The sequence below is a fragment of the Hemiscyllium ocellatum genome, chromosome 9 (genome assembly GCF_020745735.1).
Source record: "Hemiscyllium ocellatum isolate sHemOce1 chromosome 9, sHemOce1.pat.X.cur, whole genome shotgun sequence".
Taxonomy (NCBI): domain Eukaryota; kingdom Metazoa; phylum Chordata; class Chondrichthyes; order Orectolobiformes; family Hemiscylliidae; genus Hemiscyllium; species Hemiscyllium ocellatum.
The window spans coordinates 94569634-94713812 of record NC_083409.1 but is presented as its reverse complement, the minus strand read 5'-3'; the positions used below and the strand labels follow the sequence as shown (position 1 = coordinate 94713812).

At 42.8% G+C, this 144179-nt stretch overlaps 1 protein-coding gene across 2 annotated transcripts; it reads left to right on the top strand.

Annotated features, from left to right (window-relative positions):
• The first annotated feature begins 50472 nt into the window (after positions 1-50472).
• LOC132818830 (choline transporter-like protein 3) lies at positions 50473-142415 on the top strand. Of its 2 annotated transcripts, XM_060829952.1 has the most exons (16): positions 50473-50573; positions 64706-64810; positions 75977-76119; positions 79840-79976; positions 84290-84383; positions 86466-86635; positions 90601-90690; positions 95208-95332; positions 98567-98753; positions 108379-108544; positions 111903-112059; positions 116599-116682; positions 135734-135871; positions 136790-137026; positions 139253-139351; positions 140644-142415. In XM_060829952.1, exons 1-16 carry the CDS (start codon positions 50550-50552, stop codon positions 140659-140661), a joined length of 1974 nt encoding a protein of 657 aa, XP_060685935.1. In that variant the 5' UTR covers positions 50473-50549; the 3' UTR covers positions 140662-142415. The 2 variants fall into 2 exon arrangements, with proteins under 2 accessions (XP_060685935.1, XP_060685936.1); XM_060829953.1 differs by lacking the exon at positions 75977-76119 and having other exon boundaries at positions 50498-50573.
• The last annotated feature ends 1764 nt before the right edge of the window (positions 142416-144179 follow it).

The window sequence follows — 144179 nt, the reverse complement described above, 5'->3', positions numbered from 1 at the left end:
ACAATCACTCTGGAAGATTGCTGTCTGATTGCACTACCATGAGCTGGAAAGCCATTGGGAGAAAGGACAGCAGTTCAAACCAATGTAAATCTGAATGAAAGACAAACAATTATTTTCCGATATAAAAAAGCTTTTAACAACATAACCAGATTTTATCCATCCCACTCTGTAAACTGAAACACACTCAACCCACATTTGTTGAATGGAAACAAATTTAAAATGGTTATTGTGACATAAAGTCAAGCCGTTTTGGTTTGGAATCATCTATACCTCACACCCTTGATTGTGGCGCCTGATATTTATTAATATCTTTGACCATCTGCACTTGTTCCACTCTCACCCTCTCTTATTTAACACTTTCAGGACAAAGCAGTCAATAAATTGTAGTTCAGGGAGATCAGGAAGAAATCTATGCTGTATTTGCTAACTTCTCTGTGATTGTCAGATCTGTGAAAGATTCCAATGAATTAAATTCCACTACAGTGGATGTGAATGACTCTGGTAAGATTACATTTATTAGAGATTCCTCATTCATAGTGGGCAACGTCTTATGTAATTCATATTGTAATTATTTTTAATCAACCTGTTCAGACATATTTTAATCTACCTCTGGCATAAGTGGGATTTGAACTAGAGCCTCCGAGCTCAGTGGTAAGGACACTACAAAAGTTCCTCAAATGGACAGCTCTGCTTTCATTGAATTTGAACAGCTGTCATGGTGAGATAAGAATCTGTAATATCTAGGGCATTATTCTTGGATTCCTACAATCAACAACATTAGCACTTCACCTCCACCTCCCCTTAAGGAGAGCTGTTGGACATAGTAGATATTTTTAATTGGCATATTTGGACATAGGAGAAAGTGAGGACTGCAGATGCTGGAGACCAGAGTTGAAAAATGTGGTGCTGGAGAAACACAGCAGGCCAGGCAGCATCCGAGGAGCAGGAGAATCCGCCTCCGCCGCATCTGCTCCCAGGAGGACCAATTCGACTACCGAACAACCCAAATTTCCTCCTTTTTCAAAGACCACAATTTCGCCTCCGACGTGGTCGACAATGCTCTCCACCGCATCTCCTCCACTTTCCACACCTCCGCCCTTGAACCCCGCCCCTCCAATTGTCACCAGGACAGAACCCCACTGGTCCTCACCTACCACCCCACCAAGCTCCGGATACATCGTATCATCTTCCATCTTTTCCACCACCTCCAAACAGACCCCACCACCAGGGATCTATTTCCTTCCCCACCCCTATCAGCGTTCCGGAGAGACCACTCCCTCCACCGTTATTTCTGCCACCTCCAAACGGACCCCACCACCAGGGATATATTTCCCTCCCCTCCCCTATCAGCATTCCGAAAAGACCACTCCCTCCATGACTCCCTCGTCAGGTCCACAACCCCCACCAACCCAACCTCCACTCCCGGCACCTTCCCTGCAACTGCAAAAAGTGCAAAACTTGTGCCCACACCTCCCCCCTCACCTCCCTCCAAGGCCCCAATGGGTCCTTACATATCCATCGCAAATTCACCTGCACCTCCACACCCATCATTTACTGTATCCGCTGCAGCCGATGTAGTCGCCTCTACACTGGGGAGACAGGCCGCCTACTTGCAGAACGTTTCAAGGAACAACTCTGGGACACCCACACCAACCAATCAAACTGTCCCGTGGCTGAACACTTTAACTCCCCCTCCCACTCCGCCAAGGACATGCAGGTCCTTGGCCTCCTCCATCGCCAGACCTTGACCACACGACGCCTGGAGGAAGAGCGCCTCATCTTCCGCCTAGGAACCCTCCAATCACACGGGATGAATGTAGATTTCTCCAGCTTCGTCATTTCCTCTCCCCCCACCTTATCTCAGTCCCAACCCCCAGATTCAGCACCACCCTCTTGACCTGCAATCTTCTTCCTGACCTCTCCTACCCAATCACCCTCACCCTCACCCTCACCTCCTTCCACCTATTGTATTCCCAGCACTCCTCCCCCAACTTCCCTCCCCCCTACCTTTTATCTCAGCCCGCTTACACCAGCCTCATTCCTGAAGAAGGGCTTATGCCCGAAACGTCGATTCTCCTGCTCCTCGGATGCTGCCTGGCCTGCTGTGTTTCTCCAGCACCACATTTTTCAACTCTTGATCTCCAGCACCTGCAGTCCTCACTTTCTCCTAGGGCAACTTAGCATGGCCAATTCACCTGCACATCTTTGGACTGTGGGAGGAAACTCATGCAAACACAGGGAGAATGTGCAAACTCCGCACAGACAGTCACCCGAGGCAGAAATTGAACCCAGGTCCCTGGTGCTGTGAGGCAGCAGTGCTAACCACTGAGCCACCGTGCCACCCCTTTCATTTGATCTATCTCTAACCTATCAACCTGTAACACGCTGGATCAAGACAAACATGCCACCTTTGAAAGCTCACCTGACATTTATTAATCTGCTAACTAAATTTATCTTAACAACAACAGGCTTAGAAAGAAATAACATGGCACATGTCCCCTGGTTTTGGTTATGGCAGGATATCAAAGCTGTCCTTTATCTATTGACTTTCTAGACCACTTTTCAATCAATGGCTCAAAAATGTAATAAACACAAGTGTAAATCATGATAGTGATCATTACTCTGGGGGTTCTACTCTCAACATTTAAACAACCAATAAGTCCTTACATTCTGAGCAATGTCACATTTTATTCAGTGTATTGAACTATTCATAATACACCTTTAACCTTTGGAATGTCTATTTGTATATAACGAAATATCATTGCATGTCTAAAGTAAACCAAAGTACATACTGTATTTTAAATGTGTGCACTCTCTTTCACTTCCGTAGTATTAAATCTTCTCATTAGGAGGGAGGCTTACTACAGGAGAAGGTTGGAAGTCAGAGATTTATCCATAGGGCACTTTCTTGTTACACTTTCATTTCCAGCTGTCGAAGTGCAGCAAGTTGCTAAGACCATCCTCCTAAATTTGGTATAATGGCTATACAGTCACGTATCAGCAGGAAAAGGCACACAGATCTGGACACATCTCATATATACCCAACTGTGAGGGCAATTCACTGATTCCACCACCTCCATAACCACCAACACCAAGTTGTTGCTGTGGTTGTGGGTATATTCGCCGAGCTGGGAAGTTGACTGGCAGATGTTTCGTCTCCTGTCTCGGTGACATCTTCAGTGTTTTGGAGCCTCCTGTGAAGCGCTGCTATTCTGTGTCTTCCGGAATTTATTTGGTTCCATTCCTGCTGCTTCCCATTGCAGTTCCGGTTGTTCGTTGTAATGGCCAGGATATTGGGAAGCAGCAAGAATAGAATCAAATAAATTTTGCAGGCCTGAGCTGCTGTCCTTTTCCAGCACTGCTCTGATCTTGACTCTAATCTCCAGCATCTGCAATACTCACTTGCTCCCAGCTAACATTGATATAGATTCCCACAAGTACGCCATCTGTTGTGCAAGGTCAGTAAATGTCTTGTACTAAACGTGGCCACACAAAGCAATACCTTGGAGGCTTTACACCAAGTGTTTCAACACTACAACCTTTTTTGCTTTGTCCATGATATCAGGAAAATGGATTTTCGAATGGAAATATCCATTTTATTTTGGAAAAAGAAGAGGAATAAAAAATGTAAGGAAGCCTAACAAGTCAGTTTGCTTCAGATGCAGATCTCACTCTTCTGTCGGTATTATCTACCGCACATTTCCAATACGCAGTGATGTAAAGAATATATGGCACGTATACAGCATCTTTCATGACCACTGGATGTCACCAAGGACTTTACAGCCAATTAAACCCTGTTAAAGTGTTGCACTGTAGAAAACTGGGCCGCTGATTTGCATACAGCAAACTCCCCAAAGGAGTAACATGATAATTAGGCATTGAGCACAGAAAGAGGCTCTTTGACCAACATGTCTGTTCTGGTGACATAGATTGATGGATTAACAAAGGCCAGGATATTGGGAGTGACTCCCCTGCTCTCCTATGAAACAGTGTCATATGATTTTCACATTCACTCAGAGGGCTGTCAGAATCAGAACCTTGGTTTGGTGCCTCTTTAGTGCCTCATACTCCACTGCCTTAGAGTATCAGCCTTGACTCTGTGCTCAAGTCTTAGCGTGGGATCTGAACTTGGAAGCTTCCGAATTAGAGGCAACAATTGTGTCATGATTGTCAAACAGCCAAGCCAGGGGGCAGTAGAGGTTGATGAAATAATCAAAGAGTCACAACAGGGACTTGAATAAAGCCTATAAATGGTCAAAAGTAAGGAACCGAAATCTAAACATGTGTAATGCCTTACACATTGAAAGAAGAAAACTAAAGAACATATTTCTTCAATGAGTTTAAGATCTAGGCGTGATTATAGGCTGAAGACCATGATCAACAGCAAACAGAATGCTGATCAACATTGGTAAATCATAAGAGTCTAACTCTGAGGTTATCTTGTTGATCTTGTTAGGTTTTAGGGTCAAGACTTACCTCAAACACCATATCCTATTACAGGCATAAGATGCAGGAAATGACCAGAGCACATTGCGAACACTGATTCCTGATATCAGAGAACTAAATAGCAAAGGAAATGTTAAAAATAGGAAGGGACATGGGCTTAACAGAGATTCATCTGAGTTAACAAGGTGCTGCTAGTGTATCAGCAGCTAGCTAACACCCCTCTCTAGGATTCCCCGTACATTTCAGAACAAAATAGGATGTCACTTTTTAATCACATATTTCACAATTCAGCCCAGGCCAAGTGTCATCCCCGTTCATTCATTCATCCAGTTGATCCAAATGGATTTAACAATTATATTTAATCTCATTCCCCACAGACAGCTACTTTGGGTTATCCAATTAGCATGGCATTTTAAATTTTCCATCATAAAGTCATAATGTCAGAGAAATGTACAGCACAGAAACAGACCCTTCGGTCCAACCTGTCCATGCCGACCAGATATCCCAACCCAATCTAGTCCCACCTGCCAGCACCCAGCACATATCCCTCCAAACCCTTCCTATTCATATACCCATCCAGATGCCTTTTAAATGTCGCGATTGTACTAGCCTCCACCACTTCCTCTGGCAGTTAATTCCAAACAGCCTTTGCGTGAAAATGTTGCTGCTTGGATCTCTTTTATATCTTTTCCTTCTCACCCTAAACCTATGCTCTCTAGTTCTGGACTTCCCCACCCCAGGGAAGAGACTTTGTCCAATTAGCCTATCTTTGCCCCTCATGATTTTATAAATCTCTATAAGATCACCCCTCAGCCTCCGATGCTCCAGGGAAAACAGCCTCAGCCTGTTCAACCTCTCCCTATAGCTCAAATCCTCCAACCCTGGCAACATCCTAGTAGAATTTTTTCTGAACCTTTGAAGTTTCACAGCATTTATCCGATAGGAAGGAGACCAGAATCGCAGTTTCTGAGATATTTTCTTTTCTGCTCCTCAATGTTGCTCCTCTCATTTGCTGATCTTATCTTTAAAGGTGTCCCCTTAATCCTCCATGTCAGTGCTCAGTCACTGCCATTGGCTTCTGCACAAAGTAAGGCAACCAAGCACTACCTGAGGAAGGGTTACCAGACCCGAACTCTGATTTCTCTCCACAGATGTCGCCAGACCTGCTGAGCTTTTCCAGCACTTTCTGTTTTTGCTTTTGAGGCAGGTGCAGCTGTTGGTTTGCAAGTGTCCTTCAGGAGAGCTATAAATTAGATTAGATTCCCAACAGTTTGGAAACAGGCCATTTGGCTCAACAGGTCCTCACCGACCCTCCGAAAAGTAACCCACCCATATTTACCCTGTTGACAAATGTACCTAACATTTGGGCAATTTAGCATGGCCAATTCACCTGACCTGCACATCTTTGAATTGTGAGAGGAAACCGGAGCACCCAGGGAAGACCCACACAGACACAGGGCAAATGTGCAAACTCCACACAGTCACACAAGACAGGAATTGAACCCAGGTCCCTGGCACTGTGAGGCAGCAGTGCTAACCACTGAGTCACCATGCTGCCCATAATGAACTAAGCAAAACAGTCCCATGGGAGAAAATAACATATAAAATCACTAAATATTTTGAACGACCTGTCAATTTTTAAGAATGAATGCCTGCAAACCCTTTGAATCCAGTTTCAAACCACCTTGGCCCACTGCTTCCCTCTAGTGGCTACAATAAGGTGTACAAGGTTTGAACACAATCAGAAAAACATTCAAAAGCACTATCACAGCCAATTGTCCCTTCATACATGGACAGCAAGCCAAAGACAAGGTAGATGGTTTCAAAAAAATCTTAAAGATGGAGAGGTTTACAAGAGAGGATATGTCATTAATGTTTTCAGGAGTATTAAAAGGAACTGATAGAGTAAATGAAGAGAAAATATTTTTCCTGGTTGGGTCAGTTCCTAGTTCCTCACAACCTCTCACCATTGACAGCGCCCGACTCAGAAATGTGATGGTATGTTCAGCTGCAGTAATGTTTAAGAAGCCTGACCATATTCTGGACAATTCAGCTTGCTTTTTTATAGGTATTTTTATTGAAAGAGAAAAGAGATTTTTAAAACATTTTTTGCAAAATTACAATGTAATACAAACAAATATAAATACTAATATAGAATTAAATATATATAAAATAAATAATAACCAAAACACAACAAAGGAAAAAAAGATAGAAAAAACTCAGCTAACTACTAATCTATCCTACAAACAGCCAAAGCATAAAATAAGATATCTTACATTACGAGTAAGAAATAACATAATAATTAAATAACTAAGTACGTACTCAAAATGGATTAACGTCAAGTCATAATTTATACTGGGTTCCTGCCCCAGGGGGCCCCCAGACCAGCCAGAACCACTACTACAGCCAGACAAAAACCCTTGACAATATGGCCGAAATATCAGTGTCTATATAGTTCAGAAAGGGCTGCCATACTTTATAGAATAATTCCGTTTTTTAGTGCACCATATTTGTGAGGAAGTCAAGAGGGATATATTCCATGATTAACCTGTGCCAGTTCAAAAGTCCTGGAGGACACTCAGCTACCCAATTGACTGGGATATTTTTCCTTGCACAGAAAAAGAGAATGGAGAACAGATTTGAAAAGCCCAGGAGAAGAGACACTGGATCCAATCCGATCTCTGTTCCGAGGATTTCTGTCAGAGCATTCGTTACTCTGTCCCAGTATTTGCAGATCTTGTGTTATGTCCAAAAACAGTGTGTGAGAGTGCACACTTCAATTTACATTTAGGACACATTGGGGATGTTCCTACCCTAAATGTTGCCAGTCGTTCCGGTGCTAAATGAGCGCTGTGGAGTATCTTTAATTGAATAGCTTGAGTTCTATTACAAATAGAGATCTGTCTGGCATTTTCCCAGATTGTCCTCCCACATTTCTGAAGGAATTTCTAACCCCAATTCCTGATTCCATGTTTTAAACAGTTGTTCCATGTCTTTCGATACCTTGCTTTATAATAAGTGATAAAGCGTACTGACTGAGGATGGACCCGTTGGCCATAACACACTTCTCTCCCCATCCGATTTGTAGGGACTGTCTGATAATGTGGTCTTCTGTATATAATCTTGTATTTGGAAATACTGAAAAAGTCCCCATTAGGCAGTCCAAACTTCTGGTGCATCTGCTCAAAAGACATCATAACCTCCCCATCGAACAGATCACCTAAGCAAGAGACACCTCTGGACCTCCAGGTTTTAAATGTTGCGTCTGTCAGCCCTGGCTGAAATCCTGATGCTCCCACTATAGGAGTATAAGGAGAGGCTTTTTGTAAATTACCGTCATCTTGCCGTATTATCCTCCAGGCTTTAATTGTATTTAGTACATTAGGGTTTTTACAATTGTCCATAATAGCTCTCATCTTATCTAAAAATAAAAGATTGATGAGGGGACACTTTGCTTGGGAGGTCTTAATGTCTAACCAAATTGATTGTGGGTCACAAGAGACCCAATCAGCTACATAGCCTAATAGAGAGCTCAACTGTTACCTCCTAAAGTCTGGAAAATCCAGTCCTCCCCTTGGTTGTAGAAGCTGCAGCTTCTCTAATTTGGTAAAGGGCCGTCTATGATTCCAAATAAAGGAACCAAGCCAACCGTGTAGTCTACGTAACGTCAGTCTCAGCAACATCAAAGGGAGCATTCTCATAGAGTATAAGAGACAAGGCAGAATATTCATTTTAACTAGAGCTACTCTGCCTAACCAGGACATTGGGAGATCTCCCCAGCATTGAAGGTCCTGCCTTATTTTCTCTAGTAGGTGTACAAAATTGGCTTTATACAGCTGACCAAATACCTCAGTATAGCAAACCCTCCAGTCACCACCGAAAGGGAAAGCAAGATCCGTCCGATAAGCGAGACCACCCAACGGCATCGCCTCTGATCTCGTGAAATTGATTTTGTAGCCTGAGAACATACTAAATAGATTATTTACTTGAATTAAGCGGGGTATGGATATCAGAGGATTACTTAAGAACAGGAGGGCATCATCTGCACAAAGAGTGATTTTATGTTTACCCGAACCAACCCTCAGAGCCACTATGCTAGAGTCGGTTCGTATAGCTTCCGCTAGTGGTTCAATTATTAGTGTGAATAATAACGGTGAGAGAGGACATCCGTGACAACAGCCCCTACCCACACTGAAGCTAACCGAACCTAAACCATTGGTGATCACAGCTGCTTTGGGGTTATTGTATAATATTGAGACCCATTTAGAAAAACCTCTCCAACACCAAACCTTTCCAGTGTGTAAAAAAGATATGACCATTCAACCCGATCAAATGCCTTCTCTGCATCCAAGGAGACATCTGTCCCTGGTATTCTTTCCAGTTGACTGGCTTGTATCATATTTAAGACCCTTCTAATGTTGTTAGATGATCCACAGCCCTTGATAAACCCCATCTGGTCCCCTTTTATGATATATGGTAAGACCCTATCCAATTTTAATGCTAACATTTTAGAAAGGATTTTAAAATCTACGTTTAGCAAGGATATTGGTCTATGTAATGAGCAATCTTCTGGGGCCTTTCGTTTTTTAAGAATGAGAGAAATATTTGCTTCTCTGAACGAAGGCGGGAGGCAGCCCTGACTATGTGAGTAATTATATATGTCTATAAATGGGCCAGCTAGACCCCCTATAAATTCTTTATAAAGTTCAACCTGGAATCCGTCTGGTCCAGGCACTTTGCCACTCTGAAGCTGTCTAATTGCGTCAAGTACTTCCTGGGTTACCAGGGGAGCATTCAGGATCGACACCTGCTCCGAGGTTAAATCCGGAAAGGCCATGGTTTTAAAGAAGGACTCCATTTTCTTAGTTCTATCCTCACAGTCCTGCGATTTATACTGTTCAAAATAGAACTTTCTAAAGTCTGCGTTGATCGTTTTACGATCACAAGTCAGAGTACCAGCACGTCCTAATGGACGTGATAGCTTGAGGAGCCTTTATTCTCCTAGCAAGATCCGATAGGTATCTACCAGGCTTGTCACCGTATTCATACAGTCTTTGCTTTGCAAATAATATTTCCCTCTTTGCTGTTTGGGTAAGTGCGGTATTCAAGGCTGTCCTAAGGGCAGTGATCCTGTGTAGCTTAGTAATAGAGGGCCCATCAACATACACTGTCTCAGCTGCCTTCAAGCAAGCCTTGAGCAGGCGCTGCTGTACTCCTTCTGTCTTTTCTGGGCCGCAGAATATGAGATGATCAAACCTTGCGCATAAGCCTTAATGGTCTCCCACATCGTCGACGGGTTACAGGCCATACCTGAATTAATTTCCAAAATGGTTTTGAATTCTTAAGAAAAATATTTTATAACTTTGCTATCCTTCATTAAAAAGGAATCCATACGCCAATGTTGGGGGCCTGTCCCATCGTCCCTAGTCTTAACTTCCATATATACTGCAGCAGGATCAGAAATTGCTATGTTACCTATTTTGCAGAATAATATGGAATTCAAAAGGGTCAAGGGAGCAAAAAACATATAAATCCTAGTATGACACTTGTGTGGGTTAGAGTAGAAAGTAAAGTCTCTGCCCTGGGGGTGAAGACACCTCCAGTAGGTAAAAACAATGATTGCAGATACTGGAAACCAGATTCTGGATTAGATTAGATTACTTACAGTGTGAAAACAGGCCCTTCGGCCCAACAAGTCCACACTGACCCGTCGAAGCGCAACCCACCCATACCCCTACAATTACCCCTTACCTAACACTACGGGCAATTTAGCATGGCCAATTCACCTGACCCGCAAATCTTTGGACTGTGGGAGGAAACCGGAGCACCCGGAGGAAACCCACGCAGACACGGGGAGAACGTGCAAGCTCCACACAGTCAGTCGCCTGAGTCGGGAATTGAACCCGGGTCTCAGGCGCTGTGAGGCAGCAGTGCTAACCACTGGGCCACCGTGCCGCCCACTAGTGGTGCTGGAAGAGCACAGCAGTTCAGGCGGCATCCCAGAAGCAGTAAAATCGACGTTTCTGGCAAAAGCCTTTCATCAGGAATACAGGCAGAGAGCCTGAAGGGTAGAGAGATAAGTGAGAGGAGGGTGGGGGTGGGGAGAAAGTAGCATAGAGTACAAAAGGTGACTGGGGGAGGGGATGAAGCTGATAGGTCGGGGGCAGGGGGAGGGTGGAGTGGATAGGTGGAAAAGAAGATAGGCAGGTAGGACAGGTCATGGGGACAGTGCTGAGCTGGAAGTTTGGAACTAGGGTGAGGTGGGGGAAGGGGAAATGAGGAGCAAGTTTGTTTCAGGACATGGTTGAAGAGCTTCAGGGCAGAGGAAATGACCTGGGAGTTGCAGTGGGAGAGGGACTCCCTGAGATTCTTGTAGAGAGAGGAGGAAAATTTCTTCAAGGCAGGCATCCTTGCAAGAGGATTCGCCGTAGGGTTAAAATCAACTAGGTAAAAACAATGACAGCAGATTCTGGAAACCAGATTCTGGATTAGTGTGAAGACATCTCCACACATCTACTAGCCCTAGTTCCTTATTCAGATCCGCCAATTGTCTGGATCTAAGAGATATACCCGCAGTACTCTTGGGTATCCTGTCTATCTCTGAATCCATAGTACAATTAAAATCTCCTCCTATAATTGTGTGACGTGCCCCAAAAGCCATCAACTTGGAGAAGGCTTCTGTTACAAATTTGAAGGGGTGTGCCGGTGGGGGGCAATAAAGATTCAAAATCCCATACTCCTCTCTATTTATTAAGGCTTTGATCAGTAAATACCGTCCAGATTCATCTTTTATCTCGCTGAAGATTTTAAAAGTAAGATTCTTCCGAATTTCTTTTGAGCTAAAAGATGAGAAAAAGGCCTGGTTCTATCCATACTGTTGTAATTTTAAGTGCTCTTTGTCAAGTAGATGTGTCTCCTGTAAAAGAGCTATATCAACCCTTTCTTTTTTGAGGTTTGATAGTATCTTCGTCCTTTTGATTGGTGAATTACTCCCCTTGACATTCCAGGTGCACCACCTAAGTGAATAGCTAGCCATGATTGTCCAAGCAAGCCTAAGACCCCCCAGAAGGTAGCACCCCACTAAAACACTCTGAGTAAAGACCATGGAAAATTCACAAAATCAAATGCTTTAAGACATTTACACCAATACAATTAAAAACTATTCCTGAGTAAAAAAAAATGCAAAATACATTTGAAAGGAGATTTTCCCCCTTGCTCCCATAATCTCACCATAACCTCTCCTAACTAGTGCCCAGTCCTTGACCCAGGCATTATAAAATGGAGTAGACAAATTCAAGTGTTCTATAAAACCAAAGTTAAAAGTGAGTGACCCAACCCCCCGCCTCCCCCCCCAAAACCAACACCTAGGTGCGTTTATAAGCATAATACAAAACATAAATACATAAAGCTACAAAGTTACAATCCGAGCAATTATTAGAAAACTAAGTAAGATGTCAGAAGAAGAGAACCCCACTCTAAAAGAAGATAGGACAAAACAAACCCCCCTTCTACATAAATCAAATAAGCCGTACGGCCTGTAAAAAAAGAAATCATGCAGTGAATAACAAATAAGGCACCCTCCCTGCCCCCCAGAGAAGGTAATGAACAAAAAAAGGGATGGAGAAGGAAAGAAAAGGTAAATCGGGGTGGGGGCACAATGCAAAATCATTATCCATACTGTCTGAATCTTACAATCTCTTTAAGAGAGTCCAAAATTTCTTTAGCCTTCTCCAGTGATCCAAAATTGTGTACAAATCCTTTATGGCTGAAGCGCAGCGTTGCTGGGTAATGCAAGGAATATTGGATATTTAGGTCTCTTAGGCGCTTCTTTGCCTCATCGAATGCCCTCCTCTTGCAGACCCACGGCTGGAGAATAATCCTGGAATAACATAATCCTGGAACCCTTGTACATCATTGCCTGGGGATCGTTCCCCAGGACTCTGGAGGCTTCCAGGAGCATCTGCTTCTCTCTATAACATTGGAGCCAGAACAGAACCAGGCGGGGGCGCTGGTCCGGTTTGGGTCTGCGTATAGCAATCAGGTAGACCCACTCTACCTGCACCTGGCCTGATCCGGATTCCAACCTTCATATTTGAGGGAGCCATTACTCCAAAAAACTGCAAGCTGGCCTTCCTCCTCCCGTTCGGGAAGGCCCAGCAACCGAATATTTTTTCGACGACCCCGATTATCGAGGTCATCGATGTGCTCTTCCAAGGTCCAGACTCTCTGCTCGAGAGCCCAGACCTAGCCCACGGCCAACTCGGCGGCAGCTTCTGAGGTCGCGGCCTTTTGCTCCGTCCCTCCGACGCGTTGTTCGAGTTTTTCAATCTTTTGGTCGTGCTTCTGCAGCACTACCGAGAGTGGTTCCCACCTGCTCCTGGATTCTTCGATGAAGGCATTGTCCTGCAGCTTGTTACTAAGGAGATCAGGCTCACCTCTGCAGGTAAGTCCCCCCGAGGCGGCCGCAGATGTCTCTGCTGCTGCTGGAGGGGATGGGGGAGGGGTCCCTGCCTGTTGCGAATTGTGGGAAGTTTTGCCCTTAGTCATTTTAAGAACACCACCAAACTGTTCAAGTTTGATGCAAAATTACTAAGTATGCTTGACAAAAGCTCTTTTAAATGGTGCCCCACTTTGCCTGAGTCTTAGGCAGAGCACTACAGTCTCAGACTTGCTGGGTCGCCGCCATCTTGAATCTCCCCGACAATGCAGCTTATTAAAGTAGCATCCTCTGCTTCTGGATTCAAGGTGCACCCCATCTAACATCAGTGACCCATGAGAACAATGTTTACAATGAGTGCAACAACCACTCCCCAATATTACTTTAACACTTTTCTATCCTGGGACCTCAACCACTGATGGTGAGAGCAGCAATGTTCTTGGATCTACCATCACTTCCAGGTCACAGTTTACCCTGAACATATACTGCTGTATTCTGGTTGCTGAGTAAAACTACTGAATTTCTCAACTGAGCACCTTCATTTGATTTGATTCATTGTTGTCACATGTACCAAGTACAGTGAAAAGGTTTGTTTTGTGTGCAGTACAAGCAGATCATACCATACAAAGATCAGAAGGTATTGAACAAAGCATGGAATACAAAGTTACGGCTGCAAAAAAGGTCCACTAAAAGCAAAATCATTTGAGGGGTCCACTCAGAAGTCTAATGACAGCAGGGAAGAAGCTGTTCTTGACCTGTTGATATGTGTGTTTGCATCTTCTGCCTGACAGAAGAGGTTGGAAGAGATTATAACGGGGGTGGGAGGGAACTTTGATGGTGTTGGCTGCCTTCCCAAGTCAGTGGGAAGTGTAGATGGAGTCAATAGATGGAAGGTTGGCTTGCGTGATGTTCTGGGCTGTTATCACAACTTCCTGTAGTTTCTTACAGTGCTGGACAGAGAAGATGCTGTGCTAAGCTGTGATGCATCCAGATAGAATGCCTTGTATGGTACATCTATGAAAGTTGATGGGAGTCCTTATAGACATGTTGAATTTCCTTAGCATCCTGAGGAAGAAGAGGTGTTGTTGTGCCTTCTTGACCATCACATCAATGTGTGTGGTCCAGGAGAGATAGTTGGTGATCATCCCTCCTCGGAACTTGACGCTCTCAGCCATCTCCATTTCAGCTCCATTGAAGTAGGTTGGTGCGTGTCCTCCTCCTTGTTTCCTGAAGTCGATGATCAGCTCTTTACTTTTGTTAAAATTGAGGAAGAGAATGTTATCTTTACACCATGCCACCAAGCACTCTATCTCATTCCTGCATTTTGTCTGTCATTGTTTGATATCCGGCCTATAACGGTGGTGTTGTCAGCGAACTTGTAGGTGGAAATGGGACAAAGATTTGGTCACTCAGTCATGAATGTACAGTAAGGGGCTGAGTGCACAGCCTTGCAGAACGCCAGTGTTGAGGATTATTGTGGAGGACTGTTGCGCATCGTGACTGGTTGTGATCTGTGGGTCTGGAAGTTAAGGATCCAGTTGCAGAGGGCAGAGCCAAGACTTAGGTTCGAGTGTGGGATGATAGTGTTGAAGGAAGAGTCAATAAGTAGAATCCTGATGTTGATATCTTTACTATCCAGATATTCCATGAATGAGTGTCGGGCTAGGGAGATGGAGTCTGCTGGGGACTTGTTGCACTGGTAGGTATATTGCAAGGGATCGAGGCACACTGGGAGGCTGGAGTTAATTTAGACCATAACTGACCTCTTGAAGCACTTCATAATTATGGAGGTCAGAGCCACCAGGTGGTAGTCACTGAGGCATGTTGCATGTGTTTTCTTTATGATAGAGGTCTTTTTGAAGCAGGTGGGAACCTTAGCAAGGCGAGGTTAAAGATGGCAGTGAATACCCCACCAGCTAGTCTGCACAGGATCTGAGTGCTCGGCTGGGGACTCCGTCTATGCCGGTGGCTTTCCCTCAATAAGGCCGAACTGATGTCTGCGGCAGAGGACTGAGGGAACAGGTTCATCTGAGGCTGTCGGGGCAGTTGACACCGTCTCAATGACCTTCTCATCTAACCGAGTGTAAGATGCAATGAGTGAATCAGGGAGGGATGTATATTTGTCTGCTATTTCGCTCTGCTTCATATTTTAGCCCGTTATGTCATGTAGACCTTGCTATAGACAATGGGTGTCTGTGTGGTTAGTTTGGGTCTCAAACTTAGTCTGGTATTTCCACATGGCATCTCCAATGGCCTTACGGAGGCTGTATCTGGATTTCCTGTAAAGGTCAGGATCATCTGTTTTGAACACTGCATGCCTGGTCTTCAGTAGACAATGGATTTCACGGGGAGCCCCCTTCAGCACACAGCCTTCAACTGTTCAAGGATAAGGTCCTTAACTTTCTGAGGGCAACTAAAGATGGATAATAAATGTCACTTTGGGAGGACATCCCACCTCCTGAGAATAAGTGGTGCAATAATACAAAACAATATATATCGTTTCAGAAGGTATTTTGGTGGAGGGAAACTACCAACGAACTTAACAATTGTGATTGGGAGTTGAGGTAATTTCCAAAATGAAATTTTTGTTACTAATATACTGCTTGTAAAGTTTACCAACTGAACTGTTACTGAAAGAAAGACCAAGGTACATTTAGTTGATCTGTGCCTTCCTCGCAGTTCTAAGAGAGTGAGGCCGCTGGCTTACAGAGCAACAGTCTGCAACAGAACCAGTCCTGACAAATATAACGATACATGCACTAAGAGTGCTCAGTAGTTAGCACTGCTGCCTCACAGCACCAGGGAACCAGGTTTGACTCCACCCTTGGACAACTGTCTGTGTGGGGTTTGCACATTTTCTCCCTGTCTGTGTTGGTTTCCTTCCCACAGTTGAAGGATGTGCTAATTAGATCAGTCGGCCATGATAAATTACCCATAGAGACCAGGGGTGTCTATCTCCACCTATTGGAGATACCCCTCAACCCAACCTATTTTCTGCATTAAAAAACAATTTTTCCTAGCTACCATCAGTTCTGAGAAAGGGCCACTGGACCCAAAATATTAACTCTGATTTCTCTCAGCAGATGCTGCCAGACCTGCTCAGCTAGAGTTCCTATAGTGTGGAAGCAGGCCATTCGGCCTGTCCTGATCATCCCAAGAGCATCCCACTCGGACAACATTATGGAGTACATTATATTGCCTCTCAAGCCTGCTCCAACATTTAAGAGATTATAGCTGACCTGTTTTTGCCTAATCATGTCTGTTTTGCCTTTTCCTCACAACACCTGATCGATCTATAGTTTAAGAATCAGTCTGTCTCAGTCTTAGCCAAGTATCCCATCATGCCAGGAAGAAATCGTACACAATCACTGCACTTGTTTCTAAACTATTGGGCACATTCATTTTAATCTTACCATTATTCAACACCAGATCCCTACTTCAGACATGTTGGAAAATCCTTGTGAATTATAATAAATTTTATCTGCTGAATCAGATTTATGTCAACCTTGAAGATGATGTGCAGTGAACATTGGACCAAATTTGGAAAGAGTGAACTGCATACAGCATCGTGCCTCCTGATCACCCGTTCCATTCCTGCAACCTCACCATTTGGGGAAAACCTCCCCAAACTTCTATGTTTAAGGTTGATTCTCAGTAGGACTGTATAGAATAAGATGAATAAGAGGGAACTGGGGAGAATTAATTACTTCCCATTATAAGATTAGGATTAGAGTCACTTCATTATGATATATATGGTTGTTTCACAATAATATTAAAACTCTGCTAGAGGTTGCTTTAGAACAAACAAACTGCATTTTAAATTGTTATGAGGTCGAAATGCTCTGTCAGTTCTATACTAAACTTCTATTACTCACTCCTGTCTGGGATACCTGTGAGTTATGGGTTGTTGGTTTTCAAAAATCTCCTTCACTCCCATTAGCAGTAAGATTGCTGTTGTAGATCATACCAAATACTTTACAATTACACCTCCTACGTTTTTATGCCTGAAGTGTAAATACGAAAAGAAGGGAATGTTAAGAATGCATGAAAACAAGGGGCAGGAATGTGTTTCGGGGTAAGGACAAACTCCACAACATCATAATCACTCAATAAGAATTTCCAAGGAGTGGCCAACCAATGCCCAAGTCTGATTGGACTCCTAAAGGCCACAGGAGTGCACACCCACACTGAGAAGGCTTGAAGACTGGCGATCTAGGTGGGACCAGACAGGGCGTCTCCAACAAGCCTTTCCAATGAGTTAATCATTTTGCAAACAAATCCACAGCAGAGCACTGTGAAGTGGATAACAGTTGAAATCTGCCTGTAGCTGGAGAATTCCTGAAAGAAAGACTTGCATTTTGATCATGTTGTTCATGATCAGTGAGTATCCCAATGTGCTTGACAGCCAATGAGCAATTTTAAAAGTTTGTCACAAACAACAAGGTTATAGTAAGCAGCTAATCTGTTCCCAGTTTTATCTTTTTCTGATTTCAGCTTCCTTCAAATTTCCCATTCCTTTGACAAGATGGTTTAGAGCAAATCTCCCTGTGGGTTTAACGCCCTGTTACGGCCAGGTCAGATCGCTCCTCTTTATTTACCCTTAATCATCGTCAGTTGCACCAAATATCTTTTTTCACTCTTTCTTGTGAAACTTAGAATCATAGAGTCATCTAGCGCAGAAACAGACCTTTCAGTCCAACCATTCCGTGCCGAACGTAATCCCAAACGAGACTAGTCCCACCTTCCTGCTCCTGGTCTATATCCCTCCAAACCTTTCCTATTATGTAATTATCCAAATGTCTTTTAAACATTGCAATTGTACTCACATCCGTCACTTCCTCAGGAAGTTCATTCCACACTCAAACCACCTGCTGCAAAAAGATTTCCTCTGAAGTCTTTTAAAATCTATTTCCTCTCACCTTAAAACTATGCCCCCTAGTGTTGAAATTCCCCACCTTAGGGAAAAGACAACTCCCATCAACTCTATCTACATCTCTCATTACTTTATAAACTTCTGTCAGGTCACCTCTCAACCTCCTATGTTCCAGTGAAACAAATCCCAGCCTTTCCAGCCTTTCTTTATAACTCAAACCTTCCATATCCAGCAACATCTGGTAAATTTCATCTGAACCCTCTTCAGCTTGATAATATCCTTCCTTTATTGCCAGGGGTTGGAGGATTTGAGCTCTAGGGAGAGGTTGAAGAGGATGGGGCTATTTTCTCTGGACCATAGGAGGCTGGGGGGTGTCCTTATAGAGGTTAATAAAAGCATGAGGGGTGTGGATAAGGAAAATAGACAAGGTCTTTTCCCTGGAGTGAGGTAGTCCAGAACTAGAGGGCATAGGTTTAAGGTGAGAGGGGAAAGATTTAAAAGGGACCTAAAGGGCAACTTTTTCATGCAGGTGGTGGTGCTTACATGTAATGAGCTGCCAAAGGAAGTGGTGGAGGCTGGCACAATTACAACATTTAAAAGGCATCTGGATGGGTATATGAATCAGAAGGATTTAGAGGAATATGGGCCAAATGCTGACAATTGGGAGTGGATTAGGTTAGGATATTGAGTTGGACTGAAGGGTTTGTTTCCATGCTGTACATCTCTATGACTGCATGACTCTATGTAGCTATCATAATGAAACTTAGTTAACCAAAAATATGTCCAGGTTCTCTTGGGAGAAACAGAGTGGAATATTGTAACCCAAAAAAACACATCAAATACACACACACAAACACAGATAATGCGATGACAAAAAAGGTGGGGCTGGGTAGAGGACAAGGGGTATCTGGTATGAACAGGATGATAAAGATAGTTATAGTTTACAGCCTTTCAGAATCATTATGTTGTGAGTGGAGTCTAAATCCCAAATGCTTATCAGCTGCCCTGTTTCATTAATGATGATGAAGCTGCTGATGCCTCAGACTCCTCAGTAAGTTGTTTTCCATTGTTTCAAATTCCTCTTCATTGGTTCATGTCCAAGCCAGCATGAAGACTGAGGGAAGGAGAGAGGAGCTTTCCATATCTTTGCTGTGTTCATCCATGTTACTTAATCTCTCCTTGTTGCCTAAAGCAGTGATTGAAATGTGGTCCATTTGTACATTGCAAGACTAGCTCCACTGACTTTCCCAAACTGAAAACTCCACGGGTAATCTTGCATCTTTAATTTGTGAAAGTATCATGGAAATGTGGGTAAAATCAAGAGACGAAAATTTCTTGACATCTCATTGAGTTTCAGTGCACCTTCATTAAAATAGTAATTCCGAGTGAGCTGATTTTTTTGTCTATTCCATGTGGAATATGGGTTGCTTGGGCTTGTTAGGTGATCACGGCAGCCATTTTAAATCAGAAGTGCTCTTTTAAAAACTTTTTTCATTCATAAAGGGCTAAGGCATTGAAATCAAATGATGAACATTAAATATTGATTACTATTTTTATTACAACCATCAGTCCTGGTCCCGGTTGTACAGGCCCCACCTATTTCAGAATTGGTTCTAGGGGTCAGGAAAAGGACACCCTCTCTCCCACAACAGTTCTCCAGTCATTCGTTCAATCAGTCAATCCACCTATTCCTGCGCTCACTAACTGGTGATACTGGGAGTAATCCAGAGATTATTCTTCTTGAGGTCCTGCTTTTCAATGTCCTTCCTCATTCACTAAAATCTGCTTTCAGGACTTCATCCCCCTCCTGGCCTAGGTCATTTGTACCGATGTGGGCCATAACCTCTGGCTGTCCATTCTTCCCCAGAAGTTAGTCCTGTAGCCACTCAATGATGTTAATGGCTTTGGCAACATAACATTCTGAAGTCATATTTACTTGTGTGGAAATGTCTATCTGATCCCCTGAGTAAGGAGTAACCCTCAAGCATTATTGTTCTTCCGTATCTTCATCACCATATGTAGAGCTGAGTGCCTGGTGGATTCCCCTATGGAACATTAGGAGCAGAAATAGACCATTCAGCAGGTCAAGCAGCATCTGTGGAGAGAGAAAGCAAGTTCATGCTTCCCATCTTTAGAATCCTAAATATATTCCATGGCCCTGCCTCTGCCACTTTCTCAGGCTGAGCAATGCAAAGTGATATAACACATAAGCAAATCTTAGCAGGACATATACTCTTAATGGCAAGGTCCTAGGGTGTGTTGCTGAACAAAGAGACCTTGGAGTGCAGGTTCATAGCTCCTTGAAAATGGAGTTGCAGATAGATAGGATAGTGAAGAAGGTGTTTGGTATGCTTTCCTTAATTGGTCAGAGTATTGAGTACAGGAGTTGGGAGGTCATGTTGCGGCTGTACAAGATATTGGTTAGACCACTTTGGAATATTGTGTGCAATTCTGGTCTCTTTCCTATCAGAAAGATGTTGTGAAATTTGAAAAGGTTCAGAAAAGATTTACAAGGATGTTGCCAGGGTTGGAGGATTTGAGCTATAGGGAGAGGCTGAACAGGCTGGGGCTGTTTTCCCTGGAGCGTTGGAGGCTGAAGGGTGACCTTATAGAGGTTTACAAGATTATGACGGGCTGGATAAGGTAAATAGACAAAGTCTCTTCCCTGGGCTCAGGGAATCCAGAACTAGAGGGCATAGGTTTAGGGTGAGGGGATAGGTTTAGGGCGAGATGGGAAAGATATAAAAGAGACCTAAGTGGTACGTTTTCGCACAGGGGATGGTGCGTGTATGGGATAAGCTGCCAAAGGAAGTGGTGGAGGCTGGTAAAGTGGCAACATTTAAAGGGCATCTGGAATGGCATATGAATAGGAAGGGCTTGGAGGGATATGGACTGGTTGCTGGCAGGTGGGACTAGATTGGGTTGGGATGTCTGGTCACTAAGGACGAGTTGGACCAAAGGGTCTTTTCGATACTGTACATCTCTTTGATTCTATGACTCTATGACTCTCGACTCTGCCCTGTTTTCAAACAGTGTCTTCCAGTTCTGTGCTCACCCACAAGAAGAAACATCCTTTCCATGTCCATCTTTTCAAGATCATTCAGGATTTTGTACACTTCAGCCAAATCATGTCTTGCTCTTCTGGACTCTATTGAAAAGATTAATCTGTCCAATCTTTCCTCATAAACCAGCATGCACATTCCAGGTATCAATCTGGTAAATCTCCTCTGAACCAGCTACATTGCCTTTACATCCTTCCTGAAATATTTGAGATGTAGTCTTACCAATACCCTGGATAATGGAAGCAAAATCAACATACTTTCATGATTTTCTACGGAATAAAGGATAGTATTCCATGAGCCTTTTTAATCACCAATTGTACCTGCACGTTAGTTTTTTCTGACTCATGTACTAGAACACCTGGATCACAATGCACTCCAGAATTCTGCAGTCATTCTCTGGTTTCATAATCCTCTGCTTTTTAATTCTTCTTGTCAGGGCAAACAATTTCACTTTTTCCCACAATTTACTTTACCTTGCTGCTTTTTGCCCTATCACTTTACCTATCGATATCTGTCAGCACCTTGTCATGTCTCTTCATTACACACTTTCCTACCTATCTTTGTGTGATTTGCAAGTTTAGCCCCTATACCTTTGACCACCTCATCTAACTCATTGATATTAATACAAGAAGATGAAGAATCTAAAAAGATGAGGAATCTAAACAGACTCCTGAAGGACTCACTTCAGCATGTCCTGACAAAAGACTTATTCATGCATGCTTCCTGTTTTCTGCCAGCCAGCTAATTTTCTATCTACCCTACTGTGTAACCCTATACATCACAAGCTTCAACTTTGCACAATAACTTTTATGAGGAAACTTGTCAAATGCCTTCATGAAATCCAAGTAGCACATCCGTGCCTTTCCTTTTCCCATAACACTTGTTACTCCTTTAAAGAATTCCAATAAGTGAATTCCTTACGGAAATAGAAAACTGATTAGCAAGTAAGACAGACACTGGAGCCTCCTGCATTGGCTGCCTGCTTCTCTCAGACTGCCTAGCAGTTATCTATTTCCTCCCTGCATGAATGTTCTTTAACAATGGGCGCAACCACTTCCTTAACCATTTTATCCTTGTAGGAGTCCTCGTATGGACAGCAATATTTCCAGCTGCTGCTAGAGTCAAGAGTGTGGTGCTGGAAAAGCACAGCCGGTCAGGCAGCATCCAAGAAGCAGGAGAATTGATGTTTCGAGCATAAGCTCTTCATCATTCCTGATGAAGAGCTTATGCTCAAAACATCGATTCTCCTGCTCCTCAGATGCTGCCTGACCTGCTGTGCTTTTCCAGCACCACACGTTTTGATTCTGATCTCCAGCATCTGCAATCTTCACTTTCTCAGCACCACACTTTTTGATTCTGATCTCCAGCATCTGCAATCTTCACTTTCTCCTAGATGCTGCTAGAGTTCAAAAGGCAGAGCTCAAGCTTCTGCAGTTAGCGAGACATGTTTTATATTTGAGATGTATAAATTCCATCAGCTACCAAGGGGAGATTTAAATGCACACCTCCCAGACATTCCACCAGTGTCACTACACCACTGTCTCTTCTGGAGCCTGGTGGTTGAACTTGGAACCACTGTGACTCCAGGAGGACAAGTTACCAACTGAGCCCCAGCCGGTACAGAAGCCTTGCTATATGGTTTAATTGGCTCTGTTGACTGTTTGAGGGAGGTGGTTCGGAATGGAAAAAAGAGGAGCATAAGTTAACCAATCGGCCCCTCCGGCCAGCTTCACCATTTTGCAATCTCATCTCAGCTTCATTTCCACTTCCCTGCCCAATCCTCGTAACCCTTTAACCCATTATTAATTGAAAATGTGTTGATCTCCTCCTTATATTTATTCAGGGTTCCAACATCCACAGTTCTCTGGGTAGTGAGATCATAGATTCACAGCCCTTTGAGAAATTCCTCCTCATCTCTGTTTTAAATCTGCCACTCCTTAACTTAGAACAATGACCAGTCATGGTTATTATACTTCCAACCTGCTCTCCTTGAAAACGACCCGGAGACAGGAATGTGCGAGCAAACTAGCTCTTTGCAATCCCATTCAGATTTTTCTGCTCATCTGTCTCCAGTCTGGAGCTGTTTGAAAATCCAGCACAAGATCTCAAGTCTTATAACTTCTGTAGTCTAAACAAGACAAATAGCTGTGATTTTAAACACTTTAATAATTCATTATTGCTCTTTCAGTGTGTCAATACCAATGAATACAGGGTTGAAGTAATTTTGTTAATGCCTCACCTAAATACTTGCAGGTTACAAAACCACATGCATCCAATGCCCAATTATTAGAGGAAGGAGTATGAAGATTTATAATAGAAGAGGAGAGGAGAGCAAATGGAGGAATAGAAAGGAATGAGATAGCTACAAATTTCAGTTGCTGATATTTAGGAACTGATTTGTGTAGTAACAATCCTACACCAGGCAGTGTGGATGATTAATTAAACATCTTGACTCACAATGAAATGGCAGATACATCATTGGGGGTGGGGGGTGGGTAGCAATACCACTTCCATAGCTTTGGAACCCAATTCCCTAACTAATAAGGTGATCCTAAGTGGACAAGATGAAGGGCTTATGCCCGAAATGTCGATTCTCCTGCTCCTCGGATTCTGCCTGACCTGCTGCGCTTTTCCATTACCACACTCTCGACTCTGATCTCCAGCATCAGCAGTCCTCACTTTCTCCTAAGTGGACAAGAACCAGGATGTCTTTCATGCTGGTTGAATATTGCAGCTTAGACAATTGAACCCTAGCAATATACTTCGGGGAGCTCTTACTTTTGACTGTGCCTACCTACATCCAGATTCTATGCATTTAGGGAAGTAGGAATGTGTTCCTTCAGTGTTTTTTGTTCAGATTGCGTGGACAAAATTTATGTTGCTAATAGAAGGGAGGGCAGGTGGACTCTGAAAACATTAGGCAAAAACGACACCAATCTTCTGTGAAACAGGGAGCTTTGTCTTTCAAAATTAACTCACCCAGAATGTTGTGGTGTAGCGTTGTGGTAGATGGGATTTGAACCTAGACTAATCAGCCTAAAGTTGGGGACACTACCACTCCACCTCAAGACTGTTGAAGTGAGTAGCTGATTCACTTCTGGTTAACTGGCAGCTAAGCTGTTGACAAGTTTCCTGATAGAATAGAATTGAATTTTCAGGGAAAGTAGTGGGCTGAGCAAAATGTCTGAGACACATTATTATGTAACTGATGAGTGCACAGTGGTCAGTTGTCATTGGTAGTAGTTATTGATTTAAAAATCATGAGATTTGAACATATAGACAGCCGAAAGATCATGAGGCAGGGATTCTTTATTTCACTGTTATCAGGTCATTACAAACAGGAAGTGAAATGAACATTAATAAACATATATGAGTAATCCAAGATGGAGGATGGGAAAAATTTTTGGCTGTAACAGCTGATCCTTTATTGAGGTATTTTAGCTGGAGGTGATTTCCTCGAATTCCAGGAGCAGCAATTACTGTTTTATATGCTGTTACATTGTTTTGGAACTTTGGGGGAAAAAAAATCAAAACAACAGCAGTTTTAAAAGTGAGAAGAACAGACAAAGGAAGCACATGGTGAGGTCAGTGCAGGAGATGGAGAGAGAAAGAAAGAAAGAAACTGGCATTTCCTTCGCTGTTTGAATTCATGTATCGCTGGACATTGGAGTGCGTCTGGGAAAATTAACAAACAGTAAGATTCATAACTAATCTCGGAGGAACTGTTTGGGTGAAGTTCACAGCACAGAATCAGATAAGTTAATTGTTTTAAGTGGACTACAGAAAGTCTGCATTAGTGAGTAGAGTGGGTTCATTCTTGATTATAGGTTTTTGAAGATAGGTCTCTTGATTAAACTTAAAATATAAGCCATAACTATGAATTTAACCTGGGGCAGTGTTTGTAGAGGAATAAGACGGTGTTATTTTCTGGGTCTGTAGATTGTGAAAGAGCAAAAATGGCCTTTAGTACAGTGATATGTGCTTCTTGTCAGATGTGGGAGTTTAAAGAGAGTTTAAGGGTTACTGTGGATTATATCTGCCATAAATGCTGTTGGTTGTGAATCTTATCAGATTATGTGGATTGGTTGGGGAGACAGGTAGAAGCAATGAGGAATTTGCAACAGCAACAGTATGTGATGGATGGCAATTATAGGAAGGGGGGAATGTCTCAGATACAGTCACATAGATGGGTTTACTCCAGGAAGGGTAAGAGAGGTAGGCAGCTAGTGCAGGAGTCTTTTGTGGCTAAACCCATTTCAAACAGGTATGCTATTTTTGAAAATGTAGGGGGCGATGGATTCTCAGGGGAGTGTTGCATGAACAGCTAAGTTTCTGGTACCCCTCTAATGCAATGAGGGGTATGTCGGCTTCCAAGAGATCAATTGTGTTAGGGGATTCTGTAGTCTGAGGTATAGACAAACATTTCTGTGGCCAGCAGCAAAAAAGCAGAACAGTGTGTTGCTTCCCTGATGCCAGGATCAAGGATGTCTCAGAGAGAGTGCAGAATATTCTCACAGGGGAAGAGGGGCCAGCAAGAGGTCATTGTCCACATTGGAACCAATGACATAGGAAGGGAAAAGGTTGAGATTCTGAAGGGAGATTACAGACAGTTACGCAGAAATTTAAAAAAGGAGGTCTTCAAGGGTAGTAATATCTGGATTACTCCCAGTGCCATGAGCTAGTGAGGGCAGGAATAGGAGGATAGAGCAGATGAATGCATGGCTCAGGAGCTGGTGTATGAGAGAAGGATTCACATTATTTAGATCATTGGAATCTCTTCTGGGTAGAAGTAACCTGTAGAAGAAGGACGGATTGCAACTAAATTGAAAGGGGACTAATATACTGGCAGGGAGATTTGCTACAACTGCTTGGGAGGATTTAAACTAGTAAGGTGGGGGTGGGGGACCCAGGAGATAGTGAAGAAAGAGATCAATCTGAGACTGATACAGTTGAGAACAGAAGTGAGTTAAAAAGTCAGGGCAAGCAGGGACAAGGTAGGACTAATAAATTAAACTTCATTTACTTCAATGGGAAAGGCAGATGAACTCAGGGCATGATTAGGAACATGGGACTGGGATATCATAGCCATTACAGAAACATGGCTCAGGGATGGACAGGACTGGCAGCTTAATGTTCCAGGATACAAATGCTACAGGAAGGACAGAAAGGGAGGCAAGAGAGGAGGGGGAGTGGCATTTTTGATAAGGAATAGCATTAGAGCTGTGCTGAGGGAGGCTATTCCTGGAAATACATCGAGGGAAGTTATTTGGGTGGAACTGAGAAATAAGAAAAGGATGATCACTTTATTGGGATTGTATTATAGACCTCCTAATGGTCAGGGAAATTGAGAAACAAACATGTAAGGAGATCTCAGCTATCTGTAAGAATGTCAGGGTGGTTATGGTAGTGGATTTTAACTTTCCAAACAGAGACTGGGACTGCCATAGTGTTAAAGGTTTAGATGAAGAGGAATTTCTTAAGTGTGTACAAGAAAATCTTCTCATTCAGTATGTGGATGTACCTACCACAGAAGGTGCAAAACTTGACCTACTCTTGAGAAATAAGGCAGGGCAGGTGACTGAGGTGTCAGTGGGGGAGAAATTTGGGGTCAGTGACCATAATTCTATTTGATTTAAAATAGTGATGGAAAAGGATAGACCAGATCTAAAAGTTGAAGTTCTAAATTGGAGAAAGGCCAATTTTGACAGTATTAGGCAAGAACTTTCAAAAGCTGATTGGGGGCAGATGTTCACAAGTAAAGGGAAAGCTGGAAAATGGGAAGCCTTCAGAAGTAAGACAACGAGAATCCAGAGAAAGTATATTCCTGTTAGGGTGAAAGGAAAGGCTGGTAGGTATAGGGAATGCTGGGTGACTAAGGAAATTGAGGGTTTGGTTAAGAAGAAGAAGGAAGCATATATCAGGCATAGACAGGATAGATCGAGTGAATCCTTGGAAGAGTATAAAGGCAGTAGGAGTATACTTAAGAGGGAAATCCAGAGGGCAAAAAGGGGACATGAGATAGCTTTGGCAAATAGAATTAAGGAGAATCCAAAAGGTTTTTACAAATACACTAAGGACAAAAGAGTAACTAGGGAGAGAATAGGGCCCCTCAAAGATCAGCAAGGGGGCCTTTGTGTGGAGCCACAGAAAATGGGGTAGATACTAAATGAATATTTTGCATCAGTATTTACTGTGGAAAAGGATATGGAAGATATAGACTGTAGGGAAATAGATGATGACATCTTGCAAAATGTTCAGATTACAGAGGAGGAAGTGCTGGATGTCTTGGAAAATATAAAGTGGATAAATCCCCAGGACCTGATCTGAACTCCAAGAACTCTGTGGGAAGCTAGAGAAGTGATTGCTGGGCCTCTTGCTGAGATATTTGTATCATCGATAGTCACAGATAAGGTGCCGGAAGACTGGAGGTTGGCTAATGTGGTGCCACTGTTTAAGAAGGGTGGTAAGGACAAGCCAGGGAACTACAGACCAGTGAGCCTGACCTCAGTGGTGGGCAAGTTGTTGGAGGAAATCCTGAGGGACAGGATATACATGTATTTGGAAAGGCAAGGACTGATTCAGGATAGTCAACATGGCTTTGTGCGTGGGAAATTATGTCTCACAAACTTCATTGAGTTTTTTGAAGAAGTAACAAAGAGAATTGATGAGGGCAGAGCAGTAGATGTGATCTATATGGACTTCAGTAAGGTGTTCGACAAGGTTCCCCATGGGAGACTGATTAGCAAGGTTAGATCTCATGGAATACAGGGAGAACTAGCCATTTTAGATACAGAACTAGCTCAAAGGTAGAAGACAGAAGATGGTGGTGGAGGGTTGTTTTTCAGACTGGAGGCCTGCGACCAGTGAGTGCCACAAGGATCGGTGCTGGGCCCTCTAGTTTTTGTCATTTACATAAATGATTTGGACGTGAGCATAAGTGATACAGTTAGTAAGTTTGCAGATGACACCAAAATTGGAGGTGTAGTGGAGAGCAAAGAGGAATACCTCAGATTACAACAGAATCTTGACCAGATGGGCCAATGGGCTGAGAAGTGACAGATGGAGTTTAATTCGGATAAATGCCAGATGCTGTATTTTGGGAAAGCAAATCTTTCCTAGGGAGTATTGCTGAACAAAGAGACCTTGGAGTGCAGGTTCATAGCTCCTTGAAAGTGGAGTCGCAGGTAGATAGGATAGTGAAGAAGGCGTTTGGTATGCTTTCCTTTATTGGTCAGAGTATTGAGTACAGGAGTTGGGAGGTCATGTTGCGGCTGTACAGGACATTGGTTAGGCCACTATTGGAATATTGCATGCAATTCTGGTCTCCTTCCTACCGGAAATATGTTGTGAAATTTGAAAAGGTTAAGAAAAGATTTACAAGGATGTTGCCAGGGTTGGAGGATTTGAGCTGTAGGCAGAGGCTGAACAGACTGGGGCTGTTTTTCCTGGAGCGTCGGAAGCTGATGGGTGACATTATAGAGGTTTACAAAATTATAAGGAGCATGGATAGGGTAATAGGCAAAGTCTTTTCCCCCGTATTGGGGAGTCCAGAACTAGAGGGCATAGGTTTAGGGTGAGAGTGGAAAGATATAAAAGAGACCAAGGGGCAACTTTTTCACACAAAGGGTGATAAGTGTATGGAATGAGCTGCCAGAGGAAGTGGTGGAGGCTGGTACAATTGCAACATTTAAGAGGCATTTGGATAGGTATATGAATAGGAAGGGTTTGGAGGGATATGGGCTGGGTGCTGGCAGGTGGGACTAGATTGGGTTGGGATATCTGGTCGGCATGGACGGGTTGAACCGAAGGGTCTGTTTCTCTGCTGTACATCTCTCGGACTCTATTTGCAGTATTTACATGGAATGAAACTTTTGGTTCAAAGTGGGTTGAGGAGTCCTTTGCATGTCTGCTTCTTCTTCCTCCCTCTCCCACAAATTCCCCTTTATCTCCAGAGCGGGTCAGTTCAATTCCTTGACAGCCTGCTACACCATTGCCACCTGCTGTCCCATTCCATCTCGTACACTATGGAACAGTTTGACTGAGATGCTCATGTAGTGACTCAAAATTGCCAACACTTGAGCAGAGCAAGTGAGAATGAGAGTACTGCTGCTAATTCTTCACTTTCCTGCCTGTGCTATTCCTCCAGGCACCGGCAAAGCTACTAAAGCCTATTGGTCACTTTTTAAAATCATGTTCTAGACCTAGTTCTCACCTCCTTCCCATGAACCTCAGTTCTGGGTGGGGACCGAACTCCTGAAATGAGGAAGAAATGCTTGAGACCCAGGAATTTATAAGAATCGCTGCATGTTTTGGAAAGCAAGGAAGTTGAACCCTTTTGTGAACCCCTGATCTAGCAATATGCAGACAAACTGGAGCTGAGGGGGATGATTATAAGTGAATGTTGATTGTTGAGGACTAGATGAAAGTGAGGACTGCAGATGCTGGAGATCAGAGTCTAGATTATAGTGGTGCTGGAAAAGCACGGCAGGTCAGGCAGCGTCCGAGGAATGACAAAGATCTTCTGCCTGTCAACAACAAGGCGATTGCTCGTCCGGTGGCTGAACGGTTTAGGCTGTGAGGAAGTCAGGGTAAGACCCCAAAGAGAAGCCAGCAGATTTGCAGCAGCCCCTCAGCGCTCTGCAGGAGACCACTTTAAACCTGAAGAAAATGAGCTTATCTTGCCTTCACCTAATGCTGTGTGTTGTGATGTCGATAAGGATAAGTCAGAGACTTTTTGGAAGTGAAACGAGATGCGCTGCACTTCTTGTAAACCAGAAAAAACATTCAGAAGTCGGAAGGCCAAATAGGAATTTTCAAATCAGGAAGGACCAAATTTTGTGAACAAAGACTACAGAATGGTCTTCCAGTTTTCAATCAGTCCTTGAGGCTTTTTAATCACATTTATGTTGGTGTGTGTAATGGGGAGTTTATAAGAGGTTTAGAGAGTTAATCTTTAGAGTGACTTAATTTAGTTCAGTTGTTTACCTGCAGCTAGAATCTAATTATCTGTAATAAATAGCAACTTCCTGTTAAGTACAGAAACTAGCCCATGTTTTCCATCAACCTGCATCTGATAATTAGGTAGCTTTGGCATTTTGTAGCTTTTGTGACAACTCAAGAATAGTAGGGCTTGATTTCCAAGGTAAAACCCTGATGAAGGGCTTTTACCCGAAACATCGATTTCGCTGCTCGTTGGATGCTGCCTGAACTGCTGTGCTCTTCCAGCACCACTGACCCAGGGCTTGATTTCCAGTTTGCTAGCCCAGTGAGTCATGACAGTTGGGCCATGGTCTGGACATGACAAGATTCCCAAAGTACAGGCTGAAAGTTCAGACCTCTATACCTGGCTGATTCAAAAATACTTTATTGAGGTTGGAGTTCTATTCTTCTCATCAATGATTTCCCTCAGTCCATGTCTCAGCTTCTCAGTGTCCACAAGTTAACCTTGTATCCAGCTTCAACAACCAAAACAGAAGTTGCTGGAAAAGCTCAGCAGGTCTGATACCATCTGTGAAGAGAAATCAAAGTTGACATTTCGGTTTGAGTGACTCTTATTCCGAATGCTTTTATCTTGTATCAAACTTGTCAGTTTCTGGGTTGCCAGCATCTGCAGTCCTCACTTTCTCCTGTCAGTTTCTGGCTGCAATGCCCAATTGACGTGAAGCTCAGATCAGCAAAGCTTGCCAAAATTCCAAGGATCACAACCATAACTAAATGTTCAAAATATCTTTCTTCACAAGAAGTCTCAAAATTTTAGACCTGTGTTCTACAAACCTAAGGAGAAAGTGAGGACTGCAGATGCTGGAGATCAGAGCTGAAAATGTGTTGCTGGAAAAGCGCAGCAGGTCAGGCAGCATCCAAGGAGCAGGAGAATCGACGTTTCGGGCATGAGTCGACGTTTCGGGCATTCCTGAAGAAGGGCTCATGCCCGAAACATGGACTCTCCTGTTCCTTGGATGCTGCCTGACCTGCTGCGCTTTTCCAGCAACACATTTTCAGTTCTACAAAAGTATGAGATAACAATAGAAATTGCTGGAAGATTTCTAATTGCAGGGCTGGCAGCATCTGTGGAGAGAAAGCTGAGTTAATGTTTCAGGTCATGTGACTCTTCCTTAGAAGCGATGGTAGCTAAGAAAGTGTTGGTTTATATGCAGAAGATACAGTTAGGAGAGGAAGTAAGGAGTAAATGATAGGTGGGGATAGAGCCCAAAGAGAGAGAAAAGCAGTTAGACAGACAAAGGAGTTGCTAACAATCTGGCTAGGAGCATGAATAGCTGTTAATGAGGACTGTTTGCAACTAACAATGGGTAATGTGTAATGATAGAGTATTTGATAACAAAGCTTGGAGTGTAGAGTGGTTGGGGTAAGGACATGGGACAGCTCAAGCCTTAAAGTTACTGAATTTGATATCGAGTCCCAAAGGCTGCAGGGTCCACAAGTTGAAAATGAGGTGCTGTTCTTCCAACTTGCATTGAGCTTCATTGGAACACTGCAGCAAGCCTGAGACAGAGATGTTGGCCAGGGATCAGGGTGGTGTGTTGAAGTAGCAGGCAACTGGAAGCTCAGGGTCTTTTTTTTTGTAGATAGAATGTAAGTGCATAGTGAAGTGATCACCCAGTCTGTGCTTCATTTCTCCAATGTAGAGAAGACGACATTGTGAGCAATGAATGCAGTCGACTGGATTGTGAGATGTGCAGGTAAAGTGTTGCTTCACCTGGAAGGTGTGTTTGGACCCTTGGATACTGAATTCACTTTACCAACACTTCTCACAATCCAATCTACTGCATTCACTGCTCACAATGTGGTCTCCTCTACATTGGGGAAATGAAATGTAGACTGGGTGGCTGTTTCACAGAACACTTTCATTCTGCCCACAACAATGACCCTGAACCTCTAGTTGCTTAACACTTTAACACACCAGCCTGTACTCTGGCCAACATCTCTGTCTCAGGCTTGCTGCAGTGCTCTGGTGAAGCTCAATGCAAGCTGGAAGAACAGCAACTCATTTTCCGCATGGTGACTCTCCAGCCCTCCAGACTCAATATCGAGTTCAATAAGTTTAGGGCTTGAACTCCCCCATGTCCTTACCCTAAGCCCCCCAATCAGGCCTTGTTATCACATAATCTACCATTACACACTACCCATTATTAGCTATTAACAGTCTCCATGAACAAGTATTCACCTTCTGAACCAGATCATTATCTCCTCCTTAGTCTTTTAACTACCCTTCTCTCTATTTGGGCTCTATTACCCTCCCCTCCCCAATCATTTATTCCTTACCCCTCCACCCATCCTATCTGCTGCATAGAAACCAGCATTCTCCCATCAATTCTGAGGAAAGATCAAGCCAAACTGAAACATTAACTCTGATTTCTCTCCACAGATGCTGCTAGACTTGCTGAGCTTTTCCAACAATTTCTATTTTTGACTCTGATTTACAGCATCTATAGTTTTTTTCAGTTTGTATACAGTATGAGATAAAATGAATCTACTCCCAGCCCCACTGACTCCACGCACTCCTGCCCTCGAGATGAAGCTCCACGTGGCCTGAATTGGAAGAACTGTTATTGTGAACTCTTATTTCTCCATAGTTCTAATTTATTGCTGGACTTTTTATTTCTCTATTTATCTAATTATTTTCCCCTAAGGATTTACGCTTAAGAATCTGTATCAGGATAAAGGATCCTGCCCGAAATGTCGACACTCCTGCTCCTCGGATGCTGCCTGACCTGCTGTACTTTTTGCAATACCACACCTTATCAACCCTGACTCACCAGCATCTGCAGTCCTCACTACCTCCTACTTAGTAATCTGTACCTAGGTGCCTTAGTACTAAGGTAATGCCATAAGTAGTGACCTGAGTCTAGATTACAGTGGCTCTCCCGACGTCCCCAATAGTATTCTTCCTCTCCCGACATCCCCAACAGTACCCTTCTACCGACACTCTCATTCATTTGGCTGAACTGGTCCTCACCCTTAACAATTTCTCCTTCGAATCCTCCCACTTCCTCCAGACCAAAAGGGTAGCCATGGGCACACGTATGGGCCCCAGCTATGCCTGTCTCTTTGTTGGCTACGTAGAACAGTCGATCTTCCGTAATTACACCGACACCACACCCCACCTCTTCCTCCGCTACATTGATGACTGCATTGGCGCCACCTCGTGCTCCCGCAAGTAGGTTGAGCAATTCATCAACTTCACCAACACATTCCACCCTGACCTTAAATTTACCTGGACCATCTCTGACACGTCCCTCCCCTTCCTGGATGTCTCCATCTCCATTAATGACGACCGACTTGACACTGACATTTTTTACAAACCCACTGACTCCCACAGCTACCTGGTTGTCACCTCTTCCCACTGTACCTCTTGCAAAAATGCCATCCCGTATTCCCAATTCCTCCACCTCCGCCGTATCTGCTCCCAGGAGGACCAGTTACTCCACAGAACACACCAGATGGCCTCCTTCTTTAGAGACAACAATTTCCCTTCCCACATGGTTAAAGATGCCCTCCAACGCATCTCGTCCACATCCCACACTTCCACCCTCAGACCCCACCCCTCCAACCGTAACAAGGACAGAACCACCCTGGTGCTCACCTTCCACCCTACCAACCTTCGCATAAACCAAATCATCTGCCGACATTTCCGCCACCTCCAAACAGACCCCACCCCCAGGGATATATTTCCCTCCCCACCCCTTTCCACCTTCCGCAAAGACCGCTCCCTCCGTGACTACCTGGTCAGGTCCACGCCCCCCTACAACCCACCCTCCCATCCTGGCACCTTCCCCTGCCACCGCAGGAATTTCAAAACCTGCGCCCACACCTTCTCCCTCACCTCCATCCAAGGCCCTAAAGGAGCCCTCCACATTCATCAAAGGTTTACCTGCACATCCACCAATATGTGGGCGGCACGGTGGCACAGTGGTTAGCACTGCTGCCTCACAGCACCAGAGACCCGGGTTCAATTCCCGCCTCAGGCGACTGACTGTGTGGAGTTTGCACGTTCTCCCTGTGTCTGCGTGGGTTTCCTCCGGGTGCTCCGGTTTCCTCCCACAGTCCAAAGATGTGCGGGTCAGGTGAATTGGCCATGCTAAATTGCCCATAGTGTTAGGTAATGGGTAAATGTAGGGGTATGGGTGGGTTGCGCTTCGGCGGGTCGGTGTGGACTTGTTGGGCCGAAGGGCCTGTTTCCACACTGTAAGTAATCTAATCTAATCTAATCATTTATTGTATCCATTGCTCCCGATGCGGTCTCTTCTACATTGAGGAGATTGGACACCTCCTAGCAGAGCACTTTAGGGAACATCACTGGGACACCCGCACCAATCAACCACACCGCCCCCTGGCCCAACATTTCAACTTCCCCTCCCACTCTGCTGAGGACATGGAGGTCCTGGGCCTCCTTCACCACCGCTCCCTCACCACCAGACACCTGGAGGAAGAACGCCTCATCTTCCACCTTGGAACACTTCAACCCCAGGGCATCAATGTGGACTTCAACAGTTTCCTCATTTCCCCTTCCCCCACCTCACCCCAGTTCCAAACTTCCAGCTCAGCACTGTCCCCATGACTTGTCTTACCTGCCTATCTTCTTTTCCACCTCACCCCGCCCCCGACCCATCACCTTCATCCCCTCCCCCACTCACTTATTGTACTCTATGCTACTTTCTCCCCACCCCCACCCTCCTCTAGCTTATCTCTCCATGCTTCAGGCTCTCTGCCTTTATTCCTGATGAAGGGTTTTTGCCTGAGACGTTGATTTTACTGCTTGTTGGATGCTTCCTGAACTGCTGTGCTTTTCCAGCACCACTCTAATCTAGACTCCGGTTTCCAGCATCTGCAGTCGTTGTTTTTATCTTTTTACATAAGTGGGGACCTATAAACTTTTCAGTGGACTCAAGTGAGTACGTGGTAAAAACAATGACTGCAGATGCTGGAAACCAGATTCTGGATTAGTGGTGCTGGAAGAGCACAGCAGTTCAGGCAGCATAAGAGGAGCAGTAACAAATCTAATTTTAATTTTGATTCTGATACACAAATAATGATAGATTTACAGAAACGCTAAAATCATATTCAGTATTGTAGACAAAACATTGAAATCCTTCACTGTGCTATGAAAACCTAATATTCATTAAGAAATTGTGTCAAAATGGAATCTCTGGCAATTGTCCTTCCCACTAACTAATCCATACCAGATCTCTCTCAGTATCCAATGCATGACAATTCTCCAGCCCAGTACCTAACTCACAATGATTCTCCCTCCAATCCAAAGTAGGTTTCACCCTGCCCAAAACGTCGACCCTCCTGCTCTTCTGGTGCTGCTTGGCCTGTTGTGTTTTTCCAGCTCCACATTTGATCAACTCTTCATTAATTGAGTGAAATGTAATGAGTTCATGGTATAATCATCAAGCCAGTTACCATACACATGATAGAGCAACATGCTGTTATGAACAGGTAGAGTGGTGTGAAAAAACTCACCTTTCATTTCACTTCGTTATAATAGCATTTTAACTTCTTTTTAAAGTTGGTTTTTCCTCTATTCAATATGTACTTGCTATGTAAGAAAATGCTCCAACCAGATCTATTGAGCTAACAAAAATATGGAGTTAATTTTATTATGAACCACAGTAAGGTATAAAACATTTTGAAAAGGTAGGACCTCATTTTAAATCCCATTATATAGACTCACACAGAAACACATGAGGGGGGAGACACAATTGAAAGAATATTAAAATCCATAAGTGAAAAGAAATATACCCTTCAATGGTGATTGTGAAATCCCAGGAGCATTGTGGCTGATTCAAGCTAGCTTTGTTTTCTGAAAGATCTCTTTCCAACTGCAAGCTATCCTTTTTTCAGAGTGACTGTCTTGGCACTTCAAGTCTGTGTTACTTAAATTTCTCCAACTCTGTGATGTATTCTAAAATGTCACTGCGAAGGGCTTTTGCCCGAAACGTCGATTTCGCTGCACTTTGGATGCTGCCTGAACTGCTGTGCTCTTCCAGCACCACTAATCCAGAATGAAGAAAAGAACTGTTGAGAGAAAGCTATTGTTACTGTTCCATACACAAGGCTTCTTGATGTAACTGCTTGCTATAACAATTTTAAAAAATCATAATATTTGCAATAGTCAGCTGTTAGCACCTAATGGGAGCAATCCATATAAATCTGTTGAAATGAATTTCAATCTCTCACTGTCAAAGCCATCAAAATACCATTTAAGAAGGTAAGGGTCTTCAGCACAACTTTTGCATGTCGAGAGTATGGTGCTGGAAAAACACAGTAGGTCAGAGCATCCGACGAGCGGGAGAATCGACATTTTGGGTGTAAGCCCTTCATCAGGATTCATGATGAAAGGCTTATGCTCGAAACATCAATTCTCCTGCTCCACAGATGCTCCGACCTGCTGTGCTTTTCCAGCATGACACTCCTGACTCCGATCTCCAGCATCTGCAGTTCTCACTTTCTCCACCTTTTGCATGTGTCTCAGTAGAGCTGCTTGGTCTCTGGCAGTTTCTGCACAAGATAATCAGTGCTTATTATTCTGAATAAGCAAAGAATAAAATGAGGAGGCAAAAGTGAGTACAGCAGATGCTGGAAATCAGAGTTTAGATTAGAGTGGTGCTGGAAAAGCACAGCAGGTCAGGCAGCATCTGAGGAGCAGGAAAATCATGTTTCGGGCAAAAGCCCGAAAAGCCTGATGAAGGGCTCCTGCCCAAATCGTCGATTTTCCTGCTCCTAGGATGCTGCCTGACCTGCTGTGCTTTTCCAGCACCACTCTAATCCAGACAAATAATAAAATGACACTGTGCTTCCAGTTGTCTGCCATTCCCTGACCAACACCTTTATCTCGGGCTTGCTACAGTGCTCCAGTACAAACTGGAAGAATAACACTTCATCTTCCACTTAGGAACTCGACAGACTTCTGGACTTAATATCGAGGTTGATAACATAGGGCTGAGCATTTACCCCCATGTCCTTACCCCAATCCATTCCCCACACACCAGGTCACTAACAACCCCTTGTCAGCAATCTATTAGCCACTATTCATTCTCCACAGTTAACCCTTATCCATTGCTTTGTCTTCTCTCTGAGCTCCCTCACCACCCATCATTTATTCTTCCCATTCCCCCCACCCAATCTTCAGCACATATACCACCCTTTTCGTAGCCACAATCCGTTCTAAAGAAGGGTCCAAAAGAGAAAATGCTGGAAAATCTCAGCAGGTCTGGCAGCATCTGCAAGGAGAGAAAAGAGCTGACGTTTCGAGTCTAACTGACCCTTTGTCGAAGCTTTTTATCTAAAGCAGGGTCACTGGACCCACAACATTAACTCTGCTTTCTCTCCACAGAAGCTGCCAGACCTGCTGAGTTTTTCCAGCAATTTCTGATTTTGTTGCTTATAATTTTTAGGATTTTTCAAGAGTTCAACAACAGTTGATGTGGAATTTAGCAGGGGCATTGGCCAGACATGTGGCTGGGAAGTCAATTTCAGAGGTTTCTAGAAACAAGGCCACTTTTCTTACTCAGGTAAAAACAATGACTACAGATGCTGGAAACTAGATTCTGGATTAGTGGGGCTGGAAGAGCACAGCAGTTCAGGCAGCATCCGAGGAGCAGTAAAATCAATGTTTCGGGCAAAAGCCATTCATCAGGAATAAAGGCAGAGAGCCTGAAGGGTGGAGAGATAAGCTAGAGGAGGGTGGGGGTGGGGAGAAAGTAGCATAGAGTACAATAAGTGAGTGGGGGAGGGGATCATTGAATCCTCAGATGCTGTGCTCTTCCAGCACCACTAATCCAGAATCACTTTTCTTACTCAGTTGACTTCTGCAGCCATTTTAAAACACAGTGTCCTAATTCATTTAAAGTTTTCTTTCAAACAAAAATTCCAAGAATTGAATCAATCGATGGAATTCAAGATTAGCAGTCTATATATATATACAGTATTGTGACAAGTGCTTACACGTGATCTGGTTATTTACCTTGTGATTCGATTCATGCATTTATTGGGAAAATGAGAAGTCAAATGTACCATTCATTAACTGAATGTTTGCATGAGCCCTAATTTCAAAATAATAGTGTAACCAGTTGGAACTTGTTCATCAGCAGGTCAAAGTAATAATGTGGAAATTAATGAGTTTTTAAATGAACATCATGTTGTCCAATCACTCAACCGCCAAATAATCTATTGTTATACTATGGAAACAATATTCTTCTGCGTAACTTTTTCACATGGTTGTACCAAATTTCAATGTTGTATCAAATGTCTTAACTGTGTAGTTTATAAAAGGGTTGAGCAGATCTTTTAAGTATTCCACTATGTTGGAATATAAGAACATGCATTAAATGTTGCTTATAGAGGTTTTTAAGGCTGAAAATGCATGTTCCAAACATTGTTCGATATGTATTGTTCATAAGCCCTCCTGAAGGCTTCAGACAAAGTTTACAAAAAATGATTAAGGGTTGTTAAGCCCAATATTACTCAATCACAATTGCCTACTAGCATTGGGAGTGGCTATAATGAGGCTGTTTCGGCAGGATGCACTAATTCTAATTCAAAATACTGCATACACACTCTAACAACACAGGTAAATGTACTTCACGTTTTTATATTTACTTAACATCATTCATTAACTAGGAAGCAAAGAGCTGACAGCAATTAAAACACACTGAGATACTGCTTTCAACTTGCAGTTTTACCATCAAACAAAAAGTAAAAATACATATGCTGTGTAAAATAGTGCTGTATTATATTGTAGTATAGTGAAGAAGTTAGTAATGGACTCAAAATCTCAATTGAGGAAATCATATATTACATTCAACAATTCACCAGTTAAAGCATTCAATAAGGTCAGGGTGTCTGTCATTTCAATAACTTTTGAACTACAATACGGAGCTCTGCAATGAGAAGATCAAACTTGGCACCATGAGATTGAAAGTGTTGTATTACAGCCAACAAGTATGAAAGTGGGAGCTGCTGTGGTGCATTGAGTAGTGTTCCTGCATCTCAGCCAGAGGCTTTGGATTCTAGACCCATTTCAGATCAAGATAGTGACAAGGTAGCCCCCTTGTCTCCTTGTCTCAATATGGCCCCTTCCCTCGACGGACTATTGACATACTGCTCTAGAAAACTCTCCTGGGTGTTTCTTGCAAATTCTACTCAATCCAGACCTCTGACGTTAATTGTATCCCAGTCAATGTTGGGAAAATTAAAATCTCCCATCACCACTACCCTATTGCCTCTACATCTTTCCATAATCTGTTTACCTATTTGTTCTTCTACCTCACGCTCACTGTTAGGAGGCCTGTAATACAGTCCCAACAGTGTAACTGCACCCTTCTTACTTCTCAGCTCCACCCATAATGCCTCACTACCCAAGCCCTCCATAGTGTGCTCCTTTAGCACTGCTGTGATATTGTCCATGACCAGCAATGCAACTCCACCCCCACTTTTACTTCCCTCCCTATCCTGTCTGAAGCGTCTATATCCTGGAACATTTAATTGCCAATCATCATGCCCTTCCTTCAACCAAGTCTCTGTGATTGCAATAACTTGATACTCCCAGGCACCAATCCAAGCCCTACGTTCATCTGCCTTACACACTATATTCCCTGCATTAAAATAGATGCAATTCAGGCCACCATTTTTTTGAGAACAGTGACCACAATTCTGTAAGCTTTAGAATACTCGTAGATAAAGAAGAGAGTGGTCCTAAGGGAAGAGTACTAAACTGGGCCAAGGCCAATTATATCAAAATTAGACAGGAGCTGGGAAATGTGGATTGGACACAGCTATTTGAAGGGAAGTCCACATTTGAGATGTGGAAGTCTTTCAAAGATAGTGCAGGATAGGCATGTCCCATTGAAGGCAAAGGATAGGAAGGGCAAGATTCGTGAACCGTGGATGACAGGAGAAATTGTACGACTAGCCAAGAGGAAAAGGGAAGCGTACATAGGTCCAGGCAGCTAAGAACAGAGTGGGCCCTGGAAGAATATCGGAAGAGTAGGACCAGTCTTAAACAAGGAATCAAGCAGGCTTAAAGGGTCATGAAATAGGTTTAGCAAGCAGAATTAAGGAAAATCCCAAAGCATTTTATTCTTATATAAGAAGCAAGTGAGTGACTGGAGAAAGGATAATGAAGCAAGGCTGTGTATCGAACCTGAGAGAATGGGTGAGATTCTAAATGATTACTTTGCATCAATGTTCACTGAGGAGAGGAACATGATGAAAGTTGAGATTTGAGATAGAAGTTTGATTAGTCTGGTTCACGTTGACATAAGTAGGGAAGATGTGTTGGGTAGGCTTGAGGTTATTAAGGTGGACAAATTCCCAGGACCGGACGGGATCTATCCCAGGTTGCTGAGGGAGGCAAGAGAGGAAATAGCTGGGGCCGACTGATATCTTTGTGGCATCCTTAAACACAGGTGAGGTACCAGAGGACTGGAGGGTAGCTTTTGTTGTCCCCTGTACAAGAAGGGTAGTAGGGATATTCTGGGTAACTACAAACCAGTGAGTCTGACATCGGTGGTGGGAAAATTGCTGGAGAAGGTACTGAGGGATAGGATCTATTTATATTTAGAAAAGAATGGGCTTATCAGTGATAGGCAACATGGTTTTGTGCGGGGGAGATCGTGTCTTACCAAGTTAATAGAGTTCTTCAAGGAAGTGACCAAGTTGATAGATGAAGGAAGGGCTGTTGATGTGATATACATGGACTTTAGTAAGGCTTTTGATAAGGTTCCCCATGGTAGACTAATGGAGAAAGTGAAGTCACATGGTATGCAGGGTTGTTCTAGCTAGGTGGATAAAGAACTGGTTGAGCAGCAGGAGACAGAGAGTAGTAGTTGAAGGGAGCTTTTCATAATGGAGAAAGGTGACTGGTGGTGTTCCACAGGGGTCAGTGTTGGGGCCACTGTTGTTTGCAATATACATAAATGATCTGGAAGAGGGCACTGTTGGTATGATCAGCAAGTTTGCAGATGACACAAAGATTGGTGGAGTAGCAGAAAGCATAAGGGACTGTCAGAGAATACAGTAGGATATAGATAGACTGGAGAGTTGGGCAGAAAAGTGGCAGATGGATTTCAATCCAGACAAATGTGAGGTGATGCATTTAGGCAAGACTAATTCTAGAGTGAATTATACAATGAACGGAAGAGCCTTGGGAAAAGTTGATGGGATCTGGGAGTGCAGGTCCATTGTACTCTGAAGGTTGCTGCACAGGTGGATAGCGTGGTCAAGACGGCATATGGTATGCTTGCCTTTATTGGATGGGGTATTGAGTGTAAGAGCTGGCAAGTCATGTTAAAATTGTACAAGACATTACTTTGGCTGCATTTGGAATACTGTGTGCAGTTCTGGTCACCACATTCCCAAAAGGATGTGGACGCTTTGGAGAGGATTCAGAGAAGGTTTATGAGGAGGTTGCCTGGTATGGAAGGTGCTAGCTATGAAGAGAGGTTGAGGAAGTTAGGTTTATTTTCACTAGAAAAAAGGAGATTGGGGGGACCTGATTGAGGTTTACAAAATCATGAAGGGTTATAGACAGGGTGGATAGAGACAAGCTTTTTTCCCAAGGTGAAGGATTCAATAATGAGAGGTCACGCTTTCAAGGTGAGAGATGGAAAATTTAAGGGGGATACACGCGGCAAGTACTTCACACAGAGGGTGGTGGGCGTTTGGAACGCGTTGCCAGCAGAGGTGGTAGAGGCAGGCACAGTAGATTCATTTAAGATGCGTCTGAACAGATGCATAAGTAGGTGGGGAGCAGAGGGATACAGATGCTTAGGAATTGACCGACAGGTTTAGACAGTACATTTGGATCGGCTCAGACTTGGAGGGCTGAAGGTCCTGTTCCTGGGCTGTAAATTTTCTTTGTTCTTTGTTCTCTTTGTTCTTTGTTCTCTTTGTTCTTTGTAAAAGGTGTATTCATAAAATAGCTAACAGGGTGACTATCAATCTGAAAATGCTTCCAATATATGCCAATGGGAGGCTGTGAGAGTAGAGGGACTGTAATGTTTGATTTTTTAATTTATTTCTTTATTTTTCTCCTTTTATACTAAGAAGACTGTCAAGCTGAAATTTCTTGTTTCCTTAGTTATCTATTTCTGTGACTAAGATTTTGTACCTAGGTGCTTTGTACCTAAGATGGCGTGTGTGTAGTGGACATTCTATACTTTTCATGATACACTTGTCCCCATACTTAAGTACATGTGACAGTAAAACCTAAACCTAAAGCTAAGAATAAGATTTCTGTCATACATATCTTGGAAAGAAATGACCGCATCCAGCATTATTATTCATATCTCCAGGTCACAACATACATGTAAACGGATATTTTGCCATAGTTACTTGAAGTGACTGAGAGCTATTGGTACAGTTGGCCGGATATCATGTGATGTAGACTGGTGCCAACTCTTCAGGAGATGTGTTCTAGTTGGAGTAGAGTCATAGAGTCATAGAAATGTACGGCATGGAAACAGACCCTTCGGTCCAACCCGTCCATGTCGATCAGATATCCCAACCCAATCTAGTCCCACCTGCCAGCACCCGGGCCATATCCCTCTAAACCCTTCCTATTCATATAGGAAAAAACAATGACTGAAGATGCTGGAAACCAGATTCTGGATTAGAGGTGCTGGAAAAGCACAGCAGTTCAGGCAGCATCCGAGGAGCCGGAAAATCGACGTTTCGGGCAAAAGCCCTTCATCAGGAATACAGGCAGAGTGGAGAGATCTCTAATCCAGAACCTTCCTATTCATATACCCATCCAAGTGCCTCTTAAATGTTGCAATTGTACCAGCCTCCACTACATCCTCTGGCAGATCATCAAGAAATGCCTCCTTGCGCTGTCTATAGTGATGTTCACTGTGCTATGGATCTGATTTGTCTTTGGCCAGAGAGTTCAAGAAAATGTGGAAATAGGAAGGTAGAATAATGGGGGGAGGGGTGGTGCTGCAACTAAAATAGAACAATGAGTTTTAGTATGTAATTTTTTGAATGATCTGAGGGATTTTGTATTTCTCCAAGAACCCAATTTTCTGTAGTTCCCTACAAGAATTGTGAAATGCTTTATGATGCCCCAATATCAAAAATGCTATATAAATTCAAGACGTTGATCCAGTGCTAATTTCATGATTGTTTGCCTATCGGCTGAGATTGTAGCGCTGACCTCAATGATCATTGAACATGTATCAAGAGTGAATACAATTTAATCCTGTAAATGTAATGAGATATCTGCTGGTGTGTAATTTGTTTTCCCTCATTATCTTACCTATGAGAAATTTAAATTTTTACTTCCTTGACCCATTTGAGAGTTTGCATGTTTTGTTTTAAAAATTGAGTTATGTTTTGAACCCAATACATTTAACACAGAAAGTCAGAATTTTAATTTCCTACTTAGTGGATCTGACAAGTCTGTAGGTTGCTGTCTTGCTGTTGTTCTTTACTTAACGTCATCTTTGTACTTTGCAGCAGTGAGTGCGCCAGCAGTGAGTGCACATTGAACTTACTGATTGCTCTGACAACGATGAAATCTGATCCAGTTTCTATAACTACACCTGAGTTGACAATGTAACCCACACCATGAAGGAGATAAGCAAGCAATGGGAAATATCCATTTCAGTTCTGAATATGAATGCAAGCACCTTGCAAGTTATTTTGACTCATGTTTGAAGAATGACATACACTTGTATTCCATGCAACTTTGTTCCATATAAATCAACGTTTACAGCTAAATCAATGAATTTTCTCTCCAAGCCCGTAAAGACTGTGGGCCTCCTTTTAAATGTGCAAACAAATTAATTAAAATTGCAAACAAGTTAAAATCTCAAGTTAAAATCTCAGCCATATACATTTTGATTTGTCTTCAGAACATGTGATCGCCAGTAGCAGGGAAATGGTTGCTCTGATATACTATAGACTTAATTCAGTATTAATTATCCAGCTTCTGTTGTCAAAATCACACTCGACCTAATTTGGTCCCTATAAATCTCAGTTACATTAGATGTCTCCATACTATGGCTAGGACATTGTTAGTGACAAAAATAAACAATAAAGAAGCTGGCTCTGTTTCTGTCCTGTTATTCACCAAGTTACATGTGGCTTCCAAGAAGCCAGTTTGCAACATTAAGGCTGTTGTTGCTAAAATGTATATGGCTGAGATTTTAACTTGAGATTTTAACTTGTTCATAACTAATGTGTTTGCACATTTAAAAGAAGGCCCACAGTCTTTACGAGCTTGGAGAGAAAATTCATTGATTTAGCTGTAAACATTGATTTATATGGAATAAAGTTGATTTATATGGAAACAGCAGAAATCACTAAGAGCAGAAATCATTAGTGTTGCGAGTTATATTGTAATCAAGCTGTACATCCTCTATTTGATGGGTTAAATTTGTCTTTGACATTTATTACATTTATTACTCATTAATGCAGTGCTTCAGTTTACAATTAATTGACTTTTTACCTGACATATAAGAATTCAGTCAGGCAGCAACATGTAAAGTGAGGCGATTGAAATTTTAGAATTAGGTTTGTTGTCACATGGACTCAAACAAAGAGATACACAAGAACAGTGAGAAGTGTACAAAGACATCCTTTCCAGTGCCGTCTTTGGTACAAAGACACCTAGGTACAAAATCTAAGATATAAATCAGAAAAATAAAAAATAAGTAAAGGTTCAGCATTACAGTCTGTGCTGGGTTTCCCCTCAAGGCCTGGAGTCTGAGCTAGGCCTCCTAAAAGTGGGTAATTTTCATAAAGGAATTAAGAGAAAACTAAAACTTGATTAGATCAAAAGCATTAACATTACAGGGTGGAGCTTATGTTTATGAAGCCTGACATATTACAAAATGGTAATAAGGCCAGGAGTTTGGCGTCTGCTGGAAGCTGTCACACAGATTCCAAAACTGCCCTGCCACTCTGCTCACAGACAATGTCGGAACTCATGGTCAACACAATGTGGCTCATGGTCCATGAGAGGTAGGGACCCTGATGGCCTCTACCCCTGATTTGGAACTGAACCAGAAGAGATTGCACATGGGATAGTAACAGGTCAGAGTACCCAACTACTTGTTAAGGTTCTCTAGTTAGGTCACTCATGGTCTGTCACAAATGGAGGTAGCCTTTTGAATGTAAAGAATGTAAATTGTATACTGGTAGGAACTTTAATTTGCATTTTTAACAGCACCACCTTCTGTGAACCCCTCCCCCAACCACAAACAACCCACACAACATCAGGGAGGTGCTCTGTATCAGTTTTACTGAATGTTTGGCCATATTCTGTAATCAAATATTCAGACAATAAGGCTCCTTTAGTGATTTTCCCACCAAACTCACATAGTGGGTCAGTGGCACTGCAAAAGAAAGTCTGCATCGAGAGTGCACAGCAGATCACGGTGGAATAACATTCCTTCAAAATAAACATTTGGTGGATGTGCAATTCAGCAAAACAAATCTGTAAACAAAGGCAAGCAAAGATCCTGCTGGAGAAGTTATTGAAAGCAGCTGTTTACCACACTGCACACGATAACTGTCTATCCAGCATCCTTGATGTAGTATGAGAGAGAAAAACACTTAGGGCACAGTGTTTACAGCATAACCAGAAGACCTTTGGTGCAGTGAGCTTATGTTGGATCTTTCATTGATCAATTCAAAATTAAGCCCCCACTCTCTCCATTGTCCTGTCTCTTCCACTATTCAAAGTTTCATCACTTCTGCCACCACATAGAGTCATAGAGATGTACAGCACGGAAACAGACTCTTCGGTCCGACTCGTGTATTTCACCCAGATATCCTAATCTAAACTAGTCCCATTTGCCAGCACTTGGCTCATATCCCTCTAAACCCTTCCTATTCATATGACCATCCAGATGTCTTTTAAATTTTGCAATTGTACAAGCCTCCATTTCCTCTGGCATCTCATTCCAAACACATAACACACTCTGCGTGAAAAAGTTGCCCCTTAGGTCTCTTTTATATCTTTCCCCTCACACCTTAAACCTATGCCCTCCAGTTCTAGACTCTCCGACCCCAGGGAAAAGACTTTGTCTATTTATCCCATCCACGCCCCTCATGATTTTGTAAACCTCCGTAAGGTCATCCCTCAGCCTCCGACGCTCCAGGAAAAACAGCTCCAACCTGTTCAGCTTCTCCTTATAGTTCAAATTCTCTGGCAACATCCTTGTAAATCTTTTCTGAACCCTTTCAAGTTTCACAACATCCTTCCAGTAGGAAGGAGACCAGAACTGCACACAATATTCCAAAAATGGTTTAACCAACTTCCTGTACAGCTGCAACATGATCTCCCAATTCCTTTACTCAATACTCTGACCGACAACTCTCACAGGGAATGCCCTCTAATCTTTATTCTTACTCCCAATGACAATTTTAAATTACAAGATCCCCAATTAATGGAAATAAGCTATTGCTGTTTTTTGTTTTATTAACTCATGAGATGTGGACATTACTGTCTGACCAACATTTATTGCCCAACTCTGGCTGCCATTAATGAGAAGGTGATGGTGAGCTGTCTACTTGAATTACTGCAGTTCATGTGATGTGCATTAACCCGTCAGTAAGGCAATTCAAGATTTGAGCCAGTGACAGTGAAGGAATGGTGATAAATTTCCAAGTCAGGATGGTGTGTGGGTTAAAAGCAAATTACTGTAGATGCTGGAATCTATGTGGGCTAGATGGGAATTTGCAGGTGGTGGTATTCCCATGTACCTACTGCCCTTGTCCTTCTAAATGGAAGTAGTCATGGGTTTGGAAGATGCTGACTAAAGAACTTTGGTGAATTTCAGATTGTGTTCTAGTAGATCCTGCACTCTGCTGCTACTGAGCGTCGATGGTGGAGGGAATGGATGCATGTGGATGTAGTGCCAATCAGGCAGGCTGCTTTTTCCTGGATGGTGTCAGGCTACTTGAGTGTTGTTAGGGTTGCATCTAGATTAGAGTGGTGCTGGAAAAGCACAGCAGGTCAGGCAACGATTGGAGCAATTCCTGATGAAGGGCTTTTGCTCAAAATGTCAATTTTCCTGCTTCTGGGATGCTGCCTGACCTGCTGTGCTTTTCCAGCACCACTCTAATCTAGACTCTGATCTCCAGTATCTGTAGTCCTCATTTTCACCTAGTTGATTTTAACCTTGCTGCGCATCATCTTGCAAGAGTGCCTACCTTGAAGAAGTTTTCCTCCTTTCTCTACAAGGATTTCAGTGAGTCTCTCTCTCACTGCACCCCCCAGATCATCTCCTCTGCCCTGAAGCTCTTCAGCCATGTCCTGAAACCAACTCATTACCACAGCCACATCTGCTTCCTCAGTGCCTGCCTCTGCAACTAACTGATCCCACATGGACTCCGGATTCCTGATCAAGGGCTTTTGCCCGAAACATAGATTTTCCTGCTCCTCATTTGCAGCCTGACCTGCTGTGCTTTTCCAGCACCACTCTAGTCTAGACTCTGATCTCCAGAGTCCTCACTTTCTCCTTGTTGTTAGGGCTGCACCCATCCAGGCATGTGGGGAGGATTCTATCACATTCCTGACTTGTGCCTTCTATATGGTGGAGTCAGTTACTCACCACAGTACTCCTAGCTTCTGGCCTGCTCTTGTAGCCACTGTATCGATATGGTAAGTTGAGTTTCTGGTCAATGGTCTTTCCCGTGGTGTTTATAGTGGGGAATTCAGTGATGGTAACAGCACTGAATCTCAAGGGATAATGGTTAGAATGTCTCTTATTGGAGATGGTCACTGAGTAATATTTGCGTGGTGCAAATGTTACTTGTCAGAGTCAAAAAGTCAAAAAGCACAGCAGGTCAGGCAGCATCCGAGGAACAGGAGAGTCAATGTTTTGAGCATAAACTCTTCATCAGGAATGATGAAAACCATGCTCCTGATGAAGAGCTTATGTTCAAAACCTTGACTCTCCTGCTCCTTGGATACTGCCTGACCAGCTGTGCTTTTCCAGCACCACACTTTTTGACTTTGATCCATATCCCTCTTTCCTATTCATGCACCTGTCCAAATGTCTTTTAAATGTTGTAACTGTACTTGTCTCTACCACTTCCTCTGGCAGCTTGTTCCATTTATGCACCACCCTCTGTATGAAAAAGTTGCCTTCAGGTCCCTTTTAAATCTTTCCCACTCAACTCCAAAGGGAAGGTCTTAAAATGGGAGACCTTGAATATAGAGAAGCTTGGAAAAGTGAAGGACATTGCTGTGTGGTAACCTGACCACTTGAAAGGACAGCTGCCATTGGAGGGTGGAGAGGCCATGTGACTGATGCACAAAAGATCAAGTGGCAGGCAAAAAGATTATTTTATATGGTTTAGCTCTAAGGATGGAGAGTGCAGGATGTAGAAGCTTTCTAATGCCAATTAAAAGCTTGGTTGGCAATCGTACAAAGTTCTTACATATAGGACCCATAAATTATCAGAATGTCTAAACATATTTCTTGTTAGACTGAGTAGGATGCTATACCCAGGCCTTTCCAAGGAACAGACAGTATTATCATTCATTGTCCCAAGGCAAGTCAGCTTTCAAAAAGCTGGAATTATAAAGTAACAGGAATTTAGTTTTGTTTGCCGGGGCTACTTTTTTTTGTCACTGGGAATTACTGGCAAGGCCAGCATTTATTACCCATCTAATTATCTTTACCAATTGTCAGGCCTATTTCAAAGGTAAAAAATGAGGTCTGCAGATGCTGGAGATCACAGCTGCAAATGTGTTGCTGGTCAAAGCACAGCAGGCCACGCAGCATCTCAGGAATAGAGAATTCGACGTTTCGAGCATAAGCCCTTCATCAGGAATAAGAGAGAGAGAGCCAAGCAGGCTAAGATAAAAGGTAGGGAGGAGGGACTAGGGGGAGGGGCGATGGAGGTGGGATAGGTGGAAGGAGGTCAAGGTGAGGGTGATAGGCCGGAGTGGGGTGGGGGCGGAGAGGTCAGGAAGAGGATTGCAGGTTAGGAGGGCGGTGCTGAGTTGAGGGAACCGACTGAGACAAGGTGGGGGGAGGGGAATTGAGGAAGCTGGAGAAATCTGAATTCATCCCTTGTGGTTGGAGGGTTCCCAGGCGGAAGATGAGGCGCTCCTCCTCCAGCCGTCGTGTAGTTGTGTTCTGCCGGTGGAGGAGTCCAAGGACCTGCATGTCCTCGGTGGAGTGGGAGGGGGAGTTAAAGTGTTGAGCCACGGGGTGATTGGGTTGGTTGGTTCGGGCGGCCCAGAGGTGTTCTCTGAAGCGTTCCGCAAGTAAGCGGCCTGTCTCACCAATATAGAGGAGGCCACATCGGGTGCAGCGGATGCAATAGATGATGTGTGTGGAGGTACAGGTGAACTTGTGGCCTGCTGTGCTTTGACCAGCAACACATTTGCAGCTATTTCAAAGGTAGACAAGCAGGAGGCTGGAAGAACACAACAAGCCAGGCAGCATCAGGAGGTGGACATGTCAACGTTTCAGGTGTAACCCTTCTTCAGGACTGGGGTGGGTGTAAGGGGAACTGCAGATCAGGGGGTGGGGTGCCAGAGGGAGGGATTTGGGTAAGGAGAGGGCAGGGTGCTGAGGTAGGGGTAGATGAACACAGGAAGAGGGTACGACCTGGTTGGTCGATGGGGGAAATGAATCCAGTTGGTAGCTGGAAGGAAGGGTTGATCAGAGGAATGGAAGGGAGGGTGAGGGGCTGGGAATGGTTTTGGGGGATGAGAAGGGAGGTTATTTGAAACTGGAGAAATCAATTTTGAGTCTTCCTAGCTGTAGGCTGCCCAGGTGGAGGATGAACTGTTGTGGGAGGTGAGATGCTCAGCAAAACATGCCCTGAGCCAGGCCCTCAAGGGCCAACCTGACCTCCCAGTCACTGCTCATTTTAATTCCCTGTCCCATTCCCTTTCCAACATGACCATCCATGACCTCCTCCATTACCACAGTGAATCAGAGTGCAAATTGGAGAAAAAACATCTAATCTTCCACAAGAGCAGCCTACAGTCTCGAGGACTCAACATTGAGTTCTCCAATTTCAAATAACCTCCCTTCCCATCCCCCATCTCCCCTTCCAGCCACTCCTCCTCTGTTCCATTCCTCTGATCAACCCTTCCTTCCAGGTACCATCCGGATTCATTCCTCCCCTCGACCAACCAGGTCGTACTTTCTACTTGTGTTCACTTATCCCTCTCTCACCACCCTGCCCCTCCCCCCCTTTGTCTGCAGCTCCCTTAAACACCCAGTCCTGAAGAAGGGTTCCATCTGAAACACTGACCCTTCCACCTCCTGATGCTGCGTTCTTCCAGCCTCCTGCTTGTCTACCTTGGATTCTAGCATCTGCAGTTTTTTTGTCGCTAGGCAGCGCTACTTCAGAGGGCAGCTGACTGCATTGTTGTGAATCTGAATTCACCTGCAGGCCAGACCAGGTCAGGGTGGCAGATTTCCTCCCCTAATGAGGTTCTATTTTAACAACAATCCAATAGTTAATTTGAAGATTACATATGACTGGGAGCAGCATTCAGTCTCAATGTATAATTTCTTTGGGTAGGGCAGGAGCACAGCAAATGGGTATTTTCTTATTTCTGTGCATGACTGATTGGGAGACCAGGTAAAGGTTGGGGTGCTCACTATCGCCCTCTATCTTGCTCTCCCTCCCGTGCAGGTGAAGTCAGTGCAGCCTCTGTCTTAGAAACTATCTTCGTTCCGCCGCTTGCTTTGGAGGTTGTCAGATCTGCTGGAGACGGTCCCCGGGGATGTCTTGCTGTGGCCAGTACCAGGTGAGTTAGTTATTCAGGACAGATCTGTTGACCTGGAGTTGCCCCCTGACGTTGCTGCCTGCACAGAGAAATGAAGGTTTCTTTCGCTTAAGCTGCGATGTTTTCGCCTTTTGTTTGCAAAGGCACTCACTGGTCGAGATAAAGGTGGTAGTTCACTCAAAGTCACAGCAAGTCCTTATTTGGAATTGCTGTCTATTACAGATGAAGAAATTGAACCACTCCGGTTTATGCTGACTGAAACAGATTTGAAATTTGACTGTACTGTGATTGCACACAGAGCTGCAAGTGATTCATCGGGGTTATGTTTTCACTGTCTTTGCTATTCGGTATTTATTGTTGTTAGTTTGCATCCGCCCGGGAAGAGAAATTGACCAAACAAATCTTTCATCCCTCTGGTTAACCGGTGAGGTGCATACTTTAACCATGAGTAATTGCACATGACCGAGGACACTGCTCCTGAACCCATCTGCAATTCAGAGAGAGTCCGGGTGGGCTTTTGTAATTCCAATCACATCCACATGTACTAATACATTCTTCCCTGCTTCCACGAACCCCGCTGAACTTTTTCATAAAACATTTTAGTTCATTTGCAGATTGGTTGCTTTATTTTGAACGTGAATTTTTTTTTGGAATTGACTGCCACATGTTTCGTTCGGAAGGGAGCATGACTAAGGTGGGATTTTGGGGGGGAACTTGCTTTCAGTTTAAATAAAAGGTCTTTCTAAAACGGTTTTTTTTCAGGGTTTGGATAATTTCTCATTGATTCAAAAAAGCAATTCAATTTCAGACAGAATGTAAAGCAACCCCAAGGTGTCATCTTCAAAGTTTGTTCTAAGCCCCTCACTTCTGTTGCTTCCCACTCCCCACCTAAGGTGTGAGGAGCTCTTTGATTTTTTTGCCAAGATTATTGAGACCAACTATTGTCTCCCAGTGCAGCATCCTTTCATTGTCCTTGTTCACCAAGCCTCTGCCTGCTCCAACCTTCAGCCGTCATCATTTCCTCCTTTCTCCTATTAATCGTCAAACCCTTTGAATTGTCCTTGGCTCCTGGATTCCACTCATGCTCTCTTGAGCCTATTTGTTTTGAGTACTGTTCTCTGAGTCAGCTTTGGGTCAGTTGGCAGCACTGCGTCCTCTGACCCTGAAGCTTCTGAGTTCAAGTCCTGCTTAGAGACTAGGTACAAAAAAAAATTAAGGCTGATGTTCTGGAGGACTGTGGCACTATTTAGAAGTCCCATCCCACAGAACTGACAGCAAACTAAGGCCCCATCTGCCTGCCTAGTGTTATTTGTACTGTCTTATCCTGACCATCAAAGAGATTGGATGTTACCCTATTATCATCATCTTGACATTTGATATGATATTGGAATTTGTTAATAGTTTCCTGTATCTTCATTGTAAAACAACCAGCAGTTTGCTAAAATCAATATATGTTGCCAAAGTTGCAACTGTTGAGCATGGACGTGACCTACTTCCATCATGGAACTTTGTGTGGTTCAATGGTGTCTCTTTGTGCACTTGCATTAGTACTTTTGGGGCCCCCCAAGAATCATCCTTATCCTCCATCTATATGCTGCCCTTGGTAACATCATCTGAAGACATGTGTCCTTAAGTTAATGAGACACAACTCAAACTCTCTCCCGCGTCATGCAAACCCTCTATGAGAATCCGTGAGCTGGAGTTTCCTCCTGTTAAACTTCAGAAAGATTAAAGCAAAATTATATGGACCCTAAGCTTTCTGGGAAACCAGTAGCAAGCTCAATGTGTGCACCATTCTTAGTGTGCAAGTAAGTCAGCAATCAGAGAGAGATATTTTGTGCATAGCAATTTTGCCACATGGCGATAGATAAGTTGTGATAATCTACTATTTGCCTTCTGTAAATGGGAGGCCACTGTGTGACTTCATCTTTGCTGAATTTGTGCAGTTAAACGAGATTAAACCTGCCCTTGGGAGAGTGCTGAATATCAGGATCCTTTCAATAAAGAATCATGACATGAAGATGCCGGTGTTGGACTGGGGTGTACAAAGTTAAAAATCAAACAACACCAGGTTATCAGCCACCTGATGAAGGAGCAGCGCTCCGAAAGCTAGTGCTTCCATTAAACCTGTTGGACTATATAACGTGGTGTTGTGTGATTTTTAACTTCAATAAAGAGATTTGAGTTCTAGCAACTTCTCAGGCTTAATAGAGAAGCAATTAAAATTGTAAAAGTTCACTCCTAATTTGGTTTCTAAATTCTAATCTAATTTTTATTATTTTTCTTTTTCTTGATCCACTCTATTGTTTGTCCTCTCTTTATTTCTTATTTGTTTCATTTGGCCCATTTACTGTGTCCATCTGTCAAGCCCGTGCCATGAAGATTTGTTATGCAAAACATAAGATTGTAATCCAATTGACTGGATATAAGTAGGCATATCTTCAACGTTTTGGAAAGGGCTCTTTCCAAAGCACGGGTGGCACAGTGGTTAGCACTGCTGCCTCACAGCGCCTGAGACCCGGGTTCAGTTCCCGACTGAACTGTGTGGAGTTTGCACGTTCTCCCCGTGTCTGCGTGGGTTTCCTCCGGGTGCTCCGGTTTCCTCCCACAGTCCAAAGATGTGCGGGTCAGGTGAATTGGCTATGCTAAATTGCCCGTAGTGTTAGGTAAGGGGTAAATGTAGGGGTATGGGTGGGCTGTGCTTCGGTGGGTCGGTGTGGACTTGTTGGGCCGAAGGGCCTGTTTCCACACTGTAAGTAATCTAATCTAATAATCTAATCTAAATAATCAAAAGACTGGCTACTACAGCAACGATGTTATACTTGCAAGGGATAAGCTTCTTGAATGGAGACACCAAGTCTGCAAACCTCAGAGGTGAAATGAGCCAGTTTGTGATGAATAAAGATAGTGGATTTGAATGGAATCAAGAGATAATTTGCCTGGAGGAGTGGCCTTTGCTGTGTTTCCCCACTCTACTTTTCTCTGAAATCCCTATCATCAAAGTTTGAGATTTAAACCCACTGGAAAAACTCATCAGCATAAGTGGAGGGTTCCCAAAGTGAATTTACCACCACTTGAGAGAAACCAAATTTAGTGAGGCATACTTGATCCAGGAAGAAATGCCAGCGTCACAACGAGCCATAACACTTCTTTTATTTACTGCAAGTTCTGTTCCAAAAGTACTTTTAAGTTAATGCTCTCTAGATAATGTTTGTTTTATTCCCCCCCCTGCCAAAAAAGATTGATAGGTGTGTGTATGTGTTTTTAAGTAGGTTAATTTTAAATATTAGCAGTTTATTCCCTTTGTTAATAACTTACTTGCGTAAAGATTTTGTTTCTTTTTCCATAGATGCTCCCAAACCTGCTGGGAAGTTTTTGGCTGCAAAGATTAGATTACTTAGAGTGTGGAAACAGGCCCTTCGACCCAACAAGTCCACACCGACCCGCCAAAGTGCAACCCACCCAGACCCATTCCCCTACATTTACCCCTTCACCTAACACTACAGGCAATTTAGCATGGCCAATCTACCTAACCTGCACATTTTTGGATTGTGGGAGGAAACCCACGCAGTCACGGGGAGAATGTGCAAACGCCACACAGAGAGTCGACTGAGGGGAATTGAACCCGGGTCTCAGGCGCTGTGAGGCAGCAGTGCTAACTGCTGTGCCCCCGTGCCGCCCCAACGAGCTATAACACTTCTTTTATTTTCTGCAAGTTCTGTTCCAAAAGTACTTTTAAGTTAATGCTCTCTAGATAATATTTGTTTTATTCCCCCTCTGTCAAAAAAAGATTGATAGGTGTGTATATGTATTTTTAAGTAGGTTAATTTTAAATATTAGCAGTTTATTCCCTTTGTTAATAACATACTTGTGTAAAGATTTTGTTTTCAGTGAACTAGTTCTTCACTTGTTGCTTGAGAACCTGGCTGAATTGTTTTTGATGTTGAGCTGTATACAATAAAAGCAAAATACTGATGCTAGAAATCTAAAATAAAAACAGAAATTGCTGGAGAAACTCAGCAGGTCTGGGTAGCATCAGTAGAGAAGGAAAGCGTGTTAACTTTTTGAGTCCGATATGACTGTTCTTCATACTGGACTCGAAATGTTAATGCTGTTTCTTTTTCCATAGATGCTCCCAGACCTGCTGAGTTTCTCCACATTTTCTGGTTTTATTCGTGAGCTGTATACAGTTTGACATTGAAAATATCACCCCCCTTTTCTTAGTTTCAAACTTTCTAACGGATCATGGCTGATCAGGGCTCCAGACCGCAATTTCGAACCCCCACCCACTCACCCCCAACATCTCTGATCCCTTTAATGGGAGGGTTATATCTGCCCCCTCCTTGAAAACACATCATGTTTTGGACTCAACCACTTTCTGTGGGAGTGAATTCCACAGGCTCACCACTCTGCAGGTAAAGACATTTCTCATCTCTGTCCTAAAAACTTTGTCCCCTATCTTAAACTATGATCCCCTGGTTCTGGATTCCCCAACCATTGGGAACATCCTTCTTGCATTTAACCTGTCCAGTCCTATCAGAGTTGCATATATTTCTATGAGACTTCCGCCCCAATTCTTTTAAACTCCAGTGAATACAATCCTAATCAATCCAATCTCTCCTCATAGGTCAGTTCTGCCATCCAGGAATCAACTTAGTAAACCTTCACTGCACTCCCTCTATAGCAAGGACTTAAACAATCAATGGTACGTCCCTAGGTAGTGCTGTAGAACAGAGTAACCTAGGGGTACAGGTACATAGTTCTTTGAAATCTGCATCGCAAGTAGACAAAGTGGTTAGAAAGTGTTTAGCATGCTTGCCTTGTCCTGTTGAGCTTGTACAGGACATTGATGAGGCCTGTTCTGGAGTAATGTGTGAAGTTCTGGTCACCCTGTTATAGGAAGGATATTATTAAACTGGAGAAGGTTCAGAAAAGATTTGCCAGGATGTTGCTGGGAATGCAGGGTTTGAGTTATAAAATTAGGCGAGATAGGCTGGGACCTTTTTCACTGGAGTATAGGAGGTTGAAGGGTAACCTTATAGAGGTTCATGAAAACATAAGTTGAAGAGCAGAGGACTTTTCCCTAGATGGGGGAATTCAAAACTAGGGGATGTATTTTTAACTGAAAATGTGTTGCTGGAAAAGCGCAGCAGGTCAGGCAGCATCCGAGGAGCAGGAGAATCGACATTTCAGGCTTGAGCCCTTCTTCAGCTCATGCCCAAAATGTTGACTCTCCTGCTCCTTGGATGCTGCCTGACCTGCTGCGCTTTTCCAGCAACACATTTTCAGCTCTGACCTCTAGCATCTGCAGTCCTCACTTTCTCTTAGATGTATTTTTAAGGTGAGGGGAGAAAATATTAAAAAGGACATGAGGGGCAATGTTTTTTTCTCTGAGTGGTTAATGTGTGGAGTGAACTGCCAGAGGAGGTGGTGGATGCAGGTACATTTGCAACATCTAAAAGACATTTGGATAAGTACGTGAATAGGAAAGGTTTGGAGGGGTATAGACCAACCGCAGGCAGGTGGGACGAGTTTGGCTTGGAGACACGGTCAGTGTGTAATAATTGGACTGAAAAGTCTGTTTCCACATTATATGACCGTATAAGAAGGCCAAAACTGCACACTATATTCCAGATGTAGTCTCGCCAATGCCCTATATAATTGCAGCAAGACATCCTTGTTCCTGTACTCGAATCCTTCAGCTATGAAGGTCAACATCCAGTTTGCCTTCTTTACTGCCTGATGCACGTCTGCGCTTATTTGCTGTGGCTGGTGCATGAGGACTCCCAGGTCTCACTGAAAATTCTCCACTCTGAATTTACAGCCACTCAAATAATATTCATCTGCCTTCCTATTTTTGCTATCATAGTGGATAACTTCATATTTATCCATATTATGTAGCAGTCTGTCCAAGTCACACTGTTACATCTCTGCAACCTCCTCACAACTCACCCTTCCATCCAGCTTGGTGACAAACTTGTAAGGAGATCTCAGCTATCTGTAAGAATAATAGGGTGGTTATGGTAGGGGATTTTAACTTTCCAAACATCGACTGGGACTGCCATAGTGTTAAAGGTTTAGATGGAGACGAATTTCTTAAGTGTGTACAAGACAATTTTCTGATTCAGTATGTGGATGTACCTACTAGAGAAGGTGCAAAACTTGACCTACTCTTGGAAAATAAGGCAGGGCAGGTGACTGAGGTGTCAGTGGGGGAGCACTTTGGGGCCAGCGACCATAATTCTATTAGACTTAAAATAGTGATGGAAAAGGATAGACCAGATTTAAAAGTTGAAGTCCTAAATTCGAGAAGCCAATTTTGACAGTATTAAGCAAGAACTTTTGAAGCTGATTGGAGGCAGATGTTTGCAGGTAAAGGAACAGCTGGAAAATGGGAAGCCTTCAGAAATGAGATAATGAAAATCCGAAGAAAGTACATTCCTGTCAGGGTGAAAGGGAAGGCTGATAGGTATAGGGAATGCTGGATGACTGAAGATTTTGAGGGTTTGGTTAAGAAAAAGAAGGAAGCATATGTCAGGTATAGACAGGATAGATGGAGTGAATCCTTAGAAGAGTATAAAGGCAGTAGGAGTATACTTAAGTGGGAAATCGGGGCAAAACGGGGACATGAAATAGATTTGGCAAATAGAATTAAGGAGAATCCAAAGTGTTTTTACAAATATATTAAGGACAAAAGGGTAACTAGGGAGAGGCTAGGGCCCCTCAAAGATCAGCAAGGTGGCCTTTGTATGGAGCCACAGAAAATGTGGGAGATACTAAATGAATATTTTGCATCAGTATTTACTGTAGAAAACAATATGGAAGATTTAGACTGTAGGGAAATAGGTAGTGACATCTTGCAAAATGTCCAGATTACAGAGGAGGAAGTGCTGGATGTTTTGAAATGGTTAAAGATGGATAAATCCCCAGGACCTGATCAGGTGTACCGAGAACTCTGTGGGAAGCTAGAGAAGTGATTGCTGGGCCTCTTGCTGAGATATTTGTATCATTGATGGTCACAGGTGTGGTGCCGGAAGACTGGAGGTTGGCTAACCTGGTGCCACTGTTTAAGAAGGGTTGTAAAGACAAGCCAGGAAACTATAGACCGGTGAACCTGACCTCGGTGGTGGGCAAGTTGTTGGAGGGAATCCTGAGGGACAGGATATACATGTATTTGGAAAGGCAAGGACTGATTCAGGATAGTCAACATGGCTTTGTGCATGGGAAATCATGTCTCACAAACTTCATTGAGTTTTTTGAAGAAGTAACAAGATTGATGAGGGAAGAGCGGTAGATGTGATCTATATGGACTTCAGTAAGGCGTTCGACAAGGTTCCCCATGGGAGACTGATTAGCAAGGTTAGATCTCATGGGATACAGGGAGAACCAGCCATTTGGACACAGAACTGGCTCAAAGGTAGAAGACAGACGGTGGTGGTGGAGGGTTGTTTTTCAGACTGGAGGCCTGTGACCAATGGAGTGCCACAAGGATTGGTGCTGGCCCCTCTACGTTTTGTCATTTACATAAATGATTTGGATGCGAGCATAAGAGGTACAGTTAGTAAATTTGCAGATGACACCAAAATTGGAGGTGCAGTGGATAATGAGGATGGTTACCTCAGATTACAACAGGATCTGAACCAGATGGGCCAATGGGCTGAGAAATGGCAGGTGGAGTTTAATTCAGATAAATGCAAGGTGCTGCATTTTGGGAAAGCAAATCTTAGCAGGACTTATTCACTTAATGGTAAGTTCCTAGGGAGTGTTGCTGAACAAAGAGATCTTGGAGTGCAGGTTCAAAGCTCCTTGAAAGTGGAGTCGCAGATGGATAGGATAGTGAAGAAGGCGTTTGGTATGCTTTCCTTTATTGATGAGAGTATTGAGTACAGGAGTTGGGAGGTCATGTTGCGGCTGCACAGGACATTGGTTAGGCCACTATTGGAATATTGCGTGCAATTCTGGTCTCCTTCCTATCGGAAAGATGTTGTGAAACTTGAAAGGGTTCAGAAAAGATTTACAAGGATGTTGCCAGGGTTGGAGGATCTGAGCTACAGGGAGAGGCTGAACAGGCTGGGGCTGTTTTCCCTGGTGCGTCGGAGGCTAAGGGGTGACCTTATAGAGGTTTCCAAAATTATGAGGGGCATGGATAGGATAAGTAGGCAAAGTCTGTTCCCTGGGGTCGGGGAGTCCAGAACTAGAGGACATAGGTTTAGGAAGAGAGGGGAAAGATATAAAAGAGACCTAAGGGGCAACTTTTTCATGCAGAGGGTGGTACGTGTATGGAATGAGCTGCCAGAGGATGTAGTGGAGGCCGGTACAATTGCAACTTTTAAGAGGCATTTGGATGGGTATATGAATAGGAAGGGTTTGGAGGGATATGGGCCGGGTGCTGGCAGATGGGACTAGATTGGGTTGGGATATCTGGGCGACGTGGATGGGTTGAACCGAAGGGTCTGTGTCCGTGCTATACATCTCTATGATTCTATCTGCAAGTTTTGAGATACTACTTTTATTTCCCTTATGCAACTCATGACCATATGGTGTGAATAGGCGGGGACCTGATCCTTGCAGTACCGCATGAGTCACTATCATTCATAAAAAGACTCATATTTATTCTTAATTTTTTGTTTCCTGTCTGCTAACCAATTGTATATCCATATCCATATGCTATCCCCAACCCCAAACACATTAATTTTACACATTAATCTCTTATGTGAGACTTTGTCAAAAGTCCAAATAAACCATAACCACTGGCTCTCTTGATCAATTCTGTTAGTTACATCTCAAAAAATTCCAGTAGATTGCATAATTTCCCCTTTAATAATCCATCTGACCGCATCCAACTGCGCCATTGTATTCTAAGTGCTCTGCTGAAATAAAATCCATTATAGTGGATTCTAGAATCTTCCCTACTATCAGCATCAGACTCGCTTGTATGGAATTCTGTTTTCTTTATACCTCTCTCTTTTTAAAAAAGCAAGGTTATATTAGGTACCTTTCAGTCTCTAGGAACTGTTCCAGACTCTAAAGAATCTTGGAAGATGACTACCAATGCATCCACTATTTCTAGGGCTACTTTCTTAAGTACTCTGGGATGTTGATTATCAGGCCCTTGGAATATGTCAGCCTTCAATTCTATCAGTTTTTCCAACACCAATTCTATTACAGATTTGCTTCAGTGTCTCCATTTCACTAAACTTGTGTTTCCCATAATTTCTGGAACATTATTTGTGTCCTCCTTTGTGAAGGCAAATTAAGTATGATTTTTTTGTTAGCCAATTCTTTACTCCCCATTATACATTTCTCTGTTTCTGGTTGTAAGAGGTAAATATTAGTTTTCACCAACCCTTTTTCTCTTTACATATCAATGGAAATTTTTACAGTCAGTTTACTAAGGTGTCAGATGCCCTGATGTCCTTGCTGAAATATTATCAGCACCCATTTCCAACAGTTTAGAGAGCCACTTGAATTGAATGGTAAAGGAAAAGATCGAACCACTAAATGGAACATGGAGTGAGCTGTTCTTCTGTAGCAATCTAGGGCTTCCTTTTATATTCCCAAACATGTTATCACACACAAAACTGAATGACTTCCCCACCACCATATCACCGTGACTTTTTTTTTAAACTACTAACCATCACCTGTCTAGTGAATTAAGTAGTTAGAAGCCAAGCCCATTATGAATCCAGGGCTATTAAACATATTTAAAAACATACAACAGGAAACCTAGTCCTAGATGCAATATGTTCAAGATTAGAGTGGTGCTGGAAAAGCACAGCAGGTCAGGCAGCATCCGATGAGCAGGAAAATCGACCTTTCGGGTAGGAGCCCTTCATCAGGAATTGTAGACAGAGGAGGAGAATGTCTTCAAGGTAGGCATCCTTGGAAGAGGATTGGCAGTAAGGTTATCAGGTCCACCTGATGAAGGGCTTTTGCCCGAAGTGTCGATTCTCCTGCTCCTCGGATGCTGCCTGACCTGCTGTGCTTTTCCAACACCTCTCTAACTTTGACTCTAACCGCCAGCATTTGCAGTCCATACTTTCACCCTGCAATATGTTTCCTCAGTTTGGTACACTGCTGGCTGGGTGCAGAATATAGCAACCTTCTCCACCCTATTCACTGCCTTCAAATATTTAGTCCCTTCACCACAAGTAGCACCACAGGATACACTGCAGCAATGCACTAGAATCCTTTGACAATAACTTTGAACTCTGAGAAAGTGAGGACGGCAGATGTGGAGATCAGAGTCGAAAAGTGTGGCGCAGGAAAAGCACAGCAGGTCAGGCAGCATCCGAAGAGCAGGAGAGTCAATGTTTTAGGTATAAGTCCTTCATCAGAAATGTGGAGCCCAAAGGGAGCTGAGGGATAAATGGGATGGAGCGGAGCTGAGGGGAAGGTAGCTTGGAAGGTGATAGGTGGATGAAGGTGGGGGCTGATGGTGATAGGTCAGAGTGGAGGGTGGAATGGATAGGTGGGAAGGAAGATGGATGGGTAGGACAGTTCAAGAGGGTGGCGCTGAGTTGAAGGGTTGGATCTTGGATAAGGTGGGGGAAGGGGAGATGAGGAAACTGGTGAAATCAACATTAATTCCAGGTGGTTGGAGGTTCCAAGACGGAAGTTGAGGTGTTCTTCCTCCAAGTGTTGTGTGGCTTGGATTTGGCAGTGGAGGAGGCCCAGGATTTGCATGTCCTTGGCAGAGTGGGAGGGGGAGTTGAAGTGTCCGGCCACAAGGAGGTGGAGTTGTTTAGTGCGTGTGTCCCATAGATGTACTCTGAAAAGTTCCAGAAGTTGGCATCCTATCTTCCCAATGTAGAGGAAACCATATCCAATGTAATGGACACAGTAGATGAGGTGTTTGGTTGTGCAGGAAAATCTCTCCCAGATTTGGAAGGATCCTTTGTGGCCTTGGACAGGGTTGAGGGGGGAGGTGTAAACTGTGACCATGTAGAAGGTCAATGACAGCAAATACATGTGAACACCACAACCTGCAAATTCCCCTCTAAGCTACTCACCATCCTAATTTGGAAATATAATGGTGCTCCTTCATGGTTGCTGGGTCAAAATCCTAAAACTCCCTTCCTAATAGCAGCATAAGTGCACCCAAGTGGACTGCAGCAGTTCAAGAAGGCAAGTCACCACCACCTTCTTGCAGGCCCATTACAGATGGTCAATAAATGCCAGTTTTTCTCAAAATGCCCACCTACCTAAGAACAAATACAACAAAATAGAAAAGAACAAAGTTGTTAAACAAACACAGATCCTGATTTTTGAAAGTTAATAGGACCACTTCAGGATTATTGTGTTCCACACAAACAATTATGCTTCTTTAACACAAGCACTCATTTATGACAGAAGTTCTGAAACTTTCAGAATATGCTAATATTTACGCAAATTACATGATGTCATAGATCTGAAACAAAAACAGCGAATGTTGGAAATACTTAGCAGGTCAAACAGCACCTCTGGAGAAAAAAACTGAGTTGAAGAACTGTTTCTAGTTGATAAAAAATTCAATATTGTTAGCACTTTCTACTTTTAATTACTTTCTGACTATGTAATATATTGGAAACTATGGCAAGAAGATTGGCTGCATAGATCAGTCATTGTATTTTGGCATTATGCTTGGGTCAGTTCTACACATTGGCTAGTTTATTGCGACTGGAGGGTGAAATGATTCATTTTGTTTGGAAGAATAAGGAAAACAGTTGTATTCTTTTACATTGCAAGACGGTTGGAAGAGCAGAACTTGGGGATCTGTGTGTGCAAGTCATTGACGATGGTAAGGCAGGTTGAAAATGCAGTTCACAAAACATATAATATTTTAGACATTGGTACTCTGTGTTCTTACATCTAAAGCAAGGAAGTTGTTATAAACTTGTATATGACCTGGTTTCACCTCAACTGGAGTGTTGTATCTGGTTCCAACACTTTTGGAAGTATATGAAGATATTAAAGAGCGTGTAGGGATTAGATTTGGTGATGAGGAACTAGGCTAGCTTGGAGAAACTGGGGCTGTTCTGATTGGATGAGAGACAATTTAGATGAGGTCTGACACTGTGCTAAAAATCCTCATGTTGGTCTGCACAGTGGAGGTGGAAGGATATTACTTTAAAGTGACTTATGTGATGATAAGAGGTGTATTTTGTCCTTTTTTTAATGAAGAGAGATTGAGACAGAGGTATTGAGCAATCCGTTCCCACCCAGCAAAGTAAACAGCTTGTATTGCCTTGGCCTATTTTTTAAAAGTTGCAACAATAGAAGCAGCCTGAATGGGTGGAGTTAAGCTCCCATAGAACCAGGATTTTTAGTTTTAGCATTCTGCAGTTGCTGGGATCTTGAAGCTGGATGTGGAACTCTTATTCCTCTCCCCATCACAGCTAAAAGCTGGGGTTCTCTTCCTGCTGCTAGAATTGCATGTGAGGCAATCTATTTTGCCGAATGTGCCTTTGCCAAGGTTGTGCTTGTGGGATTTACTATTTTGGAACAGTTGCTGTTTGATAGTTAAATAATCTATTATTCTGTTAATTTATTCCAATTCTCCTTTCTTTTGATTATATTTTAACTGTAGTGTAAAAATAAAGTGTGTTTTGCTTTGAACCCAGTAGTTTGACCAATCCAATTGCATCCAGAACACAACCCTTTACTTTTGCCTTTGAAAGTAAGAAAAAGTTAGGGTCTAAGCTATCTTCTTAACATATTTTGAGGAGCTTTGGTCTGATCCATAACACTAGTTAAAAAAAATAGTAACAGGGACTTGATGTGAAATTATTGTATGCAGAAAGGGGTTAGGATTGGGAATGTACTGTCAGAGAGAGCAGTGAAGGCAGACTCAATCAAGGCTATCAGAAGGAAATTGGGTAATTATCTGAAGAGAAAACAATTTACACATTTATGGGGAAAATGACAGGGAATGTGACTAAGTGAGTTGCTCTTACAGAAAGCTGACAGACACTATGGACTGAATGGTCCTATCTGTGCGGTACCTCTTTCGTGGTTCCAAGCTTCTATGGAATCCATTATCAGCTTGCACATCCAGCAATTTGAGGCAGGTAACATTTTTGACACGTGAGGTGGGCAAATAATTTAGCTTACCCTAACCCATCCAATTAGCCAACTCCGGCAAATTCAGTCAGGATTTCTTGCATATCTTTAAAACAGGCTAACACTTTGAATTGGAAATGATTCCAAACAACACAATATTTGATGGATTTACATAAAAATTTAATTTCAAAATGGTTTTGGCACTGTACCTTTCATTACCATTGCAGGTGTTAACTAAATTGCATAAAATGAAACAAAGAACTGTGGATGCTGAAAATCTGTAACAAGAACAGAAATTGCTGATGAAACTCAGCAGGTCTGGCAGTACTCAGCAGAGTTAAAGTTTTGAGTCCGGTGATGCTCATTGGAACTGATAGCAGTAAGGAAACGGTGGCATTTATGGTGAAGATGGAGTTGGGGGCAGATAGATGGAGATGAAGCAAAGAGAGAGAGAGAGAGAGAGAGAGATACAAGGGGTAGGCAATCAAGGGGATTATTGGTAGCAACCCAGGATAGAAAAGAAGCTGAATAAGTGACAGTGAGAGCTAAAATGGGAGGGAATGTGCTGAAGCAAGCTATGTCATGACAGGATTACAGTGGTGCTGGAAAAGCACAGCAGGTCAGGCAGCATGCGAGGAGCAAGAAAATTGATGTTTTCAGGCAAATTCCTGATGAAGGGCTTTTGCCTAAAACATCGATTTTCCTGCTCCTCGGATGCTGCCTGACCTGCCGTGCTCTTCTAGCACCACTCTAATCTTGACTCTGATCTCCAACATCTGCCATGTCATGACAGGACCAAGGTGTGGATGTGGGTAAAAAGCGTGGAAGGATGTAATCAGTTTATAAATTTGTTGAACTCACTGTTGTGTTGTAAAGGCTCCAGGATCCCAAGTGGAAAATGAGATGCTATTCATTGAACTTATGCTGAGGCTGGAAGTGGTAGAGCACTGCAACAGGCCCAAGACAGAAATGTTGGCATGGGAACATGCAATGTCCATTGTTTATATGATTTTTTCAAAATGTACTAAAGCTCAGAGTAAATGTTGTAGAAAAGATTAGTTTTGAATCAATCAGTGGCCTTTTCTTGTATTAAGATTGACGTTTTATTTCAGGTATCTGATGAAGGTATATCTCACAGAGAATGGCGACCACAGATTTACCGGAGATGCACAGATCTCCTATGGCTCGTTATCTTCTGTCTGTTTTGGGGTGGGATGGTGAGTATATTGCAATCCAAGCAGACAGCAAAAATGTATTGTTCAGCCAAAATCAGCACAGAGTCATACAGCACTGAAACAGATCCTTCGGTCCGAATAGTCCACACTGACCATGTTGCCAAACTAAACTAGTGAGACCTGTCTGCGCTTGGCCTATATCCCTCTAAACCTGCACTTCATGTACTTAGTCAAATGTCTTTTAAACATTGTAACTGTACCAGCATCCACTATTTCCTCTAACAGTTCACTCCTCACGTGAATCTTTTCCCACTCTGCCAGAGGGTACAACTCCTGGACATAACTCACTCATCCACTTACCCCTTTGGCCAGTGTGCATGATGGGTATTTGGTGCCGTGATGCCTGTTTTACAGGGTCAGCTACTTTACCTACACTCACAGCAGTGAAGCAAGGTGCTATCCAAACATCAAACTTTAAAGCACAGAGCATTGTAGGAGTCTGAAAAGCTTTCCATTGCGAGTGGTGAAGACAATGTCATTTTTTAAAAAAGATTACATTTTTAATCTTTTTGTGAAGTGGGGGAACATGCAGACCAGAGAAACAGTTTAGTTTGGCTTGTTGGTTTGTTCATGCGACGGGGAACAGGAGAGAGCAAAAATTATCAGCAGCAGAGATGTGTCGGGAGAGAGCAAATTAGACACAAAATGGGGGATACAGAAGCTGAGCAAATCCAGAGACAGCAACTTAAACAAAGAGCAGGAATCCAGCAGAGAGACGTCAGGAGAGAGGAGTGTGTGCTTGGAAAGTAAAATCAAGGTGTGATATTGGAGGAAATCCAGAAAGTGATTAGCTGGTGGCTATTTCCATTTCACTGTTATCCGAACTAGGACATTTCAGTCTAAAAAATGAGTAAGACATTAAGCAGTCACGATAAGTAACAAGAGTAACTGGTGAGTACTGTCTTTTGAAGTATTATTTAGTTTTACTGGTGAGGTATGTTAAGCATTAAACTGCTGGAATTTGTGAATTGTAAAATTTTAACAACATTGAATTATGCAGTCACCCAGTGGAACTTTGACCTTGGTAGTTAAGACCAACTTAACTTTAATAGTTTCAGTTATTATAGGAACTAGTAGTAATGTTAAAAACATAGGAAAATAAATAATTTAATAAAATAACTAAAACTATTTGGCAGGGCAGGGCAGGTGATGTGTTGTAGTTAGGGAGCTCCTGGACATCAATGTGATCCACAACAAACACATCAGCAATTCAGTGTTTACACTCAAATGGTTTTGGCTCAAGAGTTCATGAGTTGGAGGCTGAACCTCCGATATTGTGACATCATTAGGGAGGGGGAGAATTACCTGAATGTTTTGTACAGGGAACAGGTCACATCCCTTATGTGATGGTCTTCGGGTTTGGTCACTGATCAGACAATAGAGAGTGTGATTGCAAATGAGGCTCATAAAGAGGGCAGAAGTCTTGACCTTTGCAGTTGTCCAATAGGTTTGAGGTTCATTCAGCTTGTGAGAACAAGGGCTGAAAGATGGGTGAGGTAATTGACCATAGCACCATTGTACAGGAAGTCATGCAAATTGGGTCAACAAAAAGGACTGTAGCGGTACTGGGGGACAGTGGGGTGAAGGGTTTTGACAATGTTCTGTGCAGCAAAGAGCCAAAGAGCCATGTTGTCCTCCCAGTGCCATGGGTTGGGAGCTCTGCTCTGGATTGGAGGATTCAAGTTACTGTGATGCAGCTGCACAAGGAAAGATGTCATGCAGAGCCAATATGAGAAACTAGGCATCAAACTGAAGAGCAGAATCTCAAAGGCGATCATCTCTGGGTTGTTAGCTGAGGCACTTATGAATTGGCATAAGGCAAATCAGATTAGAGAGGTAAATGTATGGCTGTAAGACTGGTGTGGGAGAAGAGGGTTCCAGTTCGTGGGGCACTGCCACCAGCTTGGGACAGTCTGCACCTGAACCACGGAGGGGTATTGTTCTAGTGAGCTGCACAACTGGGGAAGTAGAGAAGGTTTTCACAGAGGGGCAAGGTTTCAAGTTTAGGGGAAATATGGTAGTTCAATGAATACAAACAAGGCAAATGAGAAAGGTACTAATTGAGGAAATGATAAACAATGTTAGGAAAGAGTACACTAGAAATCTAGGGTAAATCAGCAGATAAGAATGGAGGTTCCAAAATAAGGTGATGTAACTAAAGGCTCTGTATCTGAATGTGCAATAACATTCAAAATAAAACAGATGAGCTTATCGTGCAAATTGAAATGCATAAGTATGATCTCCTATTATTAAAGATATATGGCTGAACATTACCATAGATTGTCACAGAGTCATACAGCATGGAACCAGACCCTTCACACCAACTTGTCCATGCTGACCAGATTTCCTGAATTAATCTAGTCCCATTTCCCAGCGTCTAGCCCATATCCCTCTAAACTGTTCATATTCATACAACGATCCAGATGCCTTTTAAATGTTGTAGTTTTCCAGCCTTCACCATTACCTATGGCAGCTCATTCCATACATGCACCATCCTCTGCATGAAAAAAATGCCCCTTGGGTCCCTTTTAAAACTTTCCCCTTTCACTGTAAACCTCTGCCCTCTAGTTTTGGTTCTCCCACCCTGGGAAAAGATCTGGGCTATTCACCTTTTCCATTGCCATCATGATTTTATAAACCTCTATAAGGTCACCCTTCGGCCTGTGATGCTCTGGAGAAAACGGCCCCAGTCTATTCGGCCCCTCTTGGTAAAACTACCAACCCCGGCAACACCTTTGTAAATCTTTTCTGAACCTTTTCAAGTTTAACAATATTCTTCCTATAGCAGGGAGACCAGAATTGAAAGCAGTGTTCCAAAAGTGGCCTAACCAATGTCCTGTACAGCCACAACATGGCCTCCCAAACAAATGTTGAAGGATAGGACAGAATATAGAAGAAGTAACGTGAACGTGACAAAAAGGCATCATGGTGTTTTTGGGATGCAGGGGGTATTTAATTTATACACCGGAACAAAAATTAGATTACAGAAAAAGCAAGCTAGAAACGTAAGAAAAGATAGTAAAATGCCAGAAGGGGGCCTCCAATTACAAAGTTGTCCTCAAGAAAATCTCAGGCCTTCAAAAACAAAACTTAATTAGTTTCCTGACCTTGCCTATACTTAAAAAATGAATTTAAATGTGATGTGAAGGACTTTGACTTCATCTGCCCTCTATTTCCTAACTTAAATCAAACTCCTTCCTGTATCACCCTACACCCGCTGACCTACATTAGCCACTGGTCAACCTATGCCTTGATTTTAATGTTAACATCTTTTTCAAATCCCTCCCCTCCCTATGTTTACAATCTCTTCCAGTCCCACATCCTGTGGGGTGCTGCTCAATTTCTGGGCTTGCACATCCCTGATCTTTAATATTCCAACATTGTGGCATGTCTGCAACTGCTGGGGAGCTAAGTTATGGAATTCCTTCACTTCTGAGCTCTCTGTTCCATTATTCCAATTTCCCACTTTAAGCCTCTTATTAAAACCTAATCCTTTGAGCGAGCTTTGATCTGGCTTAATATCATCTTACATGCCTCAGTGTCAAACTTTGTTTGTTATCATTGCTATGAAGTGTCTTGGTTCCGTTTATACTATGTTAAAACACTATTTGAATACAATTTAGGTAATTAATTATAATCCAGCAATTCCTGCCACCCCCTAACATGGATTGGTAGTCTTTGCAGATTGAGGTTCCATGATGGACGTGGACCCAGCTTCAGTTTTACATGGTTGGTCCATTGAAGTCCAACTCAATATTAAAATGGCCTTATGTGACATATTGTATCGCCATTGTCTTACCAGACCATAGGGCTGCTCTCTCATCAGAGAGAGACAACTGATGGTGATTTAACCTGAGGGCCACCATATCTCAGAAGGGAAGAGGTTGAGAAGGAGAGTCCTTTATGGAAACCTCAGCCACTGATGGGAATTGAACTCACATTATTGGTATCACACTGCTTCCCAAACCAACTATCCAACCGAGCTAAAGTGACCTCGCTCTTTGAAGTATCAGCAGGAGACTATCTGATGTATCCTGTAAGTTGTTTTAAACATTTCTGTGACACCAGGCGGGGCATGAATGTTTTGCCTTCATACCCGAGCACTCCTCCCCCAGAGAAATCATCCTATCCACAGGCGAGTCTCTTTGCACTAAACCACCCCACCTCCCCACTGTCACCAGCCTTTGCTTTAATGAAGTTAAGGTGTTCCACCGGTCTCGCATTCTCATTTTTTTCTCTTTGTAGACTGTTCACAAATGAAACATTCTGTCAAAATTGATCTCATGGCAAAAACAACTCAGGTTTTGGGCAAAGGTAATGTACTTATCTCAGAGGGGCTGTTGTGGTTTGTTTATTCACATAACCATGTAAACACTTGAAATTCTTTCTGCACTGGCTGTGCCAAACAAAACATACAAGGAAGTATTGAGAATGCAGGTTTAGTGGATGTTGTTCATTGTTTTTTGTAAGGCATTTACTTCAGAATAATAATCAATCTCCTGTCTTTATGTAGTTCCCTCGCCCCTCCCCCCACTACAGAGAGCTTATATTAATTTAATATAGGCAAACGTTAATTAGTTTGTGAGGTAGTTATTTTAGAGAGAATCAGAAAGATGTGAGGCACTAACCAAAAAGACAAGTAACCCTGGAATTTTGAGCAGCTGGTCACCTGATTCTAGTACATTGAGTATTTGAGGAATGTACGTGCCTGGATGGTATTGATAACTAATTCATCTTTGTCTCATTGCTACGCCCTTTGTTCTGTTTCGGCTTGTCACTTCAACCATACCATAACCTTTCAGGCAGGGCATTCCACATTGCAACAACTCACTATGTGGAAAAGTAAATTCTTCTCACCTCCCCAGTCCAATTTCTTACATCACTTATCTTATCTTGGTTGAGTCCCTTGGATTGTCATCTTCATATGTAAGTGAGACATAAAACAGCAAGGATTTCTAGTCAGTTATCTCCATTGGAAAGTGGACGTATAAGGATGTGCAGTGAGGACAGATTGGTGGAATAATCAATCAAAAAAATCATCTCAGTTCCTGCATGCAGTTCTGCTATAACACAGCTTTCATTTATTTGAATTTGCTGTAACGCAATTGACAAATTGGGAATATGGTTTCTAAAGTGTAAACGTTTAAAGCTTGTGTTGGTTATAGTGCAATTCAGATCCCATTAACATGAACACAAGTTACTATCCTTGAGAGGGGAAGAAATGGCACCCTGAATTGGTATAATGTCCTTGTTTGTTAAAGTGAGATCCTCATATTCATCTGCATGTATCCTGTCCAATTCTATTCTATTTTGCACAAGTGCATTTAATCAAGTAGTGACAGTATTTGCACCTCCATGTAAAGCCACCTGCAATTGCAATTACATGTCTTTAAATCCACGCTTTTGTGTTCTGGAAGTTATAGAGTCATTGGGAACAAACTCTTCAGTCTAACTCATCTATGCCGACCAGATATCCTAACTTAATCTAGTCCAATTTGCCAGCATTTGGCCCAATCTCTCTACACCCTCCTTATTCATATATCCATCTAGATGCCTTTTAAATGTTGTAATTGTATCAGACTACACCACTTCCTCTGGCAGCTCATTCCATACACACACCATGCTCTGTGTGAAAACGTTGTCCCTTAAGTCCCTTTTAAATCTTTCCCCTCTCGCCTTAAACCTATGCCCCCTAGTTTTGGACCCTTCTATCCTGGGGAAAAGACCTTGTCTATTTACCCTATCCATGCACCTCATGATTTTATAAGCTTCTTTGAGGTCACCCCTCAGCCTCCAATGCTCTAGGGAAAATAGCCTCAGCTATTTAGCCTCTCCCTATAGCTCAAACCCTCCAACCCTGGCAACATCCTTGCAAAACTTTTCTAAACCCTTTCAAGTTTCACAACATTCTTCCGATAGCAGATAGACTACAACTGAATGCAATATTCCAAAAGTGGCCTAAACAATATCCTGTACAACAATATCCTGACCAATAGAAGCAAGCATATCAAATGCCTTCTTCACTACCCTGTCTAACTGTGAGTTTACTTTCAATGAACTATGAACCTGCATTCCAAGGTCTCTTTGTTCAGCAACACTCTCCAGGACCTTACCATTGAGTCCTGCCCTGATTTGCCTTTCCAAAGTGCAGCACCTCACATTTATCTAAATTAAACTTCATCTTCCACTCCTTGGTGCACCAGCCCATCTGATCAAGGTCCCATTGTATTCTGAGGTAACCTTCTTAGCTGTCCACTACACCTCCAATTTTGGTGTCATCTGCAAACTTACTAAGTTGATAAGTATTTTACTCTTCAGCATTATATTGTTTGCGGGGGGACTGACATCTGCTCACACACAAAAGTGGGATAATTGGCTTTCCATTTATTTTATTAATGCCTTCAGTAGTAAAGGAGAAACTATTCTTTGCCATTCACTCTCAGCATTTATTTTAGTGGGTGTAGTCAAGGATACTTGGGTAATTCCCCTGCTTATCCTTAAATCAGTGCAATGGGATCATTCATACTCTGTGATCCATTGACCTGTAAAGTGTCTTACCTATGAGTGTGATATACAGGCATAGTGCAATGATCTTAGTAACAGGGTGGATGGATGTTTGCTGATATTTATTGTGTATTAGGCAGTAGCTTAAACTCTTACTTAGCATATGCTCCATAACCAAAGCTCAGTCGATAATGTATGTGTCACAATCCCTGTTGATGACAATGCTGGACATGTCGGATCACAGAGTGAGACCTGACTTAGGGCATAATTCTTTTTTTGTTTACCATGGAATTGAACAAATTCACAAGAGGCTGCCAGTGTACTATTAACAGAAGAACAAAGAACGCAAACTGAATTCGTCATCAGATAGTTAAACATTGAGAGCATTTTAGTAGAGGTAGTGTTGGTACTTTTAGTATTGATAGCATTGAGGTTGGTAGTTGAACAGCCATTTCTGTTAAGTGGTTACACCAGTCTTTTACCCGAGAGGTAAGACTGCATGTGCATCATATCTACTCACATTATAGGGAATCCTGCCTTTAATGTAAATTCAGTTGGAGTAAAGTCATAGAGATAGCATGGAAACAGACCCTTCAGTCCAACTTGTCCATGCTCAGCAGATTTCCAGTCCCATTTACCAGCCTTTGACCCATATCCCTCTAAGCTCTTCCTATTCATATACCCATCCAGATGCCTTTTAAATGTTGTAATTGGACCAGTCTCTACCACTTTCTCTGACAGCTCATTCCATACATGCACCACCCTCTGTGTGAAAAGGTTGCCCCTTAGGTCCCTTTAAAATTTTTCCCCTCCCACTCTAAACCCATGCACTCTAATTCTGGACTCCCCCACCCTAGGGAAAATATCTTGTCTATTTATCCTATCCATGTCCCTCATGATTTTATAAAACGCTATAAGGTGCTTTCCTTTTCTTCAAATTATTCGTGGGAATCAGCCCTCAGCCTCCAACACTCCAGGAAAAACAGCCCCAGCCTGTTCAGCCTCTCCCTATAGCTCAAATCCTCCAACTCTGGCAACATCCTTGTAAATCTTTCTGAACTCTTTCAAGTTTTACAACATTCTTCCGAGAGGAGGGAGACCAGAATTGCAAACAATATTCCAAAGATTTGCTCAATTTATCCAAGTATTTCCATGTGAATTTTGTCAAAGTTATATATGAACAATTGTCAAGCTCAGTGAAAGAGAAATGTGGTTTTCTGATCATTGAGAAATGTGATCATCAGAAGAGCTATGGCAGGGTATTGTCAAATAAAAGGATGATGGACCCAGTTTGTTGATGATAAGATAAAGCCAAGGGTTAAGGAATTGTCTGGAGCCCTTAATGAATGTTCTTGTCGGGATATTGACTCAGTACAGCCTGTTTCGTCTCAAAGTCAAGGACATATAAAGCTTTTGTTGTTCTTTGAAACTGGTGTGTGTTTCAAAACTATGTATTACCACATCCTAAATTTCAAACAAATTATACAAATGGAAGAAAAATGAATAAATCCAGTTTAAATGGGTTTACATTTTTGCGCTTGGAGTATTAACATTATTTATTACCAGAAATTCTTGAGAGAGAAAGAGAGGGAGGGAATTAATCTAATGGTTTCTGACCAAGCAAAGCAATCACTCTCAAACATTTGCCTTGTCAATTTTTATTCATTGTGGATATGATGAAACATTAATTAAGTAAGTTTAGTTCACATGCACTATTCACCGTGTTAGGTAAGGACCCAAGAAATAACTAATCCCATAAAATTAAGGGACTATGTCACTGATATATTGAAAGATTTTTGAGGCTATTCTGTATTTGCAGCCAGTCTGTTTGGTTTATTATATTATTACTGAACATTACAATCCAGCATTGCAATGGCAATCGCTGATTCCTACGAATAATTTGAAGAAAAGGAAAGCACCTTATAGTTAGAAGTTTTGCTAAAACTTCAAGATGTCTTATTGCTTTAATTAATTATTTGCCACTAAGTTGCTGTGTTATTGCACTCAGATTGCTTATTTTATTCTTAGAATATGACCTATACTTTATAAACTCAAACCATATCCTATGAGAAAGTCATTATCCTGAGGCTACTAAAAATGGAGCCAGTGTCTAAAAGGTAAATTACAACATTCAGCTTTGGATGATGCAGCCCTTGGGTCAATGACTTACCCACTTGAGGTCTTAGCATAGCTAGTATTCTTAAAGCTCTTTGGTTCCCGTTGTTAATTTTTTCCATCAGGTTACTCACAAAGGAATGGATGTGTGAGGTATCTGACTGTTCTCAGTATGCTGAGCTAATTAGGTACAGAGAGTCATTGTGGGGTACAATCAAGCCTGATCTAAATTTTCTTCTTCTTAATGGCCCTCCTCAAAAACATTATAAATACAAAATTGAAAAGTAGTATGACTGAAAATGAATCTGTGGTACGCTACGTATATCTTATCACTATGGGCTTGAACTGTCTACTCCATGTTCTGCTTATTATAAGGTCAACCACCCTTCTATACAGAATAAGAAACAAGCATAAGTATCTCCAAAGACCAGGCACAGATTGCAGTCACCATTTACTGATGTATGGTTGACTTCACAATTAAACTAATTGGTTTCACATTCCAATGAGCTACCCAGGAAATCTTCTATTTTTGAAGGGGATCTGTTTTATTTCATTTTGAAAAAAATCAAACAAGTGCATGGAAAGTTAGTAAATTGCAATTTTTTGTGACTCTTTATCCTTAAGCAAGTGCACAGCTCACTAGCACAACTCATGGCTACGCAGAGTAGCTCATCTGTGGTGTACCTGAATGTTTTTGACATTAAAGTTCTCTGGTAGTTTAAAGTTGCTGCTTCTGGAAACATTCCTGTTATGTTTCCTTTAATTCCACTTAAAGCTTAAAGAGAACTACACCTTCAAACTGACTCTATATTTGTTTGATTCATTTATTACAATATACATTCAGCTAAGACTCTTTAGGAAGGTACAATGACTCAGTGGTTAGCATTGAGGACCTGGGTTCAATTCCACCCTTGGGTGCATATCTGTGTGGAGTTCGCACATTCTCCCCGTGTCTCTGTGGATTTCCTTTGGGTACTCCAGTTTCTTCCCACAGTGCAAAGGCTACGTGCACTGGCCATGGGAAACGCATGAGTAGAGGGCTGGGTGGGATGTTTTTCACAGAATCAGTGTGGATTCAATTGGCTGAATGGCCTGCTTACATACTTTAGGGATTCTATTATTGTGAGGGCTAACTTTTTCATGCAGAGGGTGGTGCGTGTATGGACCGAGCTGCCAGAGGAGGTGATGAAGGTGGGTACAACTGTAGCATTTAAAAAGAATCTGGATGGTTACATGAACAGGAAGGGGTTAGAGAATATGGGTCAATTGCTGTCATATGGGACTAGATTGGTTGACACGACATAGTTGGATTGAAAGGTCTGTTTCCATGCTGTTGACTCTATAATTCATCTTTAACAATTTTCCCATACAGTCATTGGCCTTGGGACAACTAAAGCAAGATGGTGGATTGAAATACAAGGTGGTGGCTGATTGTGCCTAGTACTTGTGGGCAATTCTACCATTCATTAGAAATGTAGGTGTACAAATATTAACAGCTATATTATCATCTCCTGAAAATGAGGATGTACATTATATAATGTATTTCCCTAAATTTATTACGCAATGTGTAAAAGATTGCTAGATGTCCCTAGAATCAAGCACTGCAAACAGCATTGTGTGTTATGAGATCAGGAGGGGGTTTGTGCCATTTGTATATTTCAACGTCTGCATTCCCAAACATTATCAACCACAGAATTCCAGTGAAACTAGTACATTTTTCAGCTTTGTACAATGACTCCCTTTTGTCTCAGGACATAGGTCAAGGCACCGCAGTAAAATTCCATTTCTCTCTCTCTCTCACACACACACACACACACACACACACACACCCCTTTGAATGCTTGTTAAACTGTGCTGTATTGGAATCATGTTGCCGATGGTTCCCAGTGGTTAGGTGGGCTAATGCACTACAGCTGAGCCAGAAGATGAGGTTTATTTATAAGTCTCGAGTCCCTTTGTCAAAAGTAAATGTAGTTTGAAGAATTTGACACTAAAAGGAGGAGCTTTTAATACTTAAAGGAATTTGCAGAACTCATGAGTTATTTGCAGATGTTGCCAATTCTTGGTTCACCACAGAAGGGTAGAAGCTACCTTGTCATCCAGACATTCTAACAGTAAGAGCAGGGAGGTCTGTCAGTCCTAGACAAGTCTTCCTCCTCAAAAACACCAGCAAAAATAAAGTGCTGCTCATCTATCTCAATTGTTGTTTGTTCGACTTTACAGTTTGGCTGTCATATTTATCTGCATAATTATGATTTAGAATTCCAACTAATCCATTTGATTTTTAAATTCCTTTGTGTTGGTATCACTGGCATTATTGGCCAGTCCATTGAGGGAGTGGGGGGACGTGGTGGTGGAGTTGGAGAGAGTAAGGCAGGGCGAGTTAATTTACAGAACTCTAATAAGAAGTGAGAAAGAAGGTATAAAATATTTTGGAACTTTATTTGGAGCTCTAAGTGTCTGTTGAACAACAATGATTTTTTTTTCTCTTTACTGACAGTGGGCTGGTTGTTTTATCTCTCCACCCAGATATTTATAGCTGGCTATTCTGTGACAGTAGGTTCTGCGGAAAGACTCATCTTTGGGTATGACAGCTTTGGAAACATTTGTGGAAAGAAAAACTCTCCGATTAAAGGAGCTTCATTGTCGGGGCAAGACATGACCACCAGGAAGTGGGTACCTTTTAAATGATTTATCAGGGTACATGTACTGTATATGTATTGTATCAAATTACCTTTTCGAAATATTGCACTTTACAAGTCCACAAAATGGATGGTTGATTCAAGACAAACTGACCAAATGAGTAGCTCAAATTCACTTTTAACCAATGGTGAAATTGGAGGGAACACATTAGCACCGATTCATGAAAAACTGGGAGATACCATGCCAAGTTGTAAGCCAATCAAGCAAGGCTTCAAAGCTTTTGTTTTTGCCTGTTGTCACCTCCTATACGACTTTTTAGTCAAATTAAGCGCTAGAAGTGTAATCAGCTAGATTCTGCAGAATCACAAGACTCAAATTTTACTGAAGGTCTTGAGCATAAATATCAAAGTCTACACCCCAGGGCAATACTGAGGGAGTGCTTCACTGTCAAGGAACGAAGACCCCATCTGCCAGGAGTTAATCCTTGGCAGCCTCGTCAATATTAAACACCACATCACAAGAAATGGATTTCTGGTCATTATCACATATCTGTATGTAGAAAGCCATCTATGTGCATGTTGGGTGTCATGTTACCTACATTACAACAAGGACTACACTTAGATAAACATTGTTGGTGTCCAGTAGTCACAAAAATGCAAAATAAATGCTAACTTTTCTTTTGTTTCCTAATTTTGTTTAGACACGCAAGATCAGTTCATAAATGACTAGCTCTTTAATAATACAGTATCATAATAGATTATTCACAGGTAATGATCATGGGAAGCCTATCTGTGCAGCAGTTGACAAGATCTAAAGTGCCTGAAAGTACCAGTTCTTGGTCTGTGGGGCCTTGAGATGTTAGGCCACGGGAACGCCTGGTTTGAAAAGGCTCTAGTACAACCCGATTCCTCCTATTACTGAAGTATTTGTCAGCACCCCTTGGGTCTGGTCGCTTCAAACACGTGGGTTGCTTTCCTTGTTGCTGCACACCAGCTGTCTCTATCACCTTCATGTTCCCACACCCACTGGTCATTGTCATCCAAAGATGGCATTTCAATAGTCCTACCAAGGACTTATCGGAGCATAATTCAACATAACAGCAGAACATAATAAAGACATCCCAAGTATTGTGGAAAATCAAAATGGAGTAAGGAATCTAAAGTAATCACTATCACTAATGAAAAAGTACTGAGAAACTAATGGGACTGAACATCGACAAGTCTCATGAATGTGCATCCTTGTATCTTAAAATAAATGGCTGCAATGAAGGTGGATCCATTGGGTATAATCTTGCAGAATTCACTAGAGATTTGAGAAACTATGAATACAATACCTTTTATTACAAAAGGGAGGCAAAAAGCAGGAAACTATAGGCCAAGTAAGCCTGAAGTCCATCATTGGGAAAATGCTAGAATTTATTATAAAGGAAATGAAAATCATAATAAAGTCAAGTAGCCATCATGGAAGAGAAATCGTGGAATCGTAACCATGGAATGAAATTAATTGAGAGGATATAACTAGCATGGAGGATAAAGAGGATGTAGTGTGTGATAACCCCAGAAAGTCCATGGAGAATCGCTATTTAATCTTTCTCTGTGGAGCTTGTTGATATGAGTTCCCTTGGTAACAGGTAATGGCTGGCCCAATTGGAACTCATCACCTGAGCCCTTGTGGGTGGCACATTAGTTAGAACTGCTGCCTCACAGCGCCAGAGACCCGGGTTCAATTCCTGCCTCAGGCAACTGTCTGTGTGGAGTTTGCACGTTCTCCCCGTGTCTGTGTGGGTTTCCTCCGGGTGCTCCGGTTTCCCCCCACAGTCCGAAGATGTGCATGTTAGGTGAATTGGCCATGCTAAATTGCCCATAGTATTAAGTGAAGGAGTAAATGTAGGGGAATGGGTCTGGGTGGGTTGCTTTTCGGAGGTTCGGTGTGAACATGTTGGGCCAAAGGGCCTGTTTCCACACTGTAAGTAATCTGGTATCTAGTATAAAGCAGACCCAGGGATGGGTCTGCAAATCTCTCTGTCCCAGGCTGGAACCAAGCTTTGTACAACACAATGGTGGTTGTATTTTGCTGTTCAATGATAAGTGATATTCTTTTCCAAAGAGGCTTCCTGAGTTATTACGTTGTGTATTTGGAGTTCAAACGTTATTTGATAAAATTCCACATAAAAGATTGTTATACAAGAGAAGACCATATTAGCATGGGAGTTGTATTAGCATGATCGAGGATTGGCTAATTTACAGGAAATAAATAGGGGGAACTGCATCATTTTCACTTTGCTGTAACTGCGGAGTGTCACTGGGAGCATTGCTGGGCCCTCAAATATTTGCAGTCTACATTACTCACTTGTTGAAGGAACCGCATGAGTGTATTGTAGCCAAATTTAGTGATGAGATGAAGATAGGTAGGGAAGCAAGTTGTGAGGGGAACACAAAAGCTCTGCAAAGGGATATAGGTAGGCACATGAATTGACAAAAATGTAGCATATGGGAAAATATGAGGGTTGCCAACTTTGGCAGGAGAATCACATGACATGATCTTGCTGACTGTTCTTGAATAAAAGTTAACGTTTCTCTGACCTCAGCTGACACAGTTAATGTTCTTTAGCAGCGCAATGAGACCAAGAGGAATTAGTCTGCAATGTGGATGCTGGGGTTTACATGTGAAATGCCACTAGATGACCAGCCACTCTTTTTCACTGGCTCTGATTAGTAAAACCTGTCCCCTGCCTCAGTAGAATGGTTTAGAGAAGGAACTCAATGTGTAATGTGTCCTGAATGGGAGATAATCTGCTACTTCCTGCTGCTGACAGATAAAGTAATTTTGCTCTCTTCCACCCCACCCCCACCCCAATTACTGTCTTGTGCCTTCAGTTAGATTTCCCAGTACACAAATTACCATCATGTAGAATAATCCTCTGTCTGAATATTTTAATTCTGACGGTCCACAATGGTTGAACAGATGAAAGGTAAAATGTTTCATGTTAGAACTAAATTTCCTCTAGTGTGGAAAATGTCAAATCTCATGTGACCCCAGAAGCTAAGCAGATTTGGACCTGGTGAATATTTGACTGGGAGGTTGCTGGGAATATCTGGGGCAGTGGGTCACGTTCTTCCCTGTGAGAGTGACCAGGACCAGAGGGTAAGGGAGCACCCAATTAGAACAGACATGAGAAAAAAGAATCTTTTCTCAGAGGCTGGTGAATCTGTGGAATTTTTAACCGGAAGCTGCGACATTATTCAAGACTGAGGTAGGTTTGTAATCAGTGAGGAAATTGAGGATTATGGGACAGGGTCAGAAACATGGATTTGGAATTGTCAGATCAGCCACGTTGCTCTTCACTGGCTCACATCTGCTCTTCCATCCTCTAACAGTAACCATGAGGAACTTGGACCGGCATTCAGCGTGAGAGTGAGTTGAACTTTCCAGAGTCAATTTATTGCTCTGCAGTTCCTCCAAGCTGTGCTCACAGAAATTCTGACCTTCAGAAGCCACATTGTTTAAGCCAGTGGAAAGGAAATCTCTCTGTACATTTGTATGAACATCTATCCAGTGTGTGACATGTTGAGGTGTTACCACTGTCAGCGAGTATGTCTTTGTGTCCATTGAACCGATAGTTGGATTCGACCAAACATGTGTTGACATGGTCATTCACTAACGAGAAACTACTTCTGCACTTGACCTAGATTTTATTTTAAAAATTGCTATTTTTTTTAATGCTAACAAGGTGTTTTGTTTCCATATAGGCACGTATTTTTTCTCAACACCTGCAATTTGGACATTAAGAATCATAAAATAAATTCATTGTCTATTTGTGTATCTCGGTGTCCTCAAGAGCAGCTGAATGATCTAGAAGAGCTGAAACATTTTGCTCAGTACAATGGTAAGTACAGTTACATAGAATTACACAGGAGCATAGACCTATCATTCCACTGATCCCATGGACCTCTTCCTACTCATTAATATCACCTCTGCTTATCAACTCTATCAATCTAACCTTCCTCCCTTATGTACTTATCTGGATGCCCCTAAAATTTATCAATGGTATTTGCCCCAACCTCCACCTCTGCTAGTAAGCTTGATATAATTGTCAGTCTTTGAGTAAAATTCTGTCAGGATTAAGATGTGTTTGTCTGTAGTTTGGAAAACAGAGCCGTCAAAGGACAACAGAAAATATTTTCAAAATATATTTGTTCTTAAAGTTAGCTCATTGGAAGGCTGCTTGTATTGATCCAGCAATCTAACTTAAACAGCTTTCATAAAGATGTTGTGGTGAGTGTCATTCACCTCACACTGTTAATTAGTTCATGCTATGTGTAGTAATTGTTTCAGTTCTAATATAATGCTATCAATTTATAAAACTGCAAGGTCTGAAAGGCGAACCAGTCCTGAATCTCCTTGAACATCCTGCACCATTAAAACTATTTAGACATTTTGGTCTAAATAACTGGTGAATTATTCTCCAGTAAGATTTCACAGTCTGACACTTCATCACAAGCACCTTGGAGTACAGTTTTACTGTTAGCATCATCCATGGACGTCTTTATTATTCATTCTCTAAACCTAGGCATCACTGGTGAGGCCGGGTTTTTATTGCTCATCTTTTGTTTCCACTAGGAAAGTGGTAGTGGACTCTTTAATTGAGCCACATTACAGCCAGAGTTGAGGAAATACTTAGGTGATATGTTTGTTGTGTAGCTTTATGCAACATTCCTGAATTTTGGTTCAAGACAGTCTGGATTAGTGGTGCTGGAAGAGCACAGCAGTTCAGGCAGCATCCAAAGTGCAGCGAAATCGACGTTTTGAGCAAAAGCCCTTCATCAGGAATAAAGGCAGTGAGCCTGAAGTGTGGAGAGATAAGCTAGAGGAGGGTGGGGGTGGGGAGAAAGTAGCATAGAGTACAATGGGTGAGTGGGGGAGGGGATGAAGGTGATAGGTCAGGGACGAGAGGGTGGAGTGGATAAGTGGAAAAGGAGCTAGGCAGGTAAGACAAGTCATGGGGACAGTGCTGAGCTGGATGTTTAGAACTAGGGTGAGGTGGGGGAAGGAGAAATGAGGAAACTGATGAAGTCCACATTGATGCCCTGGGATTGAAGTGTTCCGAGGCAGAAGATGAGGCTTTCTCCCTACAGGCGTCTGGTGGTGAGGGAGCAGTGGTGAAGGAGGCCCAGGACCTCCATGACCTCGGCAGAGTGGGAGGGGGAGGTGTGGTTGATTGGTGCAGGTGCCCTGGAGATGTTCCTTAAAGTGCTCTGCTAGGAGGCGCCGAGTCTCCCCAATGTAGAGGAGACCGCATCGGGAGCAATGGATACAATAAATGATATGCACGTCCACTAATATCATTTATTGTATCCGTTGCTCCCGATGCGGTCTCCACTACATTGGGGAGACTGGGCGCCTCCTGGCAGAGCGCTTTAGGGAATATCTCCGGGACACCCACACCAATCAACCACACCACCCTGTGACCCAATATTTCAACTCCCCCTCCCACTCTGCCGAGGACATGGAGATCCTATGCCTCCTTCACCGCCGCTCCCTCACCACCAGACGCCTGGAGGAAGAAAGCCTCATCTTCCGCCTCGGAACACTTCAACCCCAGGGCATCAATGTGGACTTCAACACTTTCCTCATTTCCCCTTCTCCCACTTCACCCTAGTTCCCAACTTCCAGCTTAGCACTGTCCCCATGACTTGTCCAGACTTGTCCGACCTGCCTATCTTCTTTTCCACCTATCCACCCACCCTCTCCTCCCTGACCTATCACCTTCATCCCCTCCCCCACTCACCCATTGTACTCTACGCTACTTTCTCCCCACCCCCACCCTCCTCTAGCTTATTTCTCCATGCTTCAGGCTCTCTGCCTTTATTCCTGACGAAGGGCTTTTGCCCGAAATGTCGATTTTACTGCTCCTCGGATGCTGCCTGAACTGCTGTGCTCTTCCAGCACCACTGATCCAGAATCTGGTTTCCAGCATCTGCAGTCATTGTTTTTACCTCAAGACAGTCTGGTCAAGGAAAAGGAACGGTCAAGTATTTATATTTGAGTGTCTTTGTAACACTCTTGATACATATTATGATAAGTATTTCAGTGCATGGTATTCAGAGATATAATAGGCTCTAATTTGTTCTGAGGAAGGGTCACTGGACCTGAAACGTTAACTTTGACTTCTCTGCACAGCTGCTGCCAGACCTGCTGATCTTTTCCAGCAACTTCTGTTTTTGTTTCTCATCTTACTGTTACATTTATGAAAGGCAATCCCAAACGTTCTCCTGCCTAAAGATCCTTGCTGTACTCCACAGGTTTCTCTGTACATATTCCTAACATTCACAGGTTAGATTTCAGGCTTGTTCCTAGCTTTACATTCGTTTTTCTCTTTCTCGTAATTCCATTCTGTACCAGGAACAACTCCATAATGTCTAGGGTCCTGTAGCCTTTGCACAACAATAGTCAGAGGTAAAGAAGTAACAAGATGCAGACCTGATCCTTCTGAAGAGAGTGAAGTTACCTCATGAATTGTGATGTTTACCCAGTGATGCCACTTAAAAGTGGGGACGTACATGTTTTATACTTTGTATTCACTACATTGCTGCTGGACAAGACAGCATCTATGTTCTGTAGTCATGGTAACTCGTAAGTGACCTTTAACCAACATAGGTTCAGGTTGTTTTTCTTGTAATGCCCTATTCAACCAGACATAAAATTGTAGCAAATGTTTCAAATGAAAATCAAATCACAATAGAACAGCGCCACATCCTGGTGAGCATTTGGGAATTGCAGTCATTGCTGTTAATAATAATTGTACTCGTTTCATTCTTAATTTATTGAATCAAAAGAAAAATAGATTTTGTTTATCAAATCAACAGTCGATTTGAATTTGAAGAGCTTAAAGATTTCAATGAGGAAGAGAGAAAGTCAGATTTCAAACAGATCTTACAGATTCAGCCCATTTTGTTTCCTATATAACGTCTGTCTCAGTATGACAATTAATGAGTGAGTGAGACATAGAAATGGAATGAAAACTTAAAAAGGCCCCCATCTGTGCAATGTTGTGGCTCCATGATGCTTCTCATCAGACAAGAGCCTGTGTGGGCTGAATGGCCTTCTTCAACGTTTGAATGACTTGATGAAGGGCTTTTGCCCGAAATGTCGATTCCGCTGCTCCTTGGATGCTGCCTGAACTGCTGTGCTCTTCCAGCACCACTAATCCAGAATCTGACAACAAGTGTCCTTCCAGACCCCCATCAAAACTAAATCTGATACCAGTGATCTATATTTAATGTGTTCATTTTTTGCACAGTATTGAAGATAAATCCAATCATACTTATTCCTCCTATCACTTTAAAGTGGGTGCTTTCAAACTGTTTAAGAAATTGGTTGGAATGGCTTGTGATTCATACAGGAATCCTGCGATGAGTAACTCACCTCTTAATTTCCCAAAACCTGTCCACCATCTGCAGAACATAAGTCTGAAGGCTGATGGAATGCTCCCCACTTGCCTGGATGGACAACAACACTCAATGCTTGACACTATCCAGAGCAAAGCAGCTGTTTAAATGACATGACATCCACAAACATCCACTCCCTCCACCACTGATACTCAGTGTACCATCAACAAGGTGCTCTGTAGATAGTCATCTAGGCTCTGTAGCACATACCAAACCCATGACCACCGCAATCTAAAAGTATGAGGGAGCGGATACATGGGAACACCATGATCTTCAAGTTCCTGTAGGGGCCACTCACCATCCTGACTTGGAAATATATTGTACTTCCTGAGAGTCAAAATCCTGCACTTGCTCCCTAACAGCACTGTTGGGCTGCCTACAGTGGTTCAAGAAAGCAGCTCACCACCACCTTCTCAAGGGCAACTAGGAACAGGCAATTAATTCGATGCCCACATGTCCTGAAGGAAGATAAAAGTGCATGTATGTATATTTAATATAAATGTGCACATCTGTTTGGTGGTATGGAGGATTCTGAAGGTATGTTATTTCCAGTGTAATCTGTGATTCATTGTGCAATAACATGAGTGGAATTGAGCAGCACAGCTCTGTCAAAGGCATGTGCAGACAAGAAAAATTGCAACATGGTTGTCTTTTTGTAATCGAACAACTAAATACTGCTCCTTGAACTGAGTTTCTGATCCCAATCTTTGAAGTCAGGTCTGATTAAACTGATGTTTGTTCTGCTGTTTAGGTTCCTATTTGTGTGTGTACAGTTTAAACATTTCCGACTACACCAAACCTTCAAAAGCAGCTCACCTCTGTCCCCAGTTACCAGTCCCTCCAAGGTGAGATTATTCATCATTTATAGTTCATAATCATGGTTTGTTTACAGTTCAAAAAAACGCGTCCAGCCTAGACAAGTTAAAGCCACAAATTTAGTTGTACCTCAGTATGTTCCTCCATGATTCTATCTTTTTGAATTTATTTGACATTATACATCTGTAATAATGAGTTATTGACAGTCAGTTGTCAATTAGCAGGGAAATGTTCTCAATGATCTTTTGTACAGGGGAACTGCAGTTGTTGTGTCACCCTGCTAAATAATTACAGCAAAACGTTGAACAGAGTTATTTATTTTGGCATTTTCCAAGAATCATAATTCACTGCACATTCATTAGAATAGTATGTTCTGAGACAGAAATCTAGAAGTATGCAGTCATTTGAAATATGTTGTTATCAACCAAGTTTGGGTTCTTTCTTAAACAAAAATACAATAGATTTGTAATGGAAATAAACGGTATTGGCCTTCGATATCGGTTCAGTGGGTAGCTCACTCATCTCTGAGCCTGAAGTTGCCATGCAAATCTTACTGCAGAAAATCAAGCACATAATTCAGGCTGACACTTCAGTGCGGTGCTGAGGGAGTTCTGCACAGTCTGAGGGTATCATCTTTGAACTTGATTTTAGACTGTGCTCCTGCTAATCCTCTCGGGAATGTAAAGGACGCCATAACACAACTGCCCTGATAAATAGTTATCCTGCAACCAACACGATGAGATAGATTCTCTGGTCACTTAGCTCACTCATGCTTGTGGAACTTAATGTGCTCATTAGGCAATTTCCCACAAACCAACAGACTGCACATCAAAACAAGTACTGCTGAGACACATTGAGACATGATGAGAGACGCCATACTAAAGCAAATTTATCAAATTTCTTACGAGGATGTTAGTCTTTATTAGCTGAAGCGTAGAGTTTAAGGGCAGGGGGTGTTATGCTGGAACTGTATAAGGTGTGGATTATGCCTCAACTTGATTATTGTGTGTAATTCTTGAATGCACATTATTGGAGAGATGTGATTACAGTGGAGAGAGTGCATAGCAGATTTACCAGGATGTTGCCAGGGCTGGAGAGTGTAAGTTATGAAGAGAGATTAGATAGATGGGGTTGTTTTCCTTGGAGCACAGGAAACTGAGTTGGCGGGGGGTGTGGGGTGGGTGCAGAGAGATGGAGTGCGGGTGGGACTGGGGAGAGTGCGGGGTGGGTGTGGGTGGTGGGTGTATGAGGTGGGTGCAGAGGCTGAGTGCAGGAGTAGGTGCAGGGGTAGTTGCAGAGGATGGGTGTGGGGGTGAGTGCAGGGGGAGTGGGTGTGGGAGGTGGATCTGGGGTGATTGTGGGGCTTGGGCTGGGGTGGTGCAGGGGCTGTTGGGTGTAGGGGGTGGGTGTGATGGTGAGTGCAGGGATGGGTAGAGGGCCTGGATGCAGGGGGTGAGTGCAGGGCTGGGTGCAGGGGTGGGGGTTGGGCTGGAGTGGGTGCAGGTAGGTGGGGTTGGGGTGGGTGCAGGGGGGTGGGGCTAGGATGGGTGTGGGGTTGGGGATGGGGTGGATGCAGGTAAGTGTGGCTGGGGTGGGTGCAAGGAGGTGGGTGCAAGGAGGTGGGTGTGGGGTTGGGGATTGTGGTGGGTGCAGGCAGGGTGTCAGGTGATGGAAGTTTGGAGGTCGGATGCGATTGAGATGTATAAAATTATGGAGGGCATCGATCGAGTAGAGACTGGAAGGCATTTATCCCAAGGTGGAAGGATTAATAACCAGGACACAGGTTTAAGGTCAGGGGCAGGAGGTTTAGAGGGGATGTGAGGAAACATTTTTCTTCACCCAAAGGATGGGTGGGAAGCTGGACTCGCTGCCGGTGAGGGTGGTACAAGCAGAAACCCTCAACATTTAAGACGTATTTATATGTGCACTTGTGATACCAAGAATGCAGGACTATGAGCTAAGTGCTAGAAAATGGTATTAGAATAGTTAGGGGGGTTATTTTTGACTGGCACAGACTTGATGGGCTGAAGGGCCGTTTTCTGACCGACATTCCTCGATACATTTATCCTTTCTTGATGTTATTTACAAAGTAATTGTTTTTTCTCTTTCAGCAAATCATTCCCCCTCTTCAGTCGCTGTGTTCCTCAGAGCCCTGCCTGTTACTCTCATTTTCTCACTGTCCTTATTAACGTGGTCAAGGAAAGTGATTTTTTCCAACGCATCATTGGTGGCGTTATGGCGAACAAAGAATACATCGTGGGACTCTGCGTTTTCGCCGTAGGTAATGGTTGTCACCTACTAAGGACTGAAAAAATATAGAAGTACTTAGAGTCATAGAGATATACAGCACGGAAACTGGCCCTTCAGTTCAACTCATCCGTGCCAACTGGATATCTTAACATAACCTAAATACATTTGCCAGCACTTGGCCCTTATTCCTCTAAAACCTTCCTAATTATATAACCATCCAGATGCCTTTTAAATGCTGTAATTGTACTAGCTTCCACCACTTCCTCTGGCAGCTCATTCCATACATGAAAAAGTTGCCCCTTAGGTCCCTTCTATATCTTTCCCCTCTCACCCTAAACCGAAGTCCTTTAGTTCTGGACTTGCCCACCCCAGGGAAAAGACCTTGTCTATTTATCCTATCCATGCCCCTCATAATTTTATAAACCTCTATAAGGTCAACCTCAACCTCCAATGCTCCAGGGAAAACAGCTCCAGCCTATTCAGCCTCTCCTTGTAGTTCAAATCCTCCAACCCTAGCAACATCCTTGTAAATATTTTCTGAATCCTTTATAGAAGATTATAAATTTATAAATAAATATAAATTTATAGAAGATTATCCTTTGTCTGTTTAGGAAATGGAAACATGTAGAGAGTAGGGAAAGCTGTGTTAACTATATCCTGTGCATAGTGACCAATCAACAATTGAGACAGAAATGTACCATGTAGGTTCTGTTGAGTCATGTTGCATTCTAATGATCTGCCCAATGAGAAACCAAAGAAATGTTTGAAACTGCAAAAGTTATTAGATAAAACTGTTAAAAAAAAACTGTTGAACCTGTTCATTAAAAGATTGTTTGTGAAGGTCCTGTTGTATTAGGCAGCATGATGGGCTTCAGATCAGATTGATGTGGTGTGTTGCAGCTCTTACTTTACAATTCCAATGCACGGTGGCTCAGTGGTTAGCACTGCTGCCTCACAGCACCAGGGTCCCAGGTTTGATTCCAACCTCGGGCCGAAGGTCTGTGTGGAGTTTGCACGTTCTCCCCGTGTCTGCGTGGGTTTCCTCTGGGTGTTCCAGTTTCCTCCCACAGTCCAAAGATGTGCAGGTCAGGTGAATTGGCCATGCTAAATTGCCTGTAGTGTTAGGTGCATTAGTCAGAGGGAGATGGGTCTGGGTGGGTTACTCTTTGGAGGGTCGGTAGGGACTAGTTGGGCCGAAGGGCCTGTTTCCACACTGTAGGGAATCTAATCTAAATTGCTGTTTGTCCAGCCCAGAGCATTTAGATTTTTAAAAAAACTGCTCCCCCTTCTGGTTAAAAAAAAATCATTACTGAAATAAGGTTATAAATTCTCGACAGTGTCAGTTGACCTAGCTTTTCCCCTGCTGTGTCTCCAAACAGGTATAAAGATCACATGGGGTCAGTTAACTTGATGGCTTGGTGACTTGGCTGTAATATAGAGTGTGGCGAAGAGTGTGGATTCAGTTTCTGCACCAGATGAGGTTACTGTGAACCACTCCCCTTGCCTGAGATGTGATAACCCTCAGGTTAACTACCTCAGGTTATCTCTCACTAATGAGAGAGCAGTCCTATGATTGGTAGGACTATGGCAACTTTACCTTCACCTATAAAGATCGCATCAGTGTTTCTGTGAATTTCCACATGTCTCCAAGTAACTAACTTACATATCATTTTAAGGATCATTTGTGAAGCCAATTCACTTCTCTCCTTCTGTGACACTCATCAAAACACATTATACAGATTTTATGGCTGCCTTTTTAATGTATCCTCCTTTGGCCCAGTGCCTTATAAACATAGAAGATAGGAGCAGAAAGAGGCCGTTCAGCCCTTTGAACCTGCTCTGCCCCTCATAACGATCATGACTGATCATCCAACATAATAGCTGAATCCTGCTTTCTCCCCATAACCTTAAATCCCATTCACCCCAAGTGCTATTTCTAGCCGCGTCTTGAATACATGAAGTTTATGATGGTCTGATCATACTTCAAAGAACACTTTGTTGGGGGGGTGGGGGAAGAGGTAAAAGGCACTATATAAATGTGAATGGTCATTGTTTGGACAAGTAATGAGGCAACAAACATTGCAGAGAGAAGTCCCTTTCTTAAATTTGGCCTCTACTAATTCAGACTGGGACAAGTCACCCTGTATGGAATATGAACATAAACTGAGCTGAGTCACCATGGTTCATTCAGAAATTAACCTTCTGGATAAAGAGCTTTAACATGTTAATGTCTTCAAGTAGATTCATACACTTGGAGTTATCTTAACCTTTATTACCAGCTGGAGGATGGATGTTAGGGAGCTGAGTGTCCCTCAATCTCACAATTACCCTTTCCTCTAATCTTAATTCATCTGGTGACCATGGTTACAATTACCCTCAATGATTCTGTGCCCACAGTTAGTGGACACGGACTCACATCCTGAAACTGTTTGTGATTCACCAACCAGCAAGCACAAAGCTGATTCTCTTCGGAGGACGAAAGGTGGGAAATGGGACAGTTAAAACCTGAACTGATTTAACCTTAAAATTTGGAGTGAAGCACCAAAGTAATTATGAACTGTTTTAAGAAAAAAAATAGGTGTGGGGTAAAGATTAGAAAATATTAGATTAGATTACCTACAGTATGGAAACAGGCCCTTCAGCCCAACAAGTCCACACCGACCCACCGAAAAGTAACCCACACCCGACCCCCCCGACTAATGCACCTAACATCCATGGACAATTTAGCATGGCCAATTCACCTGAGCACCCGGAGGAAACCCACACAGACACGGGGAGAATGTGCAAACTCCACACAGTCACTCAAGGCTGGAAGCAAAGCTGGGACCCAGGAGCTGTGAGGCAACACTGATAACCACTGAGCCACCATGCCACCCCTGGCATTTAGTTTTTTACTGAAATTAAGGACATGCAGGTCCTTGGACTCCTCCATCGCCAGACCATAGCAACACGACAGCTGGAGGAAGAGCGCCTCATCTTCCACCTAGGAACCCTCCAACCACAAGGGATGAACTCAGATTTCTCCAATTTCCTCATTTCCCCTCCCCCCACCTTGTCTCAGTCCCAACCCTCGAACTCAGCACCACCATGTGGGTGGCATGGTGGCACAGTGGTTAGCACTGCTGCCTCACAGCGCCAGAGACCCGGGTTCAGTTCCCGACTCAGGCAACTGTCTGTGTGGCGTTTGCACATTCTCCCCGTGTCTGCGTGGGTTTTCTCCGGGTGCTCCGGTTTCCTCCCACAGTCCAAAGATGTGCAGGTTAGGTGAATTGGCCATGCTAAATTGTCTGTAGTGTTAGGTAAAGGGGTAAACGTAGGAGTATGGGTGGGTTGCGCTTCGGTGGGTCAGTGTGGACTTGTTGGGCCTGTTTCCACACTGTAAGTAATCTAAACTAATCTTCCTAAACTGCAATCTTCTTCCTGACCTCTCCGTCCCCACCCCCACTCCGGCCTATCACCCTCACCTTTACCTCCTTCCACCTTTCGCATTTCTAACGCCCCTCCCCCAAGTCCTTCCTCCCTACCTTTTATCTTAGCTTGCTTGGCACACCTTCCTCATTCCTGAAGAAGGGCTCATGCCCGAAACGTCGATTCTCCTGCTCCTTGGATGCTGCCTGACCTACTGCGCTTTTCCAGCAACACATTTTCAGCTCTGATCTCCAGCATCTGCATTCCTCACTTTCTCCTACTGAAATTAAATGCAAACTTGTTTGAATGCTTTAACATTCTAATGTCAATCATAATGAAATAAAATCAAAATGCCGGAGAAGCTCAGCAGGTCGAGCAACATTTGTAGAGGGAGAAAGACAGTTAACATTTTGAAATCTGATATGTTATAAAAAGTCATTTTGGACTTGAAATCCTGTTTCTCAGTCCACAGGTGCTGCTGGACCTGCTGAGTTTCTCCAGCATTTTCTTTTCCAATTCAGATTTCCAGCATCCTCAGTGTTCAGCTATTGTATTAATTATAATGACCCTTTCTGTCTTATTCCACAGTCCTCTCCTTCATTATGGTGGCACTCTTCCGATTCATCGTCACATTATTGGTTCATATCTTCATCGCTCTGGTGATTTTTGGATTGCTATGTAAGTGTGACTATTTTAAGCTAGTTTTGTCATTCACACTATACAAATAGGAGGACATTTCCTCTAAGAATCCATCTCATTGAATAGCCAAACCCAAAGTATCCAGATGGATGGACAATGCAGCCCTTCTGAATGCTTTGAATCTTGGGGTAAGGAGATAAGACGCAGAAGGTTGCGTTTACAGAAGAGAATATTTAGATTTCCTCTTTTCACCTTGCTTGTAAGTTGCCTCCAATTATAATGTTGCAATGATGAAGAATTAAGGAGCCAAGGATCCAAAATCTGAAACAGTAGTAACAGAAAATGTACAAATGCATACAAGTCAATGAGCGAGGCGAAAGCAGAGATTAACATTCTAAAGAATGCCTTCAGGTCAGAACAAACCATTCTGACAAACAGTGCCCAACCCACTTAGTTCACATGCCCTTTTTCAGATGCTGCTACGCCTGAAAATAGTCTGTGTTCAGGAGAGAAATCAGGGACCTGAGGCTTCGACTGTTCCTGGGCCCCTTACTACCCAAACCTTTAGCCCTGAGCCTCACATCCTGCAGAATTGGAATCTGAGGCTCTTCTTGAGATTAGCCATTGAGACATGTTATTGGGAGGTGCTTGTTCATTGACTTGGTGGCTCAATGGTTAGCACTGCTGAATTCCATGGCAGGGACCTAGGTTCAATTCCACCCTTGGGTGGCTATCTGTGTGGAGTTTGCATGTTCATCCTGTGTTGGCGGGGGTTTCTTCTTGGTGTTCTGGTTCCTCCCACAGTTCAAAGGTTTGCAGGTTGGGTGGATTGACCATGTTGAATTTCCCATATTGTCCAGCGATGTGCAGATTCACTATGGGAAATGTGAGGTTACGTAAAGGGGGTGCTCTTCATTGGGGCAATGTGGACTGAATGGCCTACTTCCACACTGAAGAGATTCCATGATTGTCACTAACTCATTTACTTTTGCATCTGTGTTGACTTATTGGGTACTTAGAATTACACAGAGGTAGAATTGAAAGAATTCAACAATATCCTCAATAACTATTTACCTTCCACTAAATGTAAAGCCACAAAACCTATTGACAGCATTCATTTCTTAGGCCACACATTATTTAAATTGGCACAACAGGCATTGGTGAACAACAGCCGTTCCACAGACTGATGTGGTCCCAGGTAGTGTGTTTCTATTGTATTTGAACAACGCTCGAGGATTTTAGCCAGCCTTACCAACCTTTCCAGACCATTTCAAATCTCCATCTCAGATTTAAATTGAACAATTGGCAAAGTGTTCATTACAATAGAATCCATTACATTCCACCCCAACTCCCTGTATATATTCACACCTGAACATATGCAGCTGTAAATGAGAGATTCCACACTCATTTGCAAGGAATACATTAGCTTAGTGATTTCCAGTTTTCCTGTCTCCTGCTTAGCTGAGTATTCTTTCCATCGATGGGTCGAGAAATCACAGCCTTCCTCTCCAATTGCTCCTAACCCAGCCCCCCACCTCTTCCAGTCTCCTCTCTCTCCTTCCCCATCTTTTTGTCTCTCTTTATCTCATACAGCCCCTTCTTTGTATCTTCTGTCCCCCCCAACTCTGCAGCCACCCCATCAATCTATCTTCTGTCCTCCTGCAGACTTACCCCAAACCCATGTAGTCTCCTGCTCTCTCTCTATCTCTTCATTGTTTGTCTCTCCATCTCTCTCTCTCTCTCTCCGTCTCTCTGTCATAATTATAATATACTTAGGTATTTATCTTTCACACCTTCCATGCTAGGAACTCTGTAGCTTCCCTTTCTGTCTGTCTGTCTCTCTTTCTCTCTTGCTCTCGCTCTCCACCCAGACTGACCCTGCACATCTCTAGCCATGATTCTCTGATGCTATCCCTGTCAAATTACATCCACCTCACCCTGCACCTTCTCACACTGCCATGTACCTTCTCAGTGCTCCTCACAGCCTGGTTCTGTCCTGCAATTGCTTTTGATAGGGTCAGAGGTGACCCAATCAGCAGTGGATATGGGAGAGAACCAGGCTGTGGTTGGAGGAACAGCTCCTTTTGACGTCCTGTCCAGTCACACAATCACAATAGTGTGAGCATCGTTACCGAGTACCTGTTCTAGTGATTGGAACGAGGTCAGCCAGCTGGACTTCCTAGAATATGAGTTCCCTAATTAGACCCTATTAATAGCCCTAATCAGGGAACCCTTGCTGACAGATTCAAAGAGGAATGTCAGAGAGTCTGTCACTCTGACTCTGAACAGGCAGTAATAAAGTTACGGACTCCTCTTGTGTAAATAAAGGGTGACCTGCTGCTGGAATTCTGGCCTCTGTGGTGTTATTTCACCAATCTCTTCCTTTCTCCCCATACCCTTACGCACGATTTCTATCCAAACAATCATCCAATGATCCTTTTGAATGCCTCAATTGAACCTACCACTTCCACATTTCCAGCTTGTGCATTCCATACTCAGAATGAAAAGTCTTTTACCCACAACACCCTTGTTTCAACTTAGGCCGTCCCCTTGATCTCAGCTACTGCACTGAATTTTCCCTGTGTCCTTGTGTTCTGAGAGCTGCTATGGGGCCAATGTGGTAGAGCACCATCCCGAGTGGTTAGCCTAGTACACTCCCTTCGTTTAGCACCAGCAGTGGTTCCTTCCCCACTCCGGGAGACAGTGGGAGCGATGGCTGGGAAGAAATGCCTCCACAAATTGACAACAGGATCACTGTCATCGACACTTACTTAGCATCAGAAAAACAGGCACACCACAATAACTGTAGCCAGCTGTGTCTACCAGTGTGTTCTGTTGTTAATCTGCATGAACATGTTTACCCATAACCCTTGTCATTTTCATTAACTCTCAAGGTTATTAAACTCTCACACCGCAATAGTTTGAAAAGGCTGTATCTGTCTGCATTCCTCATTATCCTTGATTCCTGAAGAATCGGTTGCATATTCCTCTGCTGTTACTTAGCAAATGCTTCAGCCATTCTACAATGAAACCCCATTTCCTCAAAATGAAGGGTTTAAAGAGGAAATGTGAAATCTTAAAGGACTCAATCCCTCGTCAGGTTAGCGCTTGCTTTGCCATATAAAGAACATTTTCTCTAAGTGATGTTCTGCTTTATTTTCAAATTCCCATCCCGTCTTTGAGTACTGTTTACGTTTAAGCAGAATGAAGCTACATAATATTGCAAGTGTTATGATCCCTGTAGAAACCCATAACTTTAAAACAAAGATTTGAACTTCCAATTATTATTTGAAAGGTTTAAACAAATTAAAACTTTTACTGTAACAAACAATAAGAAAAACAGCAGTGGGTAAACTCTGTTTTCCTTTTATAGGCAACTTACAACTTAAGCTACAGTAAAGATTATTCTCTCTTTGTATTATCACATATTACACTCTCCACAAAGTTATAATCCTTGCAGTAACTGCCCACAATTGCTCCCACATTCCAGTGGGTTTCTGTATCTACATTTTGCTGAATGCTTGCAGCTGCTTTCCATAGTTTCCAAAGAATTCCACAAATTTTCTACCAGTGGCGGAGCCACTCCTGATGGTTCCAGAAGGAATTTCCTACAATCGTCAAATCTTAAATGTCGGCAAGATGTGTGTCTGCAACTAAAGAACATCTCCTTCTTGCATCTAGTTGTGGTAGTTTACAATGTCAAGTAACCTCTCCTTTTTGCTGAACACACAAGACCACTGTCCGTCTGTGATAGTCATTGGTTTATAGGGAAGACTGTAACCTGATCATAATTGTTTCTTCGCCACTCTTCCCTCTGGAGATATGAAGCATCAACATCTTGTTTCCAGGTAGAAATTCTGCTTATTCTTGATCCCAACCTGCTCTGATCTTAGAATTAAATGGACAATTTGTAGCACAGCTGTCTATGACCCTATAGTAATGTCACCTTTTTAGGAAACTCAGAAACTGCACCATTAACACACAGGTCACTGCCATTGTCACTAAGGATAAATACCTTGTAATTTCTTCCAAGTAAAACAACCAAAGCCTTCCTTTCATCTCTAACCATCAAAGCAGCCGGGCTTACAGTAAGGCAGACTTCAAAACAAGTCACGTGACCCTGCCTCACCTATTTCATTCTAACCCAAATGCCTAAAGAACATTCCCACTTCATAATCTGATAAATCTCATATTTGTAATGCACACTCCGCCTTTACAATTCTTGGCACGATGTTGGCTTTAAATTCTCAAATTCTTGTTAGTTGCTAGTCAAGGCTAGATTGCTCTAATTGTAGTCTTTGGCATTTCTGTTTCCACCAGTGGCCTGAGCATTTGGTGCAGAGGTTCTGCATCTAAGCTACCTTTGTATAGCTGTGACATCCCCTTCCCGCAGACACACAAACTCACTCAAAAAGGTCTGGATTTCAAATAGCAGCATGTATTGAGTAGGCTGGAGTCCTTCACCCAAGACTTTGCACAGATGTTAGATATCAGACATTATGTCCTCTGGAAAGCTCTTTCCTTCTTGAGTGAAAGTGGAATTTTTGTTTGTTCAGTTGTGTCAGGTGTTCTGTGGTGGCTCTATTATGACAACATGAATGATCCCAATATAGTCCTGGAAACGGAGAAGGAAAACACAAAAGCACTTCTGGGATTTGCAATTACTGCAACTGTCGTATCGGTAAGATGTTTAAAAGTTGTTTTAAAAACATGCCTGGCTTATTCATGAGGTAAGGGATACATTTAGTAACCTGAAGTTGAGAATTTGCAGAAGAGTCATATTCACAATGCAGGCTCCAGTACCAATCTTAGGCCTGTAATTGTTCATTTTACATTTGTACTTTAGTTGCAACATTTCATTTCTGCACTTTTATCCTCCCACACATGAAAATACATCAAATGTGCTGAGATGAGGTTGAACTCTGAACTAAGTGGTCTGGGATTTCCCAATGTTCGGATGCTTCTATTTTTTGGATCATGAACACACTTGGGACAGTCTGGAATGAACAACCACTGTCTCAAAGTGTATCTCTTCAAATAGAACCCAAGGTTCAATTTTTTAAAAAATAGTTTACAATGAAAACGGATCATTAAATCAATATACATGAAGAGGGTATCCATATCTAAATATATTTTGTTCAGGAAAAACGTCTGAATTTTCAATAATTTCCTGCTTCCCCTGAAACTTTATTTTTAGAAAGCCCTGTTTGTCAATGTAAAATAGATCTTTAAAAATAAAGACCGTGTTGCTGGCTATTAAGTGGAATTATAATTAGAAAACAAAACCAAAGAACTGTGGATGCTGGAAATTAGGAACAAAGCCAGAAATTGCCGGGAAAGCTCAGCAGGTCCGGCAGAATCTGTGGAAAGAAAGCAGAGTTAAAGTTTTGGGTCCAGTGGCCCTCTTCAGAACTGATTGTAGTCAGGAAAGGATTGGTCTATCTGCTAGAGATTGGGTGGGAGGATGGGGAGGAGTAAATGTCATAAGGATACATTAGGAGACAAATAAAAACAGTTGGACAGGCAAAAGAAAGGTAAGAATTAGCCTGGGAGACTGAGAAGCTGCTAATGAGGGTTGTTAGTAGCTGACAATGGGTTGTTTGTGGTATTTTTGAATTATTTTTGGGCCCTATTAATGTGACTGCACTGTGAGTTACTTGATCCAAATTGAGATGAATGACTGTGTTCCATTTTACTTTTAAAGTAATTCCCATTTCATGCATGGCTCAATGGCAGTGTTCTCCCCTGTGTGGCAGTAGGTTACAGGTTCAAGCCCCATGCTGGAATACTGACCTGATCTTACCTGGCTGATCAGGCCGATACTGAAGGAGTTTTCTCTGTTTGGAAGCATGATCCTTCAGGACAGGTGTAAACCAAACCATCAGTCATATGACCAAGAGTCATAGAGATGTACAGCATGGAAACAAACCCTTCGGTCCATGCCGACCAGATATCCCAACCTAATCTAGTCCCACCTGCCAGCACCCGGCCCATATCCCTGCAAACCCTTCCTATTCATATACTCATCCAGATGCCTTTTAAATGTCACAATTGTACCAGCCTTCATCACTTCCTCTGGAGCTTGTTCCATACACGTACCACCCTCTGTGTGAAAAAGTTGCCCCTTAGGTCTCTTTTATATCTTGCCCCTCTCACTCTAAATCTATGCCCTCTAGTTCTGGACTCCCCCACCCCACATAAAAGACTTTGTCTCTAGATCAGCTAAATGTAAATAAAGTCCACTGAAACAACTCGCTGGTCCCTTGTCCCTATGCTATTTGTGGGATCTTGCTTTGGTTGTGTATGTAATAAGATTTTGAAATGCAAGCTAAGTAATTGGCTGTCGTGTGCTTTGGGATATCCTGACAGGAGCTGTATAAATCCAGATTCCCTTCCCCATTTAGAGCACAAGCTTCCTCTGGCCTACCATTTCAATTTTACACCTCGCTCCTGTTCTGATTTTTCAGTCACATGAGCAAAGATTGCTGGAGAAACACGATAGGTCTAGCAATGGAGAGAAAAACAGAGTTAATGATTCGAGCCCCGTGATCCTTTGCCAGAGCTGACCTTTCTGTCCTTGGGTTGCCAGGGTGTTCCCTATGATCTGCATGTCCTTATTTGCTGTCATCTGCCTGTACTGCCCACAAAACAGCGCTTTTCACTGTACTTGGGTAAACGTGACTACAATAAATCAAATCAAATCAAAACTCACGTGAACAGCAACTCCTCTTTTGATCAGGCACATTACAGCTTTTTGGATCCAAAGTTAGTCCTTCAAAATTTAAATTGTAACCTCAGCCTCCATTTTGTGTCATATTTTCTTTGCTGGATTTTATTTCCTTCTTTTCAAAATCCATTTGTTTTACAATCAGACACTGCCCTCCTGCTTTTCACAACTTATCTTGGGAGATTTTATTTTTGTTTCTTGACCTGTACCATTCCCATTCCCTTCTGGTTTCTCATAAAGAAAGTTCTTTTCATTAAATCCCTCCTGCTCCCCACCCTGTCACGAATCTTCCCTTTTGTTCTTCCATTTTGTTCCACTTCTCATCTTCGAAATCTAACGCATTTCCTGCTTCCTTCAACTCTGTGAGGTCACCAACCTGAAAATGTCACTCTTTGTGCTTGACCTGCGGCACATTGAAAGCTTTGTGGGCATTTCACTCAGAGGTCCAACAGCCCACAGGCAGAACCGCAGGGCAGGGTGAATCAGCCTGTCCGCCCCAGGGTATGGAACCAGAACCGAGGGGGTGGGCGGAGCGGCCTTAAAAGAAGTGAGAGAAGTCTCTGCATCCTTTTGGTTATGGGACAGCACAGTGGCATTGGGGTGGCACGGTGGCTCAGTGGTTAGCACTGCTACCTCACAGCACCAGGGATCTGAGTTCGGTTCCAGCCTCGGGCAACTGTCTGTGTGGAGTTTGCACATTCTCCCCGTGTCTGCATGGGTTTCCTCTGGGTGCTCCAGTTTCCTCTCACAGTCCAAAGATATGTACGTCAGGTGAATTGGCCATGTTAAATTGCCTATAGTGTTCAAGCATGTGTAGGTTATTTGTGTTAGTCAGGGGTAATGTAGAATAATAGAGTTGGGGAATGGGTCTGGGTGGGATGCTCTTCTGAGGGTCAGTGGCCTGTTATTGTGCCAAATGGCCTGTTTACACATTGGGGATTCTACGTTGAAGGCAGCAAAGTTTCATTAATACACGGGAGATCAGTCTGCGAAACGAAAGCAGGAAGTTTGGGGTTGGGGGGGGAAGAGGGATGGGGGAGGGATCTATGCACTCTACAAACAGGCCTCTGCAGTGCAATTTGCACTGGGAAGGGGGCGCTACCACGCCCCTAGGGGATGTCTCTTGCTTTTGCGAGTTGCTTTCCAGTTATTTGCTAACAGATTTATTGCCCTCCCCAACCCCCACAGGTCATTCTTGTTGTGCTGACCTTGGTGATGTGGAAGAGGATCAGTTTGACTATTCAGCTGTTTCGGGTTGCCAGTAGTCTACTTGGCAGTGTCCCTCTCTTGCTCTTCCAGCCATTGTGGACCTTTATCATCCTCACGTTATTCTGGATGTACTGGGTGGCTGTTCTTCTAAGCCTGGGCACTGCAGGTGAGCCGCTGTAGCACTGTGCACCATTACTCAAACTATTCGATTGTTGTTCCTCACTCTCGAATATCTGAGCGAGCTTGTAGAAAGCTTCTCCAGAATACATGTAAAAAGCTGCATGTTTCAGAGATTCAGACCCTTTTTTTTGTCATTCTTTCAAGGCATGTAGACATGGCAGCAGGTTCTCCAGACCCAGAGTGATGTGGTTGTCTCTTAAATGTTCCCTGAAACAGCCCACCCCTAATCGGCCTTGAACTGAATGGTTTTCCAGGCTATTTTAGGGAGCTGTTTAAAGTTAACCACATTACTGTGGGTACTGGAGTCACATGTAGGCCAGACCAGGTATGGATGGTGGATTTACTTCCTTCAGGAACTTTAGTGAAATGGTTCTTTACAGCAATCAACAATAGTTTCAGTAATGGTGTTAACTATTTTCCGTATGTATTAATTGAATTCAAATTTGGCTCATTATCGTTGTAGAATTTGAACCCATGTCCGCAGACTGACAGTGCGGCCCACCCCCTGATGACCAGTTCAGTGACATTACCATTGTGCTGCCATCTCCATTAAAACCAACTGTTTTCAACACATCATAGAGTGCAATTATGATATAATGAGACTCATTTCACTGATGATGCTGGAACTGATCACATGCCACTGACCTCAGTAAAAGAGACTAGTCTAGGATGAGCATTCAAAAGGAGACTTGGAACAGGAGCAGGAGTAGGCCATTCGGCCCTTCCAGCCTGCTCCGCCAGTCAATATGACCATCGTCCACTTCCATACCCTGTTCCTGCTTTCTCCCCATACCCTTTGATTCCTTTCGCCCTAAGAACGATAACTAACTCGTTCCCTCCCCTTAGATTCTACTTGACATGTTGAACATTTGGAACGATTTTTGTTTTCATTCAGATTACCAACACCCACAGCCAGACCTTTGGCTAACTTTTCAAATCACCACAAAGCTTAGACAAAGAAGATGAAATGTCAGTGAAATATAAAATACTGCGTTCATCTGGGCCTGTTAGAGGGAGTCAATACAGTGCTTCACAACGAAGGCTGCCTAGAGATTTCAAAGTTATTTGAAAGTTTGGGCAAATTGAACCAGCCTAATTACATTACCCTGTAAGTAGTTGCTAAACTCATCTGTCTGAAAATTCCTCATTGTTTGATAGAAAAAGTAAAACCTCAGTCAGAAAGCATGATTGGAAGTATCACGAATAGCTGAACCAATGCAATGATGCTCAAGGCTACTAACTGCTCTCAAGACAAATGGAGAACTAAGATTGTGTGAGGATCTTAATCCGTTAAGCAAAGGAGTGAGAAGAAAGATCTTTTTTTTTTGTCTGTCAATAATAGTTGAGCAAAATTGTCAATAAGCAAGCTTTTCATGAAACTTGATGCCAACAGTGGTTTCTGGCCAAGAATCCTTTAGACCAAGAGTCAAGATTGTTCACTTAACCTAATCTTGAACACCATTCTGCCAGAATTGCACCAGCTGTCTGCCATTTGGCATATGCTGTGCCAGACAATTTCAAAGGGAAATGTCTAGAACCTTATATTTCTGTATCTCCAGCCAGTGTGTGGACTGCAGCAGAATGAGAAGGGAGCTCATTGCCAGATGCTCAAAGGCAATTAGTGCTGAGAAGAACTGCCTGCTTTGTTAGTGGTACTCAGCTCCTGAGAATACATTATTCTTTTAAAACCTTTGTGTTCCCACGTGTGTGATGAATGACACAGTGCTGCACTAGGATTTGGGTTTTCTGAATTGAGGCAGAGGAGGTGCCTTTCATCACTTGGAAAATGCTTGTAAACTTGATTGTACAATAGTCACAATGATCAAAAGCTATCTGACTAAAAATATCAAGCTCTGGAGCTACTGAACTCCTGGCCGGCTGGCAACAGGACCAAGTACAAAGATGACAGATTTTGATAGCTCCTGATCTTTCCCTGTGGCCAATAGAAAGCTGGGCTAACCAAGACTCGGAGATGTTTTGCTCAGAGAAAGTTTTTTTTAAAAAAGCGAGCCCATTCTATATCATCTAGCACCAGATCAGTTTATTTTTTAGCTGTGTGTTCTGACTGAAATAACTGCACAGAGGCCAGTACCCCATCATCAAGTCCCCCTTTATCTATAAGTGCACGGTACATGACGCTGACCCAGCTAGCTCAGAGCCGGCTCCTAGGGAGAACAAAACCTCTGACATGCCTCTTTATATGTCAGCCTGGGCTCCCTGATGGAAGTGGGTTAACAGCCCCAATCAGGGAACTCCTATTCTATGAGATCCACCAGTATGACCTCATTACAATCACTACATTGGCCTTTCTAATTCTGCTTTCTCAATGGCCTATTCCCTGTCCTAAAATAGTCTTGGTTGAGAAGAGATTTAACCTCCATATTTCTCCCACTCTCAGATAAATATTGGTTTAAGTTCATGAATTATTATTATTTAAAAGAAACCATTAGAGGGAACACTTGTTGCTCAAGTCAGAGTATGAGCAGCTCGTACCATTTTCATTCTACAGCTTTCATCCCCCATCGGTCTTAAGAATCCCCAGAGGAGTTGTGGCATTATCAGCTTCACAGCAAACTTTCCTTTCATCTGTTGTTACATTTTATTGAAATACACCAAGTATTTGCTGAAGAGGTTCTAGAGAAGGCCAGCACACAGGAGTCAAGGGCTAATGTTAGAACAAAGAACAGTACAGCACGGGGCCAGGCCCTTTGGCCCTCTAAGACTACGCTGACACAAAATACTTCTCTCAACTAAAAACCTTCTACCTGTATATTGTCTATATCCCTCTATTCCCTGCCTTTTGTGTATCTGTCAAGATGTCTCTTCAATGTTGCTATTGTATCTGCTTCTAACATCTCCTCTGGTAATCCATTTCAGTCATTTACCACCGTCTGTGTAAAGAAAACTCTGCCTTTCACACCTCTTTTAAACTATCCCCCTCTCACCTTAACCCAATGTGCCCTGGTAATTGACACTGCTCCCTTGGGAAAAAGATTCTGACTATCCGTTCTGTCCATGCCTTCCATAATTTTGGAAACCTCTGTCAGATTGCCCCACAGCCTTCGGCGTTTAAGTGAAAACAAACCAAGTTTGTCCAATCTTTGCTCATAGCTCATATCCTCCAAACCTGACGACATCCTGGTAAACTGTTTCTGTACCCTCTCCAAAATCTCCACATCCTCCTTATAGTGCGGCAACCAGAACTGTGTGCAGTATTCCAAATATGGCCTACCTAAAGTTCTATGCAGCTACAATGTGACTTGAGGTCTTAACACTCTATGCCCTGACCAATGAAGGCAAGCATGGCCCATGTCTACTTGACCACCTTATCCACTTGTGTTACCACTTCCAAGGAACTATAGATCTGTATGTGAATGCTTCCTCAGGTACTGCCATTTACTGTATACTTTACTCCTGCTTTAGACCTTCCAAAATGCATCATCTTGCATATGTCCAGGTAAAATTCCATGTGCCATTTCGCTGCCCAAATCTCTAGCCTATCTATATCCCCCTGTATCCTCTGACAATCCTCCTCACTGTCCACAGCTCCCCCAGTCTTTGTGTCATCCACAAACTTATTAATCAGGCCACCTACACTCTCCTCCTAATCATTGATATATATTACAAACAACAGGGCTCCCACACAGATCCCTGTGGAACACTACAAGTCACAGATCTCCAGTCAGAAAAAACACCATTCAACCACTACTTTCTGCCTTCTGTGACCAAGGAAGTTTGTATCCATCTTACCAGCTCACCGCAGACCCCATGTGATTTCACCTTCTGTATTAGCCTGCCATAACTGACCTTGTCAAAGGCCATGCTCAAGTCCATACAAACCACATCTACTGCCTAGCCCTCATAAATCATCTTTGGCACTTCCACAAAACACTCAGTCACGTTTGTGAGACATGACCTTCCCTGCACCAAACCATGCTGCCTATTGCTAATAAGTCCACATTTTTCCAAATGTGAATAAATCCCATCCCTAAGGACCTTCTCCAATAATTTCCCTCCCACTGATATAAGGCTCATCACCCTGTAATTTCCCAAATTATCCCTATTGCCCTTCTAAAACAAAGACCAATATTGGCTACTCTCCAGTCCTCTGGGACCTCTCTGGTGAATAAAGAGGTTACAAAGATTTCACGCAAGGCCCTAACAATTTCCTTTTTTGTCTCCCTCGGTACTCTGGGATAGACCCAATCAGGTCCCGGGGATTTGTCTACCTTGACGCTTTTCAAAGCACCCAACACCTTTTTTATATTGAATAGAATATTGAATATCAACATACCACTCCAGACACTCCCCATCCACCATGTCCTTTTCCTTTGTGAATACCAGTGCAAAGTATTCATTAAGGACCTCACCCAGTTCCTCTGCTCTATGCACAAATTTTCTCAGCAAGTTTTGAGAAGATTTGTAGCTCAGGTTGAGGTTCTGGATGTAGGTTTGCTCGCTGAGCTGGAAGCTTCATTTCCAGATGTTTTGTCACCCTGTGCGATTCCTGCTTTCTATTTATATGTTATTATATGTTAAAGAAACCCAAAAATATAAATAGAAAGCAGGAATCATGTACAGTGTTTCGCCTGATGCCCACTGAACATGTTACCTAGTAGGGTGACGAAACGTCTGGAAATTCCCTCCTTTGTCCTTGAGTGGACCTACATTTTTCCTCAGTACCTGTTGCTCCTTGTATACTTTGTAAGGCATTTGGAGAGAAGTTTTAGAATTGCCTAGGTTTCATCGCATTCAGCACAGAAGAAGTCCTCCAAAAGCACTGAGCCTGAAATGGACTATTACCTACACCTGTCCCTCTTGCCCACCAAGGCCCATGGGCTAGAATGTTATGACACATCAAGTGCTTATCAAAGTACTTATTAAAGGTTATGAGGTTCCCTGCCACAACTACCCTTCCAGGCAGTCTGCTCCAGACTCACCACCCTCTGGGAGAAAATATTTTCTTAAAATCCACTGTAAACCTCATGCCTTCAAACTTAAAATTAAGTCCCCTTGTTATTGACCAATCGACTAAGGGAAATGTCTGCTTTCTATTCACCCTGTCCATGCTGTTATAATCTTACATACTTCTAACAGGTCCCCATGCCACCGTCTCCACTTGAGAGCAGACAGCCCAAACTTTTCCAGCCTCTCTTCGTTACTGAATGCTCCATCCCCAGAGGATACCCTAGTGAATCTCATCTGCACCCTCACCAGTGCAATCATATCCTTTCTATTGCATGGTGACTGGAACTGCACACGGTACTCCAGCTGTGTCCTAACCAAAGTTCACTGCAGTTCCAGCATAACCTCCCTGCTCTTCCTATCTTTCCTGATCTAAACCTGTCCTCTCACCCTGTATTCTCTTCTCCCTCGTCATTTTTTTCAGTTTTCCACTGACACTGGATTGTTTGCTTCAACTGCTCCCTCTGGTGGCGAGTGCCACATCCTCCTTTGATCTTTGGGTAAAATTCCTTCTTGGATTTGGGGGGGAGTATCTTCTACTAATGGCCATTAATTATGCTGTTTCCCTGCATCCAGTCTATCAACACCTTTCAGAGTTTTACAGACCTCCATCAGGTCTGTCTCCACCCCCCCGTATCTTGTTGTAGCTGAAGGCAAAACCAGCTGCCAGTCAGTCCTTTCCTGGTATGTTCACCCATGCGTTTCTGGCACTGTCCAGGTACATTGTTTCTCTACCCTTTCTGCTTGCTCTGTGCTCTTTCTGCTTGTTGAATCATATGCTGGCTGCGTTTGTCAGCCAAAACCCTGGTTTCCATACTTGGATGGAAAAGGATGTTAAAAGGATGGGAACAGAAGGGTTTACCAATCACAGTGTGTCAAAAGCCAACCAAAACTACATGTGACCTCAGCCAACTGTAGCTTGTTGGTCTATGTAGCACTAATGGAATCCATACCGCATGGGACCCGTGGAATCCATATCTATGCTCCAAAGAGCATCCCGCTCAGACCCACCCCTCTAACTTGGCTCCATGTTTCCCGTGGGCTAATCCACCTAACCTGCACATCTTTGGACTGTGGGAGGAAACCCACACAGACACAGGGGGAATGTACAAACTCCACACAGACAGTCAACATGAGGGTGGAATCGAACCAGGATCCCTGGTGCTGTGAGGTAGCAGTGTCAAACACTGGCAGATAACATTTTCTCATTTTAAAATGAATGTTGGGTCAGTTTTATTTTATCAACTGGCTCTAGCGATGTGCTTATCCTTTTTCTCCAGGATGGGTTAAGTATCTGGTTGGCAAATCCTTTGCCAGCTGTAAGACTGTGCTGAGGTTACTGTGCCTCCCATAACCCACCACACGGTGGCGCCTCTGTACTGCCTGTCAAAAGCTGTAACTGTTGACTATAAACAGACCCAGACTTTGTTTCCAGGAAATCAGAATTGACCGTCCAGTGTTGTTGTAAATCATTACCTCTAGTCTTCCACAAGCTATTAATTAACTAGCTAATTTGCAATGGGAATGTGCACAAGCATAAGTAAAATAACATTTGTTTTTCTCTCCTCCTGATGCCGATTCCCATCAAAAATCCAAAACTCTCTGTTTTGCAGCATCTGATGGTTTTACTCCCCCCCTACCACTTCTGTCTTTTCTTCATTCTCCCAGAATGTCCCCTCTCCACCATTTCTTTGTCTTACTTCCCTCTTGCCCACTCAGTCCCTATCTGACTCCTAATGGGCTATAACCCTTGGACCCTTGCCCCAATCTCATCTTCTCTTGCCCCTCATCATCCCCTTGCTCGTCCCATTTGTAACCCCATTGCCGCCACTCTTGACCACTCCTTCACACCTTGCTCCCTCTGGTCAGCTTCCTCTGAGCTCCTCACACTCCCCTCATTCCTCCTTCACTTCTCTGAAGCCTTCTCACCCACCTCTCTACATTTTCTTCTCCTTTTTCACTTACACATTCCTCTCCTGCCTCCATCTCTCCCTCCAACACTCTCTCTCATCCTGCCCCCCTCTATTCCCCCAATGCCACCCTCCCCCAAAGCCCTCTCTCTCTCCCTTCCTCCATCCCTCTCTCTCTCCATGCCCCTCTCTTCCCCCCCTCTCCCCATCCCTTTCTATCTCCCCTGCTTCTCCCTCCGTCCCCTCAGTATCTCCCCTGCCCCCATTCTCTTCCCCATCCCCTCCCTCCCTCCCTCTCTTCCGCCTCTTTTTCTCCCTCACTCCCTCTCCCTCTCTCTCTCCCCCCCCCGCTGCCTTCTCCTTCTCTCTCCCCCTGCATTCCCATCTCTCCCCTCTCTCTTCTCCCCCACCCTCTCTCTCTCCCAACATTTATTCACCCAACCTTTTAACGCCCCAATTCACCACTCCCCAACTCTCTTTTCCCCCTGCCAACTTCCTTTCTCCCCACCTTCATGTCCCTCCCATCACTCTATCTCTCCCCACACCCTCAGATCTCTCCCCTCTGTCCAGTTCCCCCCCCACTCTGTCTTCCCACTCCCTACAATCCCATCTCTGTTTCCCCTACCCTCTATTTCAACCACCACCACCAATCCCCGTGCTCTACACAATCTCACCTCCTCCACCGAGACCTCCTCAGCACTCCCTGCCCATGTCTCTCTCGCCTCCCTCAGTCAGTGTCTCTCTCCCTATCCGTTCCCCTTCATGATACCTCAGGCCTCAGCTCTGTCTTGCCCTTCCCTCCTTCTCTCCCAGCCCTGCCTCTAACCCTCCCTTCACCCACAGCCCACCCATTTCTCCAACCGTGCTGAAATACCCCTTGCTCCCCTATCCAGGACCGACCTCCCCATAGTCTCTTTGTTCGATAATACAGAAAATGTAATTCTTCCAGATCAGAACATGTTGAGGAAGCTTCCTATTGTGTTAGGACACTGCAGAGGAGCCTTTGAGGAAAGGACTGTTATTTGTCTGCTCTAACATATTTTAATAACTACAACATTTACTACAGCTTTAAGTAAGAATGTGCTTGCATTTGCTCTCAGCAAGCTATTACTGCCTCAGGACATCCAACAGTGCTTTATAACCAGTGAATTATTTCTCTGAATTGCAGTTGTTAAAGGTGTAATTCAATCCTTTACCTACAAGCTACTGTGTAATATCGATGTAAAGGTGAAGGAATCTTGATTGCAAAGTTTTGGAAAATGTCCCAAATAAAACACAGAAAGCTGGCACTTGTTAAGGCATTACCCACCTCTCCACAAAATGTATCTTCCTTTGGCCAGGCTTTGGTGTGAATGATGAACACACATTGAATGAATTTTCTGCTTAAAACCCATCGATATACCCCACTCAGGCCTTTCAGACAGTGGTAGGAGGTGGGAGATGTTCCTTCTGAGGTTTCAGGCAGCAAACATTTGACTCAATTAAGAAAATAAATTTAAAAATATAAAGTGAAATAAACAGCCCAAGAACCTCAATGATGTATATTTCTGCTGCTTGGAACAAATACTTCAGGGGCTATGTTTTATTAATTCTCAGGCTGTGGGCATAGCTGGCTGGGCCAGTATTTATTGCCCGTCCCAGAGGGTAGTTAAGAGTCAACTACATTGTTGTGGGTCTGAAGTCACATGTCGGCCATATTGGGTAAGGATGGCTGTTTCCCTCCCTAAAGAAGGACATCAATGAACCAGATGGGCTTTTCCTGACAATCAAATCGTAATCCCAGATTTATTTTATAGAAGTCACATTCCACTGTGACAGGATCTGAACCCAAAACCTTACCTGGACCTCCGGATAAATACCACCAGGCCCTCTGTCTTCCCTTTATCAGGGCTTTTGCCTAAAATGTTGATTTTCCTTCTCGGGTGCTGCCTGACCTGCTGCGCTTTTCCAGCACCACTCTCATCTAGACTTGTCTTCCCTTGTAGATCATTGCAGCCTGTTTTACCATGCAGTTGAGACTTGATAATTTCATTTGCTTCTTGACATTGGCAAGCCACTTTGTTCGTTACCAAATGCTGATCAGTTTCGGTTTGAAGGAAAGGTGAACTTTCTTGCGTGGAGTTTTCATGCTGATGTAATAAATGTTTAAAATCACACAACACCAGGTTATAGTCCTGTGTCCTATGATCTTATACTCCACAACCACCCGATGAAGGAGCGACGTTCCGAACGCTAGTGCTTCCAAATAAACCTGTTGGACTTTAGATTAGATTAGATTACTTACAGTGTGGAAACAGGCCCTTCGGCCCAACAAGTCCACACCGACCCGCCGAAGCGCAACCCACCTATACCCCTATCCCTACATTTACCCCTAACCTACACTACGGGCAATTTAGCATGGCCAATTCACCTGACCCACACATCTTTGGACTGTGGGAGGAAACCGGAGCACCCGGAGGAAACCCACGCAGACACGGGGAGAACGTGCAAACTCCACACAGTCAGTCACCCGAGTCGGGAATTGAACCCGGGTCTCAGGCGCTGTGAGGCAGCAGTGCTAACCACTGTGCCACCGTGCCGCCCTAAACCTGGTGTTGTGTGATTTCTAACTTTGTCCACCCCAGTCCCACACTAGGACCTTGAGGTAATAAATGTTATGTCAGTGCAACATGCTGTGCCTTTCTGATTTTTGTGTTTCTGTATTTCATGTTTTGTTTTTTTTTTATAAATCTCCAGGTAATGTTCATGTTACTGCAGACAATCTGGTTGAGTACAGACCACTGTCTGGCATACGGTACATGTGGTGGTACCATGTAATTGGACTGATCTGGACCAGTGAATTTCTCGTTGCATGTCAGCAGATAACAATTGCGGGGGCTGTTGTGTGCTGCTACTTCAACAGGTAGGAGTTGGTCAAGAAGACCCATGCTATTGTGTTGAATGGTTTTGACATCTCATCTCTTAATCATTACCTGCAAATCAGTGTGGCCTCACTACAAGGACGAGAAATATTGTTTCTTCCTCCACTGCATCCGTGACATTTCCAAAGTATTTATGGGCTGTAAGACATTATGAACATAAAACATTACAGCGCAGTACAGGCCCTTCGGCCCTCGATGTTACGCCAACCTGTGGAACCAATCTGAAGTTTATCTATCCTACACTATTTCATTTTCATCCGTATGTTTATCCAATGTCCATTTAAATGCCCTTAAAGTTGGCGAGTTTACTATTGTTGCAGGCAGGACATTCCATGCCCCTACTCTGAGTAAAGAAACTACCTCTAAAGTCTGCCCTATATCTATCTATGAGAAATTTACTGGTACAGAATGGTCCTCTGGAACTAAGGCATACCCTGGGCCAGAAAATGAGGCATCTAGTTCTCAATTTTACCCACAGTCTACCTGATCGGCAAGACCTTGATGTTGACACCAGTCAATATGTTTTGAAAACTAATGTCCAATTTCGATTGTCAGAAAGTTGTGGTCCTGAATTTCTGATCACTAAAGGGTGGATACCCCTGAATGAGGATGTTGGGTAGTAATTTGAGCTCGTTAAAGCAGCTCTCAAAACTCAGGAGGTAGATAACAATGTACTGATGATCAAATGTTGACCAAAAGATCTTCACTTAGGAAGGTGATGATTCTGAACAGTCAGCTGATGGATTCATTAGTGCTTGGGTAATCTTTACATCATTTAGTGGTGGCACGGTGGCTCAGTGGTTGGCGCTGCTGCCTCACAGTGCCAAAGACCCAGATTTGATTTAGCTCCGAGTGACTGTGTGAGTTTCCTAATCAATTGTCCTATGTAGGCCAAGTGGATTGGCCATGCTACATTGCCTGTAGTGTCCAGGGATGTGCAGGCTAGGTTGGTTAGCCATGGGAAATGCAGATTTACAGGGATAGTCTAGGGGGCAGGATGCTCTTTGGAGGGTCGGTGTGGACTTGGGCTAAATGGCCTGCTTCCACGCTGTAGGGATTCTATGATTCATTATATTGGAGGTTTTCAATTGAAAGAGCTTAACATTTAAGCTCAATTTGCACTGCAGTTTCTTGCTACCTTTAACAAGCTTTGTATATGAGAAAATATAAATTGCCATTAAATAAACAGGTTAGAAATAATCTAAAAGTGCAATTGAGCATGAATTTTCTGTTATGGGTGAGTGCTGATGACCTATAACCTGCTGGTGATGGATGGACTTGGTTTACCAAAGATTTCCATGGGGAAGTGGGGAAGGAGTATGGGATACTGAGTTTAGATTAGAGTGGTGCTGGAAAAGCACAGCAGGTCAGGTAGCATCCGAGGAGCAGGAAAATCGACATTTCTGGCAAAAGCCCTTATGGGAGACTGATCCTTCTGACATTGGTGATCCTTTCATTTTCCTGCATCTTGTCTCTGAACTGATGTAATGATCCATAGAAACATATGAATGAGGAGCAAATATGAGCCATTTCCCCCTCAAGCATGCTCTGCCATCAATAAGAGGTGTTTGTGTTCTGAAGCTGCATTCCTGTTTACCTCTGATAACGCTCGATTCCCCTGCCTAACAAGAATCTATCTACAAAAAACAAAGAGAATGCTGGAGAAGCTGGTCTGGCAGCATATGTGGAGTGAGAAACACAAGTAATGATTCCTGAGGAAATGCTTTCACCCAAAACATCGATTCTCCTGCTGCTTGGATGCTACCTGACCTGCTGTGCTTTTCCAACACCACACTCTCGACTCTAATCTCCAGCATCTGCAGTCCTCACTTTCTCCAAGTAATGTTTGGAGACTGGTATGGCTCTTCAAAAGAATCCTTCTGCCTTAAAAATATTCAATGACCCCCTTCTGAGGCAGAGACCTCTAAAGTTACTCCGCTCTGAGGGATAAAAAACAATCATCTATATCTGTATGATATGATTCTGTAGGATATCCTGAAAAGGCAACTGCTAATATTTAGAGTGCTCCTCAGCTCTGACTCAAAATGAAATATCCTTTCAACATTCAACTTGTCAAAAGCATTCAGGATCTCTTAAACTTCAAACAAAGCAACCTCTCTCTTCTAAATTCCCATGGAAATAAGCCTAGTCAGTACAGTTTTCCTCATTAGGCAACTCATTCAATCCAGGTGTCAATGTAAGTAAACTTTCTCTGAACCACCACTAATGCATGTACATCTTCCTTAAATAAGGAGATCAAAGCCTCGCATATTATTGAGATGTGGTCTCAGCAATGTTCCTGTATAACTAAAGCATAGCATCTGCACCTTTATACTCAATTCCTCATAATAACTAAAAATATTCTTCGGAGGCTGGACAAGTTGTTCATAGAGAAACTGTTTCCCCTTTATGGGACCGTTAACAACCAGAGGTCATCATTTCAGAGTAATCCCAGCTAGGACAGAGATGAGGAGGAATTTTTTCTCCTGGGGGCAGTGAATCTCCAGAATTCTTTTATCTCAGCGGTCTGTAGATCCTGTGAAGGGGAGAAAGTGTGGAGAATGAACCTAGTTTTCTTTTGAGCATGTGGTTTTCTGCCCCAGCTGACCAGTGGATTTAGACCACCCTGCAGTCTACAGACTTCTTCCTCACTGTCAATGATCTGGCTAATTTTTATGTCATCTGAAAATTGCATTTCCGACGTACAATTCCAGATCAGTGGTATGCAACTGGAAAAGAGGTACCAATACCAAACTCGAAGAAAACTCTTTGGTTACAAGCCTCCAACTACACAAAAGCGCGCTTCTTCCATTACCTTTTGCTTCAATCTTATTTCTGAGAGAAGATAGACATAGAGTCCAAAGACATGCATGTTAGGTGGATTGGCCACACTAAATTGTCCATAGTGTCCAGGGATATACAGGCTAGGTAGATTAACCAGAGGAAATGCAGGGTTTCTGGGATAGGGTAGGGGTGGATCTGGGTGGGAAGCTCTTCGGAGGGTCAGTGTGGACCCGATGGGCCAAATTGCCTGCTTCCACACTGTAGGGATTTTATGGTTCTATGATTGCCCTGCAGTAGACCACCGGCTACCTTATTGCGCCAGCCCCTCACTGGGACCAGAACTGTAGCTTTTTTGTCATTTCCATTCCCTCTTCCTCCTCCCCCAAATTCCAGCACCGACTCCCAGCAACTCCTCACCGAACACCATCAGCAGTTGAACATGTTGGACTCTCTGACTTGATTTAAACACCATGACTTGCTTGCATTTAACATTTGTTTTGATTTGCTTTGCTGGAGAGCTCTGTCTAATTCACAATCACTGAATTCTTTCCTCAGGGACAAAAAGAATCCACCCAGCCATCCAATCCTCACTTCTGTTTCGAGGCTCTTTAATTACCATCTGGGAACGGTTGTTAAAGGTTCACTTCTAATCACTCTTGTCAGGATTCCACGGATTGTTCTGGTGTACATTCACAGCAGTCTGAAGGGAAAGGTAAGATAAGAGCCAGATTTGGGATTCAATTCCATTATTTTTGATGTTTTAAAGGGAGCATAGCCATTTATAGTAATGGTCTTATGTCTCTTGATAAGCAGCAACACATTTTACTGAAGTGCAAAAGGTGCTTGTGAACTCTGTACAAAGAATGTTGGGTCTAGTCAGATTCAACTGCTAGTAATAGGAATTTTTGTCTTCAATTCTTAATGCTCAGCCTTTATGCAGTTCATTCCTGTTCAAGTCATTCTGTTGGCAGTAATGGCCAGGATCTGGCAGTGTGCTCAGTTCTGAAGAAGAGTCATACCAGACTCAAAACGTTCATTCTGTTTCTCTCTCAACAGCTGCTGCCAGACCTGCTGAGTTTCTCCAGTTTGCTGTGTTTAGTCAAGTGAGATTAGTCATCGATTGCAGTGTTAGGGAGCTGACCCCTGCTGATCACTCTGTGATCTGCTCCTGGCATTTGTGCACTGAAATTATTTCACAATGTCTTCTCCCACATTTATTTAAAATTATATTCTCAATGCTGGAGCCGTGCTTGCAAATCAATCTTTGAATTAGATTGGACAGTACTAGATGTTTGTAAAAGAGGGTGTACATAAGAGAGGTCACACCCTTGGATCGAGATATTTTCTTTCAGTGAGACTGTGCTCTTTGATGCAGCTCATCCTGAAGGCGTTATCCTGGTTCCCATCTTTTTTTTTGGCTTTTTATATGTTTTACAATTTCAAAAATAAGCATGGCAAATTTGCAACAGCAACACTTTGGAGGAAGTGATTTTTGGTTATTCATTCATGGGATGAGGGTATCACTAGCTAGGCCAGTATTTATTGCCTATCACCAGTTAGCCAGGGGGCAATAAACAGTCAAACACATTGCTGTGAGTTTGGACTCACACATAGACCAGACCAGGTAAAGATTTCCCCTGAAGGCTATTAATGAACCAGATGGGTTTTTTCCAACAATTGGAATTGATTGATGATGGTTTCATGGTCATCAGCAGACTTTTAATTACAGAATTTTGAGTTCAAGTTCAACATCTGCCTTGGTGGGATACAAACCCAAGTCCCTGGGACATACCTGGGTCTCTTGACTCACAGTCCAGCAATAATACCACTAAGCCATCACCTCCCTAGGGGGGTTCTGTCCTTGTTACGATTGGAGGGGTGGGGTCTGAGGGTGGAGGTGCGGGATGTGGACGAGATGTGTTGGAGGGCATCTTAACCACATGGGAAGGGAAATTGCAGTCTCTAAAGAAGGAGGCCATCTGGTGTGTTCTGTGGTGGAACTTTTCCTCCTGGGAGCAGATACGGTGGAGGCAGAGGAATTGGGAATATGGGATGGCATTTTTGCAGGAGGTAGGGTGGGAAGAGGTGTAATCCAGGTAGCTGTGGGAGTCGGTGGGTTTGTAAAAAATGTCGGTGTCAAGTCGGTCGTCATTAATGGAGAAGGAGAGGTCCAGGAAGGGGAGGGAGGTGTCAGAGATGGTCTAGGTAAATTTAAGGTCAGGGTGGAATGTGTTGGTGAAGTTATCCCACATTCCCTTCATTTGTAATTTTAAAATGGAAAAGTGTGACAGCATTGGCACAAGATGATGAAGGGTTAGGGAGATATTAACCTATTACTCAAAAGTCCCATGGGAGTGAAGGTGTACGTCATTTTGAAGCACGGAAAATATTGGGAAAGTGTGAGCAAAGGTTTAACCTGTCTCCCACCCTGTGCTTCCCACCTCCAAAACCAGCTCCTGTCCGAACATTGTTATGTTTCCTTCTGTTGGAATTTTAATGCCTTCCTTCTCCAGTGCCTCTGTCCTCTGTCATTAATTGATCTGGATTTTCCACTGGCCAGTCATGATTCCAATGTAGGTGAAAGTTGCATTTGGGGATCATGTGGAATCCCCAGTGTAGCAGACTATGAAGGCATTTCCTGGGAAATTGAAGTCGCATCTGGAGGTCATTGGATGGATCAAAGCTGGATCATCCACTTAGGACATCAGGCTGAAGATTGATGCGAATGCTTCAGCATTGCCATTTGCACTGATGTGCTGGGCTCTTTCGTCATTGAGGTTGGGGATATTTATGGAGCTTCTTCCTCCAATGAGCTGTTTAATTGTCCACCACTATTCACAACTGGATGTGACAGGATTGTAGAGATCAGATCTGATCTGTTGGCTGTAGGATCAATTAGATATGTCTATCACTTGCTGCTTATGCTGTTTTGCATGCTAATAGTCCTGTTTGGTAGCTTCATCCTGTTGACACCTCATGTTTAGGTATGCCTGGTGCTGCTCCTGGCATGGCCTCCTAAACTCTCCAATGAACCAGAGCTGATCCTTGGCTTGATAGTTATGGTTGAGTGGGGGATATGCCATGAGGTTACGGATTGTACTGGAGTACAATCCTGCTGCTGTTGGTGGCCCATGGTGCCTCATGGAAGCCCAGTCTTTAGTTGCTAGATCTGTTCAACATCAGTCCCATTTAGCACAGTGATAGTGCCGTAGAACATGACGGAGGTTATTCTCAATATGAAGCTAGACTTCATCTCCACAAGGACTGTGCGATGGTCACTCTGACTGACACTGTCACTCTTAGCAATACTGTCATGGACAGATGCATCTGCAGCAAGCAGAATGGTGAATATGAGGTCAAGTTTGTTTTTCCCTCGTGGTTCCTTCACCACCTGCTGCAGACCAGTCTAGCACCCACTAGTCCTGTTAGATTTTTATAGGCCTCTATGAGATTCACTCCCCTGCCCCCCCCACCCCCCGCCATTTATAAAAAGGGTGAGTGATGGTCTAGTGTTATTATCACTGCACTGTTAACCCAGAGACCCACATAATGTTCTGGGGACCTTGATTTGAACCCCACCATGGTAGATAGTAAAACTTGAATTCAATAAAAAAAATCTGGAATTAAGAGTCTAGTGATGACCATGAAACCATTGTTGATTGTCAGGAAAACCCCATTTGGTTCATTAACATAATTTAGGGAAGGAAACCATCCTTAACTGGTCTGCCCTACATGTGACTCTAGACCCACAGCAATGTGGTGAACTCTTAACTGTAATTAGAGATGGGTACTAAATGCTGGTCTAGTCAGCGGTGCCCTCATACTGGTGCATGAATTTAATTTAAAAAGGCACCAGTACTTTCTTTGTCCCCATGTCTAATGGCCAGTTTCCTCTTGTTTGAACTATTGTGATATCTGATGCAGCGGCCTTTGTCTCACTCTTTACATTGGGCTCAAACAGTAGAGGGAATATACAAATGTAAAGTCTTGAGTTGATTTTGTGACATCTGCCAGACCAATTCATCACGTGGGTTATTGTGCTCGTTGGACCTCACACAGTGGTCCAGCGGGGCTCCTATCCTTTATAAATCAGCCAACAGACATCCGAGTGCAGTGCTGAGAGAGTGCAAGGTCAGAGGTGGAAGAGATGTTAAGTTACAGGTCTGTCTGTTCTCTGGGGTGGATGTAAAAGCTGCTATGGCACCATTCCACCATAGAGCAGGGGAGTTATCTTGGGTATCTATAATGCTGTGTGTTCCTTAACACAGAATTATCACTCTCAAACTGGAGTGGAAATTAACATGGGTGCAATTAACATGAAAATTTCAAACTGGCTTACTTCACAGGCAAACTACTAATTTGTGGTTTCAGATGAATTTATCTCCACTTCATTAATCTGACATGCTGCTTCTTGAACCTTTTGTGCCTGTTGATCATGTGATGTCATCCTGAACCTACGCTCATTGATAAAATCTGCTTTTAAAGTGTTGGAAAAGCGGTATCCTGGCCAATATTTACTCCTCCATCAAGATTACACAAAAAAAACTATTAGCTGGTCATTATCACATTGACGTTTATATGCATTGCTGTGTGCAAGTTGGCCGCGATATCATCCACATTACAGCAAAGACTACATTCCGAAAGTACTTAATTGAATATGAAGTATTTTAAGAGATCATGAATGTTCCTCAGAACTGCAGGTTTGTCTTTTGTGGTAGTGTTCCTTCCCATTGTCCTCCAGATACATGCCTTTAAACCCCTAAGCTATATCCAGGCAATCTCTGTCACCATTCACTCTACCACCTCCTTGTAGCTGTTATAACACAAATTACCTATTGCCCTTGTGTGGCACTTCCAAATTTTGTGAAGCTGCTGCTGAGAAATTATCCATCGCCTCATAAGCTCTGGCCTAGTCCATTCTGACCAGCCTGACCTTTTGCTTAACTGCTGACCTGCGACACTGTTGCTTGTGTTTTGCAATTCTGATTTCTCTAAAGCACTTGGCAGAGTGTAACACCGAGAACTTATTTCCTCTTGTAACATTTTTCGATTTGCTTTCCTGAATTATGGCCTTGGCTCTGTTTCTTGGTTCTCAACTTGGAAGTTAAACAAAAAAGACTGAATACATTGCCATCCTAAACATAAAATAAAGGTTTTCAAGAATAATGAGCAAGACTCACATGGGGCTGCGAGTGTGCTGGATTTGACAGTGTTTGGATTTGATGGAGTGTTTTGCTGTCTCTCTTTTTAGGAAGGTGCCTGTGCCAGATGTCTGGTTAAATGCTGTGCGTGCTGTCTCTGCTGTCTGGAAAAGTGGCTGCAATTTTTAAACCAGGTACTTCAGTCCTGTAAGAGCTACTAATGGGGAATGTGCAAAAAGGAGGAATTGAAAAGCGTTTGAAGATACTGGATAGATTCTCTCACTTAAACAGCAAACTTAAAAAGACTGTTTGTTCCCTCCCCCTCTTTGGTTTAGCTTGGTGTCTTCTCATGTGACTTGGTTTGCATAACCAATTGCAAGTAATGAAATTAGTGTTGGATGAATGGGTGAAGACATTGGCCTTGAGCCAAACTCAATTTTCCTAAAGGCCTTTCACACCGTTCTCCTCAAATGTTGAAATTGCTTTAAACTTCTCCACTTGTGTCTGTCCCGAGGTTGCTTATTCCAGCGGGATCCAGCTTACACTCTCTGAGGTTGGTTCCCAGAATATATCTCTGTCTAAATTTGGGATGTCTCTGCTGTGCTGGCTGTAGAGTAGACAGGACTTGTCAATACAAACCACATGGCAGACCCAGTAAAGTGGGCTACGATGAGTACACTTACGATGCTAGGCACACAGCACTTCACGGGACCCTCACTTTGCAAGGGAAAGGTGTCAGATCTAAGAATATAAACCTGTGAAAGATACTTTTAAAAGCAATTCTGATATTGGTAATGCAATTTGTCATGGAGTATAAGCGTGAAAAAGTTAGAAGCATGAACCTTCAAATTGCATTTTAATCTGAAATAATGATCCTGTCAAAGATGGGGAGGTTATGCTGCATATTTTCAAAGCTCTGGGTAGCTCACACCTAGAGTGCTGCATCCAGTTCCGTTCCTCATGTTTTAGGAAGGATGTGAGAGCCATATTATGTATTAAGGGCTTCTCGTGTTGTGGAGACCAGAATTTTTTATCCCACTTGTTCCAGTTTTGCTGACATTTGTTGGAACTGGAATAGCTAATCTCCCACTCAAGTCTGCTCAGTGCTGTTGGTTTGTTCTGGACTTTATATATCTGATTTACTTCTGAACAATTGAGAGACTTGTTTTCAGTACATGAATTTAATTTAAAATATCTTTTCAATACACAATGTCTCCTCACATGACCTCTGGCCACTTTGGTCTTTCCTTTGGAAGCTTTTCTATACTTTGTACCTCATAAGCTACAATCAGGCTTAATCACCGGAACACACTGAACATAGATCAGTCAACAGACTAATATTATCAACCGATCAATTAAACAATAGAATATTACAGAGATGAGAAGGTATCATGTGATCTTGTCATCAGAAATCGTGGTGCCGATCTTTATGGAGCCGAATGATTTAAAGCCAATATCTGCTGACCCCTGATGTCGCTTTTGGCTGCACATACACATGGCTGTGGGAATGTGGGTGTCTGCAAATCCACCAAGTAGAATCGTGATGATGTCATATGCCAAGGAACTGAGCATGCACAGAAAGGAAACACAGTCCTGAAACAGGGTTCAGCAGGGGGCTAGTGAGGATACGCAGGAAGAAATGAGAACAGTGTTGGGAAAGAGAGTGAGGAAGCAGGGGAAGAATAAAGGTGAAAGGAGGCCAGTGTTGGGGGGGGGATGGAGACGAGGGCCTGGAGGGAGGACAGTAATGGAGAGTGGTTAGGGCAGTATGGTGATAGAGAGAGATGAATCACAGTCTCCCTCCCACTTACAGCTCTCCCCCACTACTGTCCGCGTCTCAGATATAACTGTGCCAAGCCTCAGGCCTCATTCCCTAAGGTTAGTCATTGTTCCTATTTAATCATTTTTCATATTGGCAAAAAACCTGTTTAAATGTTGGTACTATAGAAGACAGAGTGGCTCAGTGATTAGTGCTGCTGTTTCATAGCACCAGGATCCCAGCTTTGATTCCAGCCTCACTCAGGCAAGTGTCTGTGTGGAGCTTACACATTCTACCAGTGTCTGTGTTGGCTTACTCCAGTGCTCTGGTTTCCTCTCACAATCCAAAGAGGTGCAGGTTAGGTGGATTGGCCATGCTAAAACTGTCTGTCATGTTCAGGGATGGAAAGGCTAGGTGGATTAGCCATGAGTAAATGCGGGGTTATGGGGATGGGGTAAGGTGAGATGTTGTTTGGAGGGTCAGTGCAGATTTGAGAGGCTGAATGGCCTCTTTCTGCACTGTAGGGATTCTATCATTTTATTTCCAGTAAACACATGTGAATCTTCAAGCAGTGCATGGTGCGTGTGTATGTTGTGCCAAAAGATGTGGCCTTATTTAACTAGGTTCCTATTCCACTGTGCAACACATGTTAAATACAACAAAGGAGTGATTGGCCACTCTGCATTGTTTGATAGGATTTTCAAACACAATGGGCCTGGAAGATGGTTGTACATATAGAACTATGACTGTCCCAGTAAGTTAGGAGAAAGTGAGGACTGCAGATGCTGGTGATCAGAGCTGAAAATGTGTTGCTGGAAAAGCGCAGCAGGTCAGGCAGCATCCAGGATGCTCCCTGACCTCCTGCGCTTTTCCAGCAACACATTTTCAGCTCTGTCCCAGGAAGTTGTAAGGGTAAGCAAGTAGTGGGATAGAGATTTTTCATTTTCCTCTTAGTTTTCTCACTATGCGATGTTACTTGTTGATGTTAAAGTCCAGCATGTTAATCTGTTGCAGTTGTTTGTTTTAAAAACTACATTTGTTCTTTCATCCATTATTTGTTTTGGTTTCATATGTTTAGAAACCTCTTTAGGGTATTGATGCGGCACTGTGTGCAATGCTGATTTTCAGTCCAGGGAGCCTGGAGGAAAAGGTTTTACAGCTCTCAAGGGTCATCTAACAGAGGGAGGGAGGGAGGAAGCTACGTAGGGCCCATTCAAACCCTTGCACATGTCTTCGGGCATCCTTCCAAGTAGCTCCCTATTGAAGGAAAGGGGAAATTTCCTTGCCTGGAATGTTCATGCTGACTTAATAAATGTTAAAAAAAATCGCACAACACCAGGTTATAGTCCAACAGGTTCTTTTGAAAACACTAGCTTTTGAAGTGCTGCTCCTTCGTAACCACCTGATGAAAGCTAGTGCTTCCAAATAAACTTGTTGGACTATAACCTGGTGTTGTGTGATTTTTACCTTTGTCCACCGCCCCCCCCCACCCACCCACACCCCCCCCCCCCCCCCCCCCCCCCCGCCCCCACCCCCATCCAACACCAGCTCCTCCACATCATTCCTACTGAACAAGATCTTATCAATGTAAATAACAATAAACAAGCACACACCCCCGCCCCTCCTTAAATTCAAGACATTCTTTGTTCTCTGGAGAATATGCGCTTACCTTGTGGAACTGAAAGCAAAGGCTACTCTTTGACTGAAATGTGTGTGCCATTGCTTAAACCTAAAGGCCAGGTGCCTTTATCCACAGTTTGCATTGTGTATGAAGGCAATCTATTTATTCAGATCTGCTATTCATGGTTGGGAGACACTAGCCTGAATGGTAGAGGGTCAGAGGTTCCTCAGAAATAAAGGAAAGCAGGAAAAAGAGGAATCGTTTGAACAAGAAAAGATATGAAGCTGTAATGATATGATTTCTTATTTTAGGAACAAAATACATTCCACTCTTGATGATTCATCCAATTTTTGTTTTCTTTGCTAAAAGAATATGTTTTGGAAGTAAGAAATACTTTTAGTTATAAACTGTTTGAGGTTTTAAGAATGTCCTTTTTACCACACGAACACTTTAAGTTTAACACCAGCTTTATGAATACCGTCCCATAATTTGCTTGTTTAAATGGATTGATTTAGGTAAATCTATATTTTAAACAAATTAACATTAGTCTCATGATCTATCATTTTTCTGTACCTTTTCTAAAAAAAGCAGGTTTTTTAAATGCTTTTCCTTGCTGAACTGATTCTCGTCATACACTTTTCTGTGTGGTGTTTTCCAGTTCACTTTAACAGTGAGGTTTACGTTGCTGTGATGGCATTTTCATTCTCAAAAATAAGGGGAAGAGGAATGAATATTTTATGCCACGTGCTATTAGCTGTAAGATTGTCTAGCTGTATGTTGTTGGAAAACTGAAGCTAAAGGCTGTGGTGAAGCTGCTGAAATGCAGTGGCTTTAAAGTAGTAAGACAGCCTCAGAATCTTTGTATCCAGACTTAACTCTCTTGTTGGGCCGTAGTTTCTTTTGGAGGAAGGCTTTTTTTAAAATAAAGCCTATGAGAAGCAGAGCCTATGAGGAGCACTCCTCTCCGTCTCAGTGTGGGCGATTTCCAAGGTACAAGCACTAAATTTGTGAAGAGGAGATCAGCTGTTGCCATGACAACCATCACTCCATGGCCCCTGTGTTGTAGTGCATCTCTCATTCTACCGCTTGGTTCAGCTGCTTCACAAAGCGCTGATTATTCACAGCAAGCAGTCCATGGAAAAAAAGCGATTGGAAAAATGCCTGGAGTCCTGTTCTCATGACTCTCACTGGCTGAGCTGCTGCCATTGTCATTGCTGGAGGCTGGCCAGAAATCTGAGTTTTGATAAACATCCATACTTTTGCTAAGGAAATTCACAGTCAAAATAATCATTCAAATTTCCACAATTACAATGGTATATGTTTTTCTAAGGCTGCTGCTGCTTTCTTGAGACTGGTTTTGGACTGTGGACAAAGGTGTTCCTTTTGGAAACAGACTTGAAAGAAAACAATGGAGTAATTTTTTTTAAAAAATCATGTAACTATCTTTCACTTTGTAGTGGACAGCTTGGTTTAATAATTCAGTGAGTTGTTTTCTTTAAAACGGAAATGTTGAGTACAGAGCTCGCCCCCTCTAAAGTGTAGAATGTTGTTCAGGGTCAGCTTCAAATAGTGCAGTTTAATGGACATCAGCTCCTACAATTCAACAGCTCTTCATCCCTGTACCTTTTTGTAAGAAACCAGGAGGGGACTTTTCAAACTGAAGCCTCAGGGCTTGTCCTCTCTTTCCTCCATATGATATTTGATTTTCTTGTTTTGTTTTCAAAAAGCTTCAGTTCATTCGGTAGCTTCAGTCACAGTCACTTTTGGTCTTTCCGTTGAGGGAGCAATGTATCTGCTTCAGGCTCGGTGATTTGATGTGAGTGTCCCCACGGCATCTAATTGTCCTCCTGGCTTTCTTGTTTTACTGTTAGAGAAAGGTGAACACTCCCGACAGGATGTACAAACATCAATCACCTAGGGAATAGAGCTAAATGCAGCACAGTGTCTGTCAATTGATGCAAGTCTACCAGATGCAAGTGTAAGGTCAGGTCATGTTGCATCACTGAAGCCTTTGTTTAGATAGGTTTGGTTGGAAACCTGTTGAATATTATTTTACCCAATCACAATGTTTCTAGAAAGGGATCACGAGTAATATCCAAGATGGAGGTATAAACATGCAGCTATCTTCACAATGACAGTTTTGAAAAGGTTTCTTGATCTGAAAATTGTTTTCATTACAGTCCAAACTTTCTCATAATTACATAACACAGAAGGGGTTAACGCGATGAATCTCAACTGCCCTGAGTCTTTGAATCTGCCCTGACCCTGTATTCTCCTTGTACCCTGCACATTTCCCTTCTCAAGCATTTGTCCAATTTCTCTTTGAACGACACTATTCAATCTGCTTTTGTTGCACTATTAGACAGCTAGTCCCTTTGAGATAAGAACATTTGTTTTCATACAGTAATTATTTCCCAACTTGTTGCTCTTCCTACTGGAGTTATTCAGTTTCTTAGCAGCAGACCCTTCAGCTAGTGAAAACAACTTTTCCTTAATTACTATATCAAGATTGAGTTTGATATAGTATAGCTTTGCTTACTCTAGGATACACAATTCCAGCTTCTCCAGTCTCCCGATATACTGAAGTCCCTCATCCAGTACCATTCTAGTAGTCATGATTTGGAGGTGCCGGTGCTGGACTGGAGTGTACAAAGTTAAAAATCACACAACACCAGGTTATAGTCCAATAGGTTTAATTGGAAGCACACTATCTTTCGGAGTGATGCTCCTTCCTCAGGTGGTAGTGGAGAGCTCGATCGTAACACAGAATCTATAGCAAAAATTTACAGTGTGATGTAACTGAAATTATACATTGAAAAATTGATTGTCTGTTAAGCCTTTCATCTGTTAGAATACAGTGATAGTTTCACTTCTTTCATGTGTAAATCACAAAACCTTTTTTTTAAAAGTTGCATTCTCGGGTTAGCTGTTAACAATGGTGATAGCTGGACAATATGTTGAAGGTGTTGGCCCCCTGTGTTCTCTGCCTATGCCACGATGTTTAGACTGATTCTAATCTAAAAAGTGAGATAACGGAGTTTTACATAAATTCATGCAGTTTTTGAGCTCAGAGTTCTACATGAATACATGCAGTTTTTGAGCAAAGTACAATGTAACTCTGCAAGTACAAATTCACCCCACAAAATATATGTGTGCATGTGGGTCTTTGTCTGTCTGTGTGTGTGTATCTGTCTGGGGTGGGAGGTGTGTGTGTGTGTGTGTGTGTGTGTGTGTGTGTGTGTGTGTGTGTGTGTGTGTGTGTGTGTGTGTGTGTGTGTGTGTGTGTAGTGAGTGCAGTGAGTGCAGAGTGTCTTATGTCTGTGAGGGGGTGCATGTGGGAGTGTGGGAGTGTGTGTGTCTATAAGGGTGTGTGTGGGTGTCTCTGTGCGTGTCTGTGTGTCTGTGTGTATGTGAGAGTGTGTGTGTAGGAATATCTGTGTGTGTGTGTATAGTGCAATGGTGATCACCTGTAATGTAACATGAACCCAAGGTCGCGGTTGAGGCTCTCCCTATGGGTACTGAACTTAGCTATCAGCCTCTGCTCGGCCACTTTCCTCTGCTGCCTGTCCCGAAGTCCACCTTGGAGGATGGTCACCCAAAGGTCGGAGGCTGAATGTCCTGGACCACTGAAGTGTTCCCCAACTGGGAGGGAACCCTCCTGTCTGTTGATTGATGTGCAGTGCCCATTCATCAGTTGTCGTAGCCTTTGCTCGGTTTCCCCAGTGTACCATGCCTCCAGGCATCCTTGCCTGCAATGTATAAGATAGACAACGTTGGCTGAGTCACATGAGTACCTGCCATGTACAAGGTGGGAGGTGTTTCCATCTGTAATAGTGGTATCTATGTCCACAATCTGACACGTCTTGCAGCGTCCACCGTGACAGGGTTGTATGGAGTTGTCCTGAGAGCCGGGCAGTTTGCTACGAACAACGATCTGTTTGAGTTTTGGCGGTTGTTTAAAGGCAAGTAGTGGAGGTGTGGGGAAGGTCTTGGTGAGGTGCTCATCCTCATTGATAATGAGTTGTAGGTCATGAAGAACATGCCGTAATTTTTCAGCCCCTGGGTAGTACTGACCAACGAAGGGTACCCTGTCAGTTGCAGCACGTGTCTGTCTCCTGAGGAGGTCATTACGGTTCCTTGCTATGGCACATCGGAACTGGCGGCCGATGAGTTGAGCATCGTACCCAGTTCTTGTGACAGCATCTCTGAGTACTTCCAGGTGTCCGTCACGTTCCTCCTCATCTGAGCAGATCCGGTGTATGCGTAGGGCTTGTCCATAGGGAATGGCTGTTTTAATATGTTTTGGGTGGAAGCTGGAGAGTGTAGCATTGTGAGGTTGTCTGTAGGTTTGCGGTAGAGTGTGGTGCTGAGGTGTCCATCCTTGATGGAGACGTATATGTCCAAGAATGAGACAGACAGTTGAGAGTAGTCCATGGTGAGTTTGATGGTGGGATGAAACTTGTTGATGTCACTGTGTAGTTTTATCAGTGACTCCTTGCAATGGGTCCAGAGGAAGAAAATGTCGTCAATGTACCTGGTGTACAATGTTGGTTGGATATCCTGCATAGAGAAGAATTCTTGTTTGAACCTGTGCATAAAAATGTTGGCATATTGGGGTGCAGATTTGGTCCCCATGGCTGTTCCGTGTGTCTGGATGAAGAACTGGTTGTCAAAGGTGAAGACGTTGTGATCGAAGATAAAGTGGATGAGTTGTAGGATGGTGTTTGGAGACGGGCAGTTGTTGGTGTTGAGTACTGAGGCTGTTGCCGCGATGCCATCCTTGTGGGGGATGCTGATGCAGAGTGCGGAAACGCCCATTGTGACGAGGAATGTTCCCGGTTCGACTGGTCCGTGGGTGCTGAGTTTCTGTAAGAAATCCGTAGTGTCACGACAGAAGCTGGAGATCCCCTGTACTATAGGTTTCATGATGCCTTCCACATAGCCAGAGAGATTCCCACATAAGGTCCCATTGCCCGACACGATGGGACGTCCCGGTGTGTTGGCTTTGTGTACCTTTGGAAGGCAGTAGAAGTCGCCTAAACGAGAAGTAGGTGGGATGAGGGCGCGTAGGGAACTCTGAAGGACTGGATCCAAAGTTCTGATCAGTGTGTTTAATTCTCGGGTGTATTCTTTGGTCAGATCAGCTGGTTTTGAGAGCCTGGATGGCATTGCATTGTGAATGGGTGATGTTTTGCTCTACCTTGTGGGTGCGGCTGATTAATCTGGCATTTATATATTTCCTGACAGTTTGAGCACCGTCAATCTGCACACACACACACACACACACACACACACACACACACACACACACACACACAACCCCAGATAGACACAGACCCACGTGCACACATATATTTTGTGGGGTGAATTTGTACTTTGCTCAAAAACTGCATACATTCATGTAGAACTCTGAGCTCAAAAACTGCATGAATTTATGTAAAACTCCGTTATCTCACTTTTTAGATTAGAATCAATCTAAACATCATGGCATAGGCAGAGAACACAGGGGGCTAACACCTTCAACGTATTGTCTAGCTATCACCATTGTTAACAGCTAACCCGAGAATGCAACTTTTAAAAAAAGATTTTGTGATTTACACATGAAAGAAGTGAAACTATCATGGTATTCTAACAGATGAAAGGCTTAACAATCAATTTTTCAATGTATAATCACACTGTAAATTTTTGCTATAAATTCTGTGTTACAATCGAGCCCTCCACTATCACCTGATGAAGGAGCATCACTCTGAAAGCTAGTGTGCTTCCAATTAAACCTGTTGGACTATAACCTGGTGTTGTGTGATTTTTAACTTTGTACCATTCTAGTAAATCTCACCTGGCAGCCCTGCAAAGCATTGAGGTCCTTCCCATGATATGGTGCTAGGTATGCTAGATTGGGGTCTAACCAGCGATTTATAAAGGATTAGCAGAGCTTCCTTGTTTTGTGCATTCTCTTATATTAGAATTAACTTCATAATATGAATGGAAAATACTTAATTCCTAGTTTCAAAGCTCAAAGTCAGGATAACGTTCTAGTTGCCAATTATTGCAATTAGTGTCTCTGGTTCAGCCTTTCACCTTTGTGATGATAACTTTGCAACATGCAGTTTCTGTCGGCACCTGTCAGAGACAGAGGCCCAGCACAGCTGGAAGAACAGCCCATTTCACAGTTTAACATGAGTAGGAATGAATAACTGTCAAGGATCACTGCAGCTTTCATATAGTTTGGTTCAGTGGGACCAGATTTTGAACTCCTGGAAGCCGGTCAAGGAAGAATGTAATGAGTTTCAGCAACACTTTCCACGGACCAGAGATTATCTTGGAGCCTAGAGGCTGTTAGCAGTAGTCCCCAGCATTAAACTTTTCACAGATTGCAACAGCTGAGTCCACTGACGCGAATGCCTTTTAATTTGATATGCTCAAGGCAGATTACCTTCTGGAAGAAGACTTGGAGTGATTTAGCAAAACAGCAGCCAACATCTTGTCATTCCTTATTGTAGTGACTATATCCATCAATCACTGTGTCAACAAATTTATAATTAGGGAGCCTACCTGGGGAACAGGTAAAAACATAACTCAGCCTGGAAATCACGAGCTTAATCAAAGAATCATAGAGATGTACAGCAGGGAAACAGACCCTTCAGTCCAACTCATCCATGCCAACCAGATATCCAAACCCAATCTAGTCCCACCTGCCAGCACCTGGCCCATATCCCTCCAAACCCTTCCTATTCATGTACCCATCCAGATGGCAATTAAATGTCACAATTGTACCAGCCTCCACCACTTCCTCTGGTAGCTCATTCCATACATGTACCACCCTCTGTGTGAAAATGTTGCCCCTCTTTTATATCTTTCCCTTCTCACCCTAAACCTATGCCCTCTAGTTCTGGACTCCCCGACCCCAGGGAAAATACCTTGCCTATTTACCCTATCCATGCCCCTCATAATTTTGTAAACCTCTATGAGGTCACCCCTCAGCCTCCGACGCTCCAGGGAAAACAGCCCCAGCCTGTTCAGCCTCGCCCTATAGCTCAAATCCTCCAACCCTGGCAACATCCTTGTAAATCTTTTCTGAACCCTTTCAAGTTTCACAACATCCTTCTGATAGGAAGGAGACCAGAATTGCGAGCAATATTCCAAAAGTAGCCTAAACAATGTCCTGTACAGCCGCAACATGACCTCCCAACTCCTGTATTCAATACTCTGACCAATAAAGGAAAGCATACCAAACGCTGCCTTCACTATCCTATCTACCTGCGACTCTACTTTCAAGGAGCTATGAACCTGCACTCCAAGGTCTCTTTGTTCAGCAACACTGCCTAGGACCTTACCATTAAGTATATAAGTCCTGCTGAGACTTGCTTTCCCAAAATGCAGCACCTCGCATTTATCTAAATTAAACACCATCTGCCACTCCTCAGCCCATTGGTCCATCTGATCAAGATCCCGTTGTAATCTGAGTTAATCTTCTTCGCTGTCCGCTACACCTCCAATTTTGGTGTCATCTGCAATCTTACTAACTTATATCTCTTATGCTCACCACTACCACCACCCTCTGTCTTCTACCTTTGAGCCAATGCCTGTATCCAAATGGCTAGTTCTCCTTGTACTCCGTAAGATCTAACCTTGCTAACCAGTCTCCCACAGGGGACCTTGTCAAACGCCTTACTGAAGTCCATATAGATCACATCCACAACTCTAACCTTATCAATCTTCTTCGTTACTTTTTCAATAAACTCAATCAATTTTGTGAGACATGATTTCCCACGCACACAGCCATGTTGACTGTCCCTAATCAGTCCTTGCCCTTCCAAATACATGTACATCCTGTCCTTCAGGATTCCCTCCAACAACTTGCCCACCACCGAGGTCAGGCTGTCCGGTCTATAGTTGAAAATGTGTTGCTGGTTAAAGCGCAGCAGGTCAGGCAGCATCCAAGGAACAGGAAATTCGACGCCTTGTGCCCGAAACGTCGAATTTCCTGTTCCTTGGATGCTGCCTGACCTGCTGCACTTTAACCAGCAACACATTTTCAGCTCTGATCTCCAGCATCTGCAGACCTCACTTTTTACTCTCCAGTCTATAGTTCCCTGGCTTGTCTTTACCACCTTTCTTAAACAGTGGCACCATGTTTGCCAACCTCCAGTCTTCTGACACCTCACCTGTGACTATCGATGATACAAATATCTCAGCAAAAGGCCCAGCAATCACTTCTCTAGCTTCCCACAGAGTTCTTGGGTACACCTGATCAGGTCCTGGGGACTTATCCACTTTTATGTGTTTCAAGATATCCAGCACTTCCTCCTCTGTAACATGGACATTTTGCAAGATGTCACCATCTATATCCCCACATTCTCTATCTTCCATCTTCTTTTCCACAGTAAATACTGATACAAAATATTTGTTTAGTATATCCCCCATCTCCTGTGGCTCCAAACAAATACTGTCTTGCTGATCTTTGAGGGGCCCTATTCTCTCTATAGTTATCCTTTTGTCCTTAATGTATTTGTAAAAACCCTTCGTATTCTCCTTAACTTTATTGGCCCAAGCTATCTCATGTCCCCTTTTTTCCCTCCTGATTTCCCTCTTAAGTAAAGTCCTACTGCCTTTATACTCTTCTAAGGATTCACCTGATGTATCCTGTCTATACCTGACATATTCTTCTTTCTTTTTCTTAACCAAACCCTCAATTTCTTTAGTCATTCAGCATTCCCTATACCTACCAACTTTTCCTTTCACCCTTACAGGAATATACTGTCTCTGGATTCTCTTATCTCATTTCTGAAGGCTTCCCATTTTCCAGCCGTACCTTTACCTGTGAATATCTGCGCCCAATCAGCTTTTGAAAGTTCTTATCTAATGTATCAAAATTTACCTTTCTCCAATTTAGAACTTCAATTTTTAGCTCTGGTCTATCTTTTTCCATCACTTGAAGTGTCGTTGACAGTATAGAGGGCTGTTGTAGGATGCAGCAGGACATTGACAGGATGCAGAGATGATCTGAGAGGTGGCAGATGGAGTTCAACCTGGAGAAATGCGAGTTGATGCATTTTGGAAGGTCAAATTTGAAAGCTGAGTACAGGATTAAGGATCGGATTCTTGGCAGCGTGGAGAATCAGAGGGATCTTGGGGTGCATGTACATAGATTCCTTAAAATGGCCACCCAAGTGGACAGGGTTGTTAAGATGGTGTTTTGGCTTTCATTAACAGGGGGATTGAGTTTAAGAGTCGTGAGATCTTGTTGCAGCTCTATAAAACTTTGGTTAGACCGCACTTGGAATACTGCGTCCAGTTCTGGTCGCTCTATTATAGGAAAGATGTGGATGCTTTGGAGAGGGTTCAGAGGAGGTTTACCAGGATGCTGCCTGGATTGGAGGGCTTATCTTATGAGGAGAGGTTGACTGAGCTCGGACTTTTTTCATTGGAGAAAAGGAGGAGTGGGGACCTAATTGAGGTTCACAAGATAATGAGAGGCATAGATAGAGTCGATAGCCAGACACTATTTCCCAGGGCAGAAATAACTAACACGAGGGGTCATAGTTTTAAGCTGGTTGGAGGAAAGTATAGAGAGGATGTCAGAGGCGGGTTCTTTACACAGAGAGTTGTGAGAGCATGGAATGCGTTGCCAGCAGCAGTTGTGGAGGCAGGGTCATTGGGGACATTAAAGAGACTCCTGGACATTCATGTGGTCACAGAAATTTGAGGGTGCATACATGAGGATCAGTGGTTGGCACAACATCGTGGGCTGAAGGGCCTGTTCTGTGCTGTAGTGTTCTATATTCTATGTTCTATTCTAGCTCTGCAGCTTATCTATGTCTCTGTGTAACCTGCAACATCCTTCAGCACTATCCACAACTCCACTGACCTTAATGTCATCCGCAAATTAACTAACCCATCCTTCTATGCCCTCATCTAGTTCATTTATAAAAATGACAAACAGAAGTGGCCCCAAAACAGATCCTTACGGTACACCACAGAACATAGAAAAGTACAGCACAGAACAGGGCCTTAGGCCCATGATGTTACACCGAGACTTGATCCTAATGTAAAATATAGTAACTTAACCAACACACCCCTCAACTCACTGCTATCCATCTGCATGTCCAGCAGTTGCTTAAAAGTCTCCAATGACTTTGCTTCCACCACCTCAACTGGCAACACATTCCATGCATTCACAACTCTGCATAAAGACCCCACCTCTGACGTCTCCTTTATACCTTCCTCCTAATATCTTCAAACTATGACTTCTCATACCAGTCAATCCTGCCCTGGGGAAAAGTCTCTGGCTATTGACTCTATCTATTCCTCTCATTATTTTGTACATCTCGATCAGGTCTCCTCTCTTCCTCCTTCTCTCCAGAGAGAAAAGTCCGAGCTTTTTCAACCTTTCTTCATAAGACAAGCCTTCCAGTCCAGGCAGCATCCTGGTAAACCTTCTTTGCACCATCTCCAAAGCCTCTGTATCTTTCCTATAGTAGAGCGACCAGAACTGGACACAATATTCCAAGTGTGGTCTCACCAGGGAATTGTAGAGCTGCAGCAAAACCTTGCGGTTCTTAAACTCGATCCCCCTGTTCATGAAAGCCAAAACACCATATGCTTTCTTAACAACACTATCCACTTGGGTGGCAACTTTGAGGGATCTATATACTTGCACACCCAGATCCCTCTGTTCCTCCACACTGCCAAGAATCCTGTCTTTAAACCTATATTCACCATTCGAGTTCGACTTTCCAAACTGCATCACTTCACATTTATCCAGGTTGAACTCCATCTGCCATTTCTTAGCCCAGCTCTGCATTCTGTCTATGTTGCGCTACAGCCTGCAGTAGCCCTCTATACTATCGACGACACCTCCAATCTTTGTGTCATCTGCAAATTTACTAACCCACCCCTCAACCTCCTCACCCAAGTCATTTACAAAAACTACAAAGAGCAGAGGCTCAAGAACAGAGTCCTGTGGAATCCCATTCAACACTGTCTTCCAGGCAGAATACTTTCCATCTACAACCCCTCTCTGCCTTCTGTCAGCCAGCCAATTCTGAATCCAGATAGCCAAATCTCCCTGTATCCCATACTTCCTGACTTTATGAATGAGCCTAACATGGGGAATCCTATCAAATGCCTTGCTGAAATCCATATACACCACATCCACTGCTCGACCTTCATCGACCTGTCTTGACACCTTCTCAAAGAACTCAATACGATTTGTGAGGCATGACCTGCCCCTCACAAAGCCATGCTGACTGCCTTTCATCACACTATGCTTTGCCAAATAGTCATAAATCCTATCCCTCAGAATTCTTTCCACAACTTTGCTACCATAGATGTGAGACTGACTGGTCTGTAATTGCCTGGGATTTCCCTATTACCCTCCTTTAAAAGTGGAACAATATTCGCCTCCTTCCAATCCTCCCGCACGACTCCCGTGGAGCGTGAGGAGGCAAGTATCCTCACCAGGGGCTTAGCAACCTCCTTTCTCGCTTCCCGGAGCAGCCTGGGATAAACATGGACTGACCCTGGGGACTTATCAATCTTAATGTTTTCCAAAATTTCTAGCACATCATCTTCATCAATCTTGATCTATATCCCAGCTCCTCTATATTTTCATTTACAAGTTCCCTTTCCTTGGAGAAAACTGAAGCAAAAAACTAATTTAGGGCTTCCCCTATCTGCTCAGACTCCACACACAAGTTCCCTCCGCTATCTCTGATCGGCCCTACCTTCTCCCTGATCATTCTCTTATTCCTCACGTACGAGTAAAACGCCTTTGGGTTCTCCCTAATCTGTCTTGCCAAGCCTTTTCCGTGCCCTCTCCTCGCTATCCTCAGTCCATTTCTGATCTCCTCTAAAGCATGTAATCCTCTAAAGCTATGCTAGATCCTTGCTTCCTCCACCTTACGTAAGCTGCCTCCTTCCCTTTGACAAGAAGCTCCTCTGTTCTCGTCATCCAAAGTTCCTTAATCTTACCCCTTCTTACCTGTCTCAGTGGAACAAATCTGTGCATCACTCGCAACAACTGCTCCTTAAATAGTCTCCACATGTCTGCTGTGCCCTTTCTGTGGAGCAATTGCTCCCAGTCTGTACTTCCCAACTCCTGTCTGATCGTGTCGTAATTTCCTTTTCCCCAATTAAATATCTTCCCTTGGTAACTGGATCTTTCACTCTCCAAGACAATGCTAAATGTGAGGCAGTTGTGATCACTTTCACCAAAGTGCTCTCCCACCGCGAGATCTGACACCTGTCCTGGCTCGTTGCCGAGCACCAAATCCAAAATGGCCTCTCCCCTCGTCGGTCTGTCTACACACTGAGTAAGGAAACCATCCTGAACACACCTGACAAAAATGACTCCATCCATACCATCTGGACTTAGGAGGTTCCAGTCGATATTGGGAAAGTTGAAATCACACATAATAACAATCCTGCTACTTTTGCATTTTTCCAGAATCTGCGCGCCTATGAGATCTTCAATCTCTCTACTGCTATTAGGTGGCCTGTAGAAAACCCCCAATACAGTGGCTGTTCCCTTGCTGTTCCTAACTTCCACCCATACTGACTCAGTAGACAAACCTTCCTCAACAACCTTTGTTTCTGTAGTTGTGATGCACTCTCTGTTCAGCAATGCTACACCCCCTCTTTTTCCACTCTCCCTGTTATTTTCAAACATTCTAAACCCTGGAATATCAAGCAACCATCCCTGCCCCTGTGAAACCCATGTCTCCATTATGGCCACAACATTGTAGTCCCAAGTACTGATCCATGCTCTAAGTTCGTCACTCTTATTCTGGACACCCCTTGCATTAAAACAGACACACTTTAACTGATCCTTTTGTTTCATTGCGTGAGAAACCCTCCTGATAGATTCAATATATCCTGTCACTGTCTCATCTGCAACTGACCCCCTCTCAGACATATGGCTCTGATTCCCACCCCACTGCCAAATTAGTTTAAATCCTCCCGAATTGCACAAGCAAATCTCCCACCCAGGACATTTGTACCCCTCCAGCTCAAGTGCAACCTGTCCTTCATGTACAGGTCCCACCTTCCCCAGAAGGTATCCCAATGGTCTAGGTATCTGAAGCCCTCCCTCCTGCACCAGCCTCACAGCCACATGTTAAGCTGCATTTGCTGACTGTTCCTTAGCTCACTATCTCGTGGCACCGGTAGCAAATCTGAGATCACTACTCTACTCGTCCTGCTCTTCAGCTTCCAACCTAACTCTCTGTAGTCACTTTTCAGATCCTCAATCCCTTTCCTGGCTATATCATTGGTGCCAATATGTACCACAATTTCTGGATGCTCACCCTCCCCCTTCAGAACCTTGTAAACCCATTCGGCGGCATCCCTCTCAGCCTCCCTAGATGTCCTTTGCTCTTCCCTTGCACTTCTTGGCAAATGAAGGCCCCGATACCTGAACTAAGGTTTTCAAACCATTAGACTCACTAAATATTACCACTATTAGTTGAACTCCAGGATGAACATTTCCCATCAACAGCCACCCTCTGTCTCCTTTCAGCTAGCCAATTTCTGATCCAAACCACTAAATCACCCTCAATCCCATGCCTCTGTATGTGCAACAGCCTACCATGGGGAACCTTATCAAAAACCTTCCTGAAATCCACAGACACTACATCAACTGTTTTACCCTCATCCACCTCTTTGTTCACCATCTCAAAGAACTCAATAAGATTTGTAAGGCACGACTTACCCTTCACAAAACCATGTTGAATATCCCTAATCAACTTATTCCTCTCAAGGTGATTATAAATCCTATCTCTGATAATCTTTTCCAACACTTTACCCACAACTGAAATAAGGCTCACTGGACTATAATTACCACAGTTGTCTCTGCTCTGCTTCTTGAACAAGGGAATTTTTGCCATCCTCCAGTCTTCTGGCACTACTCCTGTAGACAGTGATGACATAAAGATCAAAGCCAAAGGCTCTGCAATCTCCTTCCTGGCTCCCAGAGAATCTTAAGATAAATCCCATCCGGCCCCGGGGACTTACCTATTTTCACACTTTCCAGAATTGCTAACATCTCCTCCTTGAAAACGTCAATCCCTTCTGGTGTAGTGGCCTGCATCTCAGGTATTCTCCTCGACAGCATTGTCTTTTTCCAGTGTGAACATTGACAAAAAAAAATTCATTTAGCACTTCCCCTATCTCCTGGGACTCCACGCACAACTTCCCATTACTATCCTTTCTCCAGTCATTTTTTTATTCCTGACATACCCGTAGAAAGCTTTAGAGTTGTCCTTGATTCCACCTGTCAACAACTTCTCGTGTCCCCTCCTGGCTCTTCTTGGCTCTTTCTTTAGGTCTTTCCTGGCTAATTTGTAACTCTCAAGCGCCCTAACCGAGCCTTCACATCTCATCCTAACATAAGCCTGCTTCTTCCTCTTGAAGTTTCTCATTCCTGGAACCATTCTTTTGGATCACTTCTGCACTCTTTCTAATGCATTCTCAATATAATGTGGCATGTAGACAATACACCAGCCTACATCTAACAAGTATCTTATATAAGTTTAACATCACCTCCCTGCTCCTTTATTTTATGCCCCTATTAATATAGCTGAAACACTGTATGCTTTATTCTCTGCTCTCTTCCCCCTGTGCTGCCACCTCTAGTGATCTGTATTCATGTTCGTCTCAGTCCCGATGCTCATGTAGCCCAAATAGAATTGTACCCCTATGTTATTTTGGCTTTCTGATTTTCCAATCAAAGTGACCAAAGTGACCTCTCTGCTATGACCTTCATCTACCACTGTTTGCCCACTCCACCAACTTGACGATGAGTTTCTGGAGTTCCACACTGTCCTCCTCAACTGAAAATTCTTCCAAATTTAGTGTCATCTCCAAACTTTGAAATTGTCCCCAGCACACCATGATCCAGTTCATTAATATAAAACAGAAGAAACCAGACTCCGAGTAGTGACCCCGAGGTCCTTCCTCTAACAAACCTTACTCCAGCCTAAAAGAAAATCTGTTGACTATTTCTGTCTGATTCCAATCACTCAGAAGATTTTGTATCCACTTTGCTATTGTCATTACATTGAATAGTACCTGTCAGTTACACTTTACATTACCTGTCAGTTTGGCCTTAAAATAAATGTTATGATTGCAATTATAAATACTTGATTATAAAATACAATTATAAACACATCAGTTGCAAAAGGCTAGGATTCTAATTTTTTTTTAAACTATGCCTTAGTATTGGTTTCTATCTGACCCTGTCTTGGGTAAAATTCAATGAGAGACAATTATCAGAAACCAGTTATAAATTATAATTAGTAAAACTTAATAATAGTATTGCAATTAATGTGAGTTAAGTTGCGAACAATTCAGTTTGGGTGTAATGGGGAGAGTCCATTTAACCTTTTCTAGTTGACAGAGAATAGATGAAAGTATATTCCTTTGAGCACAATCTAGGCAACCACCTGCTTGATGGTGCTTCTGAGAGTGAAGTTGGTATAGTCAGCCCAGGATCCCACTGCAGACTGCTATGCAGTGACCCTTTCTGAAAAGTGAACATATCCAGCAAGGAATGCAAGGGTTGATATCTGACACAGTTTGGTTCAATCATATTCACTGTCTTGGTTCAGGCAAGTAAATTGGGCACTTGTGTGGTAAACTGATGTGAACTGAACAGCAAATAAACAAGAGGATGTTAAGGGGGAGCATGGGTGCTGTGTGGGTAAAGCAGTGAGGGTAATTCCAGATTATACATTTTCATGGAAAGGACAAAAGAATTAAAGGGGGTAAAAAAGACTTCAATTTTCACCAGGTTGCTTTAAACGTGCTGCAAAAACTAGTGCATCACTGTTTAGTATGTAGCCCAGTTGTACCTTTTCTGTTTCAGAATGCGTACATTGCAACTGCAATCAATGGGACAAATTTCTGCACCTCAGCCAAGGAAGCTTTCTTTCTAATTGTAAACAATGCGCTGAATGTGGCAGCGATCAACTGCTTTGGAGACTTTCTTCTGTTTCTTGGCAAAGTAAGTACTTTAATACCACTGAGAGCTGCCACTTCCATGCTGCAGAGTCATAGAGATGGACAGCATGGAAACAGACCCTTCGGTGATAAGGAGAGGCTGGATATGCTGGGACATTTTTCTCTGGAGCGTAGGAGATTGTGGGGTGACCTTGTAGAGGTCTACAAAATCACGAGAAGCATAGATAGGTTGAATAGCCAACAGGTTTCCACCATGGTACTGGAGTCTAAAACGAGAGGGCATGGATTTAAGGTGAGAGGGGAGAGACGGAAAAGGGAAAAGTGGCCATTTCAGAGAGGTACAACCAGCTAGCTATGTCCCAATAAGGAGAAAATGAATTGGCCAATAAAACCTTTAGATTAGATTACTTACAGTGGAAACAGTCCACACCAACCTGCCGAAGCACAACCCACCCAGACCCATTCCCTTACATTTACCCCTTCACCTAACACTAGGGGCAATTTAGCATGGGCAATTCACCTGACCTGCACATTTTTGGATTGCCGGAGGAAACCCACGCAGACACGGGGGGAATGTGCAAACTCCACACAGTCAGTCACCTGAGGTGGGAATTGAACCCAGGTCTCTAGCGTTGCAAGGCAGCAGTGCTAACCACTGTGCCGCCCCTTTTTTTAAAATTAAAAATCATGTCTTAAGATTTGGAGATCCAAAATCATTAGAGTGGTATCCAGCATAGCTTCTTCATCTACCGATCACATAAGCAATCATAACAATCACAATTAAGCCAGCCAGAGCAGCACCAACTATAATAGGGATAAGGACACGGGGAGAATGTGCAAACTCCACACAAACCTTGTTATGCAAAATCATCATTGGTGAAATAGTCATCTTCAGTGAATAGCAGAACTTTGCATGATGTTTGTCTAAGTAACATATATCAATATGTTTTGTTCTTTTCAGGTATTTGTAGTGTGTTTCACAGTCTTTGGAGGCCTCATGGCATTTAACTACAATCGTGATCTGAATGTTTGGGTAGTCCCACTTATAATGGTGTCCTTTTTTGCCTATTTGATGGCACACTGCTTCTTGTCTGTGTTTGAAATGGTGGTGGATGTCTTGTTCATGTGTTATGCTGTTGATCTGGCAACAAACGATGGGTCAACTGAAAAGCCTTACTTCATGGACAAGGAGTTAATGGTGAGTATTACAGACTAATTTCCACTTTCTCATTCTGGAATAAGTCAAAGTGGGGTTGGAGATGAAGCAGGGCAAGGGGAGCTATATTGTCTTCTTCCGCAGCATTCAAAACCTAAAGGTGCCAGGTGAATTCTGACGCGCAAGTCCCTAAAACAGCTGGGAAAATCTAATGATCAGGGTAACTCATCAGAGAAAAACCAGCAACATGCACAACCGTCAGAATTTCTGAGGAACTGTTCCTCCAATCACAAGTTCTTTCTCTCCTACACTAGTTGCTGATAGGCTCACTGGTGACAGAGGTGGGGAAAAAAGGGGGAGAAAGAGAGGCTTGCAAAAGAGAGAGTACAGTTTTGAATTGATCAACAAAGAAATACTGAGCTAACTAGGAACTGGTGAAACTGTAATTCAGTGAAGTAATTATTTCCTTGCAAAGAAATGTGGAGGCTCCAGATTTAAGAAGCTACAATATCGGAAAATCATGATGTGGACGCTATTATAACAAACTCTCTCGATTGTTAAGTTTAAATGTGAAATTGAGATTGAGATGTAGAAGGGTAGCAAATGGCTAAAATTTTACAACTTTGTCCATAGGCTGTAGGAGTGTATTAATTATGACCTCACTAATTGCTAGAAAAATTGTCTAGGGTAATGGGTATTTACATACTGAAGTGTGTCAGTTATTTCAGTATTCTGTACAGATACTCAGTCCCAGTGCAGTAATACTTTTATGTCAGCCAGTTAAGTAAAAAAAAACTAAAAGCCCTTTTTAGTTCAGATGGCTTGAATTCCTTTTCAAGTCTCATGTTCTAAAATATATTATTCAGTTTAGATGGCCTTAACCCTGTTTTAATTTCTGACAGTTTGAAGATTTCACCAATGATCTGCTGTTCTGCTCAGCTGCAATTACTCTTTTTAACTGAAAACCAGATTATCCTGAACAAATATTTGTATCACAACTTAAACTTCTAGTGGCTACGATGTATGCCATAAAAGATCAAGTTCCAGGACATCGATGTAGAAGTTCCTGAGGGTAGTGTTCCAGATCCAACTGCCTTTGGATACTCATCAATGACCTTGCCTCCTTTATATAGTCAGATGTGGCGATGTTTGCTGCTGATTGTGCAATATTCAGCATCATTTGCTACTCCACAGATGATGAGGCAGTTCATGCTTGGTGTAGCAAGTTCTGAACAATATCCAGGTTTGGGCTGACAAGTAATATAGTCAATGACTAGAACTTGTGGCTATGTCCAATGAAAAGCAAATTTCCAAGTCATCTCCCTAATGGACTTCTTCAGCTGCTGTCTAATGTTTTAAGCCTGAGATCCAGGATTGTGTAGCGTCTCAGCCTCTCCTACTACTTTTTATTCCAACATCCTCTGAGGCGAGTTTAAATTTCTCGCATGTCAACATAAATACAAAAGGTATTGCTACTAATTGATTGCATAACCTAATATGTTCATAAGAATGAAAAAGAAGCCCCAATTACCAAATGGTAACCCCTACAAAATCTCTCAAAACACCCATAATCTGTGTTTGAATATTAACTTGCTATTCAAAACCATTATGCATTCACAAATCGAATGCAATGTGACATCGTAAATGTTGCACTTCAGAAAGGCATATTGTACGGCAAGATTGAGAGCTCACAAACATCCAATTATAATTTCAAGAAATGTTAGTTCACCTCAACTTGAAATTGCTTGGATTTTTAATAAGTGCAAAAACTAATTTTCCTGTAACTGTCTGGATTCCTTCCAGATGAGCATATTAAGAATGGTCAGACCAGCTGTATGTATAAACACTGGCTTACTACTTCAATAACTCAAAGAAACAAACAAAGTTACTGTGCCATGAACTGTAACTAATGACCGGCACTTAGCTCATGCTCATTAATTTGAGGAATGAGAGACTTTCTGGGGCAAGGCATCCTTTCAGCAACTTTAGCTGAAGTTGCTTTTTATTAAATGATTGATTTATGCCTTGCAGGATAGTCCTCAGGACCTTGAAATATTTGTGCTGGTTTTTTGCAAGGAAAAGAGATGTCAGGGGTGAAGGCCCATTTAATAATTGAGCAGCTGCATTGAGTGTGTTTGTGTATTGTCTGGTCATCATGCTGCTATAACAATTACATGTTTATTTTGACATGTTATAAGCATGAAATAATCCATACATATTAATTGTTCTAAGAACTCAATTTTTTCTAATTTCTTTACTCCTTTCTAGGAATTTATAGGCAAAAGCAATCAAAAGTATCAGAGGATTGATCGAAATAACAAAGACAACCTGGAAAATAACCAAAATGCAACACAACTACTGCCAATGGTTAGTGTAGCAAATTGTTCCAGAGTATGTTTAACTGCTGTACTGATATTTTACTTCGAAATCCTCTCACATGATGTATGTTGTATATTCCATGTATTTAAGATATTATAGAAGAGGTGGATAAAAATTTTATCTGTCACTAAACAGCAGTTACATTCCTGCGTTTGTGCTTTAAGTTGTGGATATCCATGCTTTACGTGTTATAGACTAAGTTTGCACAAGAGAACTGAAGTATTTAAATTGACAGTTTGAAGGTAGGGGCTCATCTTGTCCATTCTACAAAGAGCTGGTGGGTTTTCGTTTGTGCTGTTAGCAATGGCTTCCTATACAGAACTCAACAACTTGCATTTTTGTAGCAACTTTTCTGTAGGAGATGGATAGACTATTCAGCTACTTTAAATGGAGAGATCAAAGAGGAGAAGTAAATGAAAATCACAAGAAATGAAATTGGGGACTTCAACCAAGGCTGTTCTGCTGGTGTAGGAGAATTAGAATTGTTTGGAAGGGATTTAGACAGAAAATTATGGGTAGCAATGGCACATAAAACCCGAAGAGAATGGAACATTAGACATGGAGCACAAGGTGGAGGATGGGCTTCTTGAGAATAGTAGCTGAAAAACATCAACATTAGGGAAAACAAAGGATCCAGAGTTGGTTTTTAGGGAAGAAGATTCTAGCAGGAGTGTGAAGCTCATATGCAAGAAACTACAAACTTCTTTTTAAGAAGTCAGGATTAGGAATAAAAGGGAAGGTGAAGTGACTGGAAAAATATATAAGCCCCTCATACTTTATGTTGCAAGTGAGGATGGAGATATTTCGTTAAGATTCTGCAATTGTGCTTGATCTCCAGGGGTAACGCTCAGTAGTGAGATGTATGCTGTTATTTGAGATGGGCAAACCACATTTGACTGAACAATCAAGCTAATCAAATTCCAGGTGCACTCTAGTCTGCAACCCTCAGATATGTAGGTGAGCAAAGTTCAATGTGGATGGGTATGTTTAACCATCAATGTACAGAATTGGGGACATTGCTTAACAGCTCAAAAGCATTAAACAATTTATACAGTAAAAATTTATACAGTCCAACCAGGAATTTCTGGTTACCAGCCTATAGTAGAATCAATAGGAGAAAGACATAGTCAATGAAGTAGTTTGCAAATGAAAAGCCACACTAACTTAGGAAATCCCACCCTTGCCATGTTAAAATATTCATTTAGCATAAATATTTTATTGTGTAGTTCCAAACATCACGCCTACAGATTAAAACTACAGTTTTTTTTTCTAATTTACAGGGCACAAATACAGCTTGATGGGTCTTCATTAAATTGAGAATCAACATCTTCATTTGCTGCAAGCTAAATGGAGAACTCCTATCAATTGTCTGGTCAACACAGATGGATTTTGATACATTTTGAGCAACAATTTATTTTAGAATGTTTTGTTGTTGGATCTGTCATCAGATGCTATAACATCCATATTCCTTTCACAAACTGAACTGTCAGCAATGCAGGGGCTAATATAAAACAGAATTCCTTATGTTCCCAGATAACTCCCGACGATATTAGCTCTAGGTTGGTTCCAAATGTTTCTCCAACGTCCATTTGCTGTCTTATTAAACGATCGGGGAGAGTTTCAATACTGACATCTATCTTCAGGGAAAATGAGTATACTGAATGAAAATGTTCTCTTTGAAGAATATTTTTAAAATGTACTGTTAATTGAGCTAACATATCAATGGATTGATACATGGTAAGAACAGCCTTGTGATATTATCACTACACTATACTATTAGAGACTGAGGTAATGTTCTTGGAACTCGAGTTCAAATCCAACCATTGACAATAATAATCTGGAAATAAGTTTCATGATGATCATGAAAAACCCATCTGGTTCACTAATGTCCTTTAGGGAAAGAAATCTGCCATCCTTAACTGGACTGGTCCACATGTGACTCCAGACCCACAGAAATGTGGTTGACTCCTATCTGTCCTTTGGGAAATCAGGGATAGGCAATAAATTCTGGACCAGCTAGTGACACCCACACGCCATGAATGAATATAAAAAAGAAATGGATTATCCTATTAAATTCAGAAATGCTTTCATTACTCATTATTTAAAAAAAAATCCAAGAAATAAGACTTCTGACTTCAATGTTTTAAAAAGTTGTTTTGAAAATTGTAAGATTAACATTGAAGTCTTTGTATCTGTAATATAATATTTTAATAAAATATTAACATTACTTTCTGATCCCTTCTAACCCTATGAACATCACCACTCTCCCACACCTCCTGGTCAGGTGAATGCTCAAGTCTTGAACCCTTGTTTGAGCTGTATCAGCGCGCTTTTTTTTGTCCTGTGTGAAGTAAGGAGATACACACAAAGGGTGGTAGAGGTTTAGAACTCTTTTCCACAAATGGCCGTTGATGCTAAATCAGTGGTTAGTTTTATATCTGAGATATATTTTTGTTAAGTACGAGGTATTATGCGAAATGGGCCAAAGGTAGGTATACAGTTGGACTACAGATCAGCCACAATCTGTGAATAGCAAAACAGATTCAAGGGGCTGAATAGCCTAATCCTGTTCTTATGTTTTCTATGAGATTAACATGAAGACTTGTAACAGCCTTGACCTGCTGTGCAAAACGGTATGTCTGTACTGTGAATTGTGAGTAATTCAAACTTAAAGATACTAATGTTAAATTGACATCAAACCTATGTGCTTACTAGTCCTAAACAAGAAAGTAATTCATTTGGTGAGATGTAGACACTAAAGATTTTTCCACTTATAAAACTGCCTTAGGTACTAATACTTAATGAATGAGTCACTTCTATTTGTTTGTCTACATTACAAATAATTTCACTCAATTGAGCAGAAGCGCTTTCCTAGATTGAGTAACCCAATGTTAGCCATTTTGTATGAATAATTTGAAGATTTTACATTTCATAAACAAAACAATGGATAAGCCTTTCATTTCAAAGACGTTACAATTCATGCACTATGAGAATTCGTTTAAGAGATGCAAGTGAGTAATGTTTTTTTTAGAACCAATTCATACTAATTGAATGAAGCCCTTTTTATCATTGAACAGAACAATTTGTTAAAACACTTTGTACTATAGCAAATCTATTTGCAAAATTAAAGTTGGGTCATATTAAAAGTTACCACCATTGCACTGGATGATGAATTGTAAGTTCTTAGAATTTACATACTAACGTTTCAATTCAAATGCCAGTTGGGCCAAAGTCAGTCTGCTTTATGCTGCATATACAAATGATATTGGGCGAGAGTCTGAATAGGTTGAAAAACACTGTTCTTAAACAGATTTGTTTTAACCATCTCGCAAATTGCAAGCAAATTGATTTCAGACTAGATGATATATACAGATTTTTCAATGTCCAATCTAATGGAATCCCCATATAGTATTTTCTAATGGACATGATTCTCATTTGTATATATTTGAAAAACAACTTGTGGAAAGCTATTGAAGAGGCTAATGAGAGAACATTCTTGTCCTAGCTCTACTGTTGCATTAATACTGGTACTCTGACACTAATTTGCATATCCTTTGTACACTCAATAACCTATATAGACAGTTATTCTAGCTATCCCCTAAAGAACACCATCCAAAAAACAATAGTACTGGCTGACTGTGATGATGGTGGTGATGGTGGACATACAGCAGAAAAGCCCAGGACTAAAGAAAATGGTGTACATTTGTTTAATTCTTTTCATGGGTTCAAAGCATCTGATGCCAACAAAATGTGATCACTGTTTTAATATAGAAGTCCACGTGCATTTTAAACTAGGACTTTGATCCACTCCATGATGGCTTGGAGCTCAGTTAAACTGTCCTAGATGGCTGTAAACACTTAACAATTGATGCATTGTTTAACCTCATTACTACTAGAACTCAAAGAAAATGAAACTCAATTTTACCACTCTGACAGCCATAATATAGAGTTGGCTGGCTCTCTGCCACTGAGCTATAACAATGCCATGCTGTGTTAAAGAACGTAAAGCACAAATTCAATCATGAAAACATCCAGTAGCAGAATGCAAGGTCTTAATTAAAATGCCAATATTGCATTTTACAAAAGGTACTATTTTAATTCTGATCACTCTATTCATTTAAAGTTTTCTAAGCAGTTTTAATGAGTATCAATAAGAAGGTTGTGACAAAAGTGTGCTTTGGAAAATATTTACCCGAAGAAATGTCACAAGATTATGTAAACTGAAATCCTGTGCATGATTTCAACAGCTGCTTTCATTACCATATTACCGACCATACTTTGTTTAGATAGAGTTCCCATTTAAATTACTGATTGACAACGAGTGAGATAAACATCAAAACACACAATTGCAATGAATTATGTATTATTTCTGGCTAGAAGTATGTTGCTTCCTTCTGATTTTGTAGGAGACAACAGTAATATTGAGAAACTAACGACTATAGTACGCAGTATTTAATTCCATTTGAGACTCTTCAGATAATGAAACCTTCCATGCAAGATCACATGGACTGCAGTAATCGTTGGAGCCAGGATACCATCACTTTGTCAAGGAGAGCTAGAGTTGAGCAATTGGAGACCAGGAGTGTGTATGATGTGAGTAACTGGGGCACATCATTCTGATAGAGCTGGGCATAAGTAATACTACCCTCAATATGTTTGCCAAAAAACACCCAGCATGGGCCTTGCGCTTGGGGACAAAGTTCAACTCCTGAAATGTGGTTGTCCAAGAATAAGAATCCAAGTCTTTGTTTTGACAGAATGCATTCTGATCCCAGTGTGAACGGCAGTGATCACATCTGCAACAAGCGTTCATTGC

Coding starts and splice junctions, on each gene's coding strand:
- LOC132818830 (XM_060829952.1), top strand. CDS start 50,550: ATGTCTTGCTGTGGCCAGTACCAG. Junction 64,811..75,976: donor GTCTGTTTTGGGGTGGGATG/GTGAGTATATTG, acceptor CTCTCCACCCAG/ATATTTATAGCTGGCTATTC. Junction 137,027..139,252: donor TCATGGACAAGGAGTTAATG/GTGAGTATTACA, acceptor ACTCCTTTCTAG/GAATTTATAGGCAAAAGCAA.